General features: G+C 38.6%; 4 protein-coding genes and 4 long non-coding RNA genes across 17 annotated transcripts; 6 read left to right on the top strand and 2 right to left on the bottom strand.

Annotated features, from left to right (window-relative positions):
* Positions 1-24,215: 24,215 nt before the first annotated feature.
* On the top strand, positions 24,216-26,027 carry LOC145790767 (uncharacterized). Its single transcript, XR_014329924.1, has 3 exons — positions 24,216-24,802; positions 24,931-24,990; positions 25,581-26,027. It is a non-coding gene; the product is annotated as an uncharacterized LOC145790767 (long non-coding RNA).
* A 2,101-nt stretch (positions 26,028-28,128) lies between these two features.
* On the top strand, positions 28,129-44,018 carry LOC145791579 (uncharacterized). Its single transcript, XM_082871945.1, has 4 exons — positions 28,129-28,828; positions 28,916-29,498; positions 29,608-30,344; positions 43,950-44,018. Exons 1-4 carry the CDS (start codon positions 28,238-28,240, stop codon positions 44,016-44,018), a joined length of 1,980 nt encoding a protein of 659 aa, XP_082728071.1. The 5' UTR covers positions 28,129-28,237.
* CAT9 (cationic amino acid transporter 9) lies at positions 43,200-62,461 on the top strand. 3 transcript variants are annotated; one of them, XM_028242230.2, is made up of 9 exons: positions 43,200-44,784; positions 48,568-48,977; positions 52,358-52,534; positions 52,670-52,894; positions 52,981-53,157; positions 53,816-54,049; positions 58,404-58,516; positions 61,881-61,970; positions 62,097-62,461. In XM_028242230.2, the coding sequence occupies exons 1-9, from the start codon at positions 44,523-44,525 to the stop codon at positions 62,116-62,118; spliced, it is 1,710 nt and encodes a 569-aa protein (XP_028098031.2). In that variant the 5' UTR covers positions 43,200-44,522; the 3' UTR covers positions 62,119-62,461. The 3 variants fall into 3 exon arrangements, with proteins under 3 accessions (XP_028098031.2, XP_028098029.2, XP_028098030.2); XM_028242228.2 differs by having other exon boundaries at positions 58,404-58,460; XM_028242229.2 differs by lacking the exon at positions 58,404-58,516.
* Positions 62,462-62,754: 293 nt separating this feature from the next.
* LOC145790768 (uncharacterized) lies at positions 62,755-64,338 on the top strand. The gene is made up of 2 exons (XR_014329931.1): positions 62,755-62,874; positions 63,972-64,338. It is a non-coding gene; the product is annotated as an uncharacterized LOC145790768 (long non-coding RNA).
* A 12-nt stretch (positions 64,339-64,350) lies between these two features.
* Positions 64,351-80,698, bottom strand: LOC114297766 (FKBP-like peptidyl-prolyl cis-trans isomerase family protein). Of its 4 annotated transcripts, none has more exons than XM_028242234.2 (7): positions 77,646-80,698; positions 75,006-75,111; positions 74,684-74,895; positions 74,482-74,591; positions 70,475-70,583; positions 70,300-70,376; positions 64,351-64,576 (listed from the first exon to the last, which is right to left on the bottom strand). In XM_028242234.2, exons 1-7 carry the CDS (start codon positions 77,800-77,802, stop codon positions 64,457-64,459), a joined length of 891 nt encoding a protein of 296 aa, XP_028098035.2. In that variant the 5' UTR covers positions 77,803-80,698; the 3' UTR covers positions 64,351-64,456. The 4 variants fall into 4 exon arrangements, with proteins under 4 accessions (XP_028098035.2, XP_028098033.2, XP_028098040.2 ...); XM_028242232.2 differs by having other exon boundaries at positions 75,006-75,126; XM_028242239.2 differs by having other exon boundaries at positions 74,684-74,888; positions 75,027-75,111; positions 77,646-77,811.
* Positions 80,699-82,624: 1,926 nt separating this feature from the next.
* Positions 82,625-83,113, top strand: LOC145791580 (zinc finger BED domain-containing protein RICESLEEPER 1-like). Its single transcript, XM_082871946.1, has one exon. The coding sequence runs from the start codon at positions 82,625-82,627 to the stop codon at positions 83,111-83,113; it is 489 nt and encodes a 162-aa protein (XP_082728072.1).
* Positions 83,114-83,849: 736 nt separating this feature from the next.
* LOC145790769 (uncharacterized) lies at positions 83,850-84,405 on the top strand. Its single transcript, XR_014329932.1, has 2 exons — positions 83,850-83,963; positions 84,095-84,405. It is a non-coding gene; the product is annotated as an uncharacterized LOC145790769 (long non-coding RNA).
* Positions 84,406-89,103: 4,698 nt separating this feature from the next.
* LOC114297734 (uncharacterized) lies at positions 89,104-92,369 on the bottom strand. 5 transcript variants are annotated; one of them, XR_014329927.1, is made up of 6 exons: positions 92,133-92,369; positions 91,787-91,955; positions 91,249-91,683; positions 91,119-91,158; positions 90,994-91,021; positions 89,104-90,164 (listed from the first exon to the last, which is right to left on the bottom strand). It is a non-coding gene; the product is annotated as an uncharacterized LOC114297734 (long non-coding RNA). The 5 variants fall into 5 exon arrangements; XR_014329929.1 differs by lacking the exon at positions 91,787-91,955 and having other exon boundaries at positions 89,104-89,402; positions 89,561-90,164; positions 92,133-92,368; XR_014329928.1 differs by lacking the exon at positions 91,787-91,955 and having other exon boundaries at positions 91,249-91,310; positions 91,448-91,683; positions 92,133-92,366.
* Positions 92,370-144,179: the final 51,810 nt, after the last annotated feature.

Here is a 144,179-nt window from a genome sequence, read left to right on the forward strand (position 1 = left end):
TGAGGGTGGCAAATTCAAACCATTTTTGAAACCAAACATGAGTTGAATTCGTTCCAATTCTTGCGATTTTAGTCTATACTTGCTTGTGTGCGTCACATAGTAAAGTTAGTTAATAACCGGAATAAGAACACATGAGGTTTATAAAACAACATATCATGATAGTAGAGGCCGATCTTTGATTGGGCGAGTGGGGGTGCTCATTTCAGGACCTTCCCCTCTCATACCCAAGTTTTCGAGCCGAGACAACTTTAGTGATGACGGACACGTGGCCTTTGGCACGAGTCAAGGTTTCCTAAATTTCCCAAAAATAATACATTTAGGTGGCGACTCTGTAATCTGGCAAAACAGTCCAGTTCTGGCATTATTCGATTTAAAATCAATTTTTCAAAATGATTTGCCGGACTGGACTCTTTGATGTTTATCAGTCTCACACTACACTTTGTGAGATTAGATTCAGAACCGTGACAGGAGTCCGAACTATAGGACCAATTCAAGCTCTCCGAAAGGGGGTGCGAAGAAAGTTGAGCTACAGACCACAACTCATAGATATGCAATTTGGCAGCACCACAACTCATAGAAGATTGCTCGTCAAAGCTCCAAAGTTACTCGACAAATGTATAACCTCGCGCTCTATTCTTTGGAAATCAAAACAGCCTCGATTATGCACCACCGAGAGAATATTCAACAATGTGAACAACCAAGCCCTTTTGTCGGGCACATTCACCCACCAAGCACATTCTTCGGCCGACCACACTTTAACTGAGGACGAGAGCTGAAAAACAAAAAACATGAAGCAGCCAAACCGTCTTATTTTTGGTCAACTTTAGGAGGTCCAATGGCATTCAAGCAGTGGCGGAATGAAGAGTCTAAATTATGGAATGAACACTAGGCAGCGAGATGAATCCAACACCACCGAAAAGACGCCAATCAAATTTAAAATGAGGAAAATATAAGGGCTCAAACTTGGGCGTTTGAATCTCAAACTTGGGCATTTGAATCTCAAACTTCTGCATTTCACGTCTACTGCATGAGAAAGATGACCTAAGGATTTATCGTGTGCTTCTCGACGCAAAGTGCTCTGTTGCGTCTTAGCATGTTCGGCTTAATCGAGTGGTCAGGTAACTTTGGGGATGCCTACCCTCGCATTTTTCACTATGTAGAATCTATTTTTGAGGTCCACTTTTGCAAATTCTGAGTCTCATATTGGGATCAATAAATTGGCCAATCAGGAACATTCAATGATCGATCAACAGTCAAATCATGTCCGATCAACATGCAATTTTGACAGCAAGCACCTGGAGCTAGGCCACAATCATCCATCTTCACCGATCATTTTCCCCAACTTGAATTTATTTTACATTCAACTTCACACCATTTGTCATCCTAATTAAAAAAAAAAAAACAATAGCTGCATACATTTACAATTATTAATTCATTTATCTCTTCTGTAACAATCTTAGGATTTCATTCAGATGTGCAACAATCTTGCTCACTGCTACTATCTCGGCAATATTATTTCACAACTTTATTCGGCAACGTTGCAACTTATTCAGCACATTATTTGGCAACAATATTATTCCGTAACTTTATTCAAGCAACATTGCAACTTATTCAGCACATTATTTGGCAACTACAATATTATTCTGCAACGTTGCAACTTATTCGGCACATTATTTGGCAACTACAGTATTATTCCGCAACTTTGTTCGACAACGTTACAACTTATTCGGCACATTATTTGGCAATATTGCTCCGCACTAATATCTCGGCATAGAACTAGCATCTCGGCTTACCGAAATCCACATCTGAACATACCACAAGATTCGTATCGGCTCAAAAAGTCCAAACCCACCAACCCGAGAAGCCAAGAAGTAACCAAAGTTCGCCGAAAGTTGTGATACATATCACATTTTTCGACCAACTGAAATTTTTGAAGCTATCAAACTCAAGTTTTTCCCATACCAACGTGAAGTACTCATTAAGACAAGTCCAACACAACAAACCACATCAAAATCAGAGCTCAAACAAAGCTGTACGAAATGCCCAGTTTCGCTGGAGAAGACAACCCAGGCAACAACTGTGGAAATTATCATGTGCTTCGTGGTTGAATTATACCCTGTTGATTCGAGCCCTTAGATCCATTTTGAATAAAATTATGCCATCTGGAGTCCGATTCCAACAATCCAATAATCGTTTCCAACTATTTGGAGCCTTCTGCACACATCCGTACAGTCTGATTTTGTAAATTCCATAACAAACATTCATAGATGTTACATGTAAGGCCACATATCGCAACTACAACATTTTTAACGTCGTACCTGGAGTTTGCTCAATACCGAATTCAACGACTACATCTTATTTGGCGACTTTCTGCCTAATATTGGGATCAACGACCTGGCACGTTGCGAACATTACTAAATTGCTCAACGGTCACATCATATCTGATCAGCATGCAATTTCAGCAGCCGGATCATGGGGTTCGGAAAAAATCCTCCGTCCTTTCCACTTATTTATTTCATTACCTTGGCCATTTATTGCCAACTGGGACATCTTAGTCCCTTTTCCACTTTCTACTTGGGGCATATTAGCCGTTTATCATCTTGGTACCTCTGCTATGCATGCATACTCGGCCTACTTGATACAAGCATTGCACAGAACAATGACAATTACTTGAGTTCCAAACTCCCGCTCCTTTTCACATAGCTCTAAGCAAGCGACAGTTTTGGCAATACACTCATACTACACACTCTGCAGTTCTTCGCATATTTTTGCATGCCGTCATTGTTATAGTTTTTACAGCTTTCCACTTTTTTTGTGGCTGATATACCTGTATTATTTGCTATAGGCAATCATTGACACGAATTATTATCCTTGCAATGTCTGCAATTGATCGCCGCCTGACACCAGCAAATGCCTCCATATTTTGGAGCTCTCTGTACTCGGTGCATAGAAATATCTCTAGCTCGAAACGGAAGTCCATATTCTGAAGCAGTTTTTGCACTGGGCAATACACTACACCCTCGCCCGGGGGTCACAATACCGCGACTTACACCCTCACCTGGGGGTCACAATGTCGCGGCTTATGCCCTCACCCGGGGGTCATAATACAGCAATCTACACCTTTGCCCCAAGGGTTATAATACCATAGCCCATCATTACAAAGACCTCCGGTGTGAACTCATGGCATCACTTATGATATGATTGTTTAGAATTCATGTGATATAATTTGGGAGCAATCATACATTCACACATACATACATTCATACACGCATTCATACGTGCGTTTGTTCATTTGTTTTGTTCCCGTATATATGTATCCACAATGCTTTTTCTAATATTTGTTCAAGCAACATCGCTTGACAATGTGATCTAGAAATAAGACCTACATCAACTACGCATTATCCATCAAAGATCTAGCATCTATTTATGCCACGAACTCAGAACAAAAAACTTCCACTTCTTGTGTGAAAGAAAGCGAAAGTTTTGGGGCTATTGTGGGAGCCAGAAAAATATGCTAGCTATAGGGGCAAAATATCCAAAACAAATATTATCCATCCCCTATAAAAGGAGGGGACCCCATACACAAGACGTATGTCTCATTTTCCCTGCCACATAGTACACACACTCTCTAAATCTTCATCTTCTCTCTTTGATCTATTTTGGCTAACTTTATCCCCGGTTGGGTGGCGTGGATTATGCTCATCCTTGCAGATCTACAGGAGCCAATTTCATCTCTTCGTTGGATCTCATCAGCAATCCATGTTAGAGGATTTTCTAGGTCTCACAGATAGCATGCAGTTTATGGACATTTTCAAAGAAGTAATAAATAACAATGTTTGTTAGTATGACGAACCGAGCATTATGCATGCAATACGAATGGATACTTTGTACATGGAAGGTGCTAAAAAAAACATGATGCTCTTACACTATCCATCATAAGAAAGTAAATAAAAAGGAAAAAGAGATGGGAATTGGAAGACATACACACCTTATTACATGTTTGCCTCGCACAAGGGGGTCCGAATAAATGCCCTAGCTAATTACCGAATTAACTAACTATTACAAAACCAAAGTAATGAATTAACTACACTAGCTAATTATTTACACATTAGAGCTAACTAATTAATTACAACAATTAGCTATTCTAATTAATACAAAACTAACTACTTAGTTACAAAACAAGAATTAGTTATCTAAGTAAATTAAGTATTACAAGTTCACTACTAGTAAACATAATTTAACGAGCCCTGAGCAATGAGGAAAGGCTCATATATGGATGAGGATTTCCACCCGAAAAGGCCTTCTTTTTGGCTGCCATAATGTTTCTGCTTTGCAGTCAAAAAATTACATTATTTTTACCCCAGCCTCTGCTTTATTTTGCAAGGAAAAAATGCTGCCTGGCTGAAAATAGGTGGCTGGCCAACTAGAAGAAATGGTCGGCCGTACAATAAGATGGCCGCCCGACCACTAGTTTTGGTCATTGCCTTGCTGCAACAGACAAGAAACAAAGCACAAACAGAGTATTTTCAGGGGATGTTTGTCCACCCTGCCTCTTCTTATCATCAAACAGATCTAAGGAGGGATAGGCTTGATACTCAAACAACACAATTTCATTGTGTGATGGGTTATGGATCAAGGGACAAAGCTAAATAAATGAAGCTAAAAAAGACCAACAATACTCTCTCCCTATCATGATATTGATCAAGGGAAGTGGTAGACCTTGAATCTTGAGCCATGATCATCACGAATGACTATGACATGCTCCAAGACTCAAATAGGTTCAATTAACATCTGATTGAACCCAAGTTGATTTTATTATCTTGTTCCATTTTAGTCCAATTTTATTACCTCTTTTACTTACCTTTCCATTCATTAGTCATTTTAGTCCAATTTTATTACCTCTTTTACTTACATTTCCATTCATTAGTCATTTTAGTCCAAAAATGAAAGCTAAGTCCACTCAATGGAGAGAAGTGTCAAACAAGAAGTTGTTTTGGGCATGAGAGAGATGTAATGCCTTGGTAATGAACCTCTGATGATTAAACCATTAAGCATGGAAGGGTCTCTTTCTCAAGCTTAAACAACACTCAGTTGAAACAACTCTCAAACAAATGAAAGAGCCAAGAAAAAATGGAGAGTGCAAAGATGATTAGAGGTGAACACAATTATGAAAAGCATGAAATAAATGATATCAACTCAAATAGGTTGGTATCTAATGCCTAAAACACCAAACCTATGAGGACTGCTACACTACAAACCTACTATACAAAGCATAAACCAAAGAAACAAGCTAAAACAATTCTAAGACAGGAAAAACAATGCTGGAATTGAGGTAGAAAAAGCTAAAGGAGTAAGCTAAAATAACAGGGAAATTAAACTAGTAAACAAGTCAAAAGAGGGGTGGCTAACCCCTCTATTTTTGGAACTTCAAAACAATATTTTTAGCCTCTGAAAACCTTTGAAATTTAGTGGTAAAAAGCTCAAAAACAGTTGAGGGGGAGATGGGAAACACAAGGGCAAGAGCTTGGAAAACAAGGTGTAAAGAAGGTTGGTTAACCCCTCCACCTTAGATAACTCTAAGCCAGAAGTTCCAGCCTATAAAAATAGTAGAAAAACAATCCAAAAACAACAAGTAAAGATAGGAAAGAAGTGGTGCAAAGAAGCTAGAAGTAATACCTCTTGAAGGGGAGTAACACTTTGATTCACAAACCAACCAATTCTCACCCTCAACTGCTGAAATTCAAGCTCAAGAACCTCAACAAGGAACCCTAAAAATTAGGTCTAAGGAGTATGGATAGAGTGTATATAGGTTGCAAGGTAGAGAGAGATATATATATATATATATATATTTTCCAAGAATTTTGCTTCAACAAATTTTTCTAACCTAAATTCTAGAGGGGTGGTCAAGTATATATAGGAAACTATGTTACTATCTCAGAAATATCAGTATAGACACAGCTGGTGCAGTGCATGCACCTATGGAGACAGCTGGCACAACTGGCAGCAAAATATCTGTTCTACCGGAACAAATGGCCAGTCGACCACTAGGGGAACAACCGTACACTCACTTTTGGCTAGCTAGCCACTTGTGGGCCTGCAGCCCTCTAAGTGGTCAGGCTTGGAAAAATACTGTTTTGGTCCAAAAGTGGTGCAAGATTTGTAGGCTTTTGAGACTCAAAACCGGGGCTTCTTGCTGAGGAAATCAAGCGTTTGTCCAATGTATACATTCATCATCGGGTGATCAATTGGCAACGCCCAAGTCTTAAGGGCTGTCAAAAATGGGGCGTCTACACCTGGATTGGACTGGGCTGGGGCGGGTCTATGGGTCGTGGATCTTAGATCTTAGATCTTGGGACTTTGGCTTGAGGCTTGTTGGAATGGGTTAGGTTTGGATTGGGCCGAATTGATAGACAAATATGTGTATATAGAGTGTGTAACTTACACACTTATTTCCCATCTGTTTTAGTGCATTTAGTTCTTCAGTTTTGCAGAATTTAAGTTTGCATTTGCTGCTAGAAGACTCCGCATCTCTCCCCCATTGTGTATAAAAGCAGACAATCTTCTTTGGTTTTGAACATAGAATTTTTTGCTCTCTAGCATTATAGTTAGTCTACTTCTATCATATAATCCTTCATATGTGAGAAAGTGCTTCCATTGTCAATTCGCCGAAGCTAAACATAAGGTGCTTCTGACTTAACGGGTTTTAACCGTCGTATCCTGGGAGACAGACGTGAGCATATCTCTAGTATCCGCGATGAGGTGGCGAATCTATTTCAAGGAGACTATGGTATGGCACAGGCTTCAGTTTGCTTCCATTTCTTCTTTCAGTATTTTATTTTGTTATATATTTCTGTTCATCAAGTTATAATATTCAGTATGATTTAGTCCCATGATTTCTTATTCTGTAATTTCAATTTAATTAAATATGAATTTGTTCTTTTTATTTAAATACATATTTTATACAACACGAACAACCAAACATCTTCCAGAATTCAAACACCTTCAAACATCATAATATGATTATTTTTTTCATAATTCTACTACTTTTCTTCTGTTTTGAAAATACCCTCTTATAATTGGATTTGAATGAAACAACAAGCATAAAGCATTGCCACATTTGAATGAAAATGCATATATCTGCTATTATAACAAGAGAGTGGCTTTTCTACAGTTTACTAAAAAATTGGATTGCCCAGTCTTGTAAATTAGATGTTGCCACTTCATCATTTTGTCAAGGGTTTAGATTGCATTGAAGAAAAAAGGTAATGGTTTTGTCTCTTGTAAGCATCATGTTCAGCGACGTCTCTCCCTATCGTTGCCCTTTCTTCCCTCACCCATGGTTAGCGCAGCATCGTTCCTTGCCATATACCTATTCCTCACCCATTTAACCACATAAAAAAAATTAAAAAAAAAAAAAAAAAACCTTTGTTGAATATAAAAAGAGAAAATAATTGAAGGTATGAATAGTTGCACCAAAGCATGGATTGCAAACTAGTTGGTGAGGGTTTGGTTAATACTTGATAAGATTAGCTAGAATATGGTGGTGATGACGTACATTAGAAGTTGTTGAAGGAAATTCCATCAACTAGTTGCCTCTGACAATGGTCGGAGTTCAAATCTCAAGTGAAGGTGAGATGTCTTGATGGACTGCGATGGGTGAAGATGACACAATTGTACGTGAGCGGTGAGGAAGTTGTACAAGAGGGAAAGGTGATTTATCAATGGCGAGGGACTACCGCAAGGTTCAGAGGTAAGGGTATCGATACTGTCATCCAATTCAAGAGTTGTAACGGTAAGTATTACATCACCACTGATGAACAATACCTAGGGCTGGACATAGGGTTATCCGACCCACACAACCCGTACCCGACCCTACCCGCACGTGTATGGGCAGTTTCACAAATACAATAAGGTAGGGTGCGGTTTGGAATATTTCTAATTTTCAGGTTGCAGGCGGGTTGCGGGTTTGAACCGCACCCAACCAACCCGCCCACATAATTTAAGTTGGTCTAATTTTTGGTTTGAACCACACCCGACCAACCAGACCAACCCGACCGTTCACTTCACTACATCTATACCCAAAAACAAAACAAACAAAAACCCTAAACTCAAAAACACATTATGCAGCTCTCATCTCACACTCTCTCATTTTTCACTCTCTCACTCAACTCATATCTCACTCTCTCATTTTTCACTCTCTCACTCTCATCTCATCAGTCATCTGGACCAATCAACCTTGTAAGAGAACGACTCTCACTCATCGCAAGATCGACCGATCGACCTCACTCTCTTATCACCCCGATCGACCTCGCAAGTATGGATCTCTATGTCTCTATCTCAGTCTCTCTCTCCCCGATCTCTGATTTTTTTGTGGTCATTCAGATCTGTGTTTCTGTGTGACTAAGATTATTTGTCAATGGTGATTTTTTGTTCATTTCTGTGTCAATGCTGATTTTTTTTTTAGATCTGTGACTCTCAGTTTATTTGTTCATTTCTGATTGTGTGTTTTGTGTCAATGGTGATTTTTTTTTTTTTTTTTTTTTTTGTGCTATTGGAATTAAATCTGTGTTATTAGAATGAACTTGATCTGAGGTTATTAAATCTGTATTCTGTGTCAATGAATTTGTCACCTATGGGTCATTTTTCTGGTTCTATAGTTACTTTAAAAGTTAAGTTTTTATGTCTTTATATTAATATACCACTGCATGTTGTTTATAATTCTTGTGTGAAACACTCTTTTTACAATTTGCTTGTCGATCGATTGACCAAAGGTTTCTACAATGATTGATTTGATCCTAGGCATGTTGGAAAGCCCATGTCACTAATTTTATTAAGGTGCTTTTTGAAAAGTAATAACTAAAGGTTCTTCTGAAAAACCGAACAGGAAGAACTTGTGGTTCAATTTTATTCTTAATTCAAAAAGGAAAGGTTATTCACCCAAAAAAAAAAAAAAAGAAGGAAAGTTTCCTGTTGCTATCACCCCTTTTACATCTCTGAACAGTGTTTTCAAGTTAATGCAAATTAAAAAAATTGTTTCAAACCTTGCAAGGTTTTGTGGTTGAGTTAATTGTTTATTTTATTTTTATCTGAATTTAAATTGCAACGGATGATGAATCTTAATTGAATCTGAAATTTTTGAAATTGAATCTGAATTTTTTTTTTAATCTAAATTGAATCTGATTTTTTTTTTTTTGAATCTGAATTGAATTTGTAGTACAATTTGAATGGAGGATACTATTGAATCTCCCGCAATGAATGGAGGATACTATTGAAGCTCTTGTATGTACTCAAAATTGGCTTCAAAACAACCTTCCAATTTCTCTTCGAAAGACGATGGATGATGTAGAGAAATTTGAGCAATATGACGCGGGTAATATGAGAATTTATTTATCTTCATTTTTTTTTTTATTTGTATTGTTCATTTTGTAATGTAAATTTTATTGACCTTCTCTTGTTGACTCCTAATTAGGTACTTTGGAGTCAAGCGCATTTTCAAGTTCAACCTATAATGTTGATGCAAATACTATAATTGAACTCTGATCCATTTGCTTATTGGTAAATTTTTCATGTACTTAACACATTTTCTAACTATATTGAGATGCAATATATAGACTTTTGTTTATCATTTCATTACTTTATTCTTTTACATTTTTTTTGTCAAAGGAATTATGAAGATTGAAGATTAATTTTTTTTATTTTTTAGTTTGTTTTTGTGGAGGGTTCATCAACCAAATGCATGGAATTGAAATTTTTGAAACTTGGATGTTGTTCATGATGATGGAGTTTGAGATATTGTGTTGCAAATATTTTTATTTTATTTGACAACAATTTTATTTTATTTTTTTTCTTGCATTTTGGATGAATGTAATAATTAATGAAGTTTGTTTAACAACAATTTTTTTTTTTTCATTTTATTATTACATTTTGGATGAATATAATAGTTAATGAAGAATTACTTTTAGGTAAGCTTAGGATTTTGAATGATTTTACTTTAATTTTGTATTATTGGGTAGTAGATAGAGAATGTTGAGAAAGTAGTTGGAGAATGAGATTGATGATTTAGTTAGGATTTTGAATGATTTTATTTTAATTGTATTGTTGGGTAGTTGATTAATTTTGAATGATTTTAGGATTTTCAATGATTTTGAATGATTTTAGAATTTTGAATAATTTGTTTGTGTTAGGAATTGATTTTAGAATTTTGAATGATTTGTTTGGATAGTAGATTAATTTTGAATAATTTTAGGATTTTCAATGATTTTAGAATTTTCAATGATTTGTTTGTGTTAGGAATGATTTTGAATGATTTGTTGGAGCATTTTAGAAAATTGGAAGAAAATAACCAAAAATAAATATTTACAAAATGGGGAAAAAAATTCAAAAATTAATTTTTAAAGGAAAAAATCCAAACTGCCAACCATCCGCAACCGTCCGCACATCCGCAAACCCTATCCGTACAAACCGCAAACCGCACACCGCACTGCGGGCGATTACGGTTTGACTTTTTTCCAAACTGTATACATGCGGGCGGGTCAAAACTGAAATGCAAACCGCACAAAACCAATCCACGAGCACCCCTAACCATACCTCATCGGCGTGATTGATCGAAGAGTTTCTTAAACACTCCTAAAAAAATTGGATTCGAGACAGGTTTCAAGTTCGCCGATAACTACCTTCGCAGAAAGCATTCATTTATTCAAAAAGTGAATGAAAAATTAGACTCTCAAATTTAATCATTTACAAATATGTAATTTATTCTATAATCATATTGAAATTCAAAATTTGAAGTTATTTACAGTTACCAAAAAAATTAAAATTTTCTTTTTCTTTTATTTATTGTTATGTTAATTTATATTTTTTTTTAATAAAAAAAATTTTAGTTTGTTTGAGTTTGAAACAAAATAGTGTTTGCATAATACATTATTTTTAATTGAATAGATCTTTGTTTGTATTTCCTATCAAATTGACCCAAAAAAATATGGTCACTATATATATATATAATAATATAATCTAAAAGGGGTAAAATTTAGAGTCAAACTGGTGCACCGTTTACAACTTACGATCGTCATGCTTTTATTTATCCCCCAAAAAAAAGAAAAAAAAAAAACAAATATGAAGAGTTTGATATATAAATAGATTCTGCCTTCAAGACAAATTATTTTCATTCTCTCTCTGTGGCTTGATATAGTTGCATAAAAAAATTATTATTTTCTATTTTCTATTAGAATACACATATTACTCACAATAATAAAAGGGATAAATCAAATTATGGCCAAATATCATGACCAGAACTTAATGGTGCAAAAATAAGTCTATTATATTAATTCTTTGATAGATTTTAACATATAATTACTTATGATTCGTGTAAAAGATTTTGATAATGTAAATTGATAGTGAAGTTGAATACACTCGTAACAATGTGTCTATAAATATTAACAAAGTTACTTATACAATTTCTATATGGATCGAAACATTAAGGTAAAATTCACTTTCTTACAAAATAAATTTCACACATTTTCTACATGAACCATGAATGATTCTTAGGAATAATGTTATCTTGCTCATTATATAGGATGTTCACTGTACAGGAAATCAGTCCTAAAAACACTTTATTCGGTTTTTTTTTTTTCCTTGTTTTTGTTAACATTATGTATTTAAGAACTTGTTGTATTTTTAAAATTTATATATGTTATATTTTGTTCACGATTTTGCTAAATTGTCAATACAATATATTTACAAAGGGGTGCATTGTTTAGTATGCTCATTATATTCTGAAGTTTGTTCTCTATATTAGAAGGACAACTGCAAATAATGACTTTTAAAAACTAATTACATTAGATTAGATTAAATGAAAACCACGAGTCATGCACGTGCACCCCACTAGTTTTTATAAAAAATAGAGTTTTTGTGAGTAATTTTTTGAGACAAAATTCCTTGGGTTAGGTGTGACTATGCACCAGAGTCAAAACTAGTCGGGTTATTTTTGTAAGTGATTTTTGAGACAAAATGACTTGGGTTCGGTGTGACTAACATCGGATTCAAAATTAGTTAGTTGGAGTGATCGGAGTTGATCTATTGTAAAGGTTCACTAGCACTCGTGAAGCTAGTGGTGTATTACTATTTGAAGATTAGTGGAGAAATTCCCAAGAAGGTTACTTGAGGAGTAGATGTAGGCATGGGTTAAACCGAACCACTATAAATTGTTGAGTTTGTTTTCTCTTTCATTTGCTCATTTCATTTTAATTTATTACTCTCATCTTTATTGCTTCACATTTTTATTTATTTTTTGTTGGGTTAAAATATTTTTTTTAATTTAGCAATTTATTTATAAACCCAATGCACCTCCTCCTAAGTTGCCTTCTGGGTAAACATATATCACGCTCCAATTTTTGAAATGCTAATCAAGTAGAAACTAATTAATCTAAAGCATGATTTATTACCAATAAACCTTCATTTAACACTTAGCCATTCTAAAAAATCACTGACTTATTTATTTTCTTAAGTTTGTCAAAATCAAGATTTACTTTGTAAAGTATGCTCAGAGGCGAATATTTGGTTTAGTTTAAAAATATGGTCCATTTTTCTTCGGTAACGTCATTGTACTAAGTTACAAAAATACATATTCTAACAAAAATAGTTTGTATTGCGAAACATGTTAAATTTTAAGCAAAAGGGGTGTGACAACAATAAGGTCTTGAGGTATAAACCTTGAGCTCTCATGTTCCACTCTTCTCGAGGCCATCCATCTCGGTTAGAAAATATATAGTTGGTAGGATGAACCTTTCAGGCTTAAGTGAAACATACCCAAGAGAGTGAGTTTGAATCTTCGCCTGTGTGCGAGTTTACGACTTACTGCTATATGGTTAAGTGGTTTTCCTGTGTAGCATCACCTAACAGTGATCTCTGAGGTCTCGGCTCCTTAGGGTATAACCCCCAGAGATTACTCCTTTGTGGTTAGGCCTATGTCAAATTTTATTATTTTTAGACACAATTTGATCACTTAAAAAAAATATTATCTTTTTATCTCATTTTTTTTTTTATAGCAGCTCGGGTTAAGACCCAACCCTTTTTATATTCTTTGATTCCGGATCCGGTACTCCTTGTTGTTCTCCTTGTTATCTTGTTGTGATGTGAGATTGGTTGTTTGGAGTTATTGATTGTGTTTTGAACAGGTTGTGAATTAGAATTTCAAAAGGATTTATGTCTATTTGTTGTTGAGTGAGCGGTCTTTCCTTTGCTCGAGCAGTCTTTGGTTTCCCCTAATATCTGTGTTTACAGTCTGAACTTCTGAGAGTGGGGTGTTCTTCACTCGAGCCATGGATTGGTCGCTCAAACGATATTCTGTATCTGAAGCTCGAATGGTTTTTCTTTCGATCAAGCGGCCTCTTTGCAGGTCTGAACTTCTGAGAGGGGGTCATTGTGCACTCGAGCCATGATTTGGTTGCTTGAGCGGTCATTTATATCTAACGCTTGAGTGGTGTTTTGGTCGCTCGAGCAGTTTGTGCATATATCAGTACGGGAAAAAGATCTTTTTTTCACTTTTAGATTTCTCTCTCTCTCTAAAAGGTAACTTTATTAGATTTCGTCACTCTTTCTCTTTAGCTCTTAACTAAACACCCCTATAGACTCAAATCCGTTGGTCTTGCTGCCACAATGCTCTAGGAAAAAGTGTAGAGCTCATAGAGGTGAACATTCTAATCAGAAAAGTTCTAGTTTTCGATTCTGTCAAACTTTGGGTCTTATTTATTTCTTCTTCTAATCTTGAGGTAGGGATTTCTTCAACCTCTTTATATGATTCTTGGCCTTGTTTCTTGGAAGGGTAGTGATTTGGGAGTCATGGGTTTAATTTAGGGTTTGATTTGGGTTTGGTTTTGGAAATATAAAATGAGGGGTTTTCAAATGGGTTCATGAAAAATATTGTGAAGATGAGTATATTGTTAAGTTGGGTTGAAATCTTGAAAATCTTTACTTTTAATGTGTTTTGAAAGGAATAGGTGTTTTGTTGAAAATCTTGGAAATCATTGGTTTTGAACTAAGGAAAAATGGGAAAGATGTTGAGGTTTTGAAATAATAACATGAATATACCTATTGATGATGAGAGTGTAGTTGAATATGTATTATCACTCCTATATTGAGATTTTGAAATGATATTTGTTTTGAGCCATCGATGGAGGATAGCTTTGATTGTTGTAGAAATTACCTGAGGATTAGGTTAATTGAAACCAATTAATCATACATCTTGCATTAAACATTATGTCCCTATTTATACATTGAAAATGTATCGTTTTGAGAAAAAATTAGTGAATATCTTGGTTAATCTAGTTAGAGGGTGTGGTTGTGGTATTATCTATATTGGCATGTGTGTCCTTGGTGAAAGTTCAGAAACCTGAGCAATTAAGTACCGATCCTTCTGGTTAATACCAGTAAATTGGCTTTGGTAGTGCTTGTATAGTCTGCTAGCAGACACATACATATAGATTCCCAGTGTTGTATATTTACTCTCTTATTTCCTAATTTAAAAGTATTGTTTTACGAATTGATTTATAATAATGGTGTTGCATTATTCTGAAAGAAAAAAGTATAACGTTTTGGTAAATAGTATGCATATGCATTCACTATATGACTTTGTTAAGTATCATACAATGTGTTAAGATATTCTCTACTGGGTTTTAACTCACCCTATATAAAAACCAACTTTTAGGTGCAGATGGTATGCCTCCACCAAGGACTTACCTTGGGAGGATCTTGGAGCTGAAGGCTCATTTATTTTTATATTGTAAATACTTTCAATCAAGCCTCGGGCTTTTTATTCGTATTAGGCTTGACCTACTTTTGTTGTATCCAAGTATCATCTTAGAAATATGTAACCATTAAGGCATAACTTATCTGTATCATTTTTTATTTCTATATATTGTTTCGTATTCCATGCTATAAATTCAAGATTTAAAATTTATAAATATATAATACATGTAACATCTTTTGTAATGTTTATCAAGTGAATTAATGAAGAATAAAATCTTATTAATTTCTGCATAACTAGCTTATTTTATGAAATTATGTTGTTATTATTTGGGAAGTTACAAGTTTGAAATTCTATCCTTCAGGACATACCCTGACTAGCTGCACATTGCTCCACGTGGATGGTATACGTAATAGAATATAGAAGTAAATACCAAAGTAAAGTATATCACAATGTTTAGATTACGGACCCAATTACAATCACAAAACGCCTTAATCCAAATTAACTATAGGTCTACTAATGAGAATAAGTAGTAAATAAATAGCACCGCACGTAAATCAGTAATGAGGGCAGCCATCCGTACATGAAATGGAAGAGGGTGAGCAAGTTCACCAAATTCTCTTCAACTAAATGCATGTGTATTATGTGGGATGTCTAATGAGTTGATTATATTAATAAATCTTATAAAATTTTTGTGGCTTCAAACTATTTCTCCACGTATAGGGCTGCAAATAAATCGAACTGTTCATAAATAAACTCGACTCGATTCGACTTGTTAAGGGCTCGGCTTGACTCGTCAAGCTCGACTCGTTTATCTTTATTAAAATTATATAATAAATATATTATTTATATATTAAATAATATATAAATATATATATAATATTTTTTATTTTATTATTTTTATTTAAATAATATTAAAAAAAATTATCGAGCTGAACCAAGCCGAGGCGAGCTTAAGTTTCATTAATGTTAACGAGTCGAGCCAAACTCGAACCCAGTTTCTTATCAAGCCGAGCTCGAGTTCGAACTCGAGCTCAATAAATGAGCTCGATAAGTAAACGAGCCGAGTACGAACTCAGCAAAACTCAACTCAACTCGGCTCGGTTCAATTCGTTTGCAATCCTATTCACACACATTGGCCATTGTGCTTTCAAAATAATAAATTTAAAGAGAAATTAATAGGTGTATTTAAAAACATGGTTAGTTTTATTGAGGATTGAAGGTCATTATTAGTCCATCATTGTGTTGTAGAACTCGCCACCCTTAACAGATCAACAATGATTCATCCCACTAAAAACATCACCACTAATAGCACTAATGCATTAAAAAAGTAAAAAAAAAAAAAATACAACTCCAAGACCAAAATATCACATCATTAATGGCGAGACCCACTGCCACCTAATTAGTGGGAGCACTAATTAGTGCTCCCAAGCATTTTTCCTTAACAGATTGTTTGTTATGTTTCGAGTCTGACAGGTTAATTATTGTCAAACGTTTATTTTTTTTCGTTTATATTTATAAAAGAATTATAAATTAGTTTTTATTTATTTTTAAAAACATAAAAGTTGAAAATATATTTGGTTTGAACAAAATATTTAAAAAAATTTAAAAACAAAAAACAAATCATTTATATTTATAAAAAAATCATAAATAGTTTTTATTTATTTTTAGAAAAATAAAAGTGAAAAATATGTTTGGTTTTAACAAAATGGTTGAAAAATTTTAAAAACAAAAAAATAAACAAACTTATGTGAATACTGCTCTCGTGGTCTAAACAGCTGACCTTATGCAACACAGGGTCTTTTGTGTTCCGTATGCATTTTTCTTCAATTTTTAAAATTTTGTACATCAAAAATAATAAAAACAAAAAATGCTTATGTGAATGCTGCTTCCATGGTTCAAACAGCTGACCTTGTACATCCGCGTTCCTTCTACATTGCTTCTATGTTCCTTATTTATTTTTCTTCAGTTTGTAAACTTTTGTAAACACTTTTTTTCAGTTTATGATTTTTAGCATAGTTAAATTTGAAAGGCCTGTTTATAAACTCAAAAATTTGTCAGAGAAGTTTATATGACAGCTTTTAAAATTTTTATAAATATAAACTGAATATTAAAAATAGAATGGTTACCAAACAGTTATTCATTTATTTTTTGTAATTTTTTTAATTAAAATTAAGATTTTATTATCTAGACAACGCTATATAAAAGAAAAAATTTGAAAGAACTGAAGAAAAAATCAGCTTTTATCCAATAACTCACTTAAATCAAAGTTTTACCATCTTCAGAGAATTTTTTTCAAGTTATTATTAATTTATATATTTTTAAATTCTATTACTCTAGATGAATTTAACAATAGACATTTTAACTCGAGATCATTTTTATTGAGATGCTTGATTAAGTTTTTGGGAGGTGTCTAACTTGTGTTTTTAATGTTGAATTTTGAATTTTCATTTTCACTTTTTTTTTTAATTTATTCCCTTTAACAATAAAATTTAATTTTAGGGACAATTACAAAAAAAACCTAGGATTTGACTCTTGTAACAAAATAAATCCTAAGTTTTTAATTTTATTAATTTAAACCCTAATTAATTTCTTGATTTGTTTTCAATCTAAACTATTTGTCTATTTTTGTTAACTAAAACTAGTAAAAAAAATAATAGGAAAATTCTATTTGCACACCATTGTTTTCTCTCAGTGCACACTATTTGCTATTTTTTTTTTTTAAATTCCTATTGTATCCCGAAACTAAATTACTCTTTTAGACATAACCCCAAAACTCACTCTCTCAGTTCACACATCACACCAACCACCACCAGCCACAACTATTGTCGTTGCCACTACCTCTTTTCCAACACCCATTTCTTCTTCTTAGTTTTCTTCTTCTTTTTCTTCTCCTAGATCTAGGGTTTAAGTTGGGAGTTCAGATTTAGGGTTTAGGATGGCGACGGTGGCCATGACCACCGGTCAACTCTTCTTCTTCTTCTTCAAATCATTCTCTCTCTCTCTCTCTCTCTCTCTCTCTCTCTCTCTCTCTTATCTTCGCTCCCTGGTGAAGGTCGTGAGGTGGGAGGATTGCGAAGGTAGGGGGTCATGATAGTAGGGAAATGTAGTTGGTAGGCTATGGCCAACTAAAATGGTGGCTGAAGAAGAAGTAGTGAAGAACGAGGTTGGGAAAGGACTGTAGAGGGGCTACAAGGCTAGGCAGGTCGATCATAGCGGTGATAGAAGGAGGGGGCTGCAAAGAATGGTTATAGATCGATGGCGAAATAGATTGGGGATCGGCACACAGTGCAGCAACAGAAGGGTATTGATAAAGGTATGGTGGTGAAGAGATGAGTTATAGATGGCTAGTGGTTGGGGATGGAAGGGGATGACAACGGGTAACAATTGATTGCGGCGGCTACGATAGCAGTCACGACAGCAACGATAGTAGCAGTGGGTGGTAATGCTAAATTAGGGTTAGGGTTTGTGATCAAGAAAGAAATCATATTTTGGTATTAAATGTAAATTAATAATGTGAATTGAGAAAAAAAATAAAATATTCAAATGCAGTATGGTATGTATTGAGATAAGTGGTGGTGTATAAATAGAATTTCTCAAAACAATATTTTTGTCATTAAACTCAATATAGGTATATATAAAAGCGCACTTAGAGGGAACTCGGAGGGCACTCAGTCCAACAATCCAAATTGAAATTTCTTTTGTCTAAAGGTCCAAGTGCGAAATTATCATGTCCGTAAGGACATTATCCTGCACAAATGACTAAACTACCCATGTATTTAAAACCATGACTCTTTCTATTTTATATCAAACCTGTCTCTCTCTCTATCTCTCCACTCTTTTTCTCTATCCTATTAGAATCCTAGCCATCGCCATCTCCCGCAGGAGCTCCGACACCTCTCTGATGGGAACCCTAACTAGTCGTCTCTATCCGTTCATCCTCTTTCTCTCCTCGCTATACCTCTTTCCTCTGCAAACGATCTCCTTCTCTCTCTTTCCTAAACACTACCGAGAGGTATGAACTTGCCTGCACAAATAGGTTTAGGTCGTTCCATGGTCATCAATGGAGGTTTGCAAGGCGTAGAAAAAGTGCAAATCTGTACAAATAGGTTGAAGCAGATCAACGACCGCCTCTACCACTATCACCTCTACCACCATTGTCGCCGCATTGATAAGGAGGTTCAGAAAAGCAAGCCCAGTCCTTACCTTCCGTCGATATTGTTGTGAGGGGATCTATGGGTCTTACGCAATGAACATCGACAGCTGTAATGGCTTGGCTTGCCTCACCAAGATCGAATATGGGCTGTGGTGATCTCAATGTCATTGTTTCCATCGCCAAGATCTCTATCTCTGCCTTTGTTCTTCAACAAAAAGCAAGTTTCGAAAATCGCTGTCGTCGACGACTACGCCACTAGAGATCTCCAACAGTTCCATCACCTTGATTGATGCCTAAAATGGTATTTTTATCCCAAAATCCATATATATGTGTATCTATCTCTCTTGGGATCGGCACACAGTGCAGCAGTGGAAGAGTATTGATAAAGGTATGGTGGTGAAGAGAGGAGTTATGAATGGCTAGTGGTTGGGGATAGGAGGGGGTAGCGACAGGTAACAGTTGATTGTGGCAGCTACGATAGTAGTCACGACGTCGATGATAGTAGTAGTGGGTGGTGATGCTAAATTAGGGTTAGAGTTTGTAATCAAGAAAGAGATCGTATTTTGGTATTAAATGTAAATTAATGGTGTAAATTGAAAAAAAAAATATTCAAATGCAGTATGGTATGTATTGAGATAAGTGGTGGTGCGTAAATAGAATTTCTCAAAACAATATTTTTATCATTAAACTCAATGTAGGTATATATAAAAGGGCACTTGGAGGGAACTCGGAGGGCATTCGGTCCAACAGTTCAAATTGAAATTTCTTTTGTCCAAAGGTCTAGGTGCGAAATTATCATGTCCATAAGGACATTCTTCTGCACAAATGACTAAACTACCTATGCATTTAAAACCATGACTCTTTCTATTTTATATCAAACCCGTCTCTCTCTCTCTCTCTCTCTCTTTCTTTCCTCTCTCTCCACTCTCTTTCTCTATCCTATCAGAACCCTAGCCATCGCTATCTCCCGCAAGTGCTCCGATACCTCTCTGATGGGAACCTTAACTAGTCGTCTCTATCCGTTCATCCTTTCTCTCTCCCCCACTATGCCTATTTCCTTTACCGACGATCTCCTTCTCTCTCTCTCTCCTAAACACCACCGAGAGGTATGAACTTGCTTGCACAAATAGATTTAGGTTGTTCCATGGTCATCAATGGAGGTTTACAAGGTATAGAAGAAGTGCAAATCTGTACAAATAGGTTGAAGCAGATCTACGACCGCATTTACCATCATCACCTCTACCACTATTGTCACCGTGTCGATGAGGAGGTTCAGAAAACCAAGCTCAATCCTCACTTTCCATCGATATTGTCGTAAGGGGATTTGTGGGTCTTACGCAATGAACATCGACGATTGTAATGGCTTGGCTTGGCTTGCCTCACCAAAATCGAATATGGGTTGTGGTGATCTCGATGTTGTTGTTGCTGTCGCCGAGATCTCTATCTCTGTCTTCGTTCTTCAACAAAAAGCAAGTTTCGAAAATCGCTGTCATCAATGACTGCGCCACTAGAGATCTCCAGCAGTTTCTCCGCCTTCGATTGATGCCTAAAATGGTGTTTTTATCCCAAAATCCATATATATATGCATATCTATCTCTCTTGGGTATTGAGTGATTGGGGATATAGCAGAAAAAATATTTAATGTTAATATGCTTTATTGTTGATATTGGATATTGAGACATTGATGATTGGGGATTAGGAAATGTTTTGCTGGGATTGAAACCCTAAGATTTTGATGACAAAATCCCTAGAAACCTTAGGTTGAAAAAAGTTGTACAGATAACATAGTAAAATTTAAATAGATAGGGAATTAAAGCTTGTTGAAATTTAACAGATAGGGAAAATTTACCTGATAAATTTGAGCAGATAGAAAAAATTGACTTACTGTATTTCAACAGATAGATAGAAATTTGAATTTGAGCAAATAAGTTCAAAAAAATGAACATATAAAAAAAGTTTGCACAATATAATAAAAATATGGCAAGAATTTCAACAGATAGAATTTCATATAGATATATTTTCAATAGATAGGAAAAAATTTCAACTGATAAAAATAAAAATTTAACAGATAGAAAAAAATTTCAACAGATAGAAAGGTAAAATTGGAAACAAAATGTCCTTACAAACAAAGTGTAGATTTTTCACTAATAAAAAATATCCATTGAATTTAATGCCTTGACCATTGTTAAATTGGATTTTTCAGCAATTTTCTTTATATAAAATGTCTAAAATACCAACTTTTATTGAATTTAATGACTAAAATACTCATTTTTCTATCGATTCTACTTAATGGAAATAGGCAAATGGTTCAAATTGAATTATTTATTTATTTATTTATTTACCGAAAAGAAGAAATAAGTCCTACTTTTGCTTCAAAAATACCAAAAGTTCTATAAACATTTATTTTGACCCATAAGTTAAAAATTTTAAAAATTTCTGAACTCTCTCATAAAATGGAATTCATGTTATATTTGCACACCATCTCTCTCATAAAATTTTTAAAAAATTTTCAATTCTCTACTAAAATGCAACAAAAAATAAATTAAATAGTATAAAAGTGAGAATTTATTAGAAAATCCTATTTTAAGTACTTGAATCCTAATTAATTCATAATATATTCTTATATTCCAATAAATCTTAATTTTTTTCTATCGATTTTAGTTAATGGAAATAGACAAATGGTTCAAATTGATTTATTTATTTATTTATTTATTTACCGAAAAGAAGAGAAAAGTCCTACTTCTGCTTCAAAAATACCAAAAGTTCTATAAACATTTATTTTGACCCATAAGTTAAAAATTTTAAAAATTTCTCAACTCTCTCATAAAATGGAATTCATGTTATATTTGCACACCATCTCTCTCATAAAAATTTTAAAAGTTTCTCAATTCTCTCCTAAAATGCAACAAAAAATAAATTAAATAGTATAAAAATGAGAATTTATTAGAAAATCCTATTTTAAGTACTTGTATCCTAATTAATTCATAATATATTCTTATATTTCAATAAATCCTATTATTTTGACATTTTATCCACAAAATTCTAATTCTCATATTTAAAATATTTTATGAATACTTTTACTATTATAATTATTTTCGAACCCTTAGCAACTTTGTGTACAATATTTTGGACTATTTTGTACTTTTTATATATTAAACTTCAAAAATTCATAATTTTTGTTGTACATAATTTTTTTTTAATGAAATTTATATTTTAAAACTTAGTTAACTAGATCTACTAAATAAGATCTCACTTGAATATATAATTCTATAAAATAAAAATAATAAATGAATTTGATGGTGTGAATGTTCACATTGATTGTGTAAATGTTTTATGATGTGAACATTCACGTTAAATAAATTTGGTTGTGTGAATGTTTACAATTTGAAACATTCACACTGTCAATGTGAACATTAATGCGCGATTCACCCTATTATTATTAGAAGTATTTTGGTAACTATGTAATCCATACACTTATTGGAACATAAGAAAATATTTAGACTAAATAGAATATAAGTAGGTAAAGAGGAATTTATAAATAAATTCCTCTAATAATAATTCTAGATAAAAATTATTCCATGTTATATTTACACACCATCTCTCTCATAAAATGGAATTCATTAATGACTTTGTAATATGTGAATTAAATAATTAAATAAATATATGAAATTTATTAACTAATAATTGACATTTTACACGCTCTTATAATTTTTTTTTACTGTTGTATTAAATTTTTAAGATGATAACATTACATTTTTTTATCGTGTTTTTTAATTATTTCTTTTAACACTAATCACATTTTATTATTTGATGTGTACAACAATTATGATTCACATAAGATCTATTTGGCTTTGTTTGGAAAGTGGGTTGCCTTTTTGGCTTTTTTTTTGTTATTTTAGCTTGGGACTGTAGGAGAGGGTTCAAGAAAGGAGTTGGAAAATTCGAAGATCGAATTCTCTAGAATATGATGAGAGGCTTAGATTCTTCAATAATCTCAACTTAGGAACACAACAATAAAGGAGATGATGGAGATAAGAGATTGGGTGAAGAAGAAGGCAAAATGGCTAGAGAATAGAATAATGGCAAGGCTCTCCCATTGATCTCCCACTTTCACTCTCAAGGTTGATAATGGAGAAGGGAAATTAGTTCTTTCCCAAGAGTTAAAAATCTCCAAAATCCATCCCTTGTAAAGCTATGGGTGGGTGCTATTTATAGGCACCTCATGATGTAGGATGGAGCCCATGTGCAAGGCACATGGGGGATATTCTCTCTAACCACCTTGTCCGAGGAGGTGACCTCTCCGAGGAGGTGACTTCTCCGAGTAGGTGACTTCTCCGAGGATGAGAAAACCCCGAAGAGGAGATCACTCCCTCGGCGAACCCTTCTTCTTAGCCACACCTAACCAATGATCCCCAATCATCCCAAAGGGTCAGGGGTAGTCCCAGAGGACGTCCTGCCGCAAAATATTGCCGAGTCTCATGGACCCCCCGGGGTCGTGCCACCTCGACCCGGGTATAGGCTAGTTTAACCGAAGAGTGAATTTATCTCCACTCACCGTCCTCGGGATCGGGTCCTTTGTTCGAACTCCATTACGCCCATGGTTCTGGTGCGTAGATCCCGGAAAGCTCCGAGCCCGCAAGTGTTCTGGGACTCATTAACGGAGCGACTTCTAGATTGCGTCTGAATCCGTTCGAAGCCAAGTGTTTAGGACCTCTAGGTTCGTGGATCCGAACCCTTTCGAGTCCGAGTGCCTCGGATCTCTAGGCTTGCTTAATACCCTTTCGAGCCCGGGCCCGAGTAAGTCTCTAGGTCCGTGGATCCGAACCCTTTCGAGGCTTAGAGCGATTCAATCCGTTTGATGGCGATAAATCTGGGTCCACCGATTTTTGGACTTGCGATAAATTCGGGCCCACTAATCTTGGGCTATTGGGCCTAAATAATTTAGTGGGCTCAAATTAGCCCCTCTTACATTTGCCCCTTGCGTGTATGAGAAATTTTAAATTTCTCAGACATGCATACTGTCATTTCTTTGACCCTGTTTCGCATCACGTTCCCCAAAAAAAAAAAACATTTTGTCACGACAGTGCCTATGGATAAAGTTGATGACGCACTTCAATTTACAGAAAAAATTGACAAGCAAAAATTTAATTTTTTTGTACTTCTTTTTTTTTTTTTTTTTTTTTTTTTTTTTTTTTTTTTTTTTTTTTGGAAATAGGTTGGCCTCTTTTTTTTTGGAAATATGCATATATATATATATATATTCAGAATATATGAGGCTTATTCCATATATCACACCTTTTATTTTATTCTATTTAAAGAGATGATTCAGAACCCTAAATCTCACAAACTTTTGCACAGCCGCCGCACCATTTTCTCAGCCTATTCACTCTCTCTAGATCGAGAGGCTAGCCTTCTTCTTCAACAAACCAGCGCTGCTTCTTGCTTTGAAGACCACTGCTGTTTGCATACCGACTGCTATCACAGCACCGAGCAACACCACCGACTTGTCCCAACGTTGCGACTACTGCTGGCGTGCGATCCAAACTGCTACTCACTACTGGTGTTTCACTTCAGTCCACCGACGCAACTGCCAGAGCCCAGTTCTGCTAAGCACTGCTAACGTCGACTCCTCGGAGACGCCATTGCTACTGTAAGCCGTGACTGTCCAGCACCAGTCACTATTGTCTTCTTCCTACTGCAATTTTGCCGCCGGCTTCGGCTGTCCAGCTACACCCACTCACGTCGCTGCTGGTGACCTCGACTGCCAAGCACCGACCACACACGCCGCCCTCTCAACGCGGCATGCGTGGTCTCGCCAAACACCATTCAACTCAACGTCTTCTTGGTCCGGCGATATCTTCCAGAGCTCGGATCTCATAGCTCACGGTTTTGTGTTATACCTGCTGGTTCTCTTCTTTCTTTATTTATTTATTATTATTATTATTATATATATATATATATATAACTCCTCTTACAAATACAATATTAAAAAAAAAACTCTAGTAACCATGGCATGGTTAATCATGATCATCAGGTTCTGGGAGAGGCAACACTTCCATCTCATGGACAAGGCAGCATGTCACCAATCTTGAGGGTAAACACTTGCACAAGAATGCCAAATAGGTTCCAGGTCGGCAAATGTAGTTCCAAAGAGAGAGGCTTTCGTCTGAAAGCATTATGTATCAGTTGTCCTCTTTAAAAAATTTCTAGACTCTTGAAAATAAAGGGGCTCATTTCCCCATGAAGTCCATCCAGATATCATTTCTCTGGAGAATAGTTCAATGCAATGAGGGGACCTGAATCCTCCCATAGGGGGCTTCCTTCTTTTAGCTTCATGTCTTAACCATTGTTACATCAGATCTGTGAGCAAGCATTTGAAGTCCTCTTTTTGAACTTTTTATTTGTATAAACTCTGATTTATAAATTTTTGGATAATGTAACCCATAAATTTCTGCTGTTGCACATCTTGATGAAGAGATCTTGATTTTTTTTTTTTTTTTTTTTTGTGTGAATATTGGAATAATCAATGTTGAATCCTTGCTAATTTTATTGAAGAAATCTGGCTTTGTTATCTTGAATCCATGCTATTGAATCTTGAACCTGTGCCGATAATTTTGACAATAATTTTGACATACATACAGGTTTGATGTTGAATAATTAATTATTGTCTTGTCGATCTTGTAGATGCTCGGAAGATAAATAGTGGATGCCCGATGCTTTGCCTTCGTCTTCGGCTGTTCAACGCGAACCACACGTCGCCCACTCAACGCGATGTGTGGTTTTGCCTAACACCATCCAGCTCGTTAGTCTCACAGCCCGGCGCTATTTTCGGAGTTTGAATCTCGGTTTTTGCATACTCACTGGTTCCAGTTCCGATCACTGTTGACTTCGACGGTTCCAACGCACACCACACACGTTCGCCCTCTCAACGCAACGTGTGTGGTCCTGCCAAGCCTAGCCTAGTTTTGTTGATTACAGTCTGTAAAGCCTCTCTGATTTCAGCTTAAATTTCCAGTATCGGCTTCAGACTTCACCTCTCTAACTGCCCAAATTTGTAAGTATGAAATTCGGCCCCCTCTTCCGAATGTAAATATATTTAAATATATATAAATATATTTTTGTGGCAATGTAGAGGGCTCAAGCAATCTGATGAAAATAAAAATAAAATAAATAAATAAAAAACTGAATCTGAATATGGACTCAATTTTTGTGGCAATCCCAATGATATATATATATATATATATATATATTTTAGCTCAAACACCGTGATTTTGGCCATATGGAAACATGCACTAGCACTTGAAACCTCATTGAGGTGCTTGGCTTGAACATAATTTGTTGAACTTTATCACCGAGGAAAGGCCGAATATAACTTGTTGACTAGTATTTGAGCTCCATTTTTGACATGGAGAGAGAAAACCCTGGACTTATGAATATGGACTTTGGAAAGGACATTCTTGTAATTTGCATAATGATCCATTGAATCTTGCTACTGATAAGCAATGTAATATACTTCGGATCTCGGGCCTGAAATTTACTATTGAACTTTACTCTGTCCAAATTTTGAGCCCCGTATAAATTGGACCTTTAATATAGAACATAGTGACTTTAAGAAATTGACCCGATTGAACTTCATCATGAAGCGACCTATGACATTGCACCTCTTATTGATGATAGAAGACGAAAATCTATATGTTGATGATGCACCCATTGGTATTAAAATTTGTTGAGCTTGAGGAACACCCGAGAAAAAGAATTGTTGATGACTTCTGGGGTTGAACCTGGACTCTTGGTGTAAAAAAAAATTCCTCGTAGAATTTGTTGAATTCATGGACTCTCAGAGAAATGAATAGTTGATGCCGAAATTTCATTCGAATGTGTTGCTTTAATTCCAATATTCTGAATTTTAATACGGTCAACTCCTTACTATTTATACCTGTTATTTCAGCCATATGTCTTCTCGAAAGAAACCCGCTGTCCCGGGGTCATCGGAACCGGCTCTCATGAAAGAGAGGGATGTACCTCCGGCATCTGAGTGGAGGAAATCTCCTTATTTTGGTCGGAAGGACCCCTTCTGGCGGGCGGCTACCTCCACCACTTCTCTTCTATCTCCGAAGGCGGCTCCATTATGTCTCACTGAGGACACTGACTCTGGACATGAGGCCCTCATTTCTCCTTCCTCGGTGCTACGCTTTCGAATTGAGCAGGGGGACTTTCCATACTGTTATCCTCAGTTCAAGGCCTTCTCAAACCCTCCTTTCGGTTGGCAAGAGTGGGTCGATGATGTCCTCTCGGACAGGAGCCTCTGTCAACGACTTCAGGAGGCCCGGCTATTGATCCCGGTGAAAATATCTAGATCTCTATCCATCCGTCGCAACAATGCTAGCCTGGAAGCCATGGCTCTTCGATGGAGCACCGAGACACACACCTTTATACTTGGCCAGCACGAGATGGGGCCCACCCTTGAGGATGTGTTCATGTTGCTGCGTTTGGAAGTGACCGGCCCTGATGCCTTCGACCCTGAGCAGACACCCCCCGAAGATGATTCTTTGATCCAATCTCTGAAGCTAAATCTTCAAACTTGTGGTCGGTGGAGTTCTGTTTTTGATGGTTCAGCGAGGAGGACTAGTCGAGTAAGGACGGACCGTGCCTCCTATACTGCATGGATCCGTCACTTCTTCAAGGATCTTCAGCCCTTGGCCAGAGATGCTGATCCTGACTCTCGGGAGTATGAAGCCGGTCCGATGTATGGCTCCAGGCTCTATTTCTTGGGATTTCTGGCTTGCTTCCTTTCATTCTTCATTCTTCCGAGCACACCTCCGGATTCCCTCAATCCTTTCGTCTTCCCCTTGGCAGTCAGGCTCTTCAGAGGAGATCGGATCCCTTTGGCTCCCCTATTTCTTGGGAATCTCTATTATCGGCTGGATCTGCTACATCGAGATATGGTTCGCTCCGTGGGTCGATATGAGCCTGTCTCCTTTATTCACAGCCAGTTCCTGCTATGTTTCTTCTTCGAGAGGTTCCCAAAATTTGCCCCTGCTCCAACTGTATTTGAGGCGGAAGTTCTTCGGGAGATAGTGGATAAAGATGGCATCCCCGTGCTCGATACTGATGGGTCTCGGACATTTGAGAAAGCGAAGTCTTGCCAGCCGTTGATTACACGTTGGTCACGTACTATTTCCACCTTATCCTTGAATACTCTGGTGGATGATCCCCGACGCTTTGTGGCACGGCCGTATGTATGCCCACCTGTAGGTGTGGCCACACCGCTTATCTATCATGGTTCCTCCCGCTTGGTGTCCTTTCCTTTGCCGAAGAACATCCCTGCACCCTTTGTTGATATGCTAATTATGATCCGTCCGAGTTCATTACCGGTGTGGCATGAGGAAGGCGTTGATAGTGCCGTTTATAGGCCTGACCGTGTAGCATGTCAATTCGGGTTTGATCAATGTGCCCCGGGGCCAGCACCTCATTTATTATCATTTTCAGAGAGCTACGGGCGCTTCAGTCGCCGGCTTATACACACCGTGCTTCCCATATCCGGCTCTTTGACGATGCCAGGCTTGAGCCGAGTAGGGGGTTTCACCCCCTCTTTCAGGCGGTATTGGCAGAAGAATATCGATGCGTTTATTGCATTTGTCCAGAGCAGACCGACCGTATGTTTGCCTCCGCCGATTTATAAGAAGGATTCTTCTCTTCGGCTACCCGAGAGCCGAAAATCTGACCACATGTACGAGGGTTTCTTCACTTCATCTGCTCCAACTGACCCTTCTGCTCGGGCATCTGCTTCTAGCTTGGCAATTACTTCTCCAGAGCCAGTCCCTTTGAATAAGGCCTCTGGTCCTCGGACGACCCGCCTTAAGAAGATGGCTCACAAGAGGACTTCTGATGCCAGTCCTTCCGCTCCTCGCCTTTCCAAAAGGCTTCGTGAGGTACCCGAAATTCTTGATTTGAAGCTACTTTCCTTCTTGCGACTATACCTTCTAAAATGAAAACTTTTATTTGCCCATGTTATGTAGGATCCTGCGGTTGTTGACGTTCTCGGTACCGTGGCTCCTGGCCATGCTGCCTCCCCCAGGCCGGACTCAGACTTGGACGACACCCTCCCTTTGTCTGCAAGACTTGTGAAGATGTGCACCCCTCGTATAGCAGTTATAGATGACGATGATGATGAGGCTGAGTCCTCCGATCATTTTTGTGACCTTATTCCACGCACGCGTCGTCATCGCCCTACCGTAGCTGAGGAGGAGCACTACCTTGGTGACGAGTTTGTTGGGGCTCACCGTTCTGATGTTGAGATTGCTGGAGGGACTGATGCCACAGAAATTGATGTCGCGGGCCATGCTTCTAGAGGCGATGTAGAGATGAGGTGCGCCTCTGGGAATGGTGTGGAGGTGGATGTGCTAGAGATCTCTGAGACTCGCTCTGGCACTTATGGTGATTCTCATCCTCCGGCCCTCCTTCCTTCTTCAGGGATGACTACTACTGTTCAGGCTTCATCAGACATTGAGATCGATCAGGTGGTCTCTACACGACCAAGTGACTTTGTTGATGCTAGGAGTCCTTCAGTTGCCCCTGCTTTGCATATTGATTCTCCCTCTGGTAATCTTTCTTTCTGAAGTTTGTCATTTACTTATATCTGTGAGAAATCTTTACTTAAATGGCTTTCCTGTTCCCTACCTCTAATAAGGCCTTCTTATCTTTTCTTCAGTGTTAGCTGCTAACGGGGTCTTGCCTTCACCTACCTCAGACTCTGCTCCAGTGTTAGCTGCTACCGGGGTCCTGCCTTCACCTGCCTCGGACTCTGCTCCAGTGTTAGCTGCTACCGGGGTCCTGCCTTCACCTGCCTCGGACTCTGCTCCAGTGTTAGCTACTACCGGGGTCCTGCCTTCACCTGCCTCGGACTCTGCTCCGGTGTTAGCTGCTACCGGGGTCCCGTCTTCACCTGCCCCGGACTCTACTCCGACTCTCTTTGTAACTCCTCACGGTTCTCCTTCTCAAGGGGGAACACCTGCCTTTGAGACGACTGCCAGAGGTTCTTCATCGCCAGTGCCTTCAAATATTTTGGATTTGAATCTCAGTGATTTCCACATTGATAGTGATGCTTTTGGTCTGTCCCCTTATCGTTCGGCATTCTCAGGCTCGGGACCTCTGCCGGGAGTTACCCCTCCGGGTGGTTCATCTAACCCGATAGACATTGGGGAGATTCCTGAGACTAGCAACTTTCCGGCCCCAATTCCTCCTTCGACTTCTGGCAAAGTATCATTTCTCCATTATTGGGTAGCTCCTGAGTTTGCTTCAGTTCTACAGCTTGTGCATTCAAGTTACCCGGAGACCTTTGCTTCATTTGCTTGCCAGTGTCCACTCATTCAGACTGCTCTTCTCGAGTCTTTTGCCACTATCTTATATAGCTTGGACACGCAACGATTGTGTGACCTTAATGGAAAAGTAGTCGAGACGGCGTATCAGGGGATCTCTGACATGGAGCGTCACCAAGTGGACTTATCATGGCTTCGGAAGCGCCTGGATATAGCTTCGAACGCCAGTCATCGGCTGGAACTTATGTCTGTGCTTGCCTCTTATCGCACCTCTATAGATGAGACAAAGGCAACTCTTCGTGAACTTGAGTCGGGTTATGCTCGGGCCTTGGAGACTTTAGAGGCACACTCTACTGTTTGTCCTCCAGATGTAGATGTGACGGGCAGCTTCTTCGAAGGTGTCTTTAGGAAAGATTGAGTTTTTTTTTATCATTACTTTCTTGCCCCTTTCGATAAAAATGTTTTATCTAGGACAATGCAATGAAATGACAAAATTTTTGTTGTTTGGATATTTTCGCATTGTTTTCTCATTCTACTTGATAAAATATTTATTTCGAATGATAGAACAATCATATGCACATGTTTATAAAAGCTGAAATATTCTCATTAGTTCTTCAACTTTCTTGACAAAAGCATAATAGATTCACTGTAAGTGATGGGATAAAACATACACCATAGAGAAAACCGGCTTCTTCATAACGCAAGGGAAATACAACCTTTAGACAAAGTAAGAAAGTGAAAATGAATTTCAACATAGATGAGTCCAACTATGGGTAGTAATGCTTGATAAACTTTGCATTGAGCGGGCCAGTTCGGAAGCCGTCTTCAACCCTTACAAGTTTGTAGTACCCGCTTGAGCTTGCCTGAACCACCTTGTAGGGCCCTTCCCATTTTGGAGAAAACTTGGGTAAAGGCTGTCCTCGCATGATTGGGTCTACAATCTTCCATACTAGATCACCTTCTTCAAACTTCCTTGGTACCACAGTCTGGTTATAGGCTCGGGCGATGGACTCATGATACCTTTCCATGACTTTTGCAGCTCTGTCATGCTTTTCCTCTAATGCTTCCAATCTGGTGGTTCGAGGCTCCAATACCATTCCCGAGGCGAGAGCCATTCGAGCAGATGGCGTTTCCAACTCTATAGGTAACACTGCCTCGGACCCATACACAAGGGAGTAAGGAGTTGCTTGAGTTGGCTTTCTCTTCGAAGTGCGATACGCCCATAGGGCTACTATCAACTGTTCGGACCAAGTCCCCCCAAACTCATCCATCATCTTGCTCAGAATCCTTATCAGTGTCTTGTTTGTGGCTTCCGCCTGCCCGTTCCCTTTTGGATAGTAGGGTGTGGATTTGTGATGCTTCACTTGGTAAGTCTCTAGGAGGCTCTTCACATCTTTGTTTATGAAGGGAGTGCCGTTATCCGAGAGGATGGTGTTTGGTACTCCAAATCGGCAAATGATATTCTCCTTGATGAAGTTCGCAACTGCAGGCCCCGTAGCGTTCTTCAGAGGAATTGCTTCGACCCACTTTGTACTCAATTCTGTGGCTGCGAGAATCCACTTGTACCCCTTAGAAGATGTAGAGATGGGCCCTATCAGATCAAAAGCCCAGGTATGGAACGGCCATGGCGTTCGGATACTATGCAGGTCTACAGCTGGAGCATGGATCAAATTTCCGTGTTTCTGACAAGTCTGGCACCTCTTCACGTGATGGGATGCATCTGACTCCATGGTCGGCCAGTAATACCCAAGGTGTATAAGTTGCTCGAACAGCCGAGCCCCTCCTTGATGTTCAATCTCGTGGGCTCTTCCGAGGACTAGATCTGACTCCTCCTTGGAGAGACATCTCAGGGGAGTGCCCTCAATACTTCTTCTATACAGCTTGTCCTGATCAAGAAAGTACCGCCTCGCTCTCCTCTTGAGGTGTGCAATGTCCCTCGGGCTCTCAGGTAGTGTTCCCTCTTTGAGATAGTCAATGTAGACTTGCCTCCAGTCAGGGGTATCAATTTCAAAGCAACTCTCATCCTCCCGGATGTATGACTGACACTTGGGGCATTCCCTCTGTAATTGATTTGAGTCCTTCTCCATCTCGGGCCAATAATAACCTTGTCTTTGGATTCTTCTATACAGACTGATATCCCCATCCCCGCAAGACTTTTCATGGATCTGTTGTAGTCGGAAGCTTGCTTCTTGTTGGCCAATACACCGGGCTAGGAATCCGGTACCTCCTCGGAAGTAAAGTTCACCTTGAATAATTGTGAATTGGGCAAGCTTGGCCATAGTCAGTTTTCCAACTTTGCTTCTGAGTTGCTCGAGGACTTCTCCTCTCCAGTCCTCCGGAAGGCCTTTGTCTTCGGGTATTATTGAAGGTTCTGTTCTCTTCTTGATAACAATTGTTGCCTCTTCCTCTGGAATGTCAACTCTTGCCCCTAATGTTGCGAGGGCATCTGAAAACTTGTTGTCGGAGCGAGGCACATGCTCTATTTCGACCTTCTGAAATTTGTCAAGAAGCCTTTGGACTGTTGTTCGATATGTGGCCAAGGCAGGCTCCTTTAAGACGAACTGTCCTGAAACTTGCTTCACTATCAGCTTTGAGTCCCCCCGGATCCGAATCTTCTTGATACTGTGCTTCTCAGCTGCTATCAAGCCTAAAATAAGAGCCTCATACTCGGCTTCGTTATTCGAACAATGGAAATCCAGTTTATAAGACAAATATAACTTTTCCCCACTTTTGCTTGTAAGGACTATCCTGGTTCCTCCCTTCCCTCCGGCTGCTGCTCCGTCAAAGCTCAATGTCCAGAAGTTTTCCTCGAAAGCCATAGCTGCATGCACCTCTCCTCTTAATTCTTCATTCACTGGTTCATAGTCACCACTTGGAAATTGGGCAAGGAGATCAGCTAAGGCTTGGCTTTTGATCGCCTTGGGGGCTACACATGTGATCTCGAATTCACCTAGTGCTAACAACCATCTTGCCACCTTCCCGGTTAGAGCAGGCTTGCTGAGGAGGTATCGGATTGGATCACTTTTAGTGACAATCCGAATCTGGTGTGCTAAGAAGTAATGTCTGAGCTTTTGGACAGTGAATACCAAAGCTAAACAATGTCTCTCTACCGGGGTATATCGGACTTCTGCTCCTCGAATCTTCCGGCTGATGTAATACACCGGGCGTTCTGCTCCATCTACATCTTGGACCAATAATGCCCCTATGGACTTGGGGGTTGAAGTTAAGTACAACATTAGCGGCACCCCGGGCTGCGGGGCTATCATGGTCTGAGGCGAGGTCAAGGCTGCCTTGATTCTCTCGAAGCCCTTTTGGTGCTCCTGGTTCCACTCGAACTTGGCATCTCCTTTTAACAATGAACCGAAAGGGGCCGAGATCTCTGCAAGTGCTGGGATAAACCTCCGAATATAAGACACTTTCCCGAGGAACTTCTTTAACTCCTTCTGAGAATGCGGGGGAGGCATTGCTCTGATAGATTTGACCTTGTCTTCATCTGCCTCGATACCATGCCTATGTACAAGAAACCCGAGGAACTTCCCGGCCGTCACCCCGAAAGCACATTTGAGAGGATTCATCCTCATTTTGAATTTCTGGCACCTCTTGAATACCTTCTCAAGGTCTCGGAGATGGTCTTCTTCTTTCTTGGATTTCACCACTAGATCATCAACATAATCTTCCACCTCATGATGGATCATGTCATGAAAGATTGCAGTCATAGCCCTTTGGTAAGTTGCACCGGCATTCTTGAGTCCGAAAGGCATGACTGTATAGAAGAAGTTTCCGAGAGGTGTTCTAAAAGCAGTCTTTTCTGCGTCCTCTTCAGCCATCTTAATCTGATTGTATCCACTGAATCCATCCATGAATGAGAACATCTGGTGTCCCGAGGTAGTATCCACGAGGGTGTCGATGTGAGGAAGAGGGAATTCATCCTTCGGGCAAGATTTGTTCAAATCTCGAAAGTCTACACATACTCTGATTTGGCCATTCTTCTTCTTTACTGGCACGATGTTTGCTAACCACGTGGGGTACTGTATTGGCCGGATGAAACCAGCCTGTTGAAGTTTTTCAATCTCCTCCTTAATCTTCTCTTCGAGATCTGGATGATATTTTCGAGCAGCTTGCTTAATTGGCTTGGAGTTTGGGAACACATCAAGATAGTGGGAGACTAGGTCAGGATCTAGTCCGGGCATTTCCTTATATGACCAAGCAAACACATCTGAGTATCGGCTTATCAACTTTAACAACTGTTCCCGCTTCTCTGGGCTAAGGCTCGAACTTACGAATACCGGCCTCGGTGCATCTTGTCCATCACTCAGATCTATTTCGATAAGTTGTTCAGGCTGAGGCTTCGGCCCATCTTGCATACATTCTGGAGCCACTTCAGGCTTTATTACTATATCATTGTTAGGAGGCTCTTCTTTTGACTCGGAGTCGGTGACTGAAGAAACCGACTCCCCGCACCTTCATAAATAATACACCATCTTACCTCCTTCTCGAACTTTCATCACCTTCCGAGGAATAGGCAGACTTTCTGTTCTAGACATTGCCCGCTTACTTGATTCTGCCATCGGCTCCTTGTCATCTTTGATATCCTCCCAACGAGGAATTTTGACCCCTCGAGGCTTAGAGGTGGTGGGAACTTCTTCGACAGCCAGTTCGGTGAAGTAGATGGCATCAGAATAATGAGCTTCATGGATCTCGAAAGGCCTTTCTGTAGCCTGAATTGTCACCGTCTTCTTTCCCCATTTAGCCTTAACACACTGATGATAACTCGATGGTACAGCCCCATATCTATGCATCCAGGTCCTCCCTAGAATGATGTGATAATTTGCCTCAGAATCGATAATATGGAACTTGGTGGCCGAGCGAATCTCTCCAACGGCTAAATCAACAGTTACGCATCCGATAGTAACTCTCCTTTCTCCACCGAAGCCAGTGATGACTATCGGCTGCTTCACAATGCGTTCTTCAGAGATTCCGGCTTTTTCTAGAGTAGCGCGAGTCATAATGTTGATAGAGGCTCCACTATCTAGAAAGGCCCTTTTGAACTCAACCCCGTTAATAAAAACAGTCACATAAAGCGGGCGATTGTGAGAAAAAGGATACTTCCGATCAGCCTCGGAGAAAGTAATGGCACTAGATTGCTCTTTTGCCTTCCTCGGGATAGACCCCTCAGTAGACATGCATTCCTCATGGTGTGCCTCGGCTATATTAATGATAGACTTGGTGATTTCCGTTCTTGCCTCCCTGGAAAGTCCAAGCTGGTCAAAGAACTGCTTGAACTTTACACAGTCTTGCAGGGTTTTGGCATAGTGATCCGGATCTTTTTCCACTCTTGGAGGTTCGTAGTTAACCATCTCCTCGGTCTCCTCAAAATAAGATGCCACATAAACATGGTGTCCTCCTCTTCCATAGTATTCTTCTCCTCCTTCTGGATCAAAGGGATCTTTGCCATGAGTCATAAATGTTCTGCCCTCTGGATCGAGAGCACTTCCATAGTAAACTTGCTCACCCTCTGGCTCGAGGATGTCGTCCAGATAACAGTCATCGTCATCGAGATTAGCGATAGCCTCGATCATTGGGCCTTCATAAGCTATCATAGCAACATTCTTGCCCTTGTCCCGGTGTTGAGGATATGGTTGTTCTCGGATGTCTTGAGTCCCTCGCTTTTTGAACCTCAATTCGTCTGCTTCGACTTTATCTCTGAAGATTTTCCTGAGAGTCCAACACTTCTCTGTCGGATGTTTCAATGTACGATGGTAGACACAAAATTCAGGGCTCTCACGGTCCTTTTTTGATGGCATTTCTTCAACATAAGGCAATTTTAGCTCTCCGTCAGCCACCCATTCCTTAACTAGAGCTTTCACTTCCTCGATTCCACATGGATAAGAAACATTCCCCTTTTCACCATTATATTGCTTTCTTTTCTGGCCTCTATGACCTCCTCCTTGTGAATTTCGGGTATCCGGGGCAGAGGCAGCAGCAACGATAGGTCCACGAGATGACTTGAAACTAGTCTTGTAACTGGCTTTAAATCCGGACTCCTGAGCCTGAGGAATGCTAATGTTCCGAGCTGCTTCTATTAATGCCGAGAAGGTGGGTAGCTTGTGGTTAACTAGAAACATTTTGTACCTGCTCAATGCCCCTTCTAGACAAATTTGAACCAGATAACTCTCATCAACTGCTTCATGACAATCCACGGCCTTGTCCTGAAACCTTTTGACGTAGTCAAGGATGTCTTCACTTTCTTGTTGCTTCTCTTTACACAATGTAAGTGTGGTCACCTTCTCCGCCACTTGAAAGAACTTGGAGTGGAATTTGTTAACCATTTCCTCCCAACTTCGGACAGAGTTTGGGGCCAAATTAACATACCAACTGTATGCTCGGTCGGTGAGGGACTTAGAGAATTCTCTCAGTCGGAGGACGTGGTTTGAACCATGAATACCTAGAGTCTCGATGAATCGCACAACATGTTCTCGGGCATTTCCTTGTTTGCCGTCGAACTTGATGAACTTCGGCACTGTATACCCCTCAGGGTATGGATAGCTCAGCATCTCAATGGGGTAAGGCGGCTTGACGTCTGGATCAGGCAAAGAGGGTAAGGTCCTCTTGCCCCGTTCGAGATCGAACATGGCCTGCACATCGGCGAGAGTGAGAAACTGTTGAGGGAGAGAGTTTGATGGTGGTATTCCCGAGACTTGGCTTATGTACCCGAAGACTGAGCTAGGGGCGTCTTGGCCATTCTGGTGCTGCGAATTCATCATTGGTGAGGACATTTGACGATACTGGCCATCAGCGCCTATAGACAAGCCAGTTGGTGATGGGATATTGAATTGAGGCCCATAGAGTCCACCGCACGGCGCCGCTATACCGGGTTGTGCTTGCAGATTTGTTGTCGGCACCAAAGGAGGCCCGCTTGGTGCTTGGGTAACATTCACTGGTGGCGTAACAAGATTAGGTACGGGCATAGCTCCCTTTTGCGCCATCATGCTCCTTATGTTTTCCTGGACACCAGCAGTCGTTGGAGTGCTATTCATTACACCAGAAACTCCCCTAGTCACCATTGGATCTTGGCTCGGCACGCCATGGAGCCCGGGCATGGGCAAACTGCTGCCGCCTACTGTGGTTTGAGCATGTGTTACTGTGGCCGTGTTGCCATGAGCCATAGGCTGATTGGGGCCTACTTCTCCTTGGATTTGATTTTGCGCTCCGGCGGGAATAATTCCACCACCAGTTTGATTTCCGTTTGGCGCCGGTGCAAAGTTAGAACTCATCACCAACATGGTGTGAGTGAGATTCTGAAGAGTGGTAAGAATCTCTTGCTGAGTATTTTGAAGTCCTTGAATGGCTTCAAGCAAAAGTGGCTGATCTGGAGCCATGGTTCTGTCATCACCACCATTAGAGGATCCTTGTTGGTGAACTTCATCTTCTCCCGCCATCCTTGTTGGAGTTGTGTGGATTCCAGATCTCGTTGAGACCATTAAACAATCCGCCTCCCCAGCAGAGTCGCCAAAATGTAGGAGAGGGTTCAAGAAAGGAGTTGGAAAATTCGAAGATCGAATTCTCTAGAATATGATGAGAGACTTAGATTCTTCAATAATCTCAACTTAGGAACACAACAATAAAGGAGATGATGGAGATAAGAGATTGGGTGAAGAAGAAGGCAAAATGGCTAGAGAATAGAATAATGGCAAGGCTCTCCCATTGATCTCCCACTTTCACTCTCAAGGTTGATAATGGAGAAGGGAAATTAGTTCTTTCCCAAGAGTTAAAAATCTCTAAAATCCATCCCTTGTAAAGCTATGGGTGGGTGCTATTTATAGGCACCTCATGATGTAGGATGGAGCCCATGTGCAAGGCACATGGGGGATATTCTCTCTAACCACCTTGTCCGAGGAGGTGACCTCTCCGAGGAGGTGACTTCTCCGAGTAGGTGACTTCTCCGAGGATGAGAAAACCCCGAAGAGGAGATCACTCCCTCGGCGAACCCTTCTTCTTAGCCACACCTAACCAATGATCCCCAATCATCCCAAAGGGTCAGGGGTAGTCCCAGAGGACGTCCTGCCGCAAAATATTGCCGAGTCTCATGGACCCCCCGGGGTCGTGCCACCTCGACCCGGGTATAGGCTAGTTTAACCGAAGAGTGAATTTATCTCCACTCACCGTCCTCGGGATCGGGTCCTTTGTTCGAACTCCATTACGCCCATGGTTCTGGTGCGTAGATCCCGGAAAGCTCCGAGCCCGCAAGTGTTCTGGGACTCATTAACGGAGCGACTTCTAGATTGCGTCTGAATCCGTTCGAAGCCAAGTGTTTAGGACCTCTAGGTTCGTGGATCCGAACCCTTTCGAGTCCGAGTGCCTCGGATCTCTAGGCTTGCTTAATACCCTTTCGAGCCCGGGCCCGAGTAAGTCTCTAGGTCCGTGGATCCGAACCCTTTCGAGGCTTAGAGCGATTCAATCCGTTTGATGGCGATAAATCTGGGTCCACCGATTTTTGGACTTGCGATAAATTCGGGCCCACTAATCTTGGGCTATTGGGCCTAAATAATTTAGTGGGCTCAAATTAGCCCCTCTTACAGGGACTAAAAAGCCTGGTTTGAGAAGGACTTTTGGCTTTTTTGACTTTTTTAATTTTTTTGTGAGAGAAATAATATAATGATTATGAGTTGGATATGATGTTTTGTCTTATTGGACTAAAAATACTATTTTGTTTTTTTGTGACTATTTTAGCTAAAAAACCCCCCAAAACTACTTCCCAAACATAGGCAAAATAACTTTGTTTCTTTCTAACACAATTGGTTAGAACGGTTCAGATCAATCCATTTATGAGATTAACAATTGGATTTGCTTGACTAAAAATAATTTTTCCGCCCAAAGAAATTTTAGTACTTTCCTAACACATTCCTCTCTTTAATTTTTTTTTTCCTATTCTTTTCCTCTATTTTCTCTTCCTAACCATTTACAATTCACTCCCATCTCTCTCCCTCTCTTTCCTTATTTTCTGCACAAAAGGTAGGATTAATATTTGTATAAATTTGAATGAGCTGACTATAATAATTGATTACCCTATATTGATAGGTTTTTTTTCACATGCATTTTTAAACGCGGCATAAAAATACACATTATACATGTATTTTTTTTATAAAAAAAAATTTATATGTGCCAAGCGGAATTTTTTTAAAATTAATAACTGCATCATAAATATTTTGATGCCTAAAAAATTCTTAGTTTTTTAGACTCCAATGTATTTTTTAGTTTTCAAAAATAAAATGAAAAAATTTAAAGTAAATATTTTTAAAATTTAAAATTATATAAGACTAAAGTTGCATTTGAAATTTCCTTTTAAATATTTTTAAATTTCAAATATGGGTTTAGTATGATAGGTTAGATATGGCTAATATTTTTTTTTTTTTTGGCTTTTTATATTAAGATTTTTAAATTTCAAAATTATAAATATTTAGATGGGCTAAAATTTGTATATAATGTGTATTTCTTAAGATTTACTTTTTTAAATAAAAAAATTAGATTAAGGTTTAATATTTATAGAGTCTTTCAAACGAAAAATATATTTTGATTGATAGTATAGATATAGAAGATTTGTCTTAAACTATATATGCTTTTAACATAAAGATGAATTGGCAAATTATAAATAGATAGGATAATCACAAAATAATTGTATTATAGATGAAATTTTTTCCTATTACAACTTGCACCATATGAATGGACTTTTCATCCTACACACACACACACACACACACACACACACACACACACAAGACTTGCACCAGCAAAAAATTGAAATTATTTTTCCACTGCTCTATTGAAATGTAAAAGAATATCAACTCTTATAAATTACCTTATGCAATAGCGACCTAGAATGAAAGTTTATTTGAAAAAAAGAATAGGTTAGAGAGATGGAATAGGAAAGATGAATTTAATCTTTATTTTTGAAAATTTGTGAGGGAGTTTAGTAACAGATATTAGGAAAATAGTTTTTCTTCCCCTTGGAATTATTTACTATATTTTTAAAATTGTTAGTTTAATGAGTTAGTTAATAATATTTTTTAAATTTATTTTTAATTGTATAAAGTTTAAAAATTTACTATGAAAGTGTGGGGGCATATTTTTTGAATAAGGAACACGTGGCCAAGGTGGCACCAGAGTGCCAACAGAGGTGCCACGTGTCATGGTCATGACACGATGTCGGCTAGGCCGAAGTTATCTGCGGAGATACCGGAATCCGAGATGAACGGATAAGGGACGAGAGTCCTAGAATAGGGGAGGACCTCAGCCTGGATAAGGATAAAGCTCTTAGGGAGTTTATCTTTATTTATTGGAGAGCCCAAGATGAGCATTGAGTTAGAGTCCATTGGAGTAAGGCTTCTACAGGGATCAGATCAGTGTTGGCTATAAAAGTAGGACACTCTCGTGGGTCTAAGATACGTTTTTGGTATTCTGGCTTGTGAGTTAAGCACAATTAGTTATCTTTGAGAGATATTGATTACTGACTTGATCGTCGGAGTGTCCCCGGGTGGAAGAACCACCGTCGGAGTCTTTTTTTTCTATGACAGGTCGTTCGGGCACAATCTATTCTGCCGGTGTTCTCTAGCTGAGTACCTGTTTGGGCCCCGGGTAGAAGAACCACCGCCGGAGTCTTTTTTTTCTATGACAGGTCGTTCGGGCACAACCTATTCTGCCGGTGTTCTCTAGCTGAGTACCTGTTTGGTAGTGTGGACAAAAAACAGTCCACACAGAAAGATTAAAACTCTTACAAGACTATTGGTTCAAAAGACTATTTGGATTAATATATATAATATAGATAGATAGATATATAGATATTGTAGTTTCACTCCTAATAGAAATTGGTTATTCTATTTTAGAATGTGTTTGTTAATTTATGACTTATTACATTTTCTTAAGTTAGTTTTGATCATTTGTTGCTGTGGATAACATTTTTTTACCCATCTAAAATAAATTGTGATCACGTATGAATAAGGAGCGAAAAGTGTAGGTCAATTGCACAAGAGTAACTGATTTTTATTAGTGTTAAATTGTGTTACAAAAATGTTATAGACACCAAACAATCTATCAAAAAAAATTACCAAATACTCATGGGTGTTTAGTAATTTTTTTTAATAGATTGGACATCTCTAACCGTGTTCATTGTGTTATGAGTGCCTACATGCCTGGTAATTTGCCAATAATATATAAAATACAAAACAAATTTTTTTATCTCAAAATATTAGTCCCTTATTATATTTTTTATTGTCCTAAAATATTAATCATTTTTTAAAAATTAAGAAATAAAATAATATAAATTTTTTATTTTGTCATTCTTTTAAATTTATTAATAATATAAAAAGTATAATGATGACAATTGATATTATTAAAAAATATACAATCAAAAGGTAATTTTTAAAAATTAATATTTTAAAGTGTAATAGTTATATTATCAAAAAAGTGAATTTTTTTTTAAATGACTATTACTTTAAGATAGAGGGAGTAAAATAAAATTAAAAATATTTAATTATTTTAACATTATTACTCGGTAAGCACTGATGAGTCATTATTACCTATTGCTTGTGAGACCCAACTCCATTATGCTTACGTTGACAAATTGAAGGGCAAGAAAAAGGAAAAATATTAAACACATAATTAAATCTCTTACTTATGTCATTTATATAAGTAATTAAATTTCTTACTTATGTCATTTATATAAGATATTTAATTATTTATTTGATAAAAAAATTGATATATTTATTATATATTTTTTTTTGAATAAGGTAGCCCTAACATTATCCAAGAAAAAGCGATGGTAAATTACACAAACATCCTATGAGTATGAGGTTTCAAAAAATATAACAAAACCCTTCATTTTAATATAATTACAATAAGTGTTTTTAACAAAACTAAAGAGACAAGGCAAATATAAATAATGTGTATTTCAATGTAAAAAAGATGATATTTTAATAAAATGAACTATTTTGAGACTATTTTAGTAAAATAATCAAAAAGTCATTAAAAAAAAAAACAATTCATACAAAAAATTTAAAGATTCTTTCTCTTTTATTCTACTTTTTGCACTTTTTTTTTAAATGTTAAAAATTTAGTTCTAAATATATTAATTTTTTTATCCCCTATTTTAGTCAAAAAAAAATTAAAAAAAGCCACTAAGTCACTTCTCAAGCCAAGTGTTTTCTGTACAATAGGTTGGAGGATGGGTTACTAGTGGTATGGTGAAATTAAGGGGTTGTTTGGTAATGATTTTTTGGCTAGAAAAAATATAAAGATAATATAAGTTAAAAAGTTAACAAAATAAAATATCTCATCTAAATTATAATTATTTTATTTTCAAAAAAATCAAACCAAACAAACTTTTAATTTCAAATTAAAATAGTCAAAAAATTAAAAAATTAAGTTTAAAATATAGGATAAATTATATTTATTTATGTAATAATATGATGATATTAGTTAATTAATATTAAATATATAAAATTACAACGTGACTTATTAGTTGTTTTTGTAAAACGATGACAAAACAATCATTTCAATTCTAATTCTATGGGGAATGGATTTGAATGTCACATCTTTCATAGAAATTGTTAGTCTCCTCATTATAGGATATTTTTAATCGCATGAAATTTTAGTTCCATGATCATTTTTTGAAACACACATCAACTCTATAAGACCCACGAGTATCGTAATCTAACCCCATGGATTATGGAGAAAAACAAGTAGAGCTAAAGCTTTATGGGAGTTCAATTATGCTTATGTTAAATTTGTAAAATTTATATTTTATTTAAACTCAAGAGAGGTAAGTGTAATTAACAATAAATTATTCATTGCCTCAAAAATATTACTTCACACCATTTATGTTTAGGCTAGTGTTCAATTGTCTCCCAAAAGAGACAAATAAATGATAAGACCTACTATTTCAATCAATAATACGTAAATTAAGACACCACCTAAATTTGCGCATAAGACAATGAATAATTACTCGCTATTATAAGGGATTGATTCTTCAAAAATCATTCATCAAATCCCTTATATAACCCCTTAAATTTAACATTGCTACAGTCACTTCCTTTGTAATGAGTCACTGTAACTCTCTTATATCTGACCATGATCGTCCACTCAGATATCCCAAATGAATAATCTAGGCAAAACTTACTTCACCGGTCGTCCATCTGGATGTCCAACCGGTCGACTTCCCGAATGTCTGGTCAGTTGACCGCCTATTTCTTCTCCACCTTATACTACTCCTCCTTATTTATACTACTCCTCCTTATATATTCTTCTTCCATTTCAGTCTTTTTCCACCACCACTGTAACCACAAGATCTGTTTTTAAATAAAGATTTGAACTTTGTAATGGACACTGCTCTTCTCGATCTTCCAACTTCACTTGATTGGTCTTCCTCTAAATTTGGAGAAAACCCTTTAAAATAAAACCCACAACTTGAAACATATATCCGACCATATTTTCCAACAGAGCCACTGACAAAATTGTGTTCATCACTAGCACATGAAGAAACCTTCCACTTGAGCTTGGAATGTTGTACAGACCCATCTTTCTCTCTCCTCAAAAAAACAAACACAAATGACTCAATCACAGAGAAAAAGAGAACAACAATGAGAAGAAGAAAGCAAATTTGCTTCCACAAATTGAAACATAAAACCAACCTTATGTGCAATGATGTGTCTACACTGATTACTTTCGTTTGTGATTGGTTTAGATCTCATTGATGTTAGCTGCAATGAATGGAAATATTTCTTGGGTTGAAAGGCTGATTCAAGTTGGATAATGAACACCATCTTAATTAATTCAAAAAGAAGATAGATGAAAAAGTGAAAGAATAGGGAAATGATATTTTAATAATATTTTAGAGAAAGAATATAGAGTTTATTGAGAGAAGTAGAAAAAAAAGTGATTCCTAAAATATGAAATGAATTTTTTAATAATATTTTAAAGGAAAACGTAAGGAAATTGCTGAATATGCTCTAATTAACCCAAAGACAAAAAAAAGAAAAAAAAAATCCTTCCTATAGCCAAGACAGTTTTAGCGTCAGTCACAAAAGTACAAACAATTCAAGCACAAAAGTTTGGTCAAAATCTGGAATCAGATATTTCTTCTCTGACAATAGCTTCTTATAAATAAATAAATCCAAAAAATGCATACCCCATCAAATGTTGTATATTAACACTTATTACAATCGTAACAAACCTTCTCATCTCACTAGCTGCATCACCAACACCATCGGCAGCAGGGCATTCTAGAGAGAGAAACAATATAGAAATAGAGAGAGAAATGGGGGGAGAGAAGAGCAGCGATCACTCTGTTCTATCTTCATCTTCTTCGTCTTCTCTTTCGTGTTTTTCGCATTTTTGGTCCTCTGCTCTCAGAAGCAAAATCCTACCTCCTCACTCCGAGACCTCCGTCCGAGCAATTTCCGGCGACGGACTCGTTCGCCGCCTCGGCCTGTTCGACCTCATCCTTCTCGGCATCGGTGCCTCGATTGGCGCGGGAATCTTCGTCGTCACCGGCACCGTCGCTCACGATGCCGGTCCAGGTCAGTGCATGCTTGAAATGTGATCGTTCTAATATTACTGTTTTGGATCGTTATATGTTTGACTTAGCATTAATTGAGCTTGAATTGTTGTATGTATTTTGTGTGTTGGTTCTTTGCTTGGCATTTTGGATCATAAAGATTTGATTTTTAATCGAGATTAATTTCACTTTTGTCTCGTAAACTATTACTATTTTTAATTTCATCATTAAACTATCAATTTAATACATTTAGTCTCTAAGCTTTCTTTAATTAATGTGGTCTCATTGGAGATGATGTACAAATCAATAATCAATAACCGTTTGAAGATTAATTTGATGGCCAAAATAGTCATTTTCCAATTTGAATAACTTGAACAATAAAAGAAAATACTTTTTTTTCTTAGAGCATCTCCAATCCTTGACTTTTTTTTCTTTCAATTTAATGAAAAATTCCTAAAAGATCATCTCCAATCCTTTCATTAATTGTTTATCAAATCAAGAAAGAGTCATTTTTTTCATCAAATTAAGAACTCATCAAATCTTTAGTCAAATTTGAATTTGATGAAAATTAAAAAACATGAAGCATTGGAGATATTTTTTTACAATCAAATTTGATGAAAAGGAAAATTTGGGATAAGAGGGGAATGTTTAAAATATTTGCTGAAAAGATTAGAGTAGTTCATATCAAATTAAGTATTTTACTCAAATTTGTAATCAAATTAGATGAAAAAAATTGGTGAAGAGTTGAAGATGCTCTTACTATTGTAAACAAACTACACCTTACAACCAATTTGATGGGTATTTGATAGTATAGTTAAATTTTTAAATTTTGAAATGAATTTTTTGACCATCAAATTAGAGTTCTAATAGCTATTGATTTGTACAGTTTCTCTAATTGGACTACATAAACTAAAACAAGAAACTTTGGGCCTGTTTGATTCTAGGATAATAACATAGGATTGGATTGCGAATCCTATCCAATTCATATTTCTATGGTTGGATTACACAAATAGCATCCGACTTAGTAATACATAGGATTCTTAATCTTGCAAAATTGTAGTATATAGATAAAGTATGCATCAATTGAGCTTAAATTTTGATGGATGCTGTAATTTTTTTTTATTCATATTTGCTTTTTTTATGCTAAATTCAGGTGCATTTTAGATATTAACTCTTATGTTAATTAAGTTTAGCATGATTAAGTCAACTGAGTATTAGATATTATCCATATGACTGTTTAATATGGAATTTCTGGTGTTTGGCTAAGTTTATGTGTTAATTTGAAATCACTTGGCAAGCAGACATCAAGCCTTGCTTGCAAGGAAGAAGAGCTTGAGGTGTAAAGAGATATTTTTGATTACCTGAAAACTTAATTGAAGGGATATGATAAAATTTTCATTTAGCCTTGAAGGAGAAAACTAATTTTTAATTTTAATTTTAATTTATTCCTTATTTGGGAAATTTAGCCAAAACCACTCCATTGGACTCTTGTTTGGTGAAAAGGACAGTCCAATTTATTTTACTTCATAAATCCCCTAAGGAGGAGACGCATAATTAAGGAAGGACAAAGTCAAATATCTTCTTTTTTTTTTTCTTGGAGAATATTGTCAGAGTAACATGTTACTGTCGAACAAAGTAATATAAGGTTGTTTGGGATGTGCTATATAAGTGCACTTTTTTATTTTTGGCTAAAAAAGTAGAGAAAAGAAAAATGTATGTTAGGGATTACTTTTTGACTTTTTACGAAAAGATGTGTAATAAAATATTGTAGTAAAATTAAAATGACCATTCTATCCTTGTTGACTTTTTGACTTTTGGGTAGTTGAATTCAAAGGCTTCCCCCACAAGTTTCCCCCAAATAGTATGGATTTTTTGGCTTTTTTAATAATTTTTTGACTTTTTAACTTTTGTAAGTTATCCCAAACTAAGCCTGTGTTACTATTTACATCAATTTCGACAGTAATAATATATATTTTTTATATTTATTATTATTATTTTTAAGAATTTCATAGACGACATGGATCTTATTTGATAGGTCTTGATGAGAGGATGCTAAAAATATTAATTTTATTAAAAACTGACATCTAAATGAAAATTTATATTATTTTAAAGATTAATATTTTGGTAATAGTGGTATGTGTTGGACTTTTCAGGGAAAACTTTTTGTGATTCTCCTGAATACATTAAAATTTTATTATGAGGGGGCTTTGACCAAATCCCCCTTTTTATTTTTCCTTGATAGATAGGTATTAGTTTCCTTAACACACGTGGAGCCAATCTTCCTCTGCAGTTTTTCATGCAATCTGCAAAATCTTGAACAATTTTTTATACACTGCACTTTGAAGCTGCCAAGTGAGACCTTATGGCATATTTCATTTTGTTGTATCTGTACATGTTATATTCTTTTCCTTGTGTGGCTGAGAAAGGCCTGTTGTTGGTATTATTTGTAAAAATGGCACGAGATTCATAGTAGAGACCTCTCTGGTTTTCTGCACGGCAACTTGGTGAATTTTACGGAAATCAATGAAAATACCTGAGTTCTATGTCAGTATATTTTTAATTGAGACATTGCAAGAGAAACTGAATAATTGGTAATTGAGTTGGCTGATGTCCCCTTTTATTGATTTTTGATTTTTGATTTTTTTCTTCTTTAACGTTAGAATGACATAACTTTATTATTTTTAACGCATATAGTAATTTAATCATACACATTTAGGAATTGTAGGAGCTTCTGGGTTGTGTTGGGCCTGGGTACAGTGTGGCAATATATAATTGTATGTAAGTATTGTTCCACCATACAACGTTTATTAGATGCTAGTTTGCCAAGAAGCCCGGGTACTTCTGCGAAGCCGTCCTGGGTACAACTTAAATATTGATACTTCTTGGGTACTTCCAAATAAGCGTTCAAGTTTTCCCTAGAGTTATGCATAACTGGAGAACAAAGTTTCTAATATTGACGACATATCTTATTCAAATAAATAAATAGAGAACCAGTAGTTATTTGAATTATGGTTGGGTGCACATTCTGCATGCCTTAGTTACATGCTTTTTCTTGTAAACTGTAGTTGTGGAGGGAACAAGAAGGAAAAGGGCCTTCTTTGAGTGAAGCCAAACAACCAATTAATTTGGCCAAGATCAGGATTCTTCTGCATTTTCGTTATCAGTTTTGTCAACAACTTAATTGAGTATGTTAAAGTCCTAAACACAAGCAGCCACTACTAGCCCAACCAACCACATCTACAAGATGCCACTACTAACATTATTTTGAAAGCCAATAATTATCTCCTTCAATGACTCGGTGGATTATTATATCATGACCGATAATAACTTTCTATGTCAACACCTCATGAATTAGTTCCACATGAGCCATTACACGCATTTTAGAAACCTAAATGTGGGTGCCCATGCCTTGTAATACTGAGGGCTCACCAAAGGTAAATCTGATTTACCCTAATAAGATATAATAGATTGATATGCTACTTCTTGTGTCCTTGCTACTTCAGTATCTTTTAAAAATTCCTCAAAGTGGGCGGCATGTTTCTATCCTGTTGTATGGTTATATCCATGCTTCATAACTGTGTATCTTTCATGATGTAAAGATTTCACTGGCTAAAGAATGCCATAATGTGTTGCATTTCGAGTGTGGTTTATTGACTCAATCTTTCATTAAAGCTGAACTTCATTGTTTTAGAAGAATCCATTCAAATTAGCTATACATTCTTGCTGGAACTTCAATTTTTGGTTTGCCCAAAATTTGTATGTTGTTTCTAGTGATCCTCATACATTCTTTACTACTTCAATGCAGGAGTCACAATTAGTTTCATGCTAGCTGGAGCATCTTGTGTGCTCAATGCGCTGTGCTATGCTGAGCTAGCTTCTCGTTTTCCTGCTGTTGTCGGGGGAGCATACCTATATACGTACACCGCTTTTAATGAGCTTACTGCTTTTCTTGTGTTTGCGCAACTGATGCTTGACTACCATATTGGTGCAGCTAGCATAGCAAGAAGCTTAGCAAGCTATGTAGTTGCAGTACTAGAGCTCTTTCCTTTTTTTAAGGATAACATACCAAGCTGGATTGGACATGGTGGTGAGGATTTTTTAGGTGCTCTATCTATTAACGCATTAGCTCCAATTCTCCTAGCACTTCTTACACTAGTTCTTTGTTTGGGAGTTGGAGAATCTTCTGTGTTAAACTCAGTCATGACTTCAACAAAGGTGATCTTTCTATCATATATTTCTTTTATGGGGCTGTTGATAAAGGATCTCTATGTATAAGGATATATTGTATATTTTTAAGAATCAGTAGAATCATTTGAAGCAAAAGCTTGAAGGCTTGAACAGAAGGCAAAATTGACACTTCCATGAAGTGCACAACTTATGAAATGAGGAAACCGGAGAGATATACTTTTACATGGCTAAATTAACAAGGTGTATGGCTCATGGGGATTATGCTCCCACATAAAGTGACAGTTTTTTTTTAATTAGTTAATTAATTTTTTTTAAACAGAGGGTGGTTGACCTAAGCAAAGAATTGGTTAATCGTACAATCCTACAACTTTAAAAATTGGAATATGGCATTTGTTCCATCCTTCAGCTTGATACAAAATGAGGAAATTGAAAATAGGCCTTGTCACTAATTGTTAGGGAAAATGAAACAAAGTTAGACCATTCTTATGTATTTTAACCTATGGTATTTATTTAAAAGCATAAACTTATTTTTAACTTCCTATTTGATGTTCCCTAAAAAAAATCTAGGGATGTGATATCTTCTTCTAAGTCAGAAGGTTGCCAATAAGAATGAAAATTTAACGTGAAACATCAATAAATGTGAAAATAAAAATATTTCTAGAGAGCTTTAAAAGAACAATACTTGGAATTGGGCAGGAAGTTTTGGCAATGCATCAGGTGCTATTTTGTAGCAAAAATCAGAGGAACATAGATGACTCTTTAGTGATTTTATTTAGAGTTTCGTGAATATTTACTAGTAGTAAATAATTAAAATTTCATGAACATGTCAATCTACTGTGAATATGACAACTGTAGGCTGCTGGGTTATACACCGCCAGCCATGGATGTTGTACTAATGTAGCTCGTGTTAGATCATCAATTGTCCCAAAAGTTTAAGCTATTAGGAAATTGGCCCAAGAATGTATATCAAGCTATTTAACGCCCTCCTTCACGTGTGACCCCGTCTTGCACGTAGAGATGCAAATATCCATATATAGAGAAGCATAATGCAAACAAGGAACAAATGCAAATGGAGAGACTTGAACCAAGACCTCGCCCACCTAAGCCCTGATGCCATGTTAGTTCACCAATTGTTCCAAAAACTTAAGTTGTTTGGAAATGGGCCCAAGAAACCAACAACTAGTAACTTTTAACTTCTACTGGTCCACTGTATGTCTTTTAGAATAGCTACTAGATTTGGATTGTTTAGTTATACTTGAGAGTGAGTGTGCTATTCACCTTATTGTGTACGAAAAAGTTAAGATGAGAAGAGTGGGAGATGTCCAAATGCTATTTAAGTTGTCATGGGATTGTTCATTACAATTGAATGCAAGCACAATCATTGGCGTCATAGGTTTAAAGCAATATGAATGTTAAGGCTTTATTCTTTATGTTCTGGGTATTGGCAGTATACTTTTCAATACATGTTGGCTATGTACAGTTTACACGTTCTGTTTTTACATATGGCACAGGCTAGTATTCTCTCTGGTCTTAAGTACATTGTGATTTTGGGATTGGACTCTTATCTTTGTATCAGAACTTGAGCTTTAGAATTTCTACTGGCAATTAAACAAACCAAGGAACACAGGCACATGGGAGGGGTTTATGTATTTTGTTGGGTGGGGAAAGGCGAACAACATTTAATATTAGGTTACCAAATTCTTGATGAATTTATCTGCATTTGTTTTAGTTTCCTTGGGCTTAAGATATTTCATGACAGTCGTTTAATGTTTCTTAATTCTAGCTTGCATTTTACAATTTTGAAGGCCATCTAGGCATATAGTTGTTACGCATTGGATATATATGCTTGCCAAAGGTTCAAATCTTCTGCTTTACACAGTTTAGGGACTGTTTTACATACCATGGTAAATTAGTTTCATATTGTGGTTTTCTGAAGTCATCTTTTGTCTGATTTAATGGTTTTGGACATTCTTATGCTCCAGTTTCTTATTTGCATCTTCCATAGAAGGGATGATGTTCTACATTAGGTGCAGGCATGCCTACCTAGTGATCTATGAAGCATGGGTATGGGTACGAGTATTGGTACTGGTACTGATACGATACGGATACGTCGATATGGAAAAATTAAAAAAAAATAGGGTACGGGTATGGCTTGGTACACTTGTTAAAAAAAAAAAAAAATTTAATTTAGATAATGCAAAGACTAATTAAATGGTTTAATTTGTTAAGGTCCAACCTACAATTAACATTTAATGCCAATAGTAAATGTATAAATCAAAATTAAATGTCTATATATTAAATAACTTACAAACCATAGTTTAATTTTAAAATCATGCTAAGTATAAAACAAAAAGTAAAAAAAAAAGTCTAGTGAAAGGAGTTTTATCTCTGTAGTAGAAGAAAATATTATTTCAACTGAGGTACGGTATGGTTTTGGTATATACTAGGTACTTTTTAAGGAAAAAAAAATTGGGTTCGTGTTTCGTGTATCCAGTACGTATGCAAAAGTACCATACAAGGTACCACACGCCATTAAGTACCCGTTACGGGTGTGGCATGTTTTTCGAAGTACCCATGATCCTCTTCCACCTAATAAGGTTGTTGATTGAATCCTGTGAAGAGACCAGGAGTATGACAAAGGTTGGATGGTGCATCTTGAAGAGGTACCCCAGGCTTTGGAATTAGGGAAGATCATCAGTGGTTTTGGGTTAACTCAAAACTCAATGAGTTTTCAAATTGTTGAGGTGGTATCGGTCTTCCTTCGTGTAGAAATTCCCAGTATAACAAAGTGAGGGTTGTCTGCATGAATCTTACGGGGGTAACTTTGCATGGGAGAGCCAAGACAGGATAGTGCAACAATGGAGTTTGGGTGATAATGAAGGACTGGGAGTTAGCATGTCTTTACTACATATTCTTGGTTTTGTTAAAATCTCTATGGCTTTTACAGTCATTTATTTAAACATTCTCGTTTAGACCTTTTTTTGTGCTCAACATTCTGTCTGATAAAATATTCTTGGAGTCATTATTTGATAATAACTATTTCAGTTTTGTTTGTTTCGAACTGATAGATTCCTTTACAATTTTTGTGTGATACTTGCACAGTTCGCCTATGTCACTGTGTATGTGTAAAGCTCATCCATGTTTGGTGCATCAACCATATGTTCATTATTCCATTTGAATGTTAATATTTGTGACTGATTTTCCCATGAGTTGGCTGCTTGTTGCAGATCAACTGGTAAAATGTGCTCTGTAGTCTTTGTATTTTTCGTTTCTTCCACATACTTTTAAAGATGAAGACCAAATAATTCTAAAATGCATTCCATTCGGTAGTTCACACATAATGTAGATTTATTGTATGCATTACATCTTTTATGCAGTTTGGCTGATGGTACTGTGATGCACTGCAGGTACTCATTGTCATTTTTGTCATAATCGTGGGGGCTTTTAAGATTGATGTTTCAAATTGGACTCCTTTTGCTCCAAATGGTTTTAAAGCAATACTGACAGGAGCAACTGTAGTATTTTTTGCATATGTTGGGTTTGATGCAGTTGCTAATTCAGCTGAAGAATCTAAGAGACCACAAGTAAGTTTTATTGAGTTGAATTTGATACTTATGGTTCTACAACGTCAGTTTTCATGCTTAATGTGGGCATGTTTGTTTGTCATATTGGATTAGTTTTTATTTATTTTAATCTCTGATCTCAAAATGACATTTCAGCGAGACTTACCATTGGGCATCATGGGGAGCCTTCTCATTTGTGCCGCATTGTATATTGGTGTTTGCCTAGTGTTAACTGGAATGGTATCATACCAGTTCCTTGGGGAGGAAGCTCCTTTGGCTGAAGCTTTCACATCCAAGGGTTTGAAGTATGTTTCAGTATTGATCAGCATTGGTGCTGTTGCTGGACTTACTACTACGCTTCTTGTTGGTCTTTATGTTCAGGTAAAATGCTGTAAACTTCCACATCATTGACATTCCTTCATCACATACATGGCCAGTCTAAATTGTTGAACTTTTCTTATGAGCAGTCTCGGTTATATCTTGGGCTTGGAAGGGATGGCTTACTGCCTTCAATATTTGCTAAAGTGCACCCGACACGTCACACTCCCATTCATTCTCAGATATGGGTTGGTATTGTTGCCTGCGTCTTGGCAGGGCTGTTCAACGTGCATGTGCTCTCACACATTCTTTCTGTCGGCTCGTTGGTATGTTGCTGTTGAACTTATATCTTTAGCAAGTAGAGATTCATAAACGTATTTCTTCTTGTTTTAGCAAAAGCAGGATGAATCTTCTGCATGTTCATTTGAATGAAGTTCCTGTAATTACGAATCGCAACATAGCCCTTCTTTTTAGAGATAATGGGTGTATGTTTGGTTTGGTTTTGGGAGAGTAGTTTTTAAAAATTGTTTTGGAGAGAGTTTAGAAATTTTTTTGGTTTGTTTGGTTGTGTATTTTGAAAGTAGTTTTGGAGTTTGGGAGTTTGGAATGATTTGATATTTTGTTATAATTAAGTAAATGTGTGTGAGAGAAAAGGTGATTGAGAAGGAGAGAGGAGAGAGAAAAAGTGATTGATTGATAGGTAAGAGAGAGAAAGTGATTTTAGAAATTGTTTTGGAAAATTTACAAACCAAACAAATTTTTTAGAAATTTTTTCCCAAAATCACTCTACAAATCCAAATCAAACATACCCAATAATTCTCCAAAGCTTGGTTACATATGATTTTATGATACAGGATTTAAGAATTTATGAAATTAATTCTAGAAGATATGTGTGCCAATTGGAAGTGCTTCCTAGCTTGAGCATTTTAGTCATATTTAGAATTAGGTATATGCAGCTCACATGTACACTTTGGTTTGTTCCAGACAGGCTATTCTGTTGTTTCGGCTTGTGTGGTAACCCTTCGTTGGAAGGATAAGACAAATCAAGTTTCTAGAAGGTGGATGTCAAACTGGAGGGAAGGTGTCCTTTGCCTAGTCATAATTGGCTGTTGTGGTTTTGCTGCTGGAGCCATCTACCGCTTCAATGCTTCATTTATTTTTCTGATTGTAGCCGTTGTTATTGCAATCTTTGCTGCTGCTGCTCTTTATTGCCGTCAAGTAAGTGCAGTTTAATATTAGACATATGGGATATAATTAACTATTAAATTCTTGCATACTGTTTGCACCATGAATCCAGAAATAGTTAGAAGTGTTACAGAAAGCTGATGACAAAGTAAAAAGAGAGATTGAGGGTTTTTTTAAAAGGCCAATTATTTTAGAAACCAGAAAAATTTATTAAAATTGGCTCAATCAAGTGAAGAAGCTGATTTATAAACTTTTTAGAACTATTTAGGTTGATTGGTATGGTTTTCGTTTGTGTGTGTGTGTGTGTGTTTAGAAACAAGAACAATGAAAAAGTTCCTTCATTTTCATGTTGTTTACATTTTTGTGCAAAAATGCTTTTAAAAATTCAGAGAACATAAAACAGTAAATGATGCCCTTATTTTTTTCATTGTAAGTGTTATAATTTGGATATGTTTGAACATTATTTCTTTTTTCTCATATCTTATAAATTGGATATTCATTTGGACAAAGCCTAATGAAAGGATGCCCTACAATAATGTATGGTGGGTCAATCTTTCAACTTTTTGGGTTTGTGGCAAGAAAGGTAAGAGTAGGGTTCAAGGAAGGACTTGGGATTCAATTGATTGCGGTTTAAGGCTGGTTTTAGTGTGAAGTTAAAAGACCTAGCTTTCTTGTTTTTTATTACACTTGGGGACATCTATGTTTTAAGGAGTAGAATGGTAGGATAACTAGGGTTAGGGTTTTGAGATTCAAGGTTCAGAGTTTTAGGGATTAATTAGGGTGAAAGAAGGTTGATTTGTGTCTGTGAGTTATGCACAATGGCCCTATAAATTAAAAGAGACAAAGAAGTAGAAAGAGAGTAGAAATTTTGTGAAATAGAGGAGACAAAACTTGTTTCTTGGTGCCTAGAGGGGGGTGAATAGGCCAAACCTTAAGAAATATTACAAATTAAGGGTCCGTTTGGTTTAGTTTTAGAATTATGATTTGAGTGTAGAGTTGTGTTTTGAGTTTTGAGTTTTTGAATTATGATTTGAAAAGAGAAAATTTGTTTGATTATGAGTTTTGAAATTAGTTTTGGGATGATTTGTACTTTTTTTTTTTTTTGATTGATTGATGTATAGAATGTGAGAGAGTGTGAGAGGAGAGAGGAGAGATGAGAGAGAAAAAGTGATTGATTGATTGATTAATAATAATAAAAAAACAAGAGAAGAAAGGAGTTTTGAAAGTAATTTTGAATCGTATTTTAAAAATTTGTTTGGTTATAAATTTTGATTCAAATCATGATTTGAAAACAGAATTGAGTTTTAAAAATTAAACCAAACGCTACCTAAATTTTTTTTGTTTAATTTTCTTGGCATTGATTAGTTAGCATTTAGGAGCAACAACAAATCGCAATTATAATCAAGAGAGAGAGAAGCAATTTTACATGGAACACCTTGAAGAAAACTCTCTGCAAGCCAAAAGCTATGGACATGCCTAACGAAATAAATCCACTATGAATCAATAGAGTTCCCAACTTGGTTTACTTCACTCTAGTAGTCTTTCGCAAAGCTCCTTGCACTTCACTCCACATGGCTCTGATTCCGCAAAAACTTTTGATCCACTTAGGGTCCATAGAACTCCTTGGTTCAGTCTCCACTCCTTGTGTGGCTCCGTTACCAGTCAATGAATGAGTAGGCAATGCAAGTTTGATGTGGGTTTTTAGCAAAAAACTCTCAAACATGAATTTCTCCTAAATCTTCCTCACAAAAAATCAATTTATTGAGTGAGAGAAATTGCGCTTCAAAAGATGTATGAAAATCATTATGCTCCGGTTTTTCTTTCAAGACTTAATGTGTGTAGTTCATGCAAAAGAGATCAGGTTTATATGTCTATATCAATCAGAATTTTCACCTAATTAAACTAGGTTCCACGTACACTCGAGCTGGATTCGGGTGCGCTTCTTCAGGCACACACTTTTGGACTAGAAAATAACCAGCCAGGCCTAGAGCCCTTTTGAGCTGACATCAAGTGGGGCATTCTTGAATTTTCTGATGGACTGGAAAATAACTAGCCAGGTGCAAAGCTTGCTCGAGTGGGCTTCACATTAGGTATTTTCAAAAAATAAAATGACGGTTAGTTCCAGGTGGCACCTTTCAGAGTTCTAAAGTCCAAAGGCTTGGTAGGCCACTTGAGTAGCCTTTGAGTTGGGCTTCGAGCGGCTCTTCAGGAGATGTGCATGAGTTTAAAAAAAAAATTGATTGTCTAGATGCACTAGAACTACAAATAACTTGGGTAGGCCAATTTTGAGCAATTACAAATCAAGTTTCCCAAACTCTGAGAATGTAACGGAGCAATCCTTGCATCTTTAGTGCTGGTCTTCAAGTCAAACACTTTCAGACACTCATGTGAGAATATATTGTATATATGGCATGATTGTGTGGTGTATATAGGAATCATTGTATTTCCTTTTTCAGTCATAGATTTAGGATTATATAAACGGATGAACTCTTTGTAAACATATACAATTAAATATACAGAAAACCATTTAGAAATCTTACATGGAATCAAAGCCAAAAACCCTAGAAACTGTTGCTCTCTCTCTTAGTTGTGAGTTGTGGGTGATCTTCTCCCCCAATCGCAATATTGAAACAGGTTCTTGACTGATCTCTCTCTGGTTCTCAATGCCGATTCTTTGGTTTGCATCGTGACATTAGTTCAGTCGCTGCTTTAGTTGACGTCGTGCCTCGTCTTCGCTGGTTGGAGTCGAGCCGTTTGGTCTTCTTGGTCGATCGACTCAAGTTCGTGATCATCTGAAGCTTCTCTCTCCCTCTCTAGAATCACGATTGTGTTCGATTGAACTCTCTCGTTCGAGCCTTGGTTCATGCTATCGAAGAGGTGTTTGATTTGCCTCACTCGGTCGACCTCTGCTCTGCTCGGTTTGTATCTCTCTCTCTCTCTCTCTCTCTCTGTCTTTATCTCTGTCTCTCTGTGTTCGTGGCTTTGACTCTCTCAGCACTGTTATTTGGGTCAAAACTTTTATTTACAGTTTGGCCCACTTGTTAGTCATTATTATACTTTAACCTGTGAATCTTTGATTTATTGCAATGACAGACACGAAAATCCAAGCAATCAGATGTAAATTCACTGGTGCCAATTATGCTTATTGGACTAGTGTCATAAAGAATTTCCTTCTTGGTCAGAAAAAATGGGGCTATATTTCTAGTTCTGTTCCTCATCCATTGGACCTCAAACAAAAAGGATATCTGACTTCCTGTGACACTTGGGATTGTGATAATGTCCAAGTTCTGACCTGGTTTCATAATTCTATGGATGACCGTGTTGGAATGATGTTTTCCAAATACAGTACTGTCAAGAAGGTGTGGGACTATTTATTGGGTGTGTATTAGTAGTCCAACTTTGTCAAGCAGTATAAGTTGGAAACCGTTATTGAGAGTGCTCGTTAGTGGGATCAATCTATTCAGGACTTCTACATAGAGATGACCGGCCTCTAGGATCAGTTAGCTCTCATGGAACCATCTAGCCTTAAGGCACTAGACGCTTATGTTGAGTTTTGGGAGCAATGTCGTTTAGTGCAGTTCTTGACGGCTCTCTCCCCTCAACATGAGGCTATCCGTGATGGCATCCTTTATCGGTCTCCTCTCCCCTCTGTGGATGCTATTGTTCGTGAGCTTCTCTTTGAGGAAACCCGTCTTAAGATGGCCAGTCAGACTCTGTCTTCTTGGCTCCTACTCAGCCTCCTCTGCTGTTGAACCCCCCACCTCATCAGCTTCAAGCCACTGCAAAGCCCAAGAAGGGGCCACTAGCCTCTGATGAGTGTGCTTTTTGCCATCCGAAGGGCCATTGGAAGTACAACTGTCCCAAGAAGGACCGTCAGTCTTCTCAGCCATCTCAGCCACAGTTCTGAGGTCCTGCTCCGAGTACTTTTCGTCCTCCTGCTGGTTATACTGCATCTGCTCCGACTTCTGATCCTAACGTGGCTTCCTTGAGTGCCCAAATTGCTCAGTTTCAACATCTCTGGTCCACCTCTTAGTCATTTTCATCTGTCTCTGCTCTCACCTCTCTTCATTTAGGTTTGCTTAGGTCCGCTTCAGGTATTCAATCCTCTATTTGGCTTTTTGATTCTGGGGCCTCTCATCATATGACTCCTTACATTTCCTTACTCCAAAATTGTATCCCCCCTCCCTTTCCTATTACTATTATTTCTGCTAATGGGTCTGGTATGTTTGTCCTATCTATTAGGTCTATTTTACCCTCTGCCATGTCTGTTGTTACTATTCCCTCTGTTCTTTACGTTCTTCAACTATCTGTCAGCTTGTTTTCTATTAGTCAGCTTGATGCTTCTGGTTTTGATGTTATTGTTTCTTTTTTTGTCTATTGTGTGCAGGATTGGGTGTCCGAGAAGCAGATTGGGACCGGCCGTAGAGTTGGAAATTTCTATGTGGTGGAAAGCCTGCATCTTCCTCTGTCTACCTCCTCTGTTGCACTTTCATCTTTTCAGTTAGATTCTTAGTCGAGTCAGTTTTATTTATGGCATTCTCGCTTAAGTCATTTGTTTGTTGATTGCATGCGATCTTTAGCTCAGTCAGGATTGTTAGGTAAAGTTTCTCCTAGTCAAATTAATGAGTGTCGAGGATGTAAACTTGTTAAAATGACAGCTTTACTTTTTAATAACAATACTTCTATTTTTGCTTCCTCTTTTTCTCTTGTACATACTAATGTCTGGGGACCTTCTCCTGTTCTCACTAAAGGGGTTTATGTGTACTATGTGTCCTTTGTTGATGATTGTACCCGCTATACCTGGTTTTATCTTATGGCTCATAAATTTGACTTCTACCGGATATATCGTACCTTTCAATCTACTATCACTACACAGTTTGGGGCTACAATTAAAATACTCCGGTCTGACTTGGGTGGGGAATACTTTAAAACTGAATTCTGTGAATATTTGGCCAAATTGGACACCATTCACCAAACCTTCTGCACTGATACCCCTGCCCAAAATGGTCGTGCTGAGTGTAAACATCATCATCTCCTTAAGACAGCTTGATCTCTCCTTTCTGCCTTTGTTTCAGTACCATTCTGGGGTGAGGCAATTCTTACTGCTGCTTTCCTCCTTAATCGCATGCCGACTCCCCTTATCTCCGGTCGATCCCTTTATGAGGCTTTGTATTCCTACACTCCTAATTATTCCCTCATGTGTGTCTTTGGGTCTGCTTGTTTTGTCCTCATTTCCCATAAAGATAGGACCAAACTCAGTGCCCAGTTTGTCTTGTCTTTTTAGGTTACAGTCTTACTCAGAAAGGCTACCGCTGTTACGACCCTATCTCTCGTCGCCTTTATGTCTCCCGTCATGTTACCTTTCTCAAACGTATGTCTTACTTTCAGCTTCCCTCTCTCATTGCTCCCGTTCCCAAAGAGGATTTGGTTCACATTGACCCATTTCCTTCTGAGGTCCCGTCTGATGAGTATATCTCCACTGTTCCTCTTGAGGCCATTCCTATTTCTCCGTCTGCGTCATCTATGGCTTATTTTTCTCCTTCAGCTTCTTCTTCCCCTCCGTTGTTGGTCTATTCTCGTCGCAAGGTTCTCCTACCATCAGTTGTCTCTACTCCTGTTGCTGCTTCTTCTGCTTCTGATGACTCTGATCCTGCTACACACCGATATCCTACTTGTGAGCGTCGTACTCCAAACAGGTTGGGTTGGTCTAATACATGTTTTTCTGCTTCTTATCGTACTTTTTTGTCTGTTGTTCATTCTTTTTCAGAACCTCAGTCTTACACGGAGGCCTGTCAGGATCCTAATTGGGTTCAAGCTATGGAGGATGAGTTGTTTGCCTTGCAGAAGACTAACACTTGGGAGTTGGTTCCTTTGCCTGCTGGCAAGAATTTGGTTGGTTGCAAATAGGTCTATGAAGTTAAGACTCATTCTGCTGGTTCTCTCAAGTGATACAAAGCTTGCTTGGTTGCCTAGGATTTCTCGTAGGAGTATGGTATTGATTATGAGGAAACATTTGCCCCTGTTGCTAGGATAACTATTGTCCATACCTTGATTTCTGTTGCTGTTGTTCGACATTGGCCTCTCTATTAGATGGACATTAAGAATGTTTTTCTTAATGATCATCTCACTGAGGAGGTCAACATGCGTCCTGCTCCTGGTCTTTTCCACTCCTCTGGGCAGGTTTGTCATTTTCGGCATGCTTTGTATGGTTTGAAGCAATCTCTTCGTGCTTGGTTTTATCGCTTTCAAGCTGCTGTTACTGAGCTTGGGTTTCATCCTTCTGCTTCCGACTCTGCTTTGTTTCTGAGACATACCTCGGTTGGTTTTGTTGCTCTCCTACGCTATGTGGATGATATGATCATCACTGGCTCTGACTCTTCTGCTATCTCTGAGGTTAAGCAACATATCTTCCGCACCTTTGAAATAAAGGATCTGAGTCCATTGTGGTATTTTCTTGGTATTGAGGTTGTCTCTTCTCCAAAGGGTTATTTTTTGTCTCAGGTCAAGTATGCTAATGAAGTTATTCACCGTGCCAGTCTTACTGATACTAAGGTTTTTGATACTCCTATTGAGCTTACTGTGAAGCTCAACTCTACTGATGGTGTCCCTTTGGATGATCTCACTTTCTATCGCGAGCTTGTGGGTTGTTTAGTTTATTTGACTGTCACTCGCCCTGATCTTGCTTATGCTGTTCATGTGGTTAGTCAGTTCGTTTCTGCTCCTCGCTCTACGTATTGGGCTGCTTTGGTTCGCATTCTTCGCTATCTTCGAAGTACCATCTTTTAGGGTTTACTGTTATCCTCTACTTTCTCTTTATACTTGGTGGCCTATGCTGATTTTAATTGGGCTGGTGATGTTAATGATCGCAAATCTACCTCTAGTTTGTATATGTTTCTTGGCGATTCCTTGATCTCTTAGAAAAGCAAAAAACAAACTGTTGTTGCTCACTCTACTGTCGAAGTTGAGTACTATGCTATGGCTCATGCTATTGCTGAGCTTATTTGGCTTCGTTGTCTTCTCTCTGATTTGGGTGTCCCTCAGTCTTCTTTGACCTCTCTCTATTGTGACAACCGCAGTGCTATTCAGATTGCCCACAATACTGTCTTATATGAACGGACGAAACACATTGAGATTGATTGCCACTTTATCTGACAACATCTGCAGTCGGGCTTTATCTCGCTTCCTTTCGTATCCTCAGCTTTGCAACTTACGGACTTCTTCACCAAGATGCACACTACCTCTTGGTTTCAGTTTCTTCTTAGCAAACTCTCAGTGTGTTCTGTTAATACACCTTGAGTTTGAGCAGGGGTGTGAGAATATATTGTATATATGGCATGATTGTGTAGTGTATATAGGAATCATTGTATTTCCTTTTTTCAGTCATAGATTTAGGGCTATATAAACGGATGAACTCTTTGTGAACATATACAATTGAATATACAGAAAACCATTTGGAAATCTTAAAACTCAATCTAGCCAACTGCTCCAGTGCTTTCTATCTAGTAGTCTCACCTAGGTGGAACGAATAGAGTCACACCATTAAAAGAAAACAAAAATCTTTAGAGAATTATCGATACTCAACTTGTCTATTGTCACTTGCAAAGACAGCATGTATTTATATTAGCTTTCCTACTAGGAAAAAGGATTTCTAAAATAACAGGTTTGACTAATTCCAGGACGTATAGGATTTAACAAACTCATAAACAAACAACCTAAGAACCTAGACTCCAACAATTATCAAATTAGCAAAATACCCTTAACTTGTAGACTTACCAAAATACCCCTGTTTTTTTTTAATTTTTTAATTTTTTTTAATAACAGTGTTTTCACTTTGTAACACCCCTTTTTACATTCCTTGTCTCAGGGTTATACAGATCCACCAGGATTCTCTTGTCCATGGGTTCCAATTGTGCCGGCTGTTTGCATCTTCTTCAATATTTTTCTGTTTGCTCAGGTTTGCCCCATTAAGCACCGTTTTGTAATTGAACTCTGGAGAGTGATTGAAGCTTAATTTAGAAGGAAAGAACGAAAAAAAAAAGCTGGATGGTTAATGTACTAACTAGCAACTTTCTTTTTGCAGTTACACCACGAGGCGTGGGTGAGATTTATTGTCCTCAGCGTCATTTCAATTGGAATTTATGCATTTTATGGGCAATATCATGCTGATCCTGTAAGTTCAAATCGGACAATTATTTACCATAGGGCACCTGAAGAAGAAACTCAATAATTACCTGTTTAGGGGTATACGATTCTTGTTGTCTGTTGTATTAATTGTATTGAATTTACCTGAGCGGAGGTTTCCGTTCAACTGTATTATAAGACATGTGTATGTCAAACGCCATGCTAGACTGCCACACTCATGCATCTATTAAGAGATGTTCAATGATACAAATGTAAACTCTAATGTTTTACCTCGAAAACATTTTAAAGATCAGTTTTCAACAAGCTGCATCATCTTTAGAAATTTGAGATATCCTGTTTCAGTTTGATGTCCAAAATTTCTTGTTGTGATTCAGTTTTTGTTCTGTATTGACCTTAATCTATTGAAGCTGCCAGAGTTGACTTGGCATGTCGATGTAGTGAGTAGCATATGATGCTGATGATTGTTGGTTCAGTCTTGCCTCATGGCCTGCAAATAAAATTGTTTGTTTGATTTTCATGGAGATCTGGAAATGCACTCTTACGAGCGCACCATAAAACCTCAGTGTGTTTTTTTCCTTGTATTTCTTCTTTGATAGGGTTCTGAAGGCCGAGAATGACTTGGTCAAGACTGTTGGACAAGCAAAACATGTATGGTATGCATGTTTGGATGCATGTTTGGTCTTTGGATGGCACCAGAGCATTGCAATATGTCATGGGTATTCATTTGCCCCTCTTTCTCCATCCCATTGTTTCTTCGCTTATGTCGTTTAACATAATTTCCTTCTGTTAGTTAGAAGTTAGTGATTGGACCATTTAAACGCAAATTGAAAGCTGTAGGGACCAGAGTGACAAAATTAGAACTTTGGGGATCAGCATGAAAAAAATGGTTAAAAGTCTAGTGATATAAGCATCATATGACTAGAAGCATATCTCGTATATTTGGAATAATTAGAGAATGCTTATAGTAAAGAAAGTGAGGGTAATGAATTTTAGGTTTATGACTTGTGTTTCCACTAATCATATAATGAGAATACTAAATCAATTTTGTTAGATTGAAAATATAAGCATGACAAAATAAAATTATTGATAGTGTCATTTTTTTTTTTTGCTGTAAATGACAATAATATACAAATTATATTTACTTTTGGATTATATTTAAAATCATGGGACTAAGATATTTTAAAAATATTACATAGTAAAGTAAAAATTTTAAGAATCTAAGAATACAAAATGAGAGATGAATAAAAAAACATCAGAACTTTCAATGAAAATTTTGTTAAAAGTAGCATTGCTTTAAGAAAGTGACGGAAAAAATTGCTTTGAGGTAGTGTAATAGTTCTTTTCATGTAACCGTATTAGGGTGGTGGTTTTGCATTCATATGGACAAAGCAATTTGAATGGATGGACCCCTAAATCAATGAGAGGCTTTTTGATTGATGATATATATATATATATTGTCCCAAAGTAATTTATCTTTTTATGTAACCATATTAGGATGGTGGTTTTGCATTCATATGAACAAAGCAATTTGAATGGATGAACCCCTAAATCAATGAGGCTTTTTGATTGATGATATATATATATATATATATATATATATGTATATTGTCCCAAAGTAATTTATCAAAAAAAAAAAATTTGAATACTGACCCAAAGTATATGCACAAAATCTATTTTTCAAATTCCTATGCTTTTAAGTCAGCCTTATTATTTTTGCAAATTTCCTTATTAATATAACTTTCTTCTTCTTCTCTCCTTTTTTTTTTCTTTTTTTTCTTTTTATTTATATTTATTTATTTATTTTGTGTGGCAGATATATGGACTAACAAGGCTCTTTTATCCGAGTCAAGCATAACAACAAAAGAACACAGGAAAAAGGTCAAAAACACGGCCAACAATCTAATCCCAGTGTTCTGGTTGTACTAGGTTAAAATGTAATTTAATCTAGTTTTTATGTTTTAACTTATATTCGGCTAATACTTAGAATTCTGCCTCCCCTTTCCCAACTTATTAGTTTTTAGTTACTTCACATACTCGTTAAGATTTTAGCTAAACAGAATGATCTTCCATCCTTACTTCGCTTTCCAAAATTACCAAATCCAAGCTTTACCATTCTTATATATATATATATATGTTTTGCTTATCTTCTAATGGTGGAGGGGATTAGCTATTTTGGTTAATTAAATTCTTCCTGGTGCAAACCTAATATATTTCAAGTGATGCCCAGTATCCAACCCATTGTGCATTTTAACATTTGCAAATATCATAGCATTATACATTGGAACACATTCTCATCACTTAACTGCACACCACATCAGAGTAAAAACCAATAGTCCGCCTTTGACAGTCCTGAATACTTAGCAATTCCACGTCAAAAACTTCAAATTGCTTTGCGCTGAAAAAGGTGGAGGGTCCGACCTGTAGAACATATAGGCATTTCTTTTATCATGTTGTGTTTCAAATGTTTATGCATTATATCTAGTAAAAAGAAAAAAGCACACATTCTTGCATTCTATCTCACTACTCGCGAAGGGTGGAAAGATTTTAATTGATTAGGGCGTGCTGTAGTGTTGTGTTTGTGATTAGCAAGAAACAGTGTAACAGAATTTGTGCCAGACTGAGAAACATCCAATTCGTAATCTATAGGATTACTACTTGTATCATAAACAGCTGAGAAACATAACCATCGGATTTGATTCGTTCTCATTAGGCATGAGATGGATTGTGAAACCTCGACTAGACTTTCGCTTTAGTCCCCACATGATTCCTATATAGGTTTCATCTGATGAAGATAATATATTCTCTTGATTTATCTTTTTGAGGACTGAAATACATGTTCTGTATCTAGTCTTCTCCTAAGGGTATGAGAAAGGGGAGCAGCTAAGCGGTAAGGGCGAGTTGATGTAAAGAATGCTTTCTTATATGGTGAACTAGAAGAAAAGGAATATATGAACATTTCTCCTGGTTTTGAGGATATTAGACTGAGGACAAAGTATGTAAGTTTCGGAAGTCGTTATATGGCCTCAAATAGTCTCCAAGGGCTTGATTTGAGAGATTCATTCAGGCTATGCTTAAATATGGTTTCAAACAGAGTTAGGTAGATCACATTTTGTTTGTGAAACATTTCTCATGTGGTAAGATTACAACTCTCATTGTTTATATGGATGACATAATGCTTACAAGCAATGATAGTGAGGAAATACCCCTGTTGCAGAAATATTTAGCTCGTGAGTCAAAGTTGAAATATTTTCTGGGAATCAAAGTTGCTCGCTTTAAGGATGAGATTTTCATCTCACAAAGGAAATATGTTCTTGATCTTTTGAAAGAAACAGGGATGCTTGGATGTAAGGCTTGTGATACCTCACTAGAACCTAATCAGAAACTTGGTGATGATGAAGGAGGAGCAGCTGTTGATAAGGGGAGTTATCAACGACTAGTGGGTAAGCTCATTTACTTATTTCACTCTCATCCTGATATTGTTATTGTTGTCAATATGGTTTGCCACTGTAGAAATTGAATGTATAAAAAGAAATAGAGAATTGTATTATTGATTGATATTGATTAATGTTATATATATTACAATGATTCATGATTCCTATATATAGAAGAGGGTGAGTGTGTAGTAGGTAAGGAGTAGGTGAAGTGGAGGTGGTAGTGGTGTAGTGGGTTAGGTTTAGTGGAGTAGGTGAGGTGGTAGTGGTGTAGTGGGTTAGGTTTAGTGGAGTAGGTTTTAGTGGGTGAAGTAGGTGATAGTGGTGTAGGTGGTAGTGGTGTAGTGGGTTAGGTTTAGTGGAGTAGGTGAGGTGGTAGTGGTGTAGTGGGTTAGGTTTAGTGGAGTAGGTTTAAGTGGGTGAAGTAGGTGATAGGTTTTAACAGCCCCCCGCAAACTCAAGGGGGATAGGAACTAGCCAACTTGAGTTTGGAGAGAGTAACAAAACAAGAAAATAGACGAATACATAAAAGAAAAGAGGATAGGAGACACTGTATGGTCGTGTCAGACCGATGGTGAAGACACTGTATGGTGGTGTCATAACGTTGTAGAGGACACTGTATGGGGGTGTCATAACGTTGTAGAGGACACTGTATGGTGGTGTCATAACGGTGTAGAGGACACTGGATGGCGGTGTAAGACCGATGTAGAAGACAGTTTATGGGGTCATGTCGGACCGTTGTAGTAGACAATGTTGTGACAGTTGTTGTGACAGTTTACAGAGTCTTGCTGGACCCTTATAGAAACTAACCCGAATCAATGTCGGGACAGTTTACAGAGTCTTGTCGGACCCTTGAAGGAGCTAACCGGAATCAAGGTCGGGACAGTTTACAGAGTCTTGTCGGACCCTTAAAAAATACACTGTATGATGGTGTATATAGGCTGCCCAAATATATATATATATATGGATATATATAGTGAGCCCTCAAAAGTCGCGCCCTCAAAAGGCTCGCCCACTTCATCAAAAGGCGTGCCCGACAGAAAGCGTCGAGCCATCAAAAAGTGAGCCGGAGACGCGGCGAGGCACGTGAGCGACAGAGTGGCGTGTCGGCCGCGTCGTCAGTGTCGATATAAACCAATGCGAAGGCTGTGGAAACCAAACCAGGCTGAAACCTCTGAACTTTGTCAGACTGAAACACTCTGAAAATACTCTGGATCCAACCCTTCTCTAAAAAACTCTGCGTTTTCGGAAAGAGAAACTTTGTAACACTTTATAGCCCAGAAAATGGCCTCTTCTTCCCGGAGTCTGCTCACTCTCTTTCCAGACCTCAATGAGTCAACAAGAGAGATAACTGGTGCGGTGGCCAGTGAACCTCAACCAAACACCTCTGGTTTTGCTCCGTTGAACTTTCCGATGCGGTCGGTGGAGCAAAAAATGGCGGTGCAAACTGATATTGAGACCAATCAGTATACTCTGAAGTCATGTGTGGAAACCATGACTGCGGTCACAAACTTATCGCACCGGCTGCAGAGCAGGACAAATGAGGTGCAACAGTTAAACTCCCAGCTGGCTCTGCTCCAACGCATGTATAAGGATGTGCGAGCAGAGATAAGTGTGCTAAAGGCAGAAAACAAGGAGCTGAAGCGGAAGGCCACCGTGATGTTCCGATTTGGAGGTCCACCATATGCTGTAGTGGAGGAGCAGGGAGGAGTGATCGTGCCCAGTGGAGTGGGAAACACGGAGGCAACACCGTCAAGGACCGCCCAGGACGGAGGCAAGAAGAAAAGACCGGCGGAATAGGCGAAGAAGTGAGGTCGGTGGGTGGCCGTCGGCAGAAAAGAAAACAAATCTTTGGGTGTTTGTGTTTTGGTTTTTTTTTTTTTTTTTTTTGTGTGTGTGTAAAATTGTGATCGGGGTTGATCCCTGAGATGAATAAAATATGGTTTGGTGTGCAAAACTATATATATATATATATTTTTTTTTTTTTTTGTGAAAAATGGAACACAAAAAAAAAGATAAGATAAATGAATAAAAATTCTATTTTGTGGTGAGGGAGTCGGTGAGGGAGGTGCAAAAGGTGATTAAAAGAAATAAATAAATAAAGAGTGTGATGATGGATATGGGTATAGATGTAATAAAGGAATGAAAAGAAAGAAATAAATAAAGAAAGAAAAGAAGAAAAGAAAATGGGTTTGTGAATCTGTGCAATATGTTATAATAAACATATATATATATAGATATATATTAAAATAAAAGAAAGTTGAGTGGGTTGATTTAAAAAAAGGATTGTGGGTTTGAAAGTGGAAAATAAAGAAAAGAAAAGAAAGGGGATCATGTGGTGAAAGAAAAAGGAGCTGTGGGTTTGAAAAAGTAAAGTGAGAGAGAGAAATTTCGTTGCAAGTTTTCTGACTCTTCTCAAAAACAACACAGCAGTGTTAAACTCCACAAATGCCTTCTCTGGATCTTGATTCCTCAGAAAATTCTTTCCAGATTTCAAATGGGAAATCAATTCATGCTTCCTTGGATCAACAATTACTTCATTTTCTTGTATTCTACCACTAACAGGAGCATAACTCAGAGTGGGGGCATAAGACTCGATCTTTGCTTGCCTTCTTAGTGCTGCATTGATCTGGCGCAACTGCTCATTCAGCCGTTCCAATTCTCCTCTCCTGTGTCTTGCAAGCAGTCCTCCAACTGTGGCCCCTACAAGGGCTACAAATAGCAGTAAGGGCATGTCGAAAGCAGATCTATCAGCCTCACATGTTTCTGCCAGAGCTTCAAAAGGCATACGCAACATCAAGGCATTAGTGACAATAAGTGCCACGGCTGGGGATCTTACAGGAACCATCACCTGAGCAACTAAGTCTTCCAGAGTGGTGTCATAATCTACTTGTGTATGGACAGTATCACAAGTTCCTTCTGATACAGAGGTGTTGACATCATTTACTCCTGTAAGCATAGACCAACTGCCTAGCAGTGGCAAAGACATGGAGTTTGAGAGGAATTTGGCCGGAGGAAGATGAGCGGCGGTGAAATACGGCGGCGGAGTGAGGGCGTGTAGAAAACTTTAGCGGAATTTGGTTGAGGTCCGGCGGACGGCTAAGGTGAGGTTGCCGCCCGCCGGTGAAGCGAAAATATTAGGTTCTAAACCTGCTCTGATACCATGTAGAAATTGAATGTATAAAAAGAAATAGAGAATTGTATTATTGATTGATATTGATTAATGTTATATATATTACAATGATTCATGATTCCTATATATAGAAGAGGGTGAGTGTGTAGTAGGTAAGGAGTAGGTGAAGTGGAGGTGGTAGTGGTGTAGTGGGTTAGGTTTAGTGGAGTAGGTGAGGTGGTAGTGGTGTAGTGGGTTAGGTTTAGTGGAGTAGGTTTAAGTGGGTGAAGTAGGTGATAGTGGTGTAGGTGGTAGTGGTGTAGTGGGTTAGGTTTAGTGGAGTAGGTGAGGTGGTAGTGGTGTAGTGGGTTAGGTTTAGTGGAGTAGGTTTAAGTGGGTGAAGTAGGTGATAGGTTTTAACAGCCACTTTATGTATGCTCCTCATCAAATTCATTTAGAGGCTGTTATGAGAATTCTGAGATACTTGAAATCTTCTTCTAGAAAGGGCCTTTATTTTTCCAAACATGATCACGTAAGAGTGGAAGCTTACACAGATGCTGATTGGGCAGGGTCAATAACTGATAGGAAATCTACATCAGGATATTGTACCTTTGTGGGTGGCAATCTTGTTACTTGGAGGAGTAAGAAACAAAATGTGGTGTGGCTAGATTAAGTGCAAAAGTTGAGTTTAGAGCTATGGCACAAGGTGTGTATGAATTCTTGAGGATCAGACTGTTGTTGAGTGATCTGGGGATGGGCCAGACAGGCTTTATGCGGCTATATTTTGATAATAAGACTACCATCAACATAACTCACAATCCTGTTCAACATGACAGGGATAAAATATGTTGAGATTGATCGCCACTTCATCAAGGAGAAACTCACCAGTAGCATGATATGTATTTCTTTTAAGAAGTTAGGCGAACAACTTGCAGACATCCTCACCAAGGGAGTTGGGAGTAAACCATTTCATGACATTCTAAACAAGCTGGGCATGCGAGACATTTTTGCACTAACTTGAGGGGGAGTGTTAAAATATTTCCTTATTTTCTTGTTAAAATATTTCCTTATTTAGATTATATTGTGATTCCATAATCAGTCACTCAATCAATCAATATAAAATGTGATTCCTTAATTAGTGCCTTAGGGCTTCCTTTTGTAACAGTTGATTGATTGATATAAAAGGTGATGATATCATAACCATCACCCAAGTTTTGTATTCTCTTAAATTACAGAGTGAACCTGTAACAATTGCCAAGTGTTACAAATAAGAATTCATGAAGCTCTTACAAACCCTAAACCTCGCCAGAGGCAAGGTTTGAACCCCCAACCTCACATTTGAGAGTGTTGGGGTTGTGCCATTGGACTATACAAGCCCTTGGATTATCTTGATTTATTAAACCAGTGGATGGAACAACACTGTTGTGGAATGCAATAGTAAAGTGAAAATTTCTAGAAATTATGTGAAAGCCTAGTTAAAACAAGCAGTAAGACATCCTAACACTGCCTAGTTAACAATAACAAATTAGGAAGCAAAAAAAATAAAGTATGAACAAGGTTAAAAGGCAAAAATAAGTAAAAAAGTACATGGCACTCACAGGCGGTCCAAGTTCTGGAGGAATAATTATTCTCCTTTTCCCTCCGGGCCTCATGTCTTGAATTCCTTCTTCAAATCCTGCATAAATTATCTTCATTTTTAGCTACTTCTCTTTGTATTCATAATTGAATTGCACAACATGACGAATATTAATTGCTAGAACATATTTTGGTCACCTGGAACAAGTGCTTTAGTCCCCATTCGAATTTTGGCAGGAGTGCCCTGTAAGTAGGTGCTGTCAATACGACGGCCTGATTCATTATAACCAACATAGTGAAAAGTCACCTGCCAATACACTTCAATTCAGTAACGCAGCTAATGATTCATTAGTAAATCAGTATTCTTGTGTTCTATTTTTTTTCATTTTTTTTAGTGGTCTAGCTTTCATTCACATGTCACAAGCATTTTATTGAAGACTTAAAGTAATTTCACTCCAAGAGCACCAGTTTACTGGAAAAATTCATTATGGACATCAGTGAAAAGATTGCTAGGTCAAAATTGCACCATTACTGCTTAGAGGCCATTTCTGAGAAAGGATGGGTTAATGCCATTGATTTGACCTGAACCCTTGACAAATAGACTTTAGTAGGATTTGTGTGCTTTAATAGCATTTTCGGATGTATCCATTTGATTAGAAAGAATTGATGAAGATCATGGAAGAAGAAAAAGGACAAATTTGAAATTTCATATAAAGCATGTTTGGGCCATCAATGATTGAAGTTTTGAAATAATTTTGAGTCTTATTTGTATTTATGATAATGCATTACATTGCTAGACAGGTTTATACTATAATATTATGTTTAGCGTATAAATATGTGTAATTTTAATGATTCAAAAAGAGTTAATATTAATTAATGAAAATTAAAGATTATGGGCTTGTTTGGTTTGTTTTTGGGAGAGTTGTTTTTGAAAAAAATTTTGGGGAGAGAGTTTAGAATTTTTTTTGGTTTGTTTGGTTGTATATTTTGAAAGTAGTTTTGGAGTTTGGGATGATTTGATATTTTGTTGTAATTGAGTAGATGTGTGTGAGAGAAAAAGTGATTGAGAAGGAGAGAGGAGAGAGAAAAAGTGATTGATTGATATGTAAGAGAGAGAAAGTGATTTTGGAAATTTTTTGAGAAAAATCTCAACCCAAACAATTTTTTGGAAATTTTTTTCTAAAACTCATCTCTAAAATTCAAACCAAACATACCCTATGTTTTTGTGTGATTGGTCTAACCCTTGTGAGGGTGAAGCACCTATTTCTCTCTCTCCTTCTTCTCCTTCTCTTTGCACACATACCCTAATTACTATTCAACGCCCTCTAAAAGTGCACTTTTCAGCCCCAATAATCACATCCCATCACCCCCAAATTAACCCTAATCCCCTTCTCCAACTTCTTAGCCTTCAATTTACCATTCAAACCCTAAATTACTCACTATTTTGGCTCTTAAATGACCTCTATTCTGAAAATTCAGCAAGCTGTCCTACATCAAGAATATATGGTGATACTTGGCTGAAATAACAGAAATATGATGGTTGTTTACAGATAGAAATAAATTGGATAGAGAACAAAGATGTTGAAAAGGATTTCAGTACTGACATGACATTGTAGATAAGTGGACACATGTTTGGAGACTATACCAATGAATATGAGGAAGCATATTTCAAAAGAGAAACCCTCTAAGAGCATATTTCAGCTGGGAAATGCATGCAGGCAAGTTGGCAGTCAGAATATGAGGAAGTATTTCCTTTTGCACTGTTTTCCACATACGATAGTGTGAAAAATAGGCATTATGATATACAGCAATACTTGAGCTTTGCAAAGCTATCATTCCCATATGCCTTTTGCTTTCCTTTCACACTGTTTTCCACATACAGCAATGTGAAAAATAGGCATTATGATATACAACAATACTTGAGCTTTGCAAAGCTATCATTCTCATATGGCATTTGCAGATGATACTATGATATTTTGTGGAGCTATTGAGGTGGATTTGAGATTTCTGAGCTGTGGTTTACTCTACTTTGAGGCAGTCTCCAGATCACAGGTTAACTTGGCGATGAACGAGCTCATCTCAGTGGGCCATGCGGAGAATGTAGAAATTTTGGCTCTGTATTTGGGGTGTTGGGTTGAGGCTTTTTACCTTCATCTTATTTGGGTCTTCTGCTTGGAGCTTCTTTAAAGCTACAACAGTTTAGGTCCGGTGGTTGAGAGATTCGAGAGGAGGTTGACCACATGGAAAAAAGGAATAATTGTCTAATGGTGGGGTGACTCTTATTAAGAGCACATTGTCTAGCCTTCCTAATTCAATTCCTTGTTTACTATCCCATTTAGGTGGTTTATAGATTGGAAAAATTGATGAGGGATTTCTTTTGGGGAGGTTTGGGGAATGAGTTTTAAGAATCACCTCATAGATTGGAAGGTTTTGCATATGCCCAAGGAAGGGGTGTGTTGGGCATAAAAGATGTGTCTGTTTAACAAGACCTTGCTACGGAAGTGGCTGTTAGATTCTCTACTAAAAATGAGAGTTTATGGACCGTGGTGGTTAAGTATGGGTGTTATAGGGGGGAGTGGTGCAAGGGGGGTCTATTAAAGGGCCCTATGGGGCGGGGTGTGGAAAAGAATCGTGATGGTCTAGAATGAGTGGATGACTTCTTAAAGTATAAGATCACCTCTATTAAGATAAGTAATGGGCAGAGAGTGCGGTTTTGACAACACTTTTGGTGTGGGCATAGACTGCTAAGGGAAGCATTTCCAGACCTCTTTAGCATTGCAGTGGACAAGGGTGCTCTTATTGTGGATTGCTAGACTTTAGATTTAGAAGGTGTCGTTATAGATTCTGTTGTTTAGGAGATTGTTACATGATTGGGCGATTGGCTCAGTGACTATGAAGTATGGATACTTCGAAAAATATGCCGTACCCGGGTACTTAACGGTGTATGGTACTTCTACATACGTACTAGGTATACGAAACACGTATCCAAATTTTTTTTTCTTAATTTTTGGCGTATTTAGACGTACCTAGTATATACCCAAACCGTATCGTATATACTCAAGCCGTATCGTACCTTAATTGAAACAATATTTTTTTCTACTATAGAGATAAAACTCTTTTCACTAGATATCTTTTTTGTTTTTTGTTTTATGCTTTAGTACGATTTTAAAATTAAACTATGGTTTATAAGTTATTTAATATATTGACATTTAATTTTGATATATACCTTTACTTTTGGCATTAAATGTAAATTATAGGTTGGATCCTAACAAATTAAACCATTTAATTAATTTTTACATTATTCTAAATTAAAAACAAATGTTTTTTTTACAAGCGTACCAAGCCGTATCGTACCCTAATTTTTTTGAATTTTACCGTATCGACGTACCCGTATCGTACTAGTACTCATACCAGTACCCGTGCTTCATAGCTTAGTGGTGACTGGTGGAGTTGATTCGCTTGCTCTAGAGACTCTATCATGTTACAGGTTGATTTATTTGGCTCATGCCTTGCTATTGACGCTTCATTGGGTGAGGAGATCACAACTTTCCTTGAGAGGGGTACAACATCCAAAAACTCCTAAAGTAGCTTTCTTTGCTTGGATAACTACCAAGGAATTGGGAAATTATTCTTACTATTGATAACTTGAAAAGATTTCCGCTGAGAGATAGAGAGATTCTTGGACTAGTGAGCAGGAGAGTTGGTCACTTAAAAACAAAAAACAACACTTTGTTACCACTTCTTTTTATTTTATTTTTTGATATTTTTCTTTAAAAGGCATCAAAAAGCTTCCATGTTCAGAATATTGCAACACAACGAATACAAAAATTTAATCCCAATGCTACTGGTTGTAGGATTTTGAGCAGTGTGTGGACATCCTCCTATTGGTCCAAAGGCCATGACTGGTAGCAGAACGTGCCCCCTTCCCCAACCAGCTAGTTACTAGGTAGAACTGCAACCTAACAAAGAAGGTATATGGTAAGTTTCGGGAGAGGAAATAGGCAGGCAACTTTTTTCGTGGACCTGAGCTATAGCGCTAGGAGCGGATAGTATTTACCATCACTCTGGTCGCACCTCTAATCCTTATATTCATCTCCCAAATCTTTAAAGGTCACTTAAACATCAATATCCATGCTAGAGTTCAGAAAGGAAAACCATTGCACTCAAAGATTAAAAATAAATAAATAAATAAACAAAAGAAAAACCTGTTGACCATCCTTTGGGCAATCACCTTTACCAACTTCAAAATCCCGGTATATAAGCCCCGAGTCACTCTTTACATAATTTTCTGTTGTCACTACATTGACCTGAAAACCTGATTTAGATCCCCAAATATTGTCAAATTACACACAACATAGAATGTTTATAACAAAAAATATGTTGATTGCAATCAAAGGCGAAACAAACCTTCTCTAACAAAATTTGGGAAGTCTTCAGGAGCATTGTTTTCTCTCTGTACCCTCTTGTTCTGTTCTAGTAAGCGTTTTTCATCATATGGGTTTTTATTTTTTGTCTTCCCAGAAGAAGGCAAAGTCGGAAAAAATCCTAACGACACCAAAAGGAAAAGAAATGTCCGCCTCAAGTTCTTGTTATAATGCAGAACATCTGCATTCTGGACTCTAGCCATACATAAAATGGTTGTTATAAGAAACTAAAAACAATTTAGAAATGTAAAACATAATCCGGGAAATAAAAAATGATTGGAATGCAAATTAATAATCAGTCCTACCCATCATCTTTTATGTTGCACCTTGAGAAAGAACATGTGACGAGCTTCTTTTGAAGAAAAAGCGTTCCAAATGTGGGAGAAGCTGAGAGTATTCTGTGGCTTCTGTCTGCATGAAGTGCAACTAGAAACATGAATACAAGAAATGTTATTTGATTCGTGTTTGAAACCTTATTTGTCGTCATGAGGTGTACGTAGAAGAAACATTATTTGCTTCATGTTTTATTTAGTTTATGATATGACAGAGGAACAGAAAACGTGAAGAGTATTATCAGAGGAGAACACGGGAAACACAACAATGGAAAATTACTTTAAAGATGACTGAAAATTCTAATGAACTATTTCAAAATTTGTCTTATATATAAGTATTGCTTATAAAGGTTTAAGCAACTAAAATCTATAAAAAATCTCTCAATTCACTTTCAGAAGAGCAAACCGTCTCTCCGCATATAGGGATAAGGCTACATGCATTTGACTCTCTCATACCCTTCAATGAAAGGAGTCTCATGCATTGGGACTTTCCTTTGAAGCATATGATGAGACTCGGTAAATGAGAATATGGCATGCTTACAACAACCACTCCAACCCACATAATTGTAACAATCCATTTATTTCTTCATTTCATCCTACCTTCTAAGCTAACAAATAGAGTAAGCATTGAAAGTGCAAATATACCAAGCTCCAAAGATTTATTCTATATCAAGGTAAATTATCTTCATGCGGAATCTATAAATAAAGTGCAACAACATAATACTAGTTCGCCATTATTGGTAAGTAAACCACAATAAATTATTTGTCTTATAAATAAGTAGTATTGCTTTAAAACGTTTTAAATAGCTAAAATCCATTACAAAAAAAAAAAAAGAAAAAAAGAAAAAAAAAACTCATTTAGGTTCAGAAGAGGGAAGCATATGATGAGACTCGCTAAACGAGAGGATGTCATGCTTACAACAATCAGTCCAACCAAGATAATTGTAACAATCCATCTATTTCTTCTTTTCATCCTACCCTCTAAGCTAATAAATAAAACAATACTAAAATAGCAAAATGGTGAGGTCCAAGGATTTAGTCTATATCAAGATAAATAATTTTTACATGGAATCTACCAAGACTGTGTTTGGATCATGAATTTAAGTAGGGATTTAAAAAAAGAAAAAAATAAATAAAAGATGGGTGAAATGTGAGAGCAATGGGGGCAAATTACATATACACCCCTCGAGGTTTGGCTAAATTACAGATACCCCCTGAGGTTTGAGAAATTACGAATTCCCCCCTGAATGCTATATTTGCATAAGAAATTAGGGGGTAATTTGTTATGAAATATAAACCTCAGGGGGTAAATTGTTATGAAAATACAAACCTCAGGGGGCGGGATGTAATTTCCGAAACCTCAGGGGTATCTGTAATTTAACCAAACCTCGAGGGGTGTATATGTAATTTGCCCGAGCAATGGACATGAGAATGCCATAATAAGAATTTTTAGGTTGCATATGGATTTACAGATTTTGAAATGAAAGGATTTGAGCACTAATAGTTCAAGAAGAATAACTCAAATTTAGATATTATGGTTTAGATATGGATTTTAAAATTGAATTTTGGATCTTCACAGTTAGGGATTCAAAATAACTAAATAAAAGTTTCTAAAATCCTTCATGCCAAGAATTATAGTTGTACAAAACAAAGACCATAATAAAATAGTTCTCATTTATCTTGCTCTTTAGTTTCTCAATCTAATCTACCATAACAAAATAATTCTCTTATGTCTCTAATTTATCTTGCCCTTTAGTTTCTCAATCTATCTATAGTAGCTTTCCTATATATTTTTTTTTTATAAAGTTCAACCTCGCTCAAATACCTTCATTTAAAATCCATCTATCCAAACGGAACCTTAATGTGTATTATGTATATCAGAGCTTCATACATGTACTTCCTAGGAAAAAGGATTAGTGTAGTAGCCACAAGACTTGCAAATTTTAAGAGTTAAAAGCTACAAACTAATACTTTGTTTGTTTGGCTCTAGGATTTGTTGAGGAAAAAGGAAAAAGAAAAGAAAGGAAAATTGAGGAGATAATTTGGGATGTGGTTGGGCTAAGAAAATGATGGAAATTTCTCAAAAATGCATTAACCATATACAGGATTTTCATTTTTCCCCCTCAAGAAATCTTAGATGCAAACATAGCACAAAAGCTAACAACCAATTTCGACTTTTAACTCATGAGAGAGAGAGAGAGAGAGAGAGAGAGAGAGAGAGAACAGATAAGATAACATGCCACAAAAGGAGCAAAACCCTTGATATTGTGAATGCACATATCACACATGCAAAATATGTATTAAAAACCCACAAAATCTCCAAAAACTTATCAAGTTTAAATACTATATTTTTACAACCTAGAACAAGCTTTGACTTTGGAAATTTGAGAATTGTAGATTTAGACCTCTATCACACATATTCATTCACGTGCCGAATCTTTCTTACCCTTTTTTTTCTTCTGGAAACTCATACAATTTTCCCCAGAACCAAACATCACAACACCCGGTACAGAGAATTGACGATTTCTAGAAACCCAATTACAATTTCAATGCCTAAAACTTGAACAACTTGTGCGTGTGTTAGAGAGAGAGAGAGAGAGAGAGAGAAGTTACATGTAGAAAATGGAGTGGGGAGAGTTGAGGAGAGAATCAACATGAAGATGGCTTTGTGGGTTTCTTCTTCTTCTTTAGCCAAACGATAAAAATAGCCGTTCCTTGAAAAGTCTCTCTCTCTCTCTCTCTCTCTCTCCAAAGTCCAACCTTTTATCATCTACGGTTTGGCAGTGTACCTTCTTTGGCGAAGGATAAAATTTGATTTTTTAAATTAAAATTTACAAAAAAAAAAAAAATAAAAAATAAAATAATCAATAAAATAAAATATCACATTAAAATCTATAATTATTTTATTCTTTTTTTTCACAAATATCACATTCAATTACAAAAAAATCCAACCATCTTTTCAAACATAAAAATTTTAGTATACTAAAATAGCTAAAAATTAAAATAACCCACAAAAATAGTCAACTTTCTAAACAAGGCTCGTGTATAAAACATAAACTAATTACGTTGGGTAAATTACACTGACACCCTACGAGCGTTCTCTTTAATACAGATTCTCTTTTCACATTTAAAAATTTATATATGTATATACATATTTTTGAGATTTGTAATCCCGTTACAAATTATTTCTTGAATTTCTGATGTTATGTCTTAAATTTTTTAAATGACCGCATTATCTTTTTTCTTACAATTTTTTCTTCATATCATCATGATTACATTTTATAACTTTTTATCATTAAATTCTATTTGAACATATTCTTATTGAGTGATGATATACAAACATAAATTTTATGTATAATTTTCAAACACAATGGTACGACTTAATGGTGAACTTTTACTTTAAAACAAAACACACATAAACATGATAAATATTTACAACAATATCACTATCACAACATTTTTTGTATAAATTTTTATATATGAGTATAATTTTTCGTTTTTATTTCTACCATTATATTTAGATTAGATCAATTTAATATATATATATACTAAAAAAGTATAAAGTTTGTACAAATTTTTTTTTTAAAAAAATCCATTAAATACAATAAAATAAGATGTATTGAATTTTTGTATTTTTGTATGTATATATATATATATATTTGTATTTGGTGAATTTTAAAAAAAAATCACAAAATATTATACTTCTTAAGTATATCTAGATTAGGTGTATCTAAAACATAATTTTTTTAAAATATTAAAAAAATTCAGTGAAAATAAAAAAAATATAAAAAATAATTTTTTGTGTAAGTTAAACCAAAGAAGATGAATGTTATTTCTCTTGAAATGACATGAATAAAATATCTGTATTATTTTATTATTTTATATATATAAAGGTTAAGGGATAAATATGTCATTTTAATATGACAGGGGGGTAAGCATAATTTTTCAAAAGTGAGGGAAGATCTGTATTAAATAGAAACCTCAAAGAGTGTTACTGTAATTTATCCAATTAAGTTTTATACACGATCAACCAATAGAAATTGATTACATCAACCAAATTACGTAGGTCCCAAACAATAATGCTACGCGTACACACATTACCAAACACATAATTAAACATAGAAATCGTTCATCTGGATGACCTGATTGTTGACCGGTTAGAGTTTGTTGACCACGGCTATCATCTTTTCCACTACGGTTGTCATCTTGTCGATTAGTAGACCACTCGGTCATCCTAGCGGTTGTCCGGATGAACAATTTTTATGTTTAATTTTGTGTTTGGATATTTTTGTGCGTAGTATTATTGGGGTTCCAAAATTTCCATCCACAGACATATACACCCATCATTATCTAATTTGTCACTCACCTTTCTTTCTCTACAGTCACGTCTACTGATTACTGCCCTATCTTTTTTCTTTCTCTCTCTTCCAGACACTACTATTGGCCAACCACCGTCCCTTCTCTCGGCTACTACCATCGACGATTGCCTTCTCCTATCATTTCCCTTTCTTTCTCCCCATCAACTACCACTATGCCCCTTATCACGTATCTTCTAATTCCGTCCATCCCCTGTTTTTCACTCTCTTCTGCCACTACCCTGAAACCTTCCCTTGCAACCTCTTTTTGCTAACAAGTTTGATGCTGGTCCAATGATGTTCATGGTGAAGGTTTGTAGCATTGATGATTTTTTTGAAATTACAAATATTTCCATTTCAATTTATATCCAAATGTCCAACACAATCACAAAATTATACACAAAATAATCGATTTGTTGGTTGGCGCTTGATTGTAGGAGTAAAAATGAGAGGGATAAGAAGAGACAATAAAGGAACAAGATCTTTTCTTTCATTTTTTGATCCCTCTGTCTTTCTTTCTAAAAGATAACTTTACCAAATTTCTTAACTTTCTCTCTTTAGTTCTTGTCTGAACACCCCTATACACTCAAATCCGTTGGTCTTGCCGCCGTAGTGCTTTGGAGAAAAGTGTAGAACTCGTAAAGGTGAACATTCTAATAAAAAAGGTTGTCATTTTTGGCTTCGTCAAAAGTTGGTTCTTGTTCTTCTCTCATTCTAACCTCAAGGTTGGGATTTCTTCAATATTTTGTATGATTCTTAGCCATGTTATGTGTTCCTTGAAAAGTGCAGTGATTTGGGAGTAGTGGATTTGATTTAGGGTTTGGTTATGGAAATATAAAAGAGGGGTTTTCAAATGGATTCATGGAAAGTGTTGTAGAAATGAGTATATTATTAAGTTGTGTTGAAACATAAAAAATTTCTCCTTTAAATGTGTTTTTGAAAGGAACAGATGCTTTGTTGGAAATCATTGGTTTTGAACTAAGAATAAAGGGAAAGATATTGGCTCTGTTTGTTTATGTTTTCAAACTAGTTTTCTGCATATAGGTTTGAGTAGGGCTGGGCGTAGGGTTATTCGAACCGCCCAAACCGCCCTACCCGATCCGAACCGCACGCGTGTGGGCGGTTTCGCAAACACATAAGGGTATGGTGCGGTTTGGATTTTATACAAATTTCGAGTTGCAGGCGGGTTGCGGGTTTGACCCGCACCCGCCCAACCTGCCCGCATTAAATTAATTTTCCCCCCTCTTTCGAATCTAACCGTCCATCTCATGATCTCACCATCTCACTCACCTCATCTATAACAAACAAAACAAAAAACCCTAATCGCTGTCCTCACTTTCTCAGTCAGTCTTATCTCTTCTCATCACTATCTCTCTCACTCTCTCGTTTCGTTGTTCATACATCTTCATCTTCTGCACCGATTGGCGATCACTCTCATCTTATCACTGTCTCTCTCACTCTCTCGTTGTTCATCTCATCACACCGATCGTCTCACTCTCTCATTGCACCGATCTACTCACAGGTAAGCCTCTCTCTCTCTCTCTCAATCTCTGTCTGTCTCTCTCTTTCGCCCCGATCGTGGATTTTTTTTACAACATATATATATATATATATATATATATATATAAGAGATCGTTGAATCTGTGTGTTTCTTTGGAAATTTGTGTGTTTGTTTGTTTTGGACCGATCTAATCTGTTTATTTGGAAATCATAATAAAATGGCCGGCTTCTCATCACTGAACAAGGAAAACAATGATCTCTGGAGATTTGAGAAAAATCTAATGAAATTTCCAGATCTAACCAGGTGGAAATTTGTGATGAGAAAAATTTATACCTCTAAAAGGGGATGTATTATACTGCAAAATAGATTTATCTCATCACAAATTTAACAAAATAAAATTGATTTAATCTATTTTGTTAAATTTTTGGTTAGATTAAATAAAGATCCTGTATTTTGGTTAACAGAAATTCTCTGGAGGTGAATCTAATCTGTTTTAACAGAAATTCTATTTCGACTAAAGATCCTGTATTTTGGTTATTTATCTCTGTTTCTTTGGAATTTATCTCTGGAGGTGAATCCAATCTGTTATTAATCTGAATCTGTTACTAAATCTAAATTTGAAATTGAATCTGTATGTTATTTAATTTTTGATTTAATTTGATTCAATTAGTTAACTTTTGGAATTAAATCTGTTGAATTAAATCTGTTATTAAATCTGTCTGTTATTTAAATCTATTGAATCTGTGTCTGTAAAATTGATTTTGTGACTGTATTTTTGTAATCTAGTTTAAATGGAGGATAATATTCAATCTCCCGCAATCAATCTTGTACCTCCGAAATCCTCTAATTCTTAAATGAATCCTCTCTTAGTCGAACCCGAACCTGAACTTGAGCCTAAGCCTTCTAGACTCCCAAAGAGAAAGAGTGAGAGTGGAGGGGGGAGAGCACCATCCATAGTTTGGGATCATTTTGACAAGGTTGTAGGAACCGATGGGAAGCGTAAAGCCGTATGTAAATATTGTAAGAAATAGTATATGGCTGACTCTAGAACTCATGGGACTAGTAATTTGAGGAGTCATACACCTAATTGTAAAGAATATCCAAATAGGGATACAAATCTTAAACCGAAACAAAATGAAGAGGGTGTTGAGGTTGTAGCAACAATTTTTAATTTTGATACTTGTAAAAGGGCTCTTGCGGAGATGGTGGTCATTGATGAGTTGCCATTTAGATTTGTGGAGGGTGTTGGGTTTAGAAGATTTTGTAATGTCATACAACCCAAATTCACACCAATTCCCTCTCGTCAAACCATATCTAGAGAAGTGCTAAATATATTCAAGAATGAAAGGGATAAGTTAAAGAAGGCCATGAAGGGTCATAAAAATTGCTTTACTACTGACACTTGGACATCTATTCAGAATTTGTGTTACATGTGTTTGACTACTCATTTCATTGATGATAACTGGAAACTTCAAAAAAGAATTATAAGTTTTCAACAAGTTGAGGATCACAAAGGAGAAACATTGGGTCGAAAAATTGAGTCGTGTTTGATTGAGTGGAACATTGATAACATATTCACCTTAACAGTTGATAATGCTAGTTCTAATAATCTTACCATTCAATATTTGAAAACGATAACCAAAGATTAGAAGGGGACTATTTTGCAACATGAGTTTATTCATATGTGTTGTTGTGCACATATTCTTAATCTCATTGTGAGTGATGGGTTGAAAGAAATGGATGATTCTATTGCTAACATTAGACTTGCGGTGAGATATGTGAGGTCTTCTCTTCATAGTCATGATGTTTTTAAGAAGTGTGCGGCCACACTCAAACTTGATTCAAAAGCTCTTGTATGCCTAGATGTACCAACTAGGTGGAACTCTACCTATTTGATGTTAGAGGCCACCGAAAAGTATGAGAAGACTTTTAACCGATTGAAGTTTGTGGATTCCAACTTTGAACCTTATTTCAAGGATGTTGATGGTGGCATAAGAAGAAGTCCGAATGAGTTGGATTGGAAAAAGTGTAGATTTTTTTTGAGGTTTATAAAATTATTTTATGTTGCAACTAAGAAATTTTCGGGGTCTCTCGTTGTTACTTCTAATGCCTTTTACAAAGAGATGTTTGTTATTAAAAGCAAAATTAACCAATTAATTTTGGAGGAGAATGATACTTTGAGCACAATGGCAAGGACTATGAAGCTGAAGTTTAGCAAATATTAAGGGGATGGAAGTAAAATCAATTTGTTGTTGTATGTTGCGGTGGTTCTTGATCCTATCAAAAAAATGACATACTTGGAGTTTTGTTTTTCCAATTTATTTCTTGGAGATAATAGGAAGGTGGAAGAAATGGTAGACAAGGTTAAGAGTTGCTTGAGTCGTTTGTATAGCCATTATGTCACACTTTATCCTTCAAATGAGAAACTTTCAAGTGTGAGTGAAGTTATGAATATGGTGGAAGATGATAATGATGATGATCCCTATTCTTTAGTTGACTCCCAATTTAATTCCTATTTGGAGGGGCGATGCACTAGTGGATCTAAGTCGGAATTGGAACAATATTTATCCGAGGTTGAACATTTTGCAAAGAATCAAACATTTGAGATTTTGGATTATTGGAAGGTGAATGCAACCAAATATAGGGTGTTATCATAATTTGCAAGGGATGTGTTGGCCATGCCTATTTCTACCGTTGCATCGGAGTCGGCTTTTAGTATGGGAGGGCGTATTCTTGACTCATTTTGTAGTTCACTCTCGCCTTCTATGGTTGAAGCTCTTGTATGTACTCAAAATTGGCTTCGAAGCAACCTTCCAATTTCTCTTCGAAAGGTGATGGATGATGTGAAAGAATTTGAGCAATACGACTCAGGTAAATGGGCATTTATTTATCTTTATTTTTATTTGTATTATTCATTTTCTAATGTAAGTTTTATTAATCTTCTCTTGTTGACTTCTAATTAGGTACTTTGGAGTCAAGCTCATCTTCAACTTCAACTTCAACTTCAACTTCAACTTCAACTTCAACCTATAATGTTGATGCTATAATTGATGTCTAATATCCATTTGCTCATTGGTAATTTTTGCATATACTCAACACATTTTCTTACTATATTGAGATGCAATATATAGACATTTGTTTATCTTTTCATTTCTTACTATAGTTGAAGATTAAAGTTTATATTTTTTCAATTTGTTTTTGTGTAGGGTTCATCAACCAAATGCATGGAATTAGAATTGGAATTGGAATTGGAATTGGAATTGGAATTTGTAAAAGTTGAATTGGATATGATTCATGAAGATGAAGTTTGATATCTTAGAAATGTTTTAATTTTATTTCATGGGTTTGTATTGAATGAAGTTTGACAACAATTTTTTTTTTAATTGCGTTTTGGTTTTGGATGAATGTAAGTTAATGAATTTTTATTTTTTTTACATTTTGGATGAATGTAAGTTAATGAAGAATTATTTATTTATTTATTTTTTTGGGTTAGGAATGATGAATGTTGAATTTTCAATGTAGGATTTTTTTATTTGGGTTATGTATGATGAATGTAGGATGAATGCAACTTAATGATAAAATATAGATTTTGAATGATTTATTTAGGTTACGAATTGAATTTGTTGTGTTTTTTATTTTATAAGTTTTAATTCATTAATTATTAATGTTGGAGCATTTTAGAAAATATGAGAAAAAATGTCCAAAATAAAGATTGACAAAATGGGAGAAAAAAAAGGTTTAAAAATAAATTTTTGAAAAAAAAGTTCAATCTGCAAACTGTCCGCACATTCGCGAACCCTATCCGCACAAACCGCAAATCGCATTGTAGGCGGTTGCAGGTTGACTTTTTCCCAAACCACATATATGCGGGCGGGTCCAAACCGAACCGCAAACCGTCCCAAACCGAACCGCGGACACCCCTAGGTTTGAGTATGATGTTTGGATAGAGTTGTGGAATTAATTTTCCACAACTCTGCAGAGAACTCTGTCAAACAGACCGCGTTTTTCAATTTTTTTTCAAAATTTGGTCTAACCGGTCGTCCGACCGGTTGACCGGAATAGTGATTTTTTTTTTTTGCAATTGATATGTTAATATTTATATATTCGAAAAAAATATTTTCTGAATTTTTTAAAATTTTTTATGTGTTTTAAAATAATTTTGAGTTGTATGTTTAATTATGAGTTATAAATTTTTGTATCAAATATCAAATGTCACATAAAATATTCTCCACTCAATTCAAAACTCTTTTCAAAACTATTTTCAAAACTCTCACCAAACAAATTTTCTACACTCAAATCATAATTCCAAACCTCACAAACTCATATTACAACTCATACTCTCAAATTATAATTACAAAACTCTACCAAACGCAACCATATATTCTTTATATTCTTCTATAATTTAATTTTGGCAGTGTTTGGGAAGATGAATTTTTGGTTTTTTTTGGTTTTTTTTTTCCCTAAAAGACAAATTAGTTACAAAACAAAAAAAAAAACAAATCCAAACAAAATATTACATCAAACCTCATAATTATTTCACTTTTTCTTTCACAAACATCACATCCAACAAAAAAAACTATCTATCTTCCCAAACACAAAAAAAAATTTCTTCAATAATATCCTACAATTAAAAAAAATACAAAAAAACTCACTTCTCAAACACCCACTTTGAGTAGAGAAATTTTTTTTTTTTTGGTCAATGCTAGCAACTTGATAATTATGTGAATGAGAGTTGTGGAAGCCTTGTTGTCCATGAAAAATGTGTGATATTTTTTGCCTCAACTTAAAATTTATTGGTTAAAATTATAAAATTTAATATTTTTTATTAAGACTTTAAAAGAGAATTTGACAATTATCAGATAATAAATGGTGTAAAATAATACTTTAAAAATACCAAATAATCACTGATTGTCCACAACTACGGAACAAGTTTGATTTGACCCCTTCTTAATTATCTCGATTTGGGCCTTTTACAAGCTTGGACATGGGTTTGTTTTCGTTTGGTTGAGTTTTTTGAAAACAATGTATATACATATATATATATATATATATATATTTAAAATTTTAAAATTTAATTTGACAAAAATAAATACATTTCTGGTATAAAAAATTTATTTTGGCTTCAAAAAGAGAAAATAGTCCAATTTTCAAAATCAGAGTTTTCAATACATTTATTTGTATTTTTAGTTTTTTAACATTTTGGTCAATTTTTATTTTTTAGATGTATCTAATTTAGATATACTCAAAAAGTAAAATATTTGAAAAGAAATGTTTAAAAAACTCAATAAATACTGTAAAATACAAAAAAACAAAAATCATTTTTTTTTTGTATTTATTGAATTTTTAAAGATCTTTTTACAAATATTTTACTATTTAAGTAAATCTAAATTAGATGTATTTATAAAAAAAATTATCAAAATATTAAAAGATCACTAAAAATAAAAAGAATACAAATTCAAAATTTAAAATTCAAAATCTGATTTTAAAAACCGGATAACCAAACAGAATGACATGGTGAGAGAACAACTCCGCTACGTAGTTCAAAATATCAAAGGCTCGAATGGTTCGAAATTTCAAAATGACGTCATTTTAAGATTTTTTTTATTCTCTTATCAGTAAAATAATATTTTTCATACCATTCGAACTCTACGCATTTGAGTTACGGATCATTTTCGGTGGTGAGAGAATTTGTGCAGTCAACATATAGCCTATAGGTCATATAGGTAGGTATAGGTTCTACATACAAATTCTTTATCATTGGTTTGTATGCAAGAAAAAAATGTTGAAAAATATTTGTTTAATTTGGATTTACAAGATTCAATTTTTTAAAAATTGAAATTTTTTATTATTTTTATTTTTACTGATTTTTTTTAATATTTTAAGTAATTTTTTAATTTTTAGATACATCTAACATAAATATAATTAAAAAGTATAATATTTATGAAAAAAAAATCTTTAGAAAATTTCCTACATACCAAAAATATAAATATATATATATAAATAAATAAATAAATATGAGAATCAGTACAGTTTTCTTATTCTTGTGTATTTATTGATTTTTTAAAATATTTTTTTTAAATATTTTACTTTTTGATACATCTAAGTAAGGTGCATATAAAAAAGTAAAAAAAAATTACTTAAAATTTTAAAAATATTTACTAAAAACAAAAAACTCAATTTTTAGAAACTTAAACGCAGAAAATTAAAACCAAACGCACTGAATATTGATTTTAAAATTTTTTATTTTTCAACAAAAGGAGGAAAATGTTTTTTGTAGCCACCTAATTTCCATTATAATTACATGAAGTTAGATTTTATTGACTGATCATGTTCATTTTATTCCGATCTTTTGTCATGAGTATTATTGTATTTTTTAATAGATCACAATTTTTGTGTGCTTCCTAATTACTTGAAAGCTTTATCATTATCAACCATAAATATGGTTTCATATATACATAAAAAGGAAACTTTCTTCACACAATTGTTAGTTCAAATTTAGCAATTGAAATTGATTTCATTCTTTTTTTCCTTTCATGCATTTGAGATATTGGTGAAAACCACAAATTTATTTTTAAAATTTTCAACGGCATTAAATCAATAGGGATTGAATCTGATTCACTACTTATTATGTACTGATGTGTATTGATCACTTAGTGTGGTAAAAACAATCAACAAACAACAATAATCTTATAATCCAAGGGTTAATTGCGGTTTGTAATTGCGGTTTGAACCGTATTTGAAAGTTTCTAACCAAGTTTGATAAAGGTATAGTTTCTCACTCTATTATGGCTGCGGATTATCTTGCAAAGATGGATCTTAAACTTAGTTGTACTATTTGCGGCCTATTGATTTTCCTGGGGTTGGGTTGTGTGCTGTGCAACTGGCCAGAGACTGTTAAATGTTGGTTGAATCTTTTCGCATGATTGTGCACAACATTGATGGTTCTGTTTTGAAGTTAGTTGAACCCTTTGGCATGGTTGTAAACAACATTGATGCTTCTGTTTTCTGTATTGATGGTTCTGTTTTGAAGTTAGTTGAACCCTTTGGCATGGTTGTAAACAACATTGATGCTTCTGTTTTCTGTTTTGATGAGTGCGTTGATTAAAATCACTTAGGCTTATTATAGGTACTCAACCCATTTATTTAAAATAAGGTTAAATTTATTTGATTCTATTGTGATTTGATATTAAGGTACTTTATTTAAATATAATCAGAAAGTTTTCATGTGACTTAATATTTCATTTTTTTCAATTAAATTAACGGAAAGTGTATCACAAACACTATATTTTTATAGTGTGTTTCATGTTCTAAAAAATTAAAAGTAAAATTAATACAAAAAGAAAATTTTACTTGCATTTTCTTCAAATCTAAAATTAGATTAATATGTTAATTAGAATAAAATAGAATATAATTAAGGAGAAATCACAACTCACATTAAATGGATTATCTCTTGTCTCACAACTAGCTAATAAAAATGAGTCACCATAACTTACTAGTAAGATTTTTCTCGACGCCATTAGTTTGAACACCATATAACTAATGTGATATGTATTTTGAGAATACCTAATGATTATAAAAAAAATTACAAACTTAAAATATTTAACAAATTTGTGAAATATATAAATTATATAATGCTTATGAAGATAAAGCCATTTATTTTAAATAAATTAGTTGAGTACAGCCTAAGTGATTTTAATTCACTAATCCATCAAAAATGAAAATGTAAGTGTCAATGCTGAGCACAGCTTTGCGAAAAGTTCAACTAACATCAATACCAAAGGTTCAACCAACATCAATACCACGTGGCTTCACTGCAGGAATTTTCAGAATTCGCGACGTTTAAAAAACGCCACTATAAGCCTTAAAAACGCCGTTAAAGGCTAAAGTGACATTTATATCTTTCGTCGCAGGTACGACCGCCGTCTTAGGTATATGACGTTTATTAAACGTCGCTAATGACTTTAGCCGGCATTTTTTTAAAACGCCATAAATTCTCACACATCCGTTATCTAAAAGCCGTCACAGTTAAATGCTGACGTCATATGACGACACTTAGTGACGTTTTTTCAAAACGCCATTTTTTCTCCTTTTTTTTACAAAAAATAATAATTTTGGATTGCTATTTATAGAAAGAAAAAAATATAAATAAATTTCATTGCACTAAATCTGCAAAATAATGCTTCTCAAAAAAAAAAAAAAAAAAAATCTGCAAAACAAGTATTCAATTGTCAAATTGCATTATTAGCTAAATAAGGTCAACTCTTAAAGGCAAGGATTCTATACAGAAGCACATAAATGAAAATAAACCAAAAATAAACCAAACAAATTCAATTCCTCTTCCACGTTGCTACAATTTTACATTTGACAAACAATATAAAAAAATTGTAACATTTCCTACCTATTTATATTTAACCACAAACCATATCCCAAAAAAATGTTAATAAAACCATCAAAATATTGGATAACTCATTCATGGGCCAATGCTTATTTCAAGGAACAAGCTGGCCAATGCTCCTACAAAAAAAACACTGGAATCAGTCATAAAAAAATAGAGAAACTAACCCAAAAATAAAATAAAATAAAATAAAAAGTTAACAAATTATAATCATTGCCAATAATAAAGTCAGCAAAAAGTTAGCACAACAATCACAATCCAAGTTCAAAACTCTCACCACCACCTGCAAGCACCCACATTCAAAAAACTTCACGTTCATCAAATAAATATAAACTCATAAGAGAGATTACGGACAGTTCGAGTATGGAGAGCACCGCCTAAACTTGTTAAAAGGTAAAAAAAAATGTTTTTAATGCAAGAACACATTAATTATGTAGAAACAATAAATAATAAAATGAAGTATATAATTAGAGGCACATTAATTACTTGTGAAGATCAATTCCAGCCTTCTTAGAGGCACTAACAATGCAACTATATAATTAGAAAAGCCTAATAATGTATTTAGCAAACTAATAAAATAAATTCTCATCAATTTGCAACATATAAAGGGAATGGAAGGCTATATCACCATGAAGTTCAGGATGGCATATAGGAGGAAGTTTCCTTCCAGCTAAAATTTCTCCATCTAGAGAGAACATGCATGCCTCAGTAGATATCAATTCAAGAAAACAATACAATCAAATTTTTGCCCTTTCAAAATGGGGCATATATCAGAGATAAATTCTTCAAACTAGCAAAATAAATATTAATTTATTACTGAAATCTGTTGCACCCTCTGGTTTGTCATCATGTTTCTCATTATTGATTTCAACTGGTTCATACTATGATGATCCAAACAAAAATTAATGAGTAGGACCATAAAGAAAGAACAAAGCATATAGACAACGAGATATAATAATAACAATAATAATAATAATATAACAAGAGGGAAAAAAGAAAAGAAAAGCACACTCAAGAAAGAAATGCTTGGAAGCACAATAGAATGCTTTGAAGTTATCAATGCAACAATGCCCCACTATTTTTGTTCTCCCATTTCCTGGTTAGATGCATGTTCAATTTAGTCGACCCTAGCAATAAATCTGGAAAATATGCTTGGCACAAGCTATGGTGCAAATGGTTCCCATTTATATTATTTTGGCACATTCAGATATTAGTGCTACGAGCCATTTAGGGGCCAACCCACTAGGTTGGTGCCTAGCAACCTAAAGTCTACAAACATTCAGTAAATTTAAAATAAAAGTGGAGACCGCTGCAAGAAGATGATCAGAAGACCCATTACCAAACTAACAATACTTTTTTCCTTTCAAATTCACAACCCTAAGATGGAATATGAGGGAGGAAGCAGAGAAGGTGCAGAAAACCTCCATTCATCGAAATAAGTGAATCAACCAGTTACACCAATGCACAACCAAATACTTTGTTAAAAATTGAGTATTATATAATGTCATGAATGCAGAATACATTCCTCTGATACAGTCATTGGCAAGAACTCAGAGACTCAAAAGTCAAATGAATAAGGACTATTTGGTATGTAAATAAATGGGATTGAGATGTCCATAAAGAAAATTTCAGGCACATTTCATCTAGTCGTGTATCTATCCTGTATAGTTAGGAGACAATAGCCATATAATACTAAGTTCAGAATCTCACCATGAAAGAGAGAAGGCTAGTAAGTATGCTGCATTTAAGACATACAAACTCTAGTCAGCATCAGACACTAGATTAAATGGTTGCAAACAATGACATCTGTTTTTTCATCAATGACAATGTATTACCTTGATACAGACCACATCGGACTCCAACTTTCTGGATGAACTGAAAAATGATAGAAATGAGTTGAAAATAAAATCAGTTTATTAGAAAGAACAGATGATTCCTAGACCAATGATATTTAATGGCACTTACAATCACTCATAGACAGACAGATTTTCTTTTAAGTCATAAATCGTCTGTTTGGAGTAGTCATACTACAATGGAAACAAATGTAATTTTCAGTTAAAGAAACCTAGTGAAAATGTTAAAAATAAAAATAAACATGAAGCTGCTAAAAAAGCATCAAAATATTTTTTTGTGGAAAAATTTAAGGAGACAAAATCCACAATACCTGATTCCTGGAGGTTTAAATGGATACTCTGGAGGAAACTTGATTTTCCCATAATAATATCCACCTTACCATAATAAGTGGGAAACATTCATGAATAAAATAAAATAAAAAATTCCATGTTCCAAGAACAATAGCAAACAAAACCAGCGATGAAATAAATGTCGTGTGCCACAAATGCATAACACTTCATATCAAACCTGCAAAAGGAGTTCCTTCACTTTCCTCTAGTACATAATCTTCAACATATAATTGCAGAATAAAATCATGTTATGTAATTAACAAACAAGAAGTGGATGAGAAAGCATATAGACAAATGATGCATGCCAGCTAATGTGATACATGGATAAATGCTGCAAAAAGTGTCACTGATAAAATGGTTTTTGGTGTTCCCATAAAGCTTTTTGTAATTATTCATAAAAGCCCAAAAAGTGTACTGGTTCTTCAATTATTAGTCTATGCTTTGTCCTTAGTGATGCCAACCTTTGGAAAACAAAACCTATCGTGGAAACTAAAAAAAGTTGAAGATGCAAACCAATAGGACACAAAAAGAATTAGAACACAGATAAACCTTGAGACCTCCTTCAAGTAATATTTATAAATCTCGAGTAAAATATGAATTTTTCCCCAAAAGGAAGGCAGAGATTAATTACCCCCCCCAAAAAAAAGGCAGAGATTAGCCACTAACCAGAATCCCATCTCCTTCAAAAAGAAGTTGTAAATCCCATTGAGGAAGGAACCCCGCATAAATACGGTGTCACCAAAATCAAACACCTTAGCAACAGCAACCTATCACAGCAAAATTATAAACAAAACTTCCTGAATGCTTGCTGGCCCGCAAGCTCCATTGTGGCGGACCTTGGTCTGGCACCCAAGCACTAACCTCTATGATCCCTCCACCTAAAGCCCTAGGTCCACCAATAACAATAAGATAAAATAAAAATAAAATTTTTTTTCCATTGTGTAGACGTCCCCGAACGTCCCGGGAGGAAATCCCGTTTTGTTCATTTGGGCTTACTACAGTTCGGACTCAATGTCATGGTCTTGTATCTAATCTTGCAGAGTGCAATGCAAGACCGATGAATCATCAAAGAGTCCAAATCCGGCAAATCGTTTTGAAAAACTGATTTTTAGAAAGAAGTGCCAAACATGGACTGCTTTGCCAGATATAGAGTCGCCACCTAAATATTTTATTTTTTTGGGGAAATTTAGGAAACCTTGACTCGTGCCTAAGGCCACGTGTCCGTCATCACCAAAGTTGCCTTGGCTCGGGAACTTGGGTACGATTGGGGAAGGTCACTTCGTGAGCACCCCCGCTCGCCCGATCAAAGATCGGCCTCTACTAACCATGATATCGAGTTTTGAAAACATTATGCGTTCTTATTCCGGTTATTAACCTAGAATTACTATGTGATGTGCACAGCATACAAGTATAGACTAGATTGCCTAATTTGGAACGAAGCATCGTATATCCGTTTGTTTTGAAAATGGATTGAAGTTTGCTACTCATAAGTAGGCTAAAACACGGATTTTGACGAATTATTCCAATTCAAACAACCCAACCTTCACCCACAGGCATTCAGGCAGTTATATCACATAAGCACATAGTCTCATGGCAAGCATGCTGTCATGTTAACACTCACATACATGCAAGATGCTAAAGCATAAACACTCACAGTGTACTCTGAGCCAAACAAGGAACATGCTAGTAATCAATGCATGATCCTAGCTATGTTAAGATGGCTAATGTAACACATGTAAAATGCAACTAGAATAGGCTCGGCCAAGCTAAGAATGGTATGTGGAATGTGACAACTCGATACACATATTCAAGTTGGAATTGAAATACTATGCAGTTAGCATGATGCACCGAGTTCGGTGCATGCAATACAGATGAATGTGCAAACATGCGAGCATAAGTATGCTAATTAAAACATGCCCTAAACTAACCATCAAAATCTAGTAAATAAAAGGGAGAAAGACGTGGGGTTGGAAGACATTCACACACGCACGCACACTTATTACAAATTCTCCCTCTCGACGGAGGGTCCGAAAGAATAATACAAACCAAATAAATAATTAACTACTCTAGCTAATTAATTATTACAAACCCTTAATTAATTAAAAAATTAAATACAAAATAAACTAAGTATGAAACTCAAAAGGCCACCGAAGCTTCGCCTCGAAATGATTGGATGATGCATGCTCGATTCGCTTTACTCGGAAACCCGTTGCCATGCCTCTGTTGCCTCTGTTTGCACTGTTCTGCACCTCTGATAATTGTGAAAATCCTAAGGTTACTTCTGAACCACTTCTTGAGCACTTTGGGATGTCACCGGCCAAGAGAAAACACCACCGGCCATGGAAATATGGTCATCGACCAAAAATGGGACCATCGGCTGGATATTGATAGTCGACCGGTATTGAAAGTTGCCGACCGGCCATTTTTTCCTGCAGAACACTGGTTTTGCTGCAACAGAGGATAGACAGTGCATGGCATGGAATTTGCAAGCCAAATGTATGCACGACCACCCTCCCTATCATGCTATGAACTCAAGGGAGTATGGCTCTCGACCCTCGGGCCACCAATCACACATTTCGATGCATGGTGGCCAAAGATGTCAAGTGTGCAAATCAATATGAATGAATGCAACAAAACATATGAATGCTACACACTCTATCATGTTGAATCAAGAGTGTCGGCGACCGAGAATTGAGGTACGTTTTGTCACTCCAAGTACGAACGTCCCTCATTCCTCATGTTTGGTTTGACACCCCAAACCAAACATAATGCAATGTATGTATGCCATATACAATGCAAAGCGTGTAACCAATGCAATGCAACATGGGAATGTAAGGCAATGTAACATGAGTATGTCAAATACAATGTGATGCAACCTAACATGCAAACATCATGGCAATGCAACAAGTATGCAATACTACAATGCAACCTAGATATGGGAATACACAAAGTCATAGGCATGCAACAACGATACCAACCACAAGGATGCGACAGCATGCAATGCGGTAAGCCTACCACAATACATAAATGCATGATCCATGGACTTACACTAAGGATGGATAGGCCTCAGCCATGTCCAAAATAGTGGCCAAAGTGCCAAGAAATGATGGACAAAACACACCCAAACGTGTACATGTGAAGGTCCAACACTTAGGCATGAAAATAGTCGACTCTTAAGCACATTAAGAAGAGACAAATATGGACAAATCACAAGCATGACAAGCTCTGAAAATGTGTAAAGGATGATGCCAAATCAAACGAGCCATGCAAGTAAGGCATGCAACAAAGCCCAAAACTCAAGACTAACAAAGGAATTCAAACCATGGCCATATCAACCAAGCCCCAAAGAGCCAAGATGACTTAAAATAGTCCCAGGGCAGACCAAAATAAGGCTAAAACATGCATGGAACAAGGTCGAAACAATATGCAAATAGGTCTAAAACCTTAAGCAAAAATGGAGAATAAAAAGGTAAGTTCTCACCCTTGAAGAACACTTCAAGAACACCAACTCCAGCACCTCTTTTTGATCAAAAACCAACTCAAAACTCTGAAATCAAACCCTTAAAACCTCAGCAACCAAAGTATAGTGTAACACTAGGTGTCTTAGTGCAAAACTAAGAACAAAAACCCGTTTAGAACACTATTGCACACACAACTATATAGAGAGAGGGAGATATAGAGAGATATAGATATATAAGTTATATCTCAGAGTTGTTCAACCTCTGAAAAGGGAGGGGAGGCCCTCCTTTTATAGGAATTCAATTCCTAAGCTTCTTAGAGAAGCTAACACATGTATGGAGGGGGTGTATTGTGGATGCCAGCTGTGACAGCTGGCATAAAATATCTGCCAAAAGCAGATGGAAAGGGGTCGGCTGGAAAATATGGCCGATTGATCAACAAAAATGGCCGGCCGACCAAAAACATTGCCGACTGACCAAAATATTTGGCTGGTAGCAAAAAAACAGGGCCGGTGGCCTCAAGCCAAGGCCGGTGAGGTGTGGGGATGGCCAACAAGCCATTCCCTACCCTCAGAAGCAAAAACACAAGTGTTTGGTACACAACCAAGCACAAAACAAACAAGTCCACAAGGCGCGCGACCGAAACCTCCGAGAACTCAAGACAAACACAAACATGGATGATTATCGAGTGTTCAAACGATGACGTCCAAGTCATGAGGATGGTCAAAAATGGGATGTCTACAGTTGCCCCTCTTTGACAGAACTCGAAAGTCATAACAATGACGGGAGTGAATGTCAAAGCCAAGAGACGACCTATTTTTGATAATGCCGAAGACTTAGACAAAGCATACAAGCTAGCAAGGTATGTGCCCGTAGGTAGGGGCAAGATGCAAAGAACATGCATGATGCGGAACGTAACTTATGATCATGCAAAGAGAGCTGTAACGAAGCAAATGCATACAATAAATGTAACAGTTTAAGCAGGCGGATACAAATCTAACTACATTACATGCAGAAAGAATGTAAGAGAGTTATTCAATTCTTGCTACGTCTCACGCGGAGAATACAATACCTGTGTGGTTCGTCTGGTCGTGCCAGCTTCAAATGAACTGTACATACAATATTGTGCCTGTGAGATTTGTTTGGTCGCGCCGGCTTCAAATGAACCGTAAATACAATATCGTGCCTGAAAAAGAAAGAAAACTTAACAGGTACAATATTGTTAGAAACATGCATAGCAATGCAAGTGAAAAGTGCGTAACAACGCAAGTGAAGTGTGCATAATAATGCAAGTAACGTGCGAGACAACGTAGGTACGAGGATGCAAGACAATGCAACCTAAGGATGACGCATAACAATGCGGAATGGATGCAAAACAATGCAACCTAAGTGCGACACATGTCAATGCGGAAAGGAGTATGACAATACAAGGAGGGCATGCGTGACAACGCAGGCCGAGTAGGACGCATAACAATGCGATTTGGGACAAGCACAACAATGCTATGAAGGCACAAACACATGTAAGTAAAGCATACGCGACAACGTATACAATGTGTGAAGGAATGAACACATGTAAGTAAAGCACATGCGACAACATGTATAATGTGTAAGGTAAGGAATAAAATGTACACATGTAAGTAAAGCATGCGCGCTAACGCAAGGAATGTGTATAGCAGGAATGAACACATGTAAGTAAAGCATGCGCGCTAACGCAAGCAATGTGTAACCTCCTGAAAAATGCATGAACACATGTAAGTAAAGCACACGCGAAAACGTATGCAATGTGTAAAGCAAAACAAAATATACACATGTAAGTAAAGCATACGCGGAAACGCATGCAATGTGTATAACAATACGAGAAGGGTGCATAAACACATGTAAGTAAAGCAAACACGAAAATGCATGCAATGTGTGTAACAATGCGGGATCAGAGAAAGGCACATATTCAACTGAAGCATGGTAAAGGCATGTTATTCATGATGTTGAGATACAACTTTAAAATAAGACGAGGCATCGTTCAACGCAAGACGCGTAAAGAGCGTGCTTTATTAAAGTCAAAACGAAGCAACGTAATACAACATAATTAAAGCGATTTGTGGGATTCGCAAGATACAAAAAGGATACGAGAAAGGATACTCCCCGCATGCACTGAGCATCGCTCTTAGAAGACACGGCTCGAGGTCAATACAAAGGTCTATGAAGGTTCAAAAAGTGTGCTTTCTTGCACTGTCTTGAGTAATGAAGGTGCCAAACCACATGATTGACCCGAACAAGGGCGTGGGAGGTGCATCGACCACAAGGGGCGGCCACTGGTATTAATCCAGACACTCTGCTGCCCTTCTCCCCTTTTTACTTTACTTTTCTTTTTTTATTGGTAGTTTAAACACATTGCACTGCCTCAGGCAGGTTTTTACTTTCTCAAAACTATGTACTTTTTGCAAAAGACATGATGGAAATGAAACAGCTATTTGTTCAAGAAGGTGTCACATTTTATGCATCGCATCGCATTGCATTACATAACAATGTAAATGAGATTTGAACCTTTGTTCGAAAAGTAAGCACTTGCCTCATAATAATCAGGTAGTGAACCGAGTAAAGACGAAAACAACTCGATAATCAAAACAAAGAGCTCGATAAGCTAACCAACTGCAAATACAACTCGATAAGTAAAGCAAAGACTTAAAGAATGTAAAATACAACTCGATAAGCAGATGTACAACAACTCGATAAACAAGACGAAGTAACAGGCGCTAGTTCGCAAAAACATCATCAGAAGGCATTGGAAGTGGTGTCAATCACCAGTTTTTTAGCATGCTTAACATTTATTCAGCTTAGAGCAAAATTAGAGGCCATCGGCCAAAGGGAGACATCACCGGCCGAAACTAATGGGAATCGGCTAACATTTTAGCTGATCAGCCAAAATGGATGGTCGATCGGCACTACTTTTGGTCGACCGGCCAAAATGGTAAGGACCTCTAGAATGTTGACAGTTGTCTTCCACTCAACACCTTATCCTCTACAAAAGCCTCAGCTTCGTAGTTTTCCTCATTTCAACACTGATTTGCACCAAATGGAAGAGTTTCTTACCCAAAATCTCAAAACTTGGATTGCCAACTTGGACGGCTCGGAAAAGCTGAATTTTCGGGGCTTTGACGTAAATGCACTATTCACGCTGAGTTGCACTCTGCTACACCTTCCGTTCCTCAATGCCGCGGCAAAGTTTTAGAATCCGGTAACACATGTCTTTAGCTTTGGCGGGCAAGAGGTGTGTCCTACCTTCGAAGATTTCCAAGCTTTGATGGAATTCGAGCGCAACGAAGAAATCTTGCCCCAACTTCGCTTCGGCCATGCCCAAGCCTTAGGGCGAATGTGTGGGCTCATTATGCACGATGCTCGATCTTTGATTTGTGATAGAATGCTGGATATTCTGAGTTTGATTTGTCGATTTTCTGATGCCCGTGACCGCGGTGACCATCATTGGCAAGGCTTTCGGCGACATGCCCATTGTTTGTGCATGCTATCTTATTTCTTGCTCGCCTCAGGCTCCGGAGGATCTAGTGTCTGGTTGATCGAGGTTGCCCAAGGCTTAAGGGAAGGCAAAAGCTGCATTGCCATGTCATTGGCTGAGACATTGATGGGCTTGGATGCTTTCCATCGCCGAGAGACGACCAGATTTGCGGGGAGTCCACTACTGTTGCAGGTAATGTTCCCACCCTTCCTCACATATATATTGCTCACATCACTCGACCCTCAGGCTCGGTTTTTCTCTCAAAACCCTTTCTTACTTTTTTCTCAACATACACCTCTCTATTCTTTAATCTCTCATTTTTCATCTCTCCCCAGGTGTGGTTGATGGACAAATTACAGGTTGTGGACTCTTGCCTAGCATACTCAGCTCGTGGCTACTTCTTCCGACAACGTTTAGTCGATGCCCTTGATGAGGGATGGTGGTTCGACTAGATGTGCAATTTGTCAGCAGACCGCATTGCTTGGCGGTGCCCTTGGCTCAATCTACCGGAAATGAGCTACAGTATATCCCGGCAGATTGGGATTTCAGTTGATTAGTCTGACGCACTGCGTGTTCTACTTTCCTTTCCAGTTTTGGAGCCAGTTCGGCCATGATCAGGTTTGCCCGGCGGAGGGGATAGAGTACCCCGCAGCATTTCCGGTCCGAGGCGCGCAGCTTGCTCGGTATGCCACATCATGGAGGACTAGAGAGCTCTTGGCCCCCGTTCCCACTTTCAGTTGCACTTTATCTGATGAGTGCATAGATTGGCTTAATGAAGAGGCGCAGATTGGGCCCAGCTTGGCATCAGAAGCTTCGACCAGCTCTGGGAGGGGACGTAGGAACACCTGACTACGCCCCGGATTTATTTGCTTTAATCAGAACTTTCAAGTTTTCTTTATGAATGTAATGAAAAGCAACTTCAATTTGTATGCAAGAGCAGGAGAACTCTGTATTGAAATCAATAAAATTGAAGGTTGTGGGTACTGAAAATTTTTCGTTCGGTCCAAAAATGGTCTAAGTTGTAAAAGATTAATTTGAGCAAAATAAACTTTTATTAAAACTTTTCAAAACCATTTTCGATATGGATTAGAACTGGACACGCCTGAGATCTGTCACTGAGATGCACAACCCCGGACCCCAGCAACTGGAAAGTTGCCCCTAGTCTGAATAGCACTGCACCGGAGATCATAACCGAAGCTCTTGAATGCTGAATAGATGAAGATGACCGAGATGATCAAATGGACAAAGTTGATCAGGGAAAAGTTTATGGCTGCACTTCAGGATGAAGTTGCCTACGTATCCCAAAAATGGAAATCAAGCCTTACGTAGTTCGGCTCAGGTTCACTCGTGTATTAACCCTCACCTTTTACGCTCTAACTTTTGCTAAGGCTGCCCTTTGCGGGTTTTCAACCTTGCCAGCTCAGTTTTTATAATTTCAAAATTTTTTGTGCTCTAACTTTTGCCTAGGTCGCCTTTTCGGGTTTCCGACCTAGCAAGCCTCTCAGGAGTAATATTTCTTCAACTTGTCCATGTTGATTGGCTGTGAGAACTCTAGGCCATCTAGGTCCATCAAAACGACAGCTCCACCTGACCAGATAGACTTGATGATGTAGGGACCGGTCCAATTAGGTCTGAACTTGCCCCTCGGGTCGTGGATAGGAGCTCGATTGTCCTTGAGCACCAAATCTCCTTCCTTCAAATTTCTGGACTTAACTTTCTTGTTGAAAGCCCTGGCAATTCGTCGTTGATAACCTTGAACATGGTACAGTACTTTCAGCCTTTTTTCATCAAAGAGCATGAGTTCCTCAAATCTGCTCTGCTGCCAATTTGCCTCGGCTATCTGACACTCAGCTAGTACTCGTAATGACGGAACCTCAATTTCGATAGGTAGAACGACCTCTATCCCATAAACCAATGAATATAGAATCGCTCCCGTAGAAGTTCTAATTGAAGTCCGGTAGCCCCACAGAGCAAACGACAGCTTATCTGGCCAGTCCTGATAGGTTTCCACCATCTTCTGCAAAATGTGTTTGATGTTCTTGTTGGCGGCCTCGACTGCTCCATTGGTCTGCGGCCGATATGTAGATGACTTGTGAAAAACCACGTTGTATTTCTCCAACAAGTCAAACACTTCCTTCTTGAAGTGGGAACCATTATCTGAGATAATCTCGTTCGGGACCCCATAGCGACAGATGATGTTGTTCCTGATAAATTTTGCAATGTGCGACGCCTTCAACACCGCATAAGATTAGGCCTCAACCCATTTTGTGAAATAGTTTATCGCGACCAGAATGAACTCATGCCCATTAGACCCCTTCGGAGTGACGGCCCCGATCACATCGATTCCCCAAACTGAAAATGGCCATGGCGAAGTCATATTGTACAGTTTCGACGGTGGGATGTTCATGCGGTTTGCATGGATCTGACATTTGTGGCATCGCCGAACAAAGCCGATACAATCCTCCTCCATGGTGGACTAGTAGTAACCCTGTCTGAGGATCTTCCGGGCTAATATTACCCCGTTCATATGCGCTCTGCACTCTCCTCCATGGATGGCCTCCATTAAGCGCTTCGATTCTTCGGCATCAACGCACAACTTATGGATTCCTAGATGACCTCTCTTGTACAATTTACCCCCGCAAATGATGAACTGAATGGCCATTCTTCTGATTGTCCTTTTATCTTTGGCATTTGCCCCTGGTGGATACGCCTCTTTTTCCAAGAAGTTCCAGACATCGTAGTACCAGGGGTTCTCATCTTGAACCTCATCTATAGTAGCAATCGACTCGTAGGCTGGTGCAAATTTCTGGTCGATGATGATCGGACGCATCCGGACTCCGAAAGGGATGTCTATCATGGAAGATAGAGTTGCTAGTGAATCTGCGAACCTGTTGTTCTCTCTTAACAGATGAGCAAAGTTTAGTTTCTCGAACCGAGGAATTAACAAGTCCAAGGTCTAGTGATAGATTATCATCTTTTCTTCTTTGACTTTCCAATCTCCTTTTGCTTGAGATACAACAAGGTTCGAGTCCCCGATGACGTCTAACCGTTTGGCCCCTAGTTCCAGGGCTGCTTCTAAACCAGCAATGCATGCTTCATATTCTGCTTCGTTGTTCGAGACTTTAAACCGAAGTTTGAAGGCTAGAGGGATACGGGAATTGTCGGGTGCTATTAGCTACACTCCTACCCCATACCCGTATTGATTTGACGCTCCGTCAAAGTACATCGTCCAAGTTTCATCTTCGATATGCAAAATGGCCTCATCTGGGAATAAGTACTCAACTGCTTCACCTCCTACCACTAGATGGTCGGCTAAGAACTCCGCTACCGCTCTTCTCTTGACTGACTTGCGCGTCACATATTTCAGATCAAATTCGGAAAGCAACAGCAACCAACGAGCTAGCCTGCCCGTAAGTGCTGGTTTCTCGATGAGATATTTGATGGGATCTAATCTTGAAACCAACATTACAGAGTGAGCTAACAGGTAGTGCCGCAGCTTCCTGGTAGCCCATACCAAGGCTAAGCAAGTCTTTTCCAACGGTGTGTAGCGGGTTTCATACTCCAGCATCTTCTTGCTCAGATAGTAGATAGCCCTCTCTACCTTGTCCTCAGACTCTTGTGCAAACATGCAGCCCATTGTAGTCTCAGTTACTGAAAGATACAAAATCAACGGTTTCCCTGACTCGGGCGGTGATAACAGGGGTGGGTTCTGTAAGTATTCCTTGATATGTTCAAAAGTAGCTTGGTATCGGCCGTCCCATTGGAACTTCTTTCCTTTCTTCAGGAGACCAAAAAGTGGTTCACAAGTCAAGGTTAATTTTGAGATAAACCGTCTTATGAATTGCACTTTACCCAGAAAGACTCTCACCTCCTTTTAAGTCCTTGGTGGTGGCATTTCTAAGATGGCCTTGATTTTGGAAAGGTCGACTTCGATACCTCTTTGTGTAATAAAAAACCCTAGTATTTTTCCTACTGTAACACCAAACGTACACTTCTGAGGATTTAGCCGTAATCGAATTCTCCGATCCTTTGAAAAAACTTTTTCAAGGCGGTGTAGTGGCCCTCTCTTTCTTTGGACTTAACAATCATGTCGTCCACGTACACCTCAACCTCTTTGTGGATATGTCGTGCAATATTGTGGTCGCGGCCCGTTGATATGTAGCTCCAGCGTTCTTCAACCCAAATGGCATCACCCTATAGCAGTAAGTCCCTCACGGGGTGGTGAAAGCAGTCTTCTCTCCGTCTTCAGGTGCCATCACTATCTGGTTGTATCCTATGAATCCATCCATGAACGAAAGCAAAGCATGCCCCGTTGTGAAGTCCACTAACTCATCAATATGCGGCAAGGGAAAGTCGTCCTTCGGACTGGCTCTGTTCAAATCCCTGAAATCCACGCATACCCGGATCCTGCCATCCTTCTTCAGCACCGAAACAATGTTGGCCAACCAAGTTGGGTATTCGTATACCAGCAGGAACCCTGCGTCAATTTGCTTGGTAACCTCTTCTTTAATCTTGAGGGCCCAGTCCGGGTGGATCCTTCTGAGTTTCTGTTTAATGGGTCGGGCCCCTGGGTCGAGAGGGATCCGGTGCTGTACAATCTCAGGATTGATTCCAGGCATGTCTTCGTAGGACCACGCGAAAATATCTTTGAAATCTTTTAATAAAGCGACTAAGCGCTCGCGTTTCTCCGAAGACAACGTGGACCCGATTTGGACCAGCCGCGGGTCCTCCTCAGTACCCACATTAATTGTAGTGATTTCATCAACCAAGGGTTTAACAAATCTCTCATGCTCTTGATCAATTAGACGTTGTAAAACTGGAGGAATTTCTTCCTCGTCATTTTCATCAAAATTTTGAAAGTCCTGCTTAATACAATAAATCAAAGGCACAAAAAAGTACTCAGAAACCACAGCTATTCCATTCTCATTAAGCACATCCAATTCGTCCGATTCTTCTATTGCAACAGACTCAAAAGAGAAAGAAAAAGATGACCTGGACAGGACTGTGGTATCCGGGTTATCACCCCCAGGATTACCGGACTCGGACTCAGACTCAGACGAGCTGGAACTTGATTCTGACTCCAAAGATTCAGTGGAATCAGATTTCGGCTCACTACCAGACCCGGTGTTGCTTGATAAAAATCCCTTCTCGTACTGCCAGCTGAGAGAGGGTGCGATGAATGCATCCAAAATGTTTGTAGGTGGGCTCGCAGCCGTTTCATTCCCGATCATGGACACTGAGAAGTTATTTCCCAAGCACTTCTGTACGATCGGCGGATCTGAAAGTAGACAAGCCAGCGATACCCCCATTTCAAATTCGGTGCTCTCAGAATCCACTTTCTCATTCTGCTCAACCTCAGCTGATGCGTCTGTCTGCTCCTCGGCAACATCATCCCCTGATAACTGCAGGTCGAAGAAGATCTCAAATCCTGGCGGGCGCCTTTTTTCGGCTTTCAGCCATGGCTCTGAGAAGCCGCAAAATGGAAAATCCTCCCCCTCCAGGACGAAGCGTCCGTTTAGGGTACCCTGGATGGGTCGGTGCATCAATTCAAAAGGCTTCCCTGCCTGCTTCGCTTTGGCTCTCCCAGCGATCTCCTTGCCTTTCCTTACCCAGTCCTCCTTGGTGGGCAGATAACCCAAACCAAAGGTATGTGGGTTGTGCGGCACTTCGGCCGATGCTGCGATGCCCTTCCAGCCACTTCTTCCTAGCCCCATCCCAGGGATGTGCTAGAGTTTGTTCATTAGGTACACTGATTGAGCGCTGACATACACCCCTTCATCAACAGCCAAGATATTTTGCATGACTTGAGCCTCAGCCAGAGTAAACCCCGATAAGAACACATCCTCCGTGCCGTGCTCGATTTCCAAGACTGGTGTAGACACCTCCGGCGGCAGATGGATTGATGAATTTCCAAAAACTATAGCCACCCCTTCCCGTGGGGGTATTTCAACATCTGGTGCAAGGTGGAAGAGATTGCCTTTACCTGGCGCAGCCACGGCCGCCCCAAGAGTATATTGAAGGTCGCAGGGACTCCCAAGACGTGAAAGTTAATCTCATGCTGTCCTGGACCAACCTGAGTCTGAATTTTACAGTCCCCGTTACCTCTCTGCTTGTGTTATCATATGCCCTTATCACCTGGGTTGTTGGCACAAAGTCCGCAGGCTTCAACCCGATTGCATATGCCGTCCTTGACGGGCATACGTTAATAGCGGATCCTGTGTCGACAAGAACCACTGGTATCCATTTGCTTCTACATTCCACAGAGATGTAGAGCGGTTTGTTGTGAGTCGCGCCCTCAGGCGACAATTCCTTGTCGGAAAAGGTCAACATCGGGGAAGCCCCTCCCGGAAAAACCAATCCTATTAGCTGTTCAGACGTGGTGTCTATGTAGAGTTTGGCTTTGTCCATTGCCGATAGGACAGCTTGTCTATGCACACGTGAAGCCATAAGCAGTCCCCAGATGGAGATGTCTGCTTGTATCTTTTTCAACTATTTTAGCACGGCCTCGTCTTCAAGTAGCTTCTCTTTCTACTTCTCTACCTCCTTGTCCTTTCCGGATGCCTCTAGTTGATCTAGGTACGGGGGCTTGAAATACCGCCCACTCCTAGTCATATAGTCAACTTCACCAATATACCAGGTATCATTCGGCTGGTTACTTCCCCAATCCTCATATGTGTGGGCAAGACATAGATCATCGTCCTCCCACCACATTCCATCGGCAGTTGACAGACACCTGTCCGGCTCCGTTGTAACTATTCCTGTACTCCTAATATTTTCCGTCCAGGTGCTCGCAGCACGCTCTATCTTTGTGTACACAGCAGGTTCAGTCCCCACAGGGGCCTTGGCTTTTCTGGCTCTCTCAGAGTCCTTGATTCCTTCCGGTTCTAACTGCGTCAATGCAGCCTGCTGTTCAAAATTTCTTGTATTCAAAATGCCCAAATCCTGAGCAAAATTCTTGGCACCGGCACTCTCCGGCGATGTATTTTGATCCCTGGCCTTTCCGGCCACAATTGATGTCCTTGCCCCTGACGGGCCCTTTTCCAGCTGAGATTCTTCAACAATATCTGGTTTGTCGTCAAGCCACCCTGTGACCTCTGCTGACTCCTCAAAATTGAACCAGTTGACCGTCATGTCCCACGGATCTTGTTTGTTAAAAATCTGGAGGTCAGCAATGTCCCCTTCCAGAACTGCTAAGTCCTCTATCCTCTGATCAAGTCCATCTCCCTGTAGTACACAAATTTCTACCCCTACTGGCAATTCCACATTTGGCCTAATCTGACCCGCTGACGCAATTTATCCACTCGGGTTGTACACCTTCTCAGCAAAGCTCCCTAATTCCTCAGTCCCGGAATCCACTGTACGACATTCCTCCGAAATCATCCATATTCTGTTTTCGACAGCCACCACCATTGGTTCGGGTTGGGTTCGAGAGATGTCCAACATGCACAAGTCAGTGCTGTTAGGAAGGAACACCTCCGGCTTGGGTAGGTGAGATGGGGTGATATATATGCTGGGGTCGTATGACATGACCCCGGTCTGGATAAAGTTGATGCGTTTGGGAGGTGGAGCTTGGTTGTGTGGTGGGAGAGGGTTGGTTGTGACGTTCGGTTTCTCTGGAGGCACGATCACCCTGTTGTCGATGAGATCCTGAATCTCAAGACGTAATCTATCGCATTGGTCGGTATCATGACCGTGCTGTTGATGAAACGTGCAGTACTTTGCTGGGTTATGGGAGGGGGGAAGTTTTTATGGCAATGGCCGCGGCTCCAGGGGCTTCAAGTGCCCTTTTCTGATTAAAACCCCCAAAGCTTTGGACAGGGGCATATATATTGGAGTGAAGCATCTTTGGCCCTTGGGTGCGTATCTGGCTGCTTGCGAGCTACTACCGGACGTATCGGAGAATGGTGTAGCCGCAAGGGTTCTTGGGGGAGTGGTGGTGACCATGCTTACTTCTGAAGCTCTGGTAGTTGCGGCGTTGCTTGTGCCTGTATTGGTGTTGCGGTTGAAGGTTCTCCTGGGTTGCTCTCTGTCTTGGTCAATCAGACCCTATTTCATAGCATCCTCAATTTGTACCCCAATCTCATGTAAATCTGAAAAGGTGGGGAAAGGGAGAACAATCATTTTCTGCATAAGCTTGGGCTGGAGATTGCGCACAATCATCCGAATTTGATCTTTGTCAGTGGGCCTAGTGGTCATCATTGAGGCCTTGGCCCTCCACCAAGTTACGAAGTCAGAAAAACTCTCCTTAGGCTCCTGCCTAGTGGTCTCGAGATCACGGGTTGTGATCTCAATTTGTGTATTATAGGAGTACTGAGTGACAAAAGCCTCGGCCATCTCATCCCAATTCCTCTTAACATCATCTTCTAGTTTTGCGTACCAGATGGCCGCCACACCTGACAGGGTCCGGCCGAATAAAGAAGGCTTCTGTAGTCTGGTGAGGCCCATCGGCTTTAATATATCTGAAAATAGTCGTAAGTGCACCTTGGGATCCCCAGACCCATCAAAGCGGTCAATATGTGGCATCTTAAATCTGTCCGGCAGCGTCACGGCTGCGTCGGTGTACCCATCTTTGATATCTGGAATGGTCTTGACACCCTGAGATTTCTTGAACAGCTTTTCAAGCTTGCTTACTTTTAATGCCGTGGGGTCCACCTCGAATTCGAAGGGAGAATCCGGTTGATTGATAGGAGTGGGTGCCTTGGATAGTTGAGGTAGAATCGGGGGCAGAGCCGGCCCCGTTGGGATGTTTGTATCCTCTTGGGCATTCTGGACATTCGCCGTCTCCTCAGGTATTGGGACTCTTGGTGGAGGGGGAGTTTGGTGTGAAGCAGATGCTCCGATTTGCTGTTGTGGCCGGGTAATTAGCTCTGCCTGTTGGGCCATGACAACGGCCTGCTGTTTGGCAAATTTTGCTTGACGAACAGTGTCCTCCTGCATGGCTTTCATGCTCTCCTGGAGCTGACGCACCATTTCTTCCATTCTTGCCATACTGCCCTGATCTATCTGAATTACCAGTATGTCTACCTCTGTAGTAGACTCGAAAATCTCAACCTGACTATTCAAAGACCACTGATCTGGCAATCTCGGTACCGATACACTACGTCTTCTCGACCTCCGCCTGACAACCGGGGGTAAGGAATAGAACACTGGTTGTCCATCTACCAGATCCTCAGATCGATTGAGCCGGCGACCTCTAGTCCAGAGTGCTTGGGGAATATTTGCTTAGTTGGAAGTAATTGTGCTAAACTACCTAGAAAAAAAGATAAATAAAACAATAATAAGGAAATAAACAACCAGAAAGCAGACAGTATAGCGGCTTAAATAAACACAACACACAGTCGGGTATAAAAACACACAGTTGATAAGCTGAATACACTGTTCTCCAACACTGATCATTGTTCCCAAATTACTGCCCCCAAATCTGAATCTGATACCCACAGATAACTGATTCCCGAAATACCGATACTGGTGCCTTCGGGCTTGATACCCAGACTTGCAAACTGATACATGCATTCCTGCAGAGACACACTCTAAAAACACATAACAAACAAGTGAGAGCCAAAACACCCCTATGGAGGGGTAGGGTTTTCCTGTCCTATTTTGTCAGGAGCTAGGGTTTCACTACACACACAGCGGTTTCAAACAACCTATAAACGGGTAAGCAACCTGTCCTACCTTGGAATGGTCACTACGGATTTCGATATGCACTAGGTTGAATGGTCAAAAGGGTGCCCCGGTAAAAATCGGGATTTGTGTTCCTATCGTGGCAGAGCCTGTAACCGGTCAACATTATGGCACGCTTCTCAAAGCAAGCCTCCGGCAAACCGTTCAGGAATAGCAGATGGCAAACATGGTGTCCTAGGCGCACCAATGCACATGCAATGCAAAGAACACATAAGTGTAGTCAAAACAAGATATCATGAGTTCGAGTCAAGTTCTCTAACTTTCCAGCGGAGTCGCCAGAAACTGTAGACGTTCCCGAACGTCCCGGGAGGAAATCCCGTTTTGTTCATTTGGGCTTACTACAGTTCGGACTCAATGTCACGGTCTTGTATCTAATCTTGCAGAGTGCAATGCAAGACCGATGAATCATCAAAGAGCCCAAATCCGACCAATCGTTTTGAAAAATTGATTTTTAGAAAGAAGTGCCAAACATGGACTGCTTTGCCAGATACAGAGTCGCCGCCTAAATATTATATTTTTTTGGGAGAATTTAGGAAACCCTGACTCGTGCCTATGGCCACGTGTCCGTCATCACCAAAGTTGCCTCGGCTCGGGAACTTGGGTACGATTGGGGAAAGTCACTTCGTGAGCACCCCGCCCGATTAAAGATCGGCCTCTACTAACCATGATATCGAGTTTTGAAAACATTATGCGTTCTTATTCCGATTATTAATCTAGAATTACTATGTGATGCGCACAACATACAAGTATAGACTAGATTGCCTAATTTGGAACAAAGCATCGCATATCCGTTTGTTTTGAAAATGGATTGAAGTTTGCTACTCGTAAGTAGGCTAAAACACGAGTTTCGACGAATTATTCCAATTCAAGCAACCCAACCTTCACCCACAGGCTTTCAGGCAGTTATATCACATAAGCACATAGTCTCATGGCAAGGATGCTGTCATGTTAACACACACATACATGCAAGATGCTAAAGCATAAACACTCACAATGTACTCTGAGCCAAACACGAAACATGTTAGTAATTAATGCATAGTCCTAGCTATGTTAAGATGGCTAATGTAACGCATGCAAAATGCAACTAGAATAGACTTGGCCAAGCTAAGAATGGCATGTGGAATGCGACAACTCGATACACGCATTCAAGTTGGAATTGAAATACAATGCAGTTAGCATGATGCGCCGAGCCCGGTGCATGCAATACAGATGAATGATGCAAACATGCGAGCGTAAGTATGTTAATTAAAACATGCCCTAAACTAACCATCAAAAGCTAGTAAATAAAATGGAGAAAGACTTGGGGTTGGAAGACATTCACACACGCACGCACACTTATTACAAATTCTCCCTCTCGACGGAGGGTCCAAAAGGATAATACAAATCAAATAAATAATTAACTACTCTAGCTAATTAATTATTACAGACCCTTAATTAATTAACAAATTAAATAATTAGTAAATAATTAACCTGTTGCCATGCCTCTATTGCCTCTGTTTGCACTGTTCTACACCTTTGATAATTGTGAAAATCCTAAGGTTGCTTCTGAACCACTTCCTGAGCACTTTGGGATGTCACCGGCCAAGAGAAAACACCACCGGCCATGGAAATATGGTCATCGATCAAAAATGGGACCATCGGCTGGATATTGATAGTCGGCCGGCACTGAAAGTTGCCGATCGGCCATTTCTTCCTGTAGAACACTGGTTTTGCTGCAACAGAGGACAGACAGTGTATGGCATGGAATTTGCAAGCCAAATGTATGCACAACCACCCTCCCTATCATGCTATGAACTCAAGGGAGTATGGCTCTCGACCCTCGGGCCACCAATCACGTATTTCGATGAATGAAAAGATATCAAGTGTGCAAATCAATATGAATGAATGCAACAAAACATATGAATGCTACACACTCTATCATGTTGAATCAAGAGTGTCGGCGACCGAGGATTGAGGTACGTTTCGTCACTCCAAGTACGAACGTCCCTCATTCCTCATGTTTGGTTTGACACCCCAAACCAAACATAATGCAATGTATGTATGCCATATACAATGCAAAGCGTGTAACCAATGCAATGCAACATGGGAATGTAAGGCAATGTAACATGAGTATGTCAAATACAATGTGATGCAACCTAACATGCAAACATCATGGCAATGCAATAAGTATGCAATACTACAATGCAACCTAGATATGGGAATACACAAAGTCATAGGCATGCAACAATGATACCAACCACAAGGATGCGACAGCATGCAATGTGGTAAGCCTACAACAATACATAAATGCATGATCCATGGACTTACACTAAGGATGGATAGGCCTCCGCCATGTCCAAAACAGTGGCCAAAGTGGCAAGAAATGATGGACAAAACACACCCAAACGTGCACATGTGAAGGTCCAACACTTAGGCATGAAAAAAGTCGACTCTCAAGCACATTAAGAAGAGACAAATATGGACAAATCACAAGCATGACAAGCTCTGAAAATGTGTAAAGGATGATGCCAAATCAAACGAGCCATGCAAGTAAGGCATGCAACAAAGGCCAAAACTCAAGACTAACAAAGGGGTTCAAACCATGGCCATATCAACCAAGCCCGAAAGAGCCAAGATGACTTAAAACAGTCCCAGGGCAGACCAAAATAAGGCTAAAACATGCATGGAACAAGGCCTAAACATGCTAAGAAAGGCGAGTACAAAACAAAGCGCACACAAGGCCAAAAGAGGGAATTGCACTACACCCATTGCAACCAAGCATGGCATGTCTTAATCAAGGAAAATCAAAGTTATAATATGTCAAAAGGAGCCCTAAAACCCACTGATATGGCAGCCCAAGGACTTAAACAAAGTGGCATGCACAATGACCTATTTTAAGGCACAAAAGAACAACTCTTCAAGGCATTGAAAGGATGATAAATGCAAGCATACAAGCATGGAGCATGGACTGAAATGGCATGACAAGTGATTCCAAATCACTGAAATAATCCAAATAAAGCATACTCATGACTCATACACTTAAAGCTAACAAGCTAGGATACATGGTGGCTATACCAAACAAGGCGAATATGACTGAATCAACACCAAATAGAGTTTAATCATGTCACAACATGGCTAAAAGCTTCATGAAGTCAAGCTAAAACATGCAAGCATGATGGTCTAAATGCATGGTACATGTTATGACAATAGAGGGGATTACAAAGCAAGTGCATGATGCATACAATAGGCCATCGAACCAACATGAAACAGAGGTCTAACATGATAAACTAACACCAAATACCCTCTGAAATGGAACCAAATAAAGCTATGCAAACATGCTACCTTTATGAGCCTTAAATGCAAGCAAATGAGTCACAAAGGGAGAGGGGTGTCCCTCCCCTATACAAGACCTCAAAACCACTTCTCTACCACTGAAAATCCTCTGGATTTCAGTGGTGAGAAGGCCAAAACAAAAGGGTTACAAAGCCCAAAGAGGAAGGCACAAAAAGAGACCAAACAAGGCCTAAGAGGGGGTGGACGACCTCCAACACAAAAGTGACCTTAATGAAACATCTTAAGCATGAAAATATAGGACTTTTATCAGTTATACACTAAGCTGGAAACAATATGCAAATAGGTCTAAAACCTTAAGCAAAAATGGAGAATAAAAAGGTAAGTTCTCACCCTTGAAGAACACTTCAAGAACACCAACTCCAGCACCTCTTTTTGATCAAAAACCAACTCAAAACTCTGAAATCAAACCCTTAAAACCTCAGCAACCAAAGTATAGTGTAACACTAGGTGTCTTAGTGCAAAACTAAGAACAAAAACCCGTTTAGAACACTATTACACACACAACTATATAGAGAGAGGGAGATATAGAGAGATATAGATATATAAGTTATATCTCAGAGTTGTTCAACCTCTGGAAAGGGAGGGGAGGCCCTCCTTTTATAGGAATCCAATTCCTAAGCTTCTTGGACAAGATAACACATGTATGGAGAGGGTGTATTGTGGATGCCAGCTGTGACAGCTGGCATAAAATATCTGCCAAAAGCAGATGGAAAGGGGTCGGCTGGAAAATATGGCCGATTGATCAACAAAAATGGCCAGCCGACCAAAAACATTGCCGACCGACCAAAATATTTGGCCGGTAGCAAGAAAATAGGGCCAGTGGCCTTAAGCCAAGACCGGTGAGGTGTGCGGATAGCCAACAAGCCATTCCCTGCCCTCAGAAGCAAAAACACAAGTGTTTGGTACACAACCAAGCACAAAACAAACAAGTCCACAAGGCGCGCGACCGAAACCTCCGAGAACTCAAGACGAACACAAACATGGATGATCATCAAGTGTTCAAACGATGACGTCCAAGTCTTGATGACGGTCAAAAATGGGGTGTCTACAGTTGCCCCTCTTTGACAGAACTCGAAAGTCATAATAATGACGGGAGTGAATGTCAAAGCCCAGAGACGACCCATTTTTGATAAGGCCGAAGACTTAGACAAAGCATACAAGCTAGCAAGATATGTGCCCGTAGGCAGGGGCAAGATGCAAAGAACATGCATGATGCTGAACATAACTTATGATCATGCAAAGAGAGCTGTAACGAAGCAAATGCATACAATAAATGCAACAGTTTAAGCAGGCAGATACAAATCTAACTACATTACATGCAGAAAGAATGTAAGAGAATTATTCAATTCTCGCTACATCTCACGCGGAGAATACAATACCTGTGTGGTTCGTCTGGTCATGCCATCTTCAAATGAACTGTATATACAATATCGTGCCTGTGCAATTCGTCTGGTCACGCCGGTTTCAAATGAACTGTAAATACAATATCGTGCCTGAAAAAGAAAGAAAACTTAACAGGTACAATATTGTTAGAAACATACATAGCAACGCAAGTGAAAAGTGCGTAACAACGCAAGTGAAGTGTGCATAATAATGCAAGTAACGTGCGAGACAACGTAGGTACGAGGATGCAAGACAATGCAACCTAAGGATGACGCATAACAATGCGGAATGGATGCAAAACAATGCAACCTAAGTGCGACACATGACAATGCGGAAAGGAGTATGACAATACAAGGAGGGCATGCGTGACAACGCAGGCCGAGTAGGACGCATAACAATGCGATTTGGGACAAGCACAACAATGCTACGAAGGCACAAACACATGTAAGTAAAGCATACACGACAACGTATACAATGTGTGAAGGAATGAACACATGTAAGTAAAGCACATGCAACAACATGTACAATGTGTAAGGTAAGGAATAAAATGTACACATGTAAGTAAAGCATGCGCACTAACGCAAGGAATGTGTATAGCAGGAATGAACACATGTAAGTAAAGCATGCGCGCTAACGCAAGCAATGTATAACCTCCTGAAAAATGCATGAACACATGTAAGTAAAGCACACGCGAAAACGTATGCAATGTGTAAAGCAAAACAAATATACACATATAAGTAAAGCATACAAGGAAACGCATGCAATGTGTATAACAATACGAGAAGGGTGCATCACATGTAAGTAAAGCAAACGCGAAAACGCATGCAATGTGTGTAACAATGCGGGAACAGAGAAAGACACATATTCAACTGAAGCATGGTAAAGGCATGTTATTCATGATGTTGAGATGCAACTTTAAAACAAGACGAGGCATCGTTCAACGCAAGACGCGTAAAGAGCGTGCTTTATTAAAGTCAAAACGAAGCAACATAATACAACATAATTAAAGCGATTTGTGGAATTCGCAAGATACAAAAAGGATACAAGAAAGGATACTCCCCGCATGCACTAAGCATCGCTCTTAGAAGACACGGCTTGAGGTCAATACAAAGGTCTATGAAGGTTCAAAAAGTGTGCTTTCTTGCACTGTCTTGAGTAATGAAGGTGCCAAACCACATGATTGACCCGAACAAGGGCGTGGGAGGTGCATCGACCACAAGGGGCGGCCACTGGTATTAATCTAGACACTCTGCTGCCTTTCTCCCCTTTTCGCTTTACTTTTCCTTTTCTATTGGTAGTTTAAACACATTGCACTGCCTCAGGCAGGTTTTACTTTCTCAAAACTATGTACTTTTTACAAAAGACATGATGGAAATGAAACAACTATTTTGTTCAAGAAGGTGTTACATTTTATGCATCGCATCGCATTACATAACAATGTAAATGAGATTTGAACCTTTGTTCGAAAAGTAAGCACTTGCCTCGTAATAATCAGGTAGTGAACCGAGTAAAGACGAAAACAACTCGATAATCAAAACAAAGAGCTCGATAAGCTAACCAACTGCAAATACAACTCGATAAGTAAAGTAAAGACTTAAAGAATGTAAAATACAACTCGATAAGCAGATGTACAACAACTCGATAAACAAGACGAAGTAACAGGCGCTAGTTCGCAAAAACATCATCAGAAGGCATTGGAAGTGGTGTCAATCACCAGTTTTTTAGCATGCTTAACATTTATTCAGCTTAGAGCAAAATTAGAGGCCATCGGCCAAAGGGAGACATCACCGGCCGAAACTAATGGGAATCGGCTAACATTTTAGCCGATTAGCCAAAATGGATGGTCGATCGGCACTACTTTTGGTCGACCGGCCAAAATGATAAGGACCTCCAGAATGTTGACAGTTGTCTTCCACTCAACACCTTATCCTCTACAAAAGCCTCAGCTTCGTAGTTTTCCTCATTTCAACACTGATTTGCACCAAATGGAAGAGTTTCTTACCCAAAATCTCAAAACTTGGATTGCCAACTTGGACGGCTCGGAAAAGCTAAATTTCCGGGGCTTTGACGTAAATGCACTATTCACGCTTGGTTGCACTCTGCTACACCTTCCGTTCCTCAATGCCGCGGGAAAGTTTTGGAATCCGGTAACACATGTCTTTAGCTTTGGCGGGCAAGAGGTGTGTCCTACCTTCGAAGATTTCCAAGCTTTGATGGAATCCGAGCGCAACGAAGAAATCTTGCCCCAACTTCGCTTCGGCAACCCCCAAGCCTTAGGGCGAATGTGTGGGCTCACTATGCACGATGCTCAATCTTTGATTTGTGACAGAATGCTGGATATTCTGAGTTTGATTTGTCAGTTTTTCGATGCCGGTGACCGCGGTGACCATAATTGGCAAGGCTTTCAGCGACATGTCCATTGTTTGTGCATGCTATCTCATTTCTTGCTCGCCTCAGGCTCCGGAGGATCTAGTGTCCGGTTGATCGAGGTTGCCCAAGGCTTAAGGGAAGGCAAAAGCTGCATTACCATGTCATTGGCCGAGACATTGATGGGCTTGGATGCTTTCCATCGCCGAGAGACGACCAGATTTGCGGGGAGTCCACTACTGCTGCAGGTAATGTTCCCATCCTTCCTCACATATATATTGCTCACATCACTCGACCCTCAGGCTCGGTTTTTCTCTCAAAACCCTTTCTTACTTTTTTCTCAACATACACCTCTCTATTCTTTAATCTCTCATTTTTCATCCCTCCCCAGGTGTGGTTGATGGACAAATTGCAGGTTGTGGACTCTTGCCCAGCATACTCAGCTCGCAGCTACTTCTTCCGACGACGTCTAGTCGATGCCCTTGATGAAGGATGGTGGTTCGACTAGATGTGCAATTTGTCAGCAGACCGAATTGCTTGGCGGTGCCCTTGGCTCAATCTAACGGCAATGAGCTACAGCATGTCCCGGCAGATTGGGATTCAGTTGATTGGTCTGACGCACTGCGTGTTCTACTTTCCTTTCCAGTTCTGGAGCCAGTTCGGCCATGATCAGGTTTGCCCGGCGGAGGGGATAGAGTACCCCGCTGTATTTCCGGTCTGAGGCGCGCAGCTTGCTCGATATGCCATATCATGGAGGACTAGAGAGCTCTTGGCCCCCGCTCCCACTTTCAGTTGCACTTTATCTGATGGGTGCATAGATTGGTTTAATGAAGAGGCGCAGATTGGGCCCAACTTGGCATCAGAAGCTTCGACCAGCTCTGGGAGGGGACGTAGGAACACCTGACTACGCCTCGGATTTATTTGCTTTAATCAGAACTTTCAAGTTTTCTTTATGAATGTAATGAAAAGCAACTTCAATTTGTATGCAAGAGCAAGAGAACTCTGTATTGAAATCAATAAAATTGAAGGTTGTGGGTACTGAAAATTTTTCGTTCGGTCCAAAAATGGTCTAAGTTGTAAAAGATTAATTTGAGCAAAATCAACTTTTATTAAAACTTTTCAAAACCATTTTCGATATGGATCAGAACTGGACACGCCTGAGATCTGTCACTGAGATGCACAACCCCGGACCCCAGCAACTGGAAAGTTGCCCCTAGTCTGAATAGCACTGCACCGGAGATCATAACCGAAGCTCTTGAATGCTGAATAGACAAAGATGACCGAGATGATCAAATGGACAAAGTTGATCAGGGAAAAGTTTATGGCTGGACTTCAGGATGAAGTTGCCTACGTATCCCAAAGATGGAAATCAAGCCTTACGTAGTTCGGCTCAGGTTCACTCGTGTATTAACCCTCACCTTTTACGCTCTAACTTTTGCCAAGGCTGCCCTTTGCGGGTTTTCAACCTTGCGAGCTCAGTTTGTATAATTTCAAAATTTTTTGTGCTCTAACTTTTGCCTAGGTCATCTTTTTGGGTTTTCGGCCTAGCAAGCCTCTCAGGAGTAATATTTCTTCAACTTATCCATGTTGATCGGCTGTGAGAACTTTAGGCCATCTAGGTCCATCAAAACGACAGCTCCACCTGACCAGATAGACTTGATGATGTAGGGACCGGTCCAATTAGGTCTGAACTTGCCCCTTGGGTTGTGGATAGGAGCTCGATTGTCCTTGAGCACCAATTCTCCTTCCTTCAAATTCCTGGACTTAACTTTCTTGTTGAAAGCCCTGGCAATTCGTCGTTGATAACCTTGAACATGGTACAGTGCTTTCAGCCTTCTTTCATCAAAGAGCATGAGTTCCTCAAATCTGCTCTGCTGCCAATCTGCCTCGGCTATCTGACACTCAGCTAGTACTCGTAATGACGGAACCTCAATTTCGATAGGTAGAACGACCTCCATCCCATAAACCAATGAATATGGAGTCGCTCCAGTAGAAGTTCAAATTGAAGTCCGGTAGCCCCACAGAGCAAACGACAACTTACCTGGCCAGTCCCGATAGGTTTCCACCATCTTCTGCAAAATGTGTTTGATGTTCTTGTTGGCAGCCTCGACTGCTCCATTGGTCTGCGGCCGATATGTAGATGACTTGTGAAAAACCACGTTGTATTTCTCCAACATGTCAAACACTTCCTTCTTGAAGTGGGAACCATTATCTGAGATAATCTCGTTCAGGACCCCATAGCAACAGATGTTGTTGTTCCTGATAAATTTTGCAATGTACGACGCCTTCAACACTGCATAAGATTGGGCCTCAACCCACTTTGTGAAATAGTTTATCGCGACCAGAATGAACTCATGCCGATTAGACCCCTTCGGAGTGACGGCCCCGATCACATTGATTTCCCAAATTGAAAATGGCCATGGCGAAGTCATATTGTACAGCTTCGACGGTGGGATGTTCATGAGGTTTGCATGGATCTGACATTTGTGGCATCGCCGAACAAAGCCGATACAATCCTCCTCCATGGTGGACCAGTAGTAACCCTATCTGAGGATCTTCCGGGCTAACATTACCCCGTTCATATGCGCTCTGCACTCTCCTCCATGGATGGCCTCCATTAAGCGCTTTGATTTTTCGGCATTAACACACAACTTATGCATTCCTAGATGACCTCTCTTGTACAGTTTACCCCTGCAGATGATGAACTGAATGGCCATTCTTTTGATTGTCCTTTTATCTATGGCATTTGCCCCTGGTGGATACGCCTCTTTTTCCAAGAAGTTCCAGACATCGTAGTACTAGGGGTTCTCATCATGAACCTCATCTATAGCAGCAATCGACTCGTAGGCTGGCGCAAATTTCTGGTCGATGATGATCGGACGCATCCGGACTCCGAAAGGAATGTCTATCATGGAAGATAGAGTTGCTAGTGAATCTGCGAACCTCTTGTTCTCTCTTAACAGATGAGCAAAGTTTAGTTTCTCGAACCAAGGAATTAACAAGTCCAAGGTCTGGTGATACATTATTATCTTTTCTTGTTTGACTTTCCAATCTCCTTTTGCTTGAGATACAACAAGGTTCGAGTCCCCAATGACGTCCAACCGTTTTGCCCCTAGTTCCAAGGCTGCTTCCAAACCAGCAATGCATGCTTCATATTCTGCTTCGTTGTTTGAGACTTTGAACCGAAGTTTGAAGGCTAGAGGGATACGGGAATTGTCGAGTGCTATTAGCAACACTCCTACCCCATACCCGTATTGATTTGACGCTCCGTCAAAGTACATCGTCCAAGTTTCGTCTTCGATATGCAAAATGGCCTCATCTGGGAATAAGTACTCAACTGCTTCACCTCCTTCCACTAGATGGTCGGTTAAGAACTCCGCTACCGCTCTTCTCTTGACTGACTTGCGCGTCACATATTTCAGATCGAATTCGGAAAGCAACAGCAACCAACGAGCTAGCCTGCCCGTAAGTGCTGGTTTCTCGAAGAGATATTTGATGGGATCTAATCTTGAAACCAACATTACAGAGTGAGCTAACAGGTAGTGCTGCAGCTTCCTGGTAGCCCATACCAAGGCTAAGCAAGCCTTTTCCAACGGTGTGTAGCGGGTTTTATACTTCAGCATCTTCTTGCTCAGATAGTAGATAGCCCTCTCTACCTTGTCCTCAGACTCTTGTGCAAGCATGCAGCCCATTGTAGTCTCAGTTACTGAAAGATACAAAATCAACGGTTTCCCTGACTCGGGCAGTGATAACACGGGTGGGTTCTGTAAGTATTCCTTGATATGTTCAAAAGTAGCTTGGTATCGGCCGTCCCATTGGAACTTCTTTCCTTTCTTCAGGAGACCAAAAAGTGGTTCACAAGTCAAGGTTAATTTTGAGATAAACCGTCTTATGAATTGCACTTTACCCAGAAAGACTTTCACCTCCTTTTCAGTCCTTGGTGGTGGCATTTCTAAGATGGCCTTGATTTTGGAAGGGTCGACTTCGATACCTCTTTGTGTAATTAGAAACCCCAACATTTTCCCTGCTGTAACACCAAACGTACACTTCTGAGGATTTAGCCGCAATCGAATTCTCCGATCCTTTGAAATTTTTTTTTCAAGGCGGTGTAGTGGCCCTCTCTTTCTTTGGACGTGACAATCATGTCGTCCACGTACACCTCAACCTCTTTGTGGATCATGTCGTGCAATATTGTGGTCGCGGCCCGTTGATATGTAGCTCCAGCGTTCTTCAACCCAAATGGCATCACCCTATAGCAGTAAGTCCCCCACGGGGTGGTGAAAGCAGTCTTCTCCCGATCTTCAGGTGCCATCACTATCTGATTGTATCCTATGAATCCATCCATGAACGAAAGCAAAGCATGTCCCGCTGTGAAGTCCACTAACTTATCAATTTGCGGCAAGGGAAAGTCGTCCTTCGGACTGGCTCTGTTCAAATCCCTGAAATCCATGCATACCCGGATCCTGCCATCCTTCTTCGGCACCGAAACAATGTTGGCCAACCAAGTTGGGTATTCGCATACCAGCAGGAACCCTGCGTCAATTTGCTTGGTAACCTCTTCTTTAATCTTGAGGGCCCAGTCCGGGCAAATCCTTCTGAGTTTCTGTTTAACAGGTCGGGCCTCTGGGTCAAGAGGGATCCGGTGCTGTACAATCTCAGGATTGATTCCATGCATGTCTTCGTAGGACCACGCGAAAACATCTTTGAAATCTTTTAATAAAGCGACTAAGTGCTCGCGTTCCTCCGAAGACAACGTGGACCCGATCTGGACCAGCCGCGGGTCCTCCTTAGTACCCACATTAACTGTAGTGATTTCATCAACTAAGGGTTTAACAAATCTCTCATGTTCTTGATCAATTAGACGTTGTAAAACTGGAGGAATTTCTTCCTCGTCGTTTTCATCAAAAATTTGAAAGTCCTGCTTAATACAATAAATCAAAGGCACAAAAAAGTACTCAAAAACCACAGCTATTCCATTCTCATTAAGCACATCCAATTCGTCCGATTCCTCTATTACAACAGACTCAAAAGAGAAAGAAAAAGACGACCTGGACAGGACTGTGGTATCCGGGTTATCACCCCCAGGATTACTGGACTCAGACTCAGACGAGCTGGAACCTGATTCTGACTCCAAAGATTCAGTGGAATCAGATTTCGGCTAACTACCAGACCAGGTGCTGCTTGATAAAAATCCCTTCTCGTACTGCCAGATGAGAGAGGGTGCGATGAATGCATCCAAAATGTTTGTAGGTGGGCTCGCAGTCGTTTCATTCCCGATCAGGGACACTGACCCCAAGCACTTCTGTACGATCGGAGGATCTGAAAGTAGACAAGCCAGCGCTACCCCCATTTCAAATTCGGTGCTCTCAGAATCCACTTTCTCATTCTGCTCAACCTCAGCTGATGGGTCTGTCTGCTCCTCGGCAACATCATCCCCTGATAACTGCAGGTCGAAGAAGATCTCAAATCCCGGCGGGCATCTTTTTTCGGCTTTCAGCCATGGCTTTGAGAAGCCGCAAAATGGAAAATCCTCCCCCTCCCGGACGAAGCGTCCGTTTAGGGTACCCTGGATGGGTCGGTGCATCAATTCAAAAAGTTTCCCTACCTGCTTCGCTCTGGCTCTCCCAGCGATCTCCTTGCCTTTCCTTACCCAATCCTCCTTGGTGGGCAGATAACCCAAACCAAAGGTATGTGGGTTGTGCGGCACTTCGGCCGATGCTGCGATGCCCTTTCGGCCACTTCTTCCTAGTCCCATCCTAGGGATGTGCTAGAGTTTGTTCATGAGGTACACTAATTGAGCGCTGACATACACCCCTTCATCAACAGCTAAGATATTTTGCACGACTTGAGCCTCAGCCAGAGTAAACCCCGATAAGAACACATCCTCCGTGCCGTGCTCGATTTCCAAGACTAGTGTAGACACCTCCGGTGGCAGATGGATTAATGAATTTCCAAAAACTATAGCCACCCCTTCCCGTGGGGGTATTTCAACATCTGGTGCAAGGTGGAAGAGACTGCCTTTACCTGGTGCAGCCACGGCCGCCCCAAGAGTATATTGAAGGTCGCAGGGACTCCCAAGACGTGAAAGTTAATCTCATGCTGTCCTGGACCAACCTGAGTCTGAATTTTACAGTTCCCATTACCTCTCTGCTTGTGTTATCATATGCCCTTATCACCTGGGTTGTTGGCACAAAGTCCGCGGGCTTCAACCCGATTGCATATGCTGTCCTTGACGGGCATACGTTAATAGCGGATCCTGTGTCGACAAGAACCACTGGTATCCATTTGCTTCTACATTCCACAGAGATGTAGAGCAGTTTGTTGTGAGTCGCGCCCTCAGGCGGCAGTTCCTTGTCGGAAAAGGTGAACATCGGGGAAGCCCCTCCCGAAAAAACCAATCCCACTAGCTGTTCAGGCGTGGTGTCTATGTAGAGTTTGGCTTTGTCCATTGCCGATAGGACAGCTTGTCTATGCACACGTGAAGCCATAAGCAGTCCCCAGATGGAGATGTCTGCTTGTATCTTTTTCAACTGTTTCAGCACGGCCTCGTCTTCAAGTAGCTTATCTTTCTGCTTCTTTACCTCCTTGTCCTTTCCGGATGCCTCTAGTTGATCTAGGTGCTGGGGCTTGAAATACCGCCCACTCCTAGTCATATAGTCAACTTCACCAATATACCAGGTGTCATCTGGCTGGTTACTTCCCCAATCCTCATATGTGTGGGCAAGACATAGATCATCGTCCTCCCACCACATTCCATCGGTAGCTGATAGACACCTGTTCGGCTCCGTTGTAACTATTCTTGTACTCGCCATATTTTCCGTCCAGGTGCTCGCAGCACGCTCTATCTTTGTGTACACAGCAGGTTCAGTCCCCACAGGGGCCTTGGCTTTTCTGGCTCTCTCAAAGTCCTCGATTCCTTCCGGTTCTAACTGCGTCAATGCAGCCTGCTGTTCAAAATTTCCTATATTCAAAATGCCCAAATCCTGAGCGAAATTCTTGGTACCGGCGCTCTCCGGCGATGTATTCTGATCCCCGGCCTTTCCGGCCACAATTGATGTCCTTGTCCCCGACGGGCCCTTTTCCAGCTGAGATTCTTCAACAATATCTGGTTGGTCGTCAAGCCACCCTGTGACCTCTGCTGACTCCTTAAAATTGAACCAGTTGACCGTCATGTCCCCCGGATCTTGTTTGTTAAAAATATGGAGGTCAGCAATGTCCCCTTCCAGAACTGCTAAGTCCTCTATCCTCTGATCAAGTCTATCCCCCTGTAGTACACAAATTTCTGCCCCTACCGGTAATTCAACATTTGGCCTAATCTGACCCGCTGACACAATTTATCCACTCGGGTTGTACACCTTCTCAGCAAAGCTCCCCAATTCCTCAGTCCTTGAATCCACTGTACCACCTTCCTCCGAAATCATCCATATTCTGTTTTCGACAGCCACCACCATTGGTTCGGGTTGGGTTCGGGAGATGTCCAACATGCACAAGTCAATGCTGTCAGGAAGAAACTCCTCCGGCTTGGGTAGGTGAGATGGGGTGATATATATGCTGGGGTCGTATGACATGACCCCGGTCTGGGTAAAGTTGATGCGTTTGGGAGGTGGAGCTTGGTTGTGTGGTGGGAGAGGGTTGGTTATGACGTTCGGTTTCTCTGGAGGCACGATCACCCTGTTGTCGATGAGATCCTGAACCTCAAGACGCAATCTATCGCATTGGTCGGTATCATGACCGTGCTGTTGGTGAAACGTGCAGTACTTTGCTGGGTTATGGGAGGGAGGAAGTTTTTCTGGCAATGACCGCGGCTCCAGGGGCTTCAAGTGCCCTTTTCTGATTAAAACCCCCCAAGCTTTGGACAGGGGCATATATAGTAGAGTGAAGCCTCTTTGGCCCTTAGGTGCGTATCTGGCTGCTTGCGAGCTACTACCGGACGCGTCGGAGAATGGTGTAGCCGCAAGGGTTCTTGGGGGAGTGGTGGTGACCATGCTTACTTCTGAAGCTCTGGTAGTTGCGGCGTTGCTTGTGCCTATATTGGTGTTGCGGTTGAAGGTTCTCCTGGGTTGCTTTTTGTCTTGGTCAATCAGACCCTATTTCATAGCATCCTCAATTTGTACCCCCATCTCATGTAAATCTGAAAAGGTGAGGAAAGGGAGAACAATCATTTTCAACATAAGCTTGGGCTGGAGATTGCGTACAATCATCCAAATTTGATCTTTGTCAATGGGCCTAGTGGTCATCATTGAGGCCTTGGCCCTCCACCGGGTTACGAAGTCAGAAAAACTCTCCTTAGGCTCCTGCCTAGTCGTCTCGAGATCACGGGTTGTGATCTCAATCTGTGTATTATAGGAGTACTGAGCGACAAAAGCCTCGGCCATCTCATCCCAATTCCTCTTAACATCATCTTCTAGTTTTGCGTACCAGATGGCCGCCACACCTGACAGGGTCCGGCCGAATAAAGAAAGCTTCTGTAGTCTGGTGAGGCCCATCGGCTTTAATATATCTGAAAACAGTCGCAAGTGCACCATGGGATCCCCAGACCCGTCAAAGCGGTCAATATGTGGCATCTTAAATCTGTCCGGCAGCGTCACGGCTGCGTCGGTGTACCCATCTTTGATATCTGGAATGGTCTTGACACCCAGAGATTTCTTGAATAACTTTTCAAGCTTGCTTACTTTTAATGCCGTGGGGTCCACCTCGAATTCGAAGGGAGAATCCGGTTGATTGATAGGAGTGGGTGCCTTGGATAGTTGAGGTAGAATCGGGGGCAGAGCTGGCCCCGTTGGGATGTTTGTATCCTCTTGGGCATTCTGGACATTCGCCGTCTCCTCAGGTATTGGGACTCTTGGTGGGGGGGAGTTTGGTGTGAAGCAGATGCTCCGGTTTGCTGTTGTAGCCAGGTAATTAGCTCTGCCTGTTGGGCCATGACAACGGCCAGCTGTTTGGCAAATTTCGCTTGACGAATAGCGTCCTCCTGCATGGCTTTCATGCTCCCCTGGAGCTGACGCACCATTTCTTCCATTCCTGCCATACTGCCCTGATCTATCTAAACTACCAGTATGTCTACCTTTGTAGTAGACTCGAAAATCTCAACCTGACTATTCAAAGACCACTGATCTGGCAATCTCGGTACCGATACACTACGTCTTCTCGACCTCCGCCTGACAACCGGGGGTAAGGAATAAAACACTGGTTGTCCGTCTACCAGATCCTCAGATCGATTGAGCCGGCGACCTCCAGTCCAGAGTGCTTGGGGAATATTTGCTTGGTCGAAAGCAATTGTGCTAAACTACCTAGAAAAAAAGATAAATAAAACAATAATAAGGAAATAAACAACCAGAAAGCAGATAGTATAGCGGCTTAAATAAACACAACACATAGTCGGGTATAAAAACACGCAGTTGATAAGCTGAATACACTGTTCTCCAACACTGATCATTGTTCCCAAATTACTGCCCCCAAATCTGAATCTGATACCTGCAGATAACTGATTCTCGAAATACCGATACTGGTGCCCTCGGGCCTGATACCCAGACTTGAAAACTGATACATGTATTCCTGTAGAGACACACTCTAAAAGCGCATAGCAAACAAGTGAGAGCCAAAACACCCCTATGGAGGGGTAGGGTTTTCCCGTCCTATTTTGTCAGGAGCTAGGGTTTCACTACGCACGCAGCGGCTTCAAACAACCTATAATTGGGTAAGCAACCTGTCCTATCTTGGAATGGTCACTACGAATTTCGATATGCACTAGGTCGAATGGTCAAAAGGGTGCCCTGGTAAAAATCGGGGTTTGTGTTCCCATCATGGCAGAGCCCGTAACCGGTCAACCTTATGGCACGCTTCTCAAAGCAAGCCTCCGGCAAACCGTTCAGGAATAGCAGATGGCAAACATGGTGTCCTAGGCGCACCAATGCACATACAATGCAAAGAACACGTAAGTGTAGTCAAAACAAGATATAATGAGTTCGAGTCAAGTTCTCTAACTTCCCAGCGGAGTCGCCAGAAACTGTAGACGTCCCCGAATGTCCCGGGAGGAAATCCCGTTTTGTTCATTTGGGCTTACTACAGTTCGGACTCAATGTCACGATCTTGTATCTAATCTTGCAGAGTGCAATGCAAGACCGATGAATCATCAAAGAGTCCAAATCCGACAAATCGTTTTGAAAAACTGATTTTTAGAAAGAAGTGTCAAACATGGACTGCTTTGCCAGATACAGAGTCATCGCCTAAATATTATATTTTTTTGGGAGAATTTAGGAAACCTGACTCGTGTCTAAAGCCACGTGTCCGTCATCACCAAAGTTGCCTCGGCTCGGGAACTTAGGTACGATTGGGGAAGGCCACTTCGTGAGCACCCCCGCTTGCCCGATCAAAGATCGGCCTCTACTAACCATGATATCGAGTTTTGAAAACATTATGCGTTCTTATTCCGGTTATTAACCTAGAATTACTATGTGATGTGCACAGCATACAAGTATAGACTAGATTGCCTAATTTGGAACAAAGCATCGCATATCCGTTTGTTTTGAAAATAGATTGAAGTTTGCTACTCGTAAGTAGGATAAAACACGAGTTTCGACGAATTATTCCAATTCAAGCAACCCAACCTTCACCCATAGGCATTCAGGCAGTTATATCACATAAGCACATAGTCTCATGGCAAGCATGCTGTCATGTTAGCACTCACATACATGCAAGATGCTAAAGCATAAACACTCACAATGTACTCTGAGCCAAACAAGGAACATGTTAGTAATTAATGCATGGTCCTAGCTATGTTAAGATGGCTAATGTAACGCATGCAAAATGCAACTAGAATAGACTTGGCCAAGCTAAGAATGGCATGTGGAATGCGACAACTCGATACACGTATTCAAGTTGGAATTGAAATACTATGCAGTTAGCATGATGCGCCGAGCCCAGTGCATGCAATACAGATGAATGATGCAAACATGTGAGCGTAAGTATGCTAATTAAAACATGCCCTAAACTAACCATCAAAAGCTAGTAAATAAAAAGGAGAAAGACGTGGGGTTGGAAGACATTCACACACGCACGCACACTTATTACAAATTCTCCCTCTCGACGGAGGGTCCGAAAGAATAATACAAATCAAATAAATAATTAACTACTCTAGCTAATTAATTATTACAGACCCTTAATTAATTAACAAATTAAATACAAAATAAACTAAGTATGAAACTCAAAAGGCTGCCGCAGCTTTGCCTCGAAATGATTGGATGATGCATGCTCGATTCGTTTTGCTCGGAAACCTGTTGCCATGCCTCTGTTGCCTCTGTTTGCACTGTTCTGCACCTTTGGTAATTGTGAAAATCCTAAGGTTGCTTGTGAACCACTTCCTGAGCACTTTGGGATGTCACCGGCCAAGAGAAAACACCACCGACCGTGGAAATATGGTCATCGATCAAAAATGGGACCATCGGCTAGATATTGATAGTCGGCCGGCACTGAAAGATGCCAACCGGCCATTTCTTCCTGCAGAACACTGGTTTTGCTGCAACAGAGGACAGACAGTGTATGGCATGGAATTTGCAAGCCAAATGTATGCACGACCACCCTCCCTATCATGCTATGAACTCAAGGGAGTATGGCTCTCGACCCTCGGGCTACCAATCACGCATTTTGATGAATGGTGGCCAAAGATGTCAAGTGTGCAAATCAATATGAATGAATGCAACAAAACATATGAATGCTACACACTCTATCATGTTGAATCAAGAGTGTCGGCGACCGAGGATTGAGGTACGTTTCGTCACTCCAAGTACGAATGTCCCTCATTCCTCATGTTTGGTTTGACACCCCAAACCAAACATAATGCAATGTATGTATGCCATATACAATGCAAAGCGTGTAACTAATGCAATGCAACATGGGAATGTAAGGCAATGCAACATGAGTATGTCAAATACAATGTGATGCAACCTAACATGCAAACATCATGGCAATGCAATAAGTATGCAATACTACAATGCAACCTAGATATGGGAATACACAAAGTCATAGGCATGCAACAATGATACCAACCACAAGGATGCGACAGCATGCAATGCGGTAAGCCTACAACAATACATAAATGCATGATCCATGGACTTACACTAAGGATGGATAGGCCTCAGCCATGTCCAAAACAGTGGCGAAAGTGGCAAGAAATGATGGACAAAACACACCCAAACGTGCACATGTGAAGGTCCAACACTTAGGCATGAAAAGAGTCGACTCTCAAGCACATTAAGAAGAGACAAATATGGACAAATCACAAGCATGACAAGCTCTGAAATGTGTAAAGGATGATGCCAAATCAAACAAGCCATGCACGTAAGGCATGTAACAAAGCTCAAAACTCAAGACTAACAAAGGGGTTCAAACCATGGCCATATCAACCAAGCCCGAAAGAGCCAAGATGACTTAAAACAGTCCCAGGGCAGACCAAAATAAGGCTAAAACATGCATGGAACAAGGCCAAAACATGCTAAGAAAGGCGAGTACAAAACAAAGCGCACACAAGGCCAAAAGAGGGAATTGCACTACACCCATTGCAACCAAGCATGGCATGTATTAATCAAGGAAAATTAGAGTTATAATATGTCAAAAGGAGCCCTAAAACCCACTGATATGGCAGCCCAAGGACTTAAACAAAGAGGAATGCACAATGACCTATTTTAAGGCACAAAAGAACAACTCTTCAAGGCATTGAAAGGATGATAAATGCAAGCATACAAGCGTCAAGCATGGACTGAAATGGCATGATAAGTGATTCCAAATCACTGAAATAATCCAAATAAAGCATGCTCATGACTCATACACTTAATGCTAACAAGCTAGGATACATGGTGACTATACCAAACAAGGCGAATATGACTGCATCAACACCAAACAGAGTTTAATCATGTCACAACATGGCTAAAAGCTTCATGAAGTCAAGCTAAAACATGCAAGCGTGATGGTCTAAATGCATGGTACATGTTATGACAATAGAGGGGATTACAAAGCAAGTGCATGATGCATACAATAGGCCATCGAACCAACATGAAACAGAGGTCTAACATGATAAACTAACACCAAATACCCTCTGAAATGGAGCCAAATAAAGCTATGCAAACATGCTACCTTTATGAGCCCTAAATGCAAGCAAATGAGTCACAAAGGGAGAGGGGTGTCCCTCCCCTATACAAGACCTCAAAACCACTTCTCTACCACTGAAAATCCTCTAGATTTCAGTGGTGAGAAGGCCAAAACAAAAGGTTTACAAAGCCCAAAGAGGAAGGCACAAAAAGAGACCAAACAAGGCCTAAGAGGGGGTGGACGACCCCCAACACAAAAGTGACCTTAATGAAACATCTTAAGCATGAAAATATAGAACTTTTATCAGTTATACACTAAGCTGGAAACAATATGCAAATAGGTCTAAAACCTTAAGCAAAAATGGAGAATAAAAAGGTAAGTTCTCACCCTTGAAGAACACTTCAAGAACACCAACTCCAGCACCTCTTTTTGATCAAAAACCAACTCAAAACTTTGAAATCAAACCCTTAAAACCTCAGCAACCAAAGTATAGTGTAACACTAGGTGTCTTAGTGCAAAACTAAGAACAAAAACCCGTTTAGAACACTATTACACACACAACTATATAGAGAGAGGGAGATATAGAGAGATATAGATATATAAGTTATATCTCAGAGTTGTTCAACCTCTGGAAAGGGAGGGGAGGCCTTCCTTTTATAGGAATTCAATTCCTAAGCTTCTTAGAGAAGCTAACACAAGTATTGAGGGGGTGTATTGTGGATGCCAGCTGTGACAGCTAGCATAAAATATCTGCCAAAAGCAGATGGAAAGGGTTCGGCTGGAAAATATGGCCGATTGATCAACAAAAATGGCCGACCGACCAAAATATTTGGCCGGTAGCAAGAAAACATGGCCGGTGGCCTCAAGCCAAGGCCGGTGAGGTGTGGGGATGGCCAACAAGCCATTTCCTGCCCTCAGAAGCAAAAACATAAGTGTTTGGTACACAACCAAGCACAAAACAAACAAGTCGAGAGGTCTTGAGGCAAGGCGCGCGACCGAAACCTCTGAGAACTCAAGACGAACAAAAACATGGATGATCATCGAGTGTTCAAACGATGATGTCCAAGTCTTGAGGACGGTCAAAAATGGGGTGTCTATACATTGACACATTTTATCGAACATTGGATATGCAAGGAAAATAGTACAATAAGCATCGCAATATCAACAAGCTATTCCAACAAAAAAAAAGATTCATAAAAAAATTTATGCCAGTAGGATAAGAATCACAACATCAAGGAACACTAACCTCAACTAAAAATAGGTCATCATCAATATGCATAGGAGAGCATCAACGAACTAGTCACCAGCACCAATTTTAGAAACTGTTTGACATTTTCTATAAGGAAAATGTGATAAGAGTGACAAAGATAATGAGATTCAATAAAAAACAGAGATAGGTCCAAATCTCATAGAGCAATGAAAAGAATGCGTGAAATTCGATTGGAGAGATAGAGAGAGCAGATTTGATATTACCATAATAGCAGATCGGAGAGACAAAGAGAGCAGATCTGAGAATAACATCGTTGAGCTTGCTTCTACACACTGTTGTTAACGATCCAGATCCAACGCTGCTTGCTTATCCTGTACGTGATTAGAGACATTAACACGGCACTCCAAACCCTAGATACATCAATTCGAAAAGCGAATATACAAAATAGAAGAAAAGAAACTAGCAATCAACTATAAATCGTTAGTTTCAGCCATGAAATTTTACGGATCTAGTGTGAATGTAGCAAATCCATATCAGAAAAACTCTAACCTTGATCCCTAGATCAACTTAGATAAAGGGGGATTCAAACGATATTACAGACATATGCTCAAATCAAGTGTAGAACAAAAATTTTCAGATCATACAACCAAAGAATCGATGGAGATCGAAGATCCAAGGCCTTGATTTCTCTCTCTGCCTCTCTCTCTCTCTCTCTCAAAAGTTACGCCTCTTCTTTTGATCAGAAAAGTCTTGCCTCTTCAATCACAAATAAATGTTACTTCACTGTTTTTAATAACGGCGAACAAATGAGATGAAATAATTAAATTTGCACAGATGGTGAAAAATTATAAAACATTTCACAACGTTTTTAAAAAACGCCAAAAAAAAAAATGTGGTAATATCCTATTTTTCTTGTAGTGCTTTAACTCAGCACAACACGTACCCCCATTCCATTTTCCGGATAGCCTTATTAATATTATCAAAGAGGATGCTGATGGAAAATGATATTGTAGACGTAAGAATTATTAATTATGGTCAAGCGTGGAATTAGGTGTCTGCTGTGCATGAAGCATATCAGGTACTGTTGTGTGTTTGTTAATGCACCCTTTAACACTTATTTTTATAATTTGAATTTTTAAATTATATCGTGTATAATGTACTTACAAAAAATTAAGTTGATCAGATACTATTAGCTTATTCATCAAAGCACATTTGTATCGAAAAAAAATGAATGGTAAGTGTTATTTTCAAATACAAAACTGCATATAAATGTGTTTTGATGAAAATGCTACCGATATTCGATTAATTTGTATTTTTGCAGTTATATTCTACACGATATACTTTAAAATTTGAACATTTCGGATTATTGAAATAAGTCCTGAAACGTGTCTCAACGAGCGTACAACAGTGCCTGCTGTGCTTGACACACAACAAGCACCCCCATCTCCGTGTTGAGAGGTCACTCCATGTGAAAGGGGTGATCCTCTTTCTTCTCGTCTTCCTTCATGTGAAACCAGTAATGGTAGAGAGTCAAGGAAAGCTGTGAAGAAGCTAGGAGAAGCTTTAAGGTGGTCAACAATAGCAGGACACCAAACCTGCCAAACTTGCCACCGACCAGCCGTAGACGATTGCCAACCTAACATTCACATCTCTTATGTTATATGTATAAATAGAGACGGGAGGGAGAGAGTTAAATGTAAGAAAATCAGTGGGAAAATGTAGAGAGAGAGAGAGAGAGAGAGAGACCCTCTGTGACAGAGAGGGAGCCCTCTCGAAGAGGGAGCTCTGAGTGTTGAGTGGAGTGAGAGAGAGTTTCCTCTTCCATTGTAATCTTTTTGTATTCTTTTCATTGTTATAGTGAAAATTAGTTTATCTCCCGTGGACATAGGTATTGGGTTGAATCACGTTAAATTTGTTTGTGTTCTTTATGTGTGGTTTGTTCTGAACATCCTGGGCAGAATCTCAGACCCCCAACACTCCGGTCTGGTGTTATGTAGCTGATTTGATGAAGACTAAATGCACTTATAACTATTTGTAATCCATTTGGATATGATTATAAAATCATAATTGATACGGTATGTAACTCATCAAATTTGAATATAAATATGAAGTGTGGTTGGCCATTTGATTTTATTTGTATAATTTTGATATTTCCGCTATATAACTCATCAAATTTGAATATAAATATTAAGTGTGGTTGGACTTTTGATTTTGTTTGTATAATTTGTTATTTTCGCTATATAACGCATCAAATTTGAATATAAATATTAAGTGTGGTTGGCCATGTGATTTTGTTTGTATAATTTTGTTATTTTCGCTCCTTATACTGTTCATGTTTCTATGTTTCTAGGTGGTCCAACCATGACTGGAAATCAAGTGAGATGGAGGCACCTCCAATTAGGGTGTAATTGAGTGAGCTCAAGCAATTCGAGTTCAATGTACTTTTTTTAGGATTTGGATAAGATATCTTTGAATTCGGTATAGACTTGGGCAAAAAATAAGAAGCCTGAATTAAATTTGAACGAGTTTAGACAAAGACATCAAACAATCCGAGTAACTCAAAGCCCGAATTATACATATATAGATATATAAAAATATTAAATATAAATTACTAGTCATTGTAAGAGGGGTTAACTTGAGCCCACTAAATTAATTGGGCCCAATTGAAAAACCCAAAATTAATGGGTTCGGAGAAATTATTGCCAAATGAGACCAAGTGAAATCTATTGGATGGGCCCCCAGGAAGGCCAACAAATTAGGCTGAAGAAGACCCATCAAGCAAATATTTCTAAAGAGAGTCTAACAAGCCCATCTGAGGAGGCCCAGATCATACAGGCGTCCGAGGAGGTTAACCGTTGCTTTGAAAATAGATGAAACCCTCAGAGGAAATCCATTCTCTGAGGTATTGGCCAAGTCTTGAAAGGGTTCGGAACCATGAACTTAGAGACCTATTTGAACTCGGACTCGAAAGGGTTTGGATCCACGAACCTAGAGATCCGAAGCGCTTGGCTTCGAATAGATTTGAATGCAATCTAGAAGTCGTTTTGTTAATGAGTCCCAGAACACTTGCGGGCTCGGAGCTTTCCGGGATCTACGCATCAGAACCATGGGTGTGATGGAGTCCGAACAAAGGATCCGATTCCGAGGACGGTGAGTGGAAATAAATTCACTCTTCGGTTAAACTAGCCTATACTCTGGTCGAGATGGCACAATCTGAGGAGTCCCTAAGACTCGACAATATTTGCGGCAGAGTGTTCTCTTGAACTACTCCTGACCCTTCTGCGACAGGGCATCCTCTGGGATTACCCCTGACCCCTTGGGATAATTAGGGATCATTGGTTAGGTGTGGTTAAGAAGAAGGGTTCATCGAGAGGTTGATCTCTTCTTTGGAGTTTTCCTCATCATCGGAGAGGTCACCTCCTCGGACAAGGTGATTAGAGAGAATATTCCTAATGTGCCTTGCACATGGTCTCCATCCTACATCATGAGGTGCCATAACTTTACAAGGGAAAGATTTTCGAGAGATAACTCTTGGAAAAGAACTAATTTCCCTTCTCCATTATCAACCTTTAGAGTGAAAGTGGGAGATCCATGGGAGAGCCTTGCTATTATTCTCTATCTAACTACTTTTCCTTCTTCTTCACCCAATCTCTTATCTCCATCATCTTTTTTCTATTTTGTTCCTAGTTATGACTTTTGAAGAATCTAAGCCTCTTATCATTTCTGGAGAATTTGGAATTTTCTTCAAAGATCTTTGAATTTTCCAACAATGTTCTTAAACCCCCTCATACATTTGGCGACTCTGCTGGGGAGGTAGATTAGTTAATGGTCTCAACAAGATCTGGAATCTTCACAACTCTGGTGAAGATGGCAAGAGAAGAAGAAGTTCATCAACAAGGCTCTTTCAATGGTGGTGATGAAAGGACTCAAGTTCAAGACTCACCTCTCATCCTTGAAGCCATTCAAGGACTCCAACGCACTCAACAAGAGATTCTCACGACCCTTCAAAATCTCATCCACACCATATTGGTGATGGGTTCGCATTTTGCACCACCAACAACAATTGGAGGTCAAGTCAGCGCCGGCAAGCATCAACAACTTGATAGTGATGTTGGGAATGGTCAAAATCATCAAGACCCACCCCAAATTCTCCTTGAAGTTGCTCAAAATGGTGTGCAAAATCAAGTGCTAGGAGGAACAAGTCATGGCCAACCTGTGGCCTATGGAGTGCAAAATCACGCAGCCGGAGGATCGAGCCATGGTCCATCAGTGGTTAGAGGAGTCTCTAGCACGAAGAATAGTGTTCCAGTAGTGGTGGAAGTTCAAGGAAGGCCCACGGAAATTTCTCTGCCAAATGGTGCACCACCCATGCCTAATTTTGTTCCACCAATTGTAAATGTTACTCATGTACAGAGCGGGTCTCCTTTGGTTCCGACGCCAAGTTTACAAGTCCAACTCGGTATAGCTGCGGCATGTAATGGATTTTATGGGGCCCAATTAATGTCCCATCACCAAATGACTTATTCACAGGTCTCGATGGCCAATATCGTCATGTGTCTTCACTAATGATGAATTCTCAACACCCAAATGGCCAAGTCATTCCAAGCTCGGTCTTCGGGTCCACAAGCCAAGTTCCAGGAATAGCACCATCAAGTTCTCTTCCTCAACAATTTCTTACTCTTGCCGATAAGCAAGCCATGTTCTATCTCGAACGGGGTAAGAGGACGTTACCCTCTTTGCTCGATCTGGATGTCAAGCCACCATATCCTATCGAGATTTTAAGTTATCCATACCCGGAATGATACAAGGTGCCAAAGTTCATCAAATTCGATGGCAAACAAGGAAATGCTCGGGAATATGTTGTTCGGTTCATTGAGACTTTGGGGATTCACGGTTCAAATCATGTCCTCCGACTTAGAGAATTCTCAAAGTCCCTCACCGACTAAGCATATATTTGGTATGTTAACTTGGCCCCAAACTCTATCCGAAGTTGGGAGGAGATGGTCAACAAATTTCACGCCAAATTCTTTCAATTGGCCGAGAAAGTGACCACACTTACCCTGTGTAAAGAAAAGCAACGGGAGTGTAAAGACATTCTCGAATATGTGAAGAGATTCCAAGACAAAGCCGTGGATTGTCATGAGGTTGTGGAGGAAAGCTACTTGGTCCAAATTTGTGTTGAAAGGGCATTGAATGGGTACAAGATGCTTTTTGTTAATCAAAAGCTATCCACCTTTTCGGCACTAATTGAAGCATCTCAAAACATCAACATACCTCAATCTCAAGCGATCAGGTTCGAGACTAGTTATGAACCCAGCTTCAAGTCATCCCGAGGACCTTCTGTCACTGCAACTTTCGCGTCTTCTACCCAAAAGTTGCAGGGGGAGGAATTCAGAGGTCAAAAGAGAAAAAATTACAAAGATGACACTCATTTTCTGTGTAGTGTTGAGGAGGTGAAGCCCTTAGTTAAAGAATGGGTGGCAGACAGGGAACTGAAGTTGTCTCGTGTTGAAGAGCTTTTGCCGAAGAAAGACCACGAGGGCCCTAATTATTGTGTTTTCCATCGATCACTAGGATATCCTACAGAAAAGTGTCGGACGATTAAGAAGATCTTTAGAAAGAAAGTCGAAGCAGATGAGCTAAAGTTCAAAGAACAGGGGCCTCAGGATATCTTAGAAGATGTGGCTATGATGGCGTATGACGGCCTCGGGCCTCTGGTGAAAGTTTTCAGAATGACCTTGCAACTCTGAGGGCAAATGTCAACATTCCGTAGAAGAAGTCTATCTATGACATTTACAATTTGTATTTACTGCATTGTCCAAGAAGTTTTATCTTTCTTATGTTATGAAGAAATTTATTTTCTGCACATTGTGTATCTCTATTAGAAGCTTATTTTCTTCATGTTGTGTATCTTCATTATGTTATGTTGCTTCAGGCAGTTTTCAATTTTTGTTGCCCCTTGAAGAAGAAAGAGGAATAGTAGACTCGGTTATCAACTTGAAAGGACCTTTCTTGATGCAGTAGAAGTGTATTCCCACTCAGACTTCCAAGGGACAACCTTTGCTTCCATTAGTTGCCGAAGTAGAGTGTACTCCCACTTGGACTTCCAAGAGACATCCTTTATTAGTTGTCAAAATAGTGCATGCTCACACTCGAACCTTCGAAGAGTAGCCATTACTTCTATCAATGCAAGTTTCGAGGGTCTTTCTTGCTGAAGTAGAGTATGTGCTCCCACTCGGACTTCCAAAGAACAACCCTTACTTCCATCAATGTAAGCTTCGAGGGTCCTTCTTGTTAAAGTAGAGTGTGTGTTCCCACTCGAACTTTCGAAGAATAGCTCTTGCTACCATCAGTGCGAGCTTCGAGGATCTTTCTTGCCAAAGTAAGGAGTGTGCTTCCACCCGAACTTCCGAGGGACAGCCCTTGCTTCCATTTGGACTTCCGAGGGATAACCCTTATTTCTATCAGTGCGAGCTTCGAGGATCTTTCTTGTTGAAGTAGAGTATGTGCTCCCACTCGGACTTTCGAATAATAGCCCTTGCTGCCATCAGTGCGAGCTTCGAGGATTTTTCTTGCCAAAGAAAGGAGTGTGCTTCCACCCGGACTTTTGAGGGACAGCCTTTGCTTCCATTTGGACTGTTGAGGGACAACCTTTGTTTCCAATAGTGCGAGCTTCGAGGATCTTTCTTGTTGAAGTAGAGTGTGTTCTCTCACTCAACTTCCGAAGAATAACCCTTGTTTCCATCAGTACGAGCTTCGAGGATCTTTCTTGTTGAAGTAGAGTGTGTGCTCCCACTCAGACTTTCGAAGAACAAACCCTTACTTCCATCAATGCAAGCTTCGAGGGTCTTTCTTGTTGAAGCAGGGTGTGTGTTCCTACTCGGACTTCCGAAGAATAGCCTTTGCTTCTATCAATGCGAGCTTTGAGGATCTTTCTTGTCAAAGTAGAGTGTACTCCTACTCAAACTTTCGAGGGACAGCCTTTGCTTCCATTGGTTGTCGAAGAAGAAAGTGTACATCTACTTGGACTTTCAAGAGACAACTTTGCCTCCACTCAAACTTTTGAAGAACAATCTTTACTTCCATTAGTACGAGCTTGGTAGACTCAGTTGCTTGCCAGAGGGGATTTTTCTTGCCGAAGTAGGGTGTATGCTACTTTCGGACTTCTGAGGGATAGTTTTGCTTCCGTTCAGACTTCCGAGGGACAGCCCTTGTTCTCATTAGTGTGGGTTTTGAGGGCCCTAGGGTCGTGGATTCTGCACAAGAATCCATTTGCCTGAAATAGCAAAGCCAACAAACAAGATGAGCAATATCAAATTCAGATCATGATTTAGGCATTATCAAAATGGAGCAAAATCAACGAATAATAATGATCTACTTAGGCTACAACAATTCTATCCTATCGAGCAAGTTCATAAAAATACAACAATCAAAGTTTTGTCTCTCCGGGTCGGTTCCTCTCAAGCCAATGTAAAACAACAATGTTCAAACAAAATTTCGGCATCAACTATTTATTTCTCCGATGATCTATGAGTTCAACAAAAAACAATATATCATTTTTTATTCTTCGACAAGGTATGTCATCCTATCAACAAATTCTATGGGAAATTCAATGTCAAGAGTTTTCGAGCATGACATCCAGTATACTTGAAGCTAGCAACAACAATCATTCCTATAACATCTCTGCCCTCGACATCAATAGCTCAATGCAAGCATCAAATATTCTATTAATATTAGATTTATCAACACAAGGTCAAGTTTCAAAACATGAATTTCAAGACTATATTTCTCATGCAAATCAAGATTCAATAGGAGCTCTATTTCCGTCAATAACCAAGCACTACCGATTTCAGAAGTAAAGAACACAAATCCTAAATAGATTTTTTGCAAGCCCAAGTTCATGAACAATAAAATATATATATATATATATATATATTTTCAAGAATGGGGTTTCGGCAATCTGAAATAGCAACACAAATAAAGATAGGCCAATGGAATGCCAGAATCGGCATCGACACAAAGACTATGGGCCGATGGCAAGCTGAATCTGGTGTTGGTCACTGCCAAATCCAAGAAAAAGAGACGCCGAAGTAAAATCCGAGGTTGAAGAGAGTGATAGCCGAAGCTGTGGCCGCCGACGGTGTGCAAGGCGGCGTGGGTCTTTGGTGCAGACAACGGTGCCGGCGCCTAGAGCTACAGCAGCGGGCAGTGAGCAAACGGTGGTGGTCTCTGGTATTGTAGAAACAGAGCCTCCTTGAAGAAGATGAAGTATGGTCTCTCGGTCCTGAAAGAGGATGTGCTGAGTATTTTGGGAACGCAAAGTGGATAAGGACTATAATTTTTTTTTTGTCCCTTCTGTAAGACAAAAGGATGGTGGTAATGGTCCCTTGAATAGCCGAAGCATGCATATATATATAAAGTGGAAAGTGGGTCTGTTGTATTAAAAAAAATTTAGCCTTATCTTTTCAAGAATAAAGAAATGGATTCTTTAATTCTTATTTCTTTGACTTGGAGCAAAAAAATTTTACGTTTTCCAATATTTGGAGAGATGATAATTTAATTGTCAACATTCTGAGTTGTTGGAGTCATTATAATAAAATAAAATAAAATAAAAGATTTGATTATTTCTTGGAGAGAAGGATATTCTTGGTAGAACATTAAATAAGAAGTTTTAATTTTTTTCTTGAAAAAAAAAAGAAAAAAGAAAATTAAAGGCACAAAAGTGTATTTACCAAACATGACATGAGGACAAAATATTCTCGAGGGTGTGATGCGAAACATGGCCAAAGAAGTGAAAATATGCATGTTCGAGAAATTTAAAATTTCCCATATATGCAAGGGGCAAAACGTAAGAGGGGTTAACTTGAGCCCACTAAATTAATTGGGCCCAATCGGAAAGCCCAAAATTAATGGGTTCGGAGAAATTATTGCTAAATGAGCTCAAGTGAAATCTATTGGACGGGCCTACGAGAAGATCAACAAATTAGGCCAAAGAAGACCCATCAAGCAAATATTTCTAAAAAGAGTCCAACAAGCCCATTTGAGGAGGCCCAGATCATACGGGTGTCTGAAGAGGTTAACCGTTGCTTTCAAAAGAGATGAAACCCTCGGAGGAGATCTATTCTCCGAGGTATTGGCTAAGTCTTGAAAGGGTTCGGAACCATGAACTAAGAGACCTATTTGAACTAGGACTCGAAAGGGTTTGGATCCACAAATCTAGAGATTCGAAGCGCTTGGCTTCGAACATATTTGAATGCAATCTAGAAGTCGCTCTGTTAATGAGTCTCAGAACACTTGCGAGCTCGGACCTTTCCGGGATCTACGCACCAGAACCATGGGCGTGATGGAGTCTGAACAAAGGATCCGATCCCGAGGATGGTGAGTGGAGATAAATTCACTCTTCGGTTAAACTAGCCTATACTCAGGTCGAGGTGGCACGATCTAGGGAGTCCCTAAGACTCGACAATATTTGCAGCAAGGTGTTCTCTTGAACTACTCCTGACCCTTCTGTAGCAAGGTGTCCTCTGAGACTACCCCTGACCCCTTGGGATGATTGGAGATTTTTGGTTAGGTGTGGCTAAGAAGAAGGGTTCACCGAGTGGTTGATCTCCTTTTCGGGGTTTTCCTCATCCTCGGAGAGGTCACTTCTTCGGATAAGGTGGTTAGAGAGAATATTCCCCATATGCCTTGCTTATGGGCCCCATTCTATATCATGAGGTGCCTATAAATAGCACCCATCCATAGCTTTACAAGAGATGGGTTTTGGAGAGATAACTCTTGGAAAAAAACTAATTTCCCTTCTCCATTATCAACCTTGAGAGTGAAAGTAGGAGATCCGTGGGAGAGCCTTGCCATTATTCTCTCTCTAACTACTTTGCCTTCTTCTTCACCCAATCTCTTATCTCCATCATCTCTTTGCTATTTTGTTCCTAGTTATGACTGTTGAAAAATCTAAGCCTCTTATCATTTCTAGAGAATTCGGAATTTTCTTCAAAGATCTTCTAAGATCTTCAGATTTTCCAACAATGTTCTTGAACCCCCTCATACAGTCATTACATGATATTAAAATAATTTAAATTATTAAATCATATTGAATATATATTATCTACACAAATAATACAAAATCTTTTTTTATTTTTATTTTAATTCTCACTCATAAATTGTACAAACTATCATAGCGGTATCTCTCTTGCATTATATAAATTATTTATTTTGTTGTTATTAATGATTTTCTTAAAAAAATGTAAATAGCATCTAATTTTAATAAATCAATAATTAATCTATAAAAATAAAAAAAATAAATAAAACTAAAATTCATGTATAATTCAGGGCCTTAGGCAGACAATTTCGGGTTACAATTAGGGTCTGGGCAGGTCTCAGCACAACTTGAGTTAAGTTTGAATAACCTCCTAACTCGATCGAACCAGTCCAAGTCGCACCCCTAACTTATATGATCGGATAGTGGAAAAAAAGAACTTGCTTTTCTGGTTTAATCTCTAACATTAGCTTTAAGGTTCTTTTTGTTGCAACTTTATTAATTAGTTAGCTTATTTTTCAGTTTATTTTTGGTCTTAGTGAATTTTTTTTATATTGAATTGAAATTTTACTTCCTGAGCATCTTCGAGAGACTCTTTAAAAGAGGCTTGTTAGCTATTATAACTATTTTCATACTATTTTACTCACTCCAATAGGCTAGTTAGTACAATTGTTATTTTAACAAGATTCTTGCAGGCTAGCTACATTTAGAGAACGTTAAGAGGTTCTTTAAGTTAGTTTGTGCGGATAAATATGTAAAATAAAGAGTAGCATTGGAGAGCACATTGATGAAGAATTAGTTAGGTAAAATAAAGAGTAGCATTGAAGTTGCTCTAAGTTCGTGTAAATTTGATGATACTAGAAATTAAAAAATATTAAAAAAATTACTAAATTATTCAATTTATTATTATTATTATTATTATTGTTGTTGTTGTTATTGAGTGTGTTTTGATAAAGTTTGGTTCTTTTTGTCCTAAAATGAAACTATCAAAATACCGTTGTCTTTGTAACACCCCCAAAATAATGAAATCCAATTCGTCAAAATTAATTCATATTCATTAATCCAACCTCCAAGATCACCCTAACCTATAAGCAGAAGCAATGGATATTCTTGATAGTTAACAAATCAACACTAATACTAAATCTCCATATTTTATTCATGAGTTACATATGAGATTTAAAAAATGAAACACATGCAATTACACATTCATATTCCCTAATAATTGAATCTACAGCATGTGAGTTCAAGTGTTAAAACTAAATATACCCTAAAGGTTACAAGTTTCAAAGCTTAACCCAGTTACAACAAACGTGAGTTTTACACCCCAAAACATATAAGCCCTTGGCCAGGCACAATAAGAAACAAAAGTGAGCCTTGCGCTCCCAAAATCCTTCATGGCCATCACCTCGGCAGAGGCACATCATCAACACCTAAAAAGTTGTTTCCACACATGGATGAACATAAAGCTCAACAGAGATAATCTAAATAAAATGTATGAAATTTAACAATATCATGAGGTGAATAAACATGAAATTTCATGCCAAAATATAAGTTTCATTTCGAAAATCTCATGTCATGCACATGCTCGAAATCAAACCCTAATCAATTATTCATTTGATAAACCAAAGGTTCGGTAAATACAAGACTAGTAATCCCTAGGCTGGTGTTTACAAGTAGGCTCTCAAAGCACTACGAAGAACCACTTTACCAGAAGAAAATTGGGACATACTTCACGCGTGTTTTTGAACTCTCACTATGGACCTAAAGCCAACATAATTCACAACCATCTACACCTTTTACCCAAATTCACCAAGGTATTTACCCCATCAACTCAACACATTTCAATAAAGCGATATCGAAAACATTTTCTAATTACAATGCAAGAGTTTAATCATTGGAATATGAAATGCTCAATGTTATGCATGAGCTTTGTAAATGATTCAATGTACCTAGTTTATATGCAATTTCTACAACAATTAATACACTTCTGCATTAGTTGTCAAAAAAATTATCTCTATTTAAGAATATAAATTCCAAGAAGTAATAAATAGTGCATAATTCCATATCTTCAATGTTTCCAAAACTTAGAGTAACAATCCAAAATTACAACCTCCTCTTTCTTTGTAATGCCTCCAATAACAATATATAATCCTATACAGTACACTAGTCATGCAGAAACTCATAATATTTCGTTCTTTCATTAATTCATATGATAATCATTACAAAAAGAACCACATGTATTATACATTCACAAACCCTAGATTCTGAATCTATAGCATGTGACACAAAGCGATATACAAGAAATGAAACATGCTTTAGTGGCTATATATCTCCAAGACGATACTTGATTACAACAAAAGTGAGTCAAGCCCAAAAGAAGTAAAAACCGAGACTTACACAAAAGATATTTACAATAATAAAAATAAATAAATAATGAGTCTTTAACTCCATGATCCTCCCAAGCTAAATCCTTGGCGGAGGCATACCATCAGCACTTGAAAGTTGGTTTCCATATAAGGTGAGTTAAAACCCAGTAGAGAATACTTCAACACACTATATGATGCTTAACAAAGCTATATGGTGAATGCACATGCATGCCATTTACCAAAAGATTACACTTGTTCATTCAAAATAATGCAATGGCAAAATTATAAATCAATTCGTAAAACAATACTTTTAAAAATCAAGAAACAAGGCAGTGGATACACAACACTAAGAATCTCTAGGTACGTGTCTATCAGTAGACTATACAAGCACTACCAAAGCCATCTTACCTGTAGTAACTGGAAGAGTCGGTACCTAACCACATAAGTTTCTAACCTTTCACCAAGGACACACATGCCAACATAATTAATACCACAACCACACCCCCTAACTGGATTCACCTAGGTATTTATCTTTTTTTCTCAAAGCAATACATTTTCAATGTACAAATATGAGACAATGTTCAATGTGAGATGTATAAGTAGTTGGTTTCAATTAACCTAATCCTTATGCAATTTCTACAACAATCAAAACGATTCTTCATCAATTGCCTAAAACAGGTATCTTTATACAAAAGATAAATCTCCAACAACAATTATAATTTTATAATCTCAATATAGGAGTGATAATACATATTCAACTCCACTCTCATCACCAACAAATATATTCATACTATCATTTCAAAAACTCAACATCTTTCCCTTTATTCTGAGTTCAAAACCAATGATTGCCAACAAAGCATCTATTCCTTTCAAAAACACATTTAAAGGAGAAATTTCTAATTTTTCAACACAACTTAACAATATACACATTTTCATAACATTTCCCATGAATCCATTTGAAAACCCCTCTTTTATATTTCCCAACCAAACCCTAAATCAAATCCGCTACTCCCAAATCACTACATTTTTCAAGGAACATATAGTGAGGCTAAGAATCATACAAAAAGGTTGAAGAAATCCCTACCTCGAGGTTAGAATGAGAGAAGAACAAGACCCAACTTTTGATGGAGCCGAAAATGACAACTTTTTCAATTTGAATGTTCACCTTTACGAGTCCTACATTTTTCTCCAAAGCACTAAGGCAGCGAGACCAATAAATTTGAGTGTATAGGGGTGTTTAGGCAAGAACTAGATAGAGAAAGTGAAGAAATTTGGTAAAGTTAACTTTTAGAGAGAAAGGGAGATCAAAAAGTGAAAGAAAAGATCTTTTTCAGTACTAACATATGCACAGACTGCTCAAGCATCAGACACAAGAAATTTCTCGAGTGACCAAGTCATGGCTTGAATGCACAATGACCCCCTCCTAGTAGTTCAGACTCGCAAAGAGACCGCTCGAGCGTCAAACACCAAATACCGCTCGAGCGACCAACTAATGGCTCGAGCAAAGAACACCTCACTCCCAAAAGTTCAGACTGCAAACACAAATACTGAGAGAAACCAAAAACCATTCAAGTGAAGGAAATAGATAGAAACCAGCATGTTCAAATGAACCTGAAGAAAAACCAAAAACCAAAAACCGTTCAAGTGAACCTAAAAAAAAACCGACAGAAACTCTTTTGAAAAACTAATTCCCAACATGTTCAAAACACAACCAACAACACCAAACAACTAATCCCAATCAACAATAAGACCTCAAGAAGTCTAAATAATAATAATGAGTACCGGGTTTCAGTTTAAAGAATACAAAATGGTCAAGTCTTAACCTAAGTCCCTATAATCCTCTCCCCTTAGGAAATTTCCTCTCCAAAATTTAACCAACACAACAACACAATAAATTATTAACAACAACAATAACTCATGTTAACAAATAGTAGATAGACATAGCAATCCATTCCAAAATACTTTGATTACAATCCCCCAAAACATTCATAATGTTTATATATTACAACTCAAGTGAAATCTACTACAAAAGATTCAAACATCAACAAACAGGTCCGAGTACTTCTCACGGACTTTAGCCTCACACTCCCAACTCGACTCCATGTGTCGCCATAACACCTTAACTAATGGAATAGTTTGCCCTCAAGACTTGAACCTAAGTATCTAACACTCGAATCGGGCTCTCTTCATACGAGGCATCATCGTTTACCTCTAAATCAGTCCAATTCAACACGTATGAAGGATCAGGCTCATATTTCTGGAGCATGTAAATATAAAACACGTCA

The sequence above is a fragment of the Camellia sinensis genome, chromosome 5 (assembly GCF_055761805.1).
Source record: "Camellia sinensis isolate YWXY chromosome 5, ASM5576180v1, whole genome shotgun sequence".
Taxonomy (NCBI): Eukaryota; Viridiplantae; Streptophyta; class Magnoliopsida; order Ericales; family Theaceae; genus Camellia; species Camellia sinensis.

What these genes read in the sequence shown, in the direction of transcription:
- CAT9 (XM_028242228.2), top strand. Translation starts at nt 44,523, where the DNA reads ATGGGGGGAGAGAAGAGCAGCGATCACTCTGTTCTATCTTCATCTTCT. An exon ending in TTGTTGGTCTTTATGTTCAG is followed by an intron (nt 52,895 to 52,980) that starts GTAAAATGCTGT and finishes TCTTATGAGCAG; the next exon opens with TCTCGGTTATATCTTGGGCT. An exon ending in CTGCTCTTTATTGCCGTCAA is followed by an intron (nt 54,050 to 58,403) that starts GTAAGTGCAGTT and finishes TATTGTGTGCAG; the next exon opens with GATTGGGTGTCCGAGAAGCA.
- LOC145791579 (XM_082871945.1), top strand. Translation starts at nt 28,238, where the DNA reads ATGCTAATTATGATCCGTCCGAGTTCATTACCGGTGTGGCATGAGGAA. An exon ending in TTTCCAAAAGGCTTCGTGAG is followed by an intron (nt 28,829 to 28,915) that starts GTACCCGAAATT and finishes CATGTTATGTAG; the next exon opens with GATCCTGCGGTTGTTGACGT. An exon ending in GCATATTGATTCTCCCTCTG is followed by an intron (nt 29,499 to 29,607) that starts GTAATCTTTCTT and finishes TCTTTTCTTCAG; the next exon opens with TGTTAGCTGCTAACGGGGTC.
- LOC145791580 (XM_082871946.1), top strand. Translation starts at nt 82,625, where the DNA reads ATGGATGATTCTATTGCTAACATTAGACTTGCGGTGAGATATGTGAGG.
- LOC114297766 (XM_028242232.2), bottom strand. Translation starts at nt 77,802, where the DNA reads ATGATAAAAGGTTGGACTTTGGAGAGAGAGAGAGAGAGAGAGAGAGAC. An exon ending in CCCAAATTTTGTTAGAGAAG is followed by an intron (nt 74,592 to 74,683) that starts GTTTGTTTCGCC and finishes GATCTAAATCAG; the next exon opens with GTTTTCAGGTCAATGTAGTG. An exon ending in GACTAAAGCACTTGTTCCAG is followed by an intron (nt 70,377 to 70,474) that starts GTGACCAAAATA and finishes TAATTTATGCAG; the next exon opens with GATTTGAAGAAGGAATTCAA.